The sequence below is a fragment of the Tenrec ecaudatus genome, chromosome 8, assembly GCF_050624435.1.
Source record: "Tenrec ecaudatus isolate mTenEca1 chromosome 8, mTenEca1.hap1, whole genome shotgun sequence".
NCBI lineage: Eukaryota > Metazoa > Chordata > Mammalia > Afrosoricida > Tenrecidae > Tenrec > Tenrec ecaudatus.
In genome coordinates this window covers 117,196,564-117,328,585 of record NC_134537.1, presented here as the reverse complement: position 1 = coordinate 117,328,585, position 132,022 = coordinate 117,196,564, and the positions used below count along the sequence as shown (strand labels likewise).

At 38.6% G+C, this 132,022-nt stretch overlaps 1 protein-coding gene and 1 non-coding gene across 3 annotated transcripts; both read right to left on the bottom strand.

The window, feature by feature from the left end:
- Nucleotides 1-10,989: 10,989 nt before the first annotated feature.
- MICU3 (mitochondrial calcium uptake family member 3) lies at nt 10,990-125,160 on the bottom strand. Of its 2 annotated transcripts, XM_075556761.1 has the most exons (15): nt 124,752-125,160; nt 70,374-70,527; nt 64,598-64,629; nt 60,514-60,592; nt 57,795-57,842; nt 55,418-55,500; nt 53,805-53,876; nt 50,020-50,058; nt 41,459-41,554; nt 34,207-34,307; nt 33,406-33,577; nt 20,965-21,073; nt 19,486-19,643; nt 18,214-18,282; nt 10,990-12,902 (listed from the first exon to the last, which is right to left on the bottom strand). In XM_075556761.1, exons 1-14 carry the CDS (start codon nt 125,136-125,138, stop codon nt 18,214-18,216), a joined length of 1,599 nt encoding a protein of 532 aa, XP_075412876.1. In that variant the 5' UTR covers nt 125,139-125,160; the 3' UTR covers nt 10,990-12,902. The 2 variants fall into 2 exon arrangements, with proteins under 2 accessions (XP_075412876.1, XP_075412877.1); XM_075556762.1 differs by lacking the exons at nt 33,406-33,577; nt 34,207-34,307.
- LOC142455710 (U6 spliceosomal RNA) lies at nt 93,895-94,001 on the bottom strand. Its single transcript, XR_012785858.1, has one exon. It is a non-coding gene; the product is annotated as a U6 spliceosomal RNA (small nuclear RNA).
- Nucleotides 125,161-132,022: the final 6,862 nt, after the last annotated feature.

Sequence of the window (132,022 nt, the reverse complement as noted above, 5' to 3'; positions counted from 1 at the left end):
GTGTGTTGTTTTGTCATTGGCTTTTTGTTGCTGTTGTTCTATTTTTTCTTGTTGCTTGGTTTTGCTCTGTCTTGTTTTTGTGCATGTTATTATCTCTGCAGGTCTGTCTAAATATGACAGGCTGGATGAACAATCTGGAGGAGAAAACAATGGGAACGACAGTTCCGGGGGGACATGGGAGAGGGGGAGCATGGGGGAAAGGAAGGGGTGTTAACAAACTCAGGGACAAGGGGACAACAAATGATCCAAATCGGTGGTGAGGACGGTGTAGGAGGCCTGGTAGGGCATGATCAAGGGTAATATAACCAGGAGGAATTACTGTAACCCAAATGAAGGCTGAGCATAGTGGGACAAGAGTAAAGTCAAAGGAAATAGAGGAAAGAGTTAGGAGGCAAAGGGTATTTATAGAGGTCTAAATAAAAGCATGCACATATGTAAATATATTTATATATGATGATGGAGAAATAGATCTACATGCATATATTTATAGGTTTAGTATTAAGATAGCAGATGGACATTGGGCCTCTACTCAAGTACTCCCTCAATGCAAGAACAGTTTGTTCTATTAAACTGGCATTCCATGATGCTCACCTTCCCGACACAATCGCTGAAGACAAAGTGGGTGCAATAAGCAAGTGTGGTGAAGAAAGCTGATGGTGCCCGGCTATCAAAAGCGATAGCATCTGGGGTTTTAAAGACTTGAAGATAAACAAGCAGCCGTCTAGCTGGAAAGCAACAAAGCCCCCATGGAAGAAGCACACCAGCCTGTGTAATTATGAGGTGCCAAAGGGATCAGGTATTAGTCATCAAAGAACAAAAAAACCATGCCATTGTGAATGAGAGGGAGTGTGGAGCGGGGATCCAAAGCCCATCTGTAGGCAAGTGGACATCCCCTTCTTAAAGGGTCTTGGAGAGGAGATGAGTCAGTCAGGGTACAGTGTAGCAATGATGAAACATACAACTTTCCTCTAATTCTTAACTATTTTCTCCCCTCTCCACTATCATGATCCTAATTGTACCTTACAAATCTGGCTAGACCAGAGGGTATACACTGGTACAGATAGGAACTGGAAACACAGGGAATCCAGGACAGATGATCCCTTCAGAACCAGTGGTGAGAGTGGCAATACTGGGAGGGTAGAGGGAGGGTGGGATGAAAAGGGGGAACTGATTTCAAGGAACAACATACAACCTCCTCCCTGGGGGATGGACAACAGAAAAGTGGGTGAAGGGAGATATCGGACAGTGTAAAATATGACAAAATAATAATTTATAAATTATCAAGGGTTCATGAGGGAGGTGGAGCAGGGAGGAAAGGGTTAAAAGAAGGAGGTGATGCCAGGGGCATACATGGAGAGCAAATGTTTTGAGAATGAAGAGGGTAATGAATGTATAAGTGTTAGATTGTGATAAGAGTTGTATGAGCCCCAATAAAATGATTAAACATAAAAAGAAAGTCTCGCATAGAGTGGGAGAAAGATGTGGGCCAGAACTCAAAATACCACATGAGTTCAGGCTTAGAAGTTGGCTAGGGACTGGTGAATCCCTGAGACTGTGGCTTTACACATTCGCTCTGCAGATCTGGAACTAAACTCACCTTCATGTGGATTAATCAACCATTGAAGACCAAAAGAGCCGTGTTTACCCCCAGTGAAGTTCAGAGGGCCAGGAAAGGAGAAAAGGAGACAGCAGCACAGGAGGAAACGGGAGAAAGGAGGGTCCTTTGAAGGAAGCTCCGCGGAGGGGTGGAAGCAAATGTGTATGGACCGTTGAATGTAAAACTGATGATCTGCTCTCTAAACCTTCACTCAATTCATGATTTAAAAAAGGGGAGGGGAAATCCCAAGATGGTGACTGCAGACCATTAAACCCCTTCTGTTGGGGGCTCTGTGTGACTACAGTCCTCAAGTGGCCTTGAACCTGGCCCAGTCTAGAACTACCCTGAAATTTCCAATGAATGGGATCATGTAATATGTGGACTTTTGTGACAGGCTTTTTCACTTGCTATAATGTTTTCAAGGTTCATGCACATTATAATATGCACTAATACTCATTTCTATTCTTTTGTGAGCATACGTAACTTTTAAAACTTTTGTCCATCGATGGACATTTGTTTCTACATGATGGCTGTTATGAGTAAGGATACTATAACTATTCATGTGCAAATTTTTGTATGGATATGTTTTCATTTTTCTTGGATTAATGCAGGTAGAATTTTTGAGTCAATTTTATGCTTAACTATTGGAGGAACTGCAACACTATTGTCTGGAGCATCTGACTATTTTATATTTTTATCATAAATATGAGGTTTCTGATTTCACAGTAGCTTTTGCCCTGTGTTCTGGCCTTTGGATTGTGGTTATCCTAGAACACGTGCTATTTCATGGTGGGTTTTAGTGCCATTATGTTGATGACTAGTGATACCCAGGCAATGTTTCTATTCCACACAGCAATGTGTGTATGAGCTAAAAAAATGGTGTAAGAAGAAAGTGTGACCTGGATAAGTGTGTTAGTCGGGGTAGACTAGAGAAACAAATCCACAGAAATGCATATGTATCTAAAGGGTAAGTGTACATTAAGAAAGCATCCTAACCCAGTGCTGGCCAAGTCTGTAAGTCCAACATTAGCCCATATGTCCTCCTCCATCTCACAAAACACACACAGTGATACTGACGGCAGGAGGAAAGACGAATCAGTGAATGTGTAAGCATCTCACCACTGGCAGTGGTCTCCACGCAGCTGCTCCAGCACCCAGGACTGCATCAGGATAGGTTCACGTGGCTTCTCCTCAGGGACATCTTGCAGGAAGTGAGCCTTGCCAGGTAAAGCAGGGAACTAGCTAAGGCAGCCGCCAACTGGTCTGACCATCACAAAACAAGAGACCAGAAAGGCGAGGCTCACAGCCATTTATCTCTCCTTCAATTAATCCCACATGTGTTCATTGGCCAGGTTGGCACAATAAACCTTAACTATCTCAATAAGGAAATCTATAAATCTTGGTTGGTCATCAAATAAATAGCGGATAACTGGAGTTATATCTGATTTTCCTGGATTGGATGAACGTATTACAGTAATATGAAAACCAAACCAAACCCCAAACTCACTGCCATGGGTTGTTTTTCAAAACCCACCCTCACTTTGCCTCATAGCCTATGGGATAGAGGAGAGCTAGCAGAGGGACAGAAACCTTGTGGGTTTCTGACAATGTAACTCTTAAGGGAACAGAAAGCCTCATCGTTCTCCCTCGGAGTGGCTGGTGGTTTTGAACTGTCTGTCTTTAGGTTAGTAGCTCAACTTCCAACCCATTGGGCCACCAGGTCTAATTCACAGAGCAGGGCTTCTAAAAGTTTGTGAGTATATGGAATTTAGATAATGGAATTTTCCCACTAACTTTTGGAAGTCCTTTTGTATATAAAATATGATACAGTATTCTATAACCATAATTTGAAAATATATGCCAGTGAGTACAATTAAGAGTAAAAATTAGTGTATAAGGGGAGGGTAGGAAATGAGAAAGGTAGGTGAGGCTATTGAAAGGAATGTGAAAACCTTTTAAGGCTAAAATAATTATAACAATGTGGTTACAAGAATACGTCCCTGACAAACACTTTTCCGGGTTTTAAACAAGGTAGTACCCCCTTGTTATGTTTGAACAACTGCCTCTTGGTCTATGTATAGGCTCTACTTGATTTCAATGAAGTATTGTGATTCAGTCTTCAGAACGCTCCCCGGGTTAGCAGTGGAGAGCCTTTGCTCATCAATAGAACACAAATACACATCTCAGGGGTATCCTCTGCTTTCAGCAAGAGCCTGCTGACATCACCAATGACCTCTCGCATACCAGAGCTTCTTCTGAAGCCATCTTGAATTTCTTGCAGGTCCCTGTTGATGTACTGTGATAGAGGTTTTAAAATTATCTTCAGCAACATTTTACATGTGATGTTAATCATGCTTTTCAAAAATATCTGGTTTGGCCGTCTGCGGAAAATTTACATTTCCATCTCAGGCACACGTTATCAGAACTACATAAAAGACTCACCTGGAATCTTGTTAAAATGTAGACAGATTCGGCCTTTCTGGGGAGAAAAAGGCAAATTCTTAGGGGGTCAAACTAGAAAGAATGAGGTCAAAGTCGGTTTAAAACCACCGGTGCTTTGTGAAGATGCATGTGAGGAGTGGCTTCTGTAAGTATTTACAGCCTTGAAAACCCATTGGGCCCTTCTAGCTACAGGGTTGTTATGAATCAGAATCCTCTGGAAGGCAGTGGGTCCTTGCTTTGAAGTCTGGGAAAGTGCCCCCAGGGGGAAAGTGCTCCCAGAGTAAATGTAGCAGTTAGTTACCCCTTGAGAGCACCCCTTCTTTCAAGAATCTAAGCCCTGCATTGTTTTTTTGTACAAGGTTGTGGTTTCTTGTAGTAGAAAGAGAAGTCTAATATTAGTTTCTCCATCATGCTGGCCAAACTCTCCATTTCGGTATTGATTTCAACAATTATATATATATAATATATATACAGTCCCCATTGAGTCCTACTCACAGTGGCCGGCTGGCTATGCATGTAAGTCTGAGAGGTTATGCTTGACGTCATCAATGCATCTTGTGGGGTGTGCACACTTGTCTCAGGGCCCTTCAAGATTCCTTTGAGGGTTTGAGCTCACAGGCGCTGGACTCAATTGCAGGTCCTCTCCTTGCCCTTTCGAGGCCCAATTTGCTCCTATACGTTGGTATGGCAGAACTCTGGTCGTCATGGAGACCACCCCTCCAGGAAACCTGCAGGCTCTCACTGTCGTGGTGCCAAGCACCTCAGAACTCTTTCACTGGCTTTTGGGTTGTTCCTGGGTATTCCTAGCACGCCCACCACAGAAGGATCCAAGTTGCCCAGCCCTTCCCCTGCTTACCTAGGATTTTAAAAATATTTTTTCTCTTTTACACGTGAGTTAGAAGGAGTAAATCTCTGAAAACTAGAAATACTAGTAACATTTGGGATCTAGCTATGGTAAAATTAACCTATTTCTAAAGCCTCAAGGAACTTGGGCCAAAAATAAAACATGTAGTAATTTTATAATCAGGAAAAAAAGCAAAAGTGAAAGGCAAAAACGATCTTAGTCTGAATTCACCCTGCACATGCGGCCACTGATTTATTTCTATTGTGAGAAATTAAGCTATGAGTATAGTCGATTGATCGTTTCCTTATTGTATAATTTATTGTTCAAGTTCAATACTAGATAAAGGATTCTTTCATTGACTGGGTCTTTGTAAAATTTAGAAATATAGTTAAGTTGACAAACGAAGACTGGCATTTGCTATGCTTTCATAGGCTGAACAAGCAAATCCTATTCCTTTATTTGTTCATTTTGCAATGAGTCTTGACATCACCTTCTCCTCTTTCTTAAATTTGCTTACTTAGCAGGGCACAATGCAGTTTTGATGTGCAATCTGGTTTCAAAAGAATCTTTGAGACAGCTAATCTTCTGTACACTCACTGTAATTAAATATTACGGCACAAATGGTACATAAGATACTCACTTTCTTGAGAACCTCTTAGCACCAAAGAGCAATGACACAGAAAAAGGATAGATTTTCAGAGTGCTTTCCTGCAGGATTTTCAGCTGGGACTTTTAACTCTATGGCACCTAGAGCGTGCAAGGAGTAAAGTAAAACACGGCACTGACTGAAAAGTCCCAACAGCTTTCCATTTTATCCTACTTTTTTTTAAAAAACCTCAGTTCAAAATCTAGCTGACTTGTCTGCTCACCTTCAGGATACTTGCCTTCCTGAGTTAGATTAGCAACCAAGTGTAATTATGGCTCAGATGGTAAATGTTACTGAAGTCAGTCCAGTCACCGAGTATGATTTATTTTTACTTAATAATGCAGTATTGGATTTCCACGGGACTTCCCTTATCAGCGAATCCCTTTCCTATCTCCACTATCCAAGCTTAAATTACATGCTAAAACCCACTGCCTTCGAGTCAATTCTAACTCATAGCAATTATGGGAACAGACTGCCAGAGTAACAAGTGCGTTCAAACGATCCTGCCTTTCCAGTTAGCAGCTCAATATTTAGCCCACTGTGTTATCAAGGTAATTTCATAAATTTACAATCTCCATTATAGTTCTTCCTTCTGTTACCGTCCAGTGGAGTGGACCTGCAGTGAGACGACCTGAAGACAGAGTGGCCAGTGGACTGATGATCTGAATGGACATTTTATTTCCAAAGTACAGCTTTATATATTGATGGGGCAAGGGTACACAGCGTGCATAGTGTAACAACAACATCCTGATAAAACTGCTCTAAGCACAAACACTTCCTTGGGACTAATCTTATCTGAACAAACGCAGCTGTGTTCTCAGTGTACTCAGGACATCTGGGAATGTGGGAAAACTCATGACCATTGTCCCAGCGTTCCTGGTTACAGTGTCCCCACGCACCCCAGGGAGTCACCAGTAAAACTCCGTGACTCTATATTCTTCCAGAAGTGATCATAATTCTGGATTTGGTTAATAAACCCACCCAATCCACTGTCTTCATATTTTATTTTTTCCCTAAATTTTATTAAGCAATGAAAAAACCCACCAAAAGTTCAATAATTGGTTAAATACATTTATGGCTCTATCATCAAAACACCCCTTTTGAAATTGTAGGTGCCGGGACACTGAATGATTTACTGTGACTTTTCTAACTAAAGTCTGTAACTCCTAGCAACCGACCTTTCCCTGCACAGATCTGGTAAGGTGGGGGAATGATACCGATAGGATTCACTTGTGGGTAATTGGGAACAGGATTCTCTGGATTATCATCCTGCAGCGCACAAAATGAGCCTTCTGAGAAGCAGGAGGCATCTCATTACCAAATGATCTTTATTTGTATGGTTCTGGGGAAAAAAGTGGGAGAAGATACTGATAAGATTCTTCTGTAACTGCAAACAGGTTCCCTGTAGTGCCATCCTGCTGTGTAGAAAACGAACCCTCTGAGAAACAGGAGGGGATCTCATTACCAGCTCCAGCCAGGAGTGGAACCCATCCTTTGGACCTTAAATCCTCGCACAGTGATCCGGCTGACAGCTACATCACAGGAGCCAGAGGGTGGGACAGAATGACGGACTTCCCAACCCACAAAACACGTTCAGTGCTTTTGTGCAGGAGGCTGGCTTCTGGAGGGGGTGCCACCAGGCATTTAATTCAGGGAGCCGGGTTTACTGACCCAGGGAGCTTTGGGCGTTTATTAGCCGACTTGAAACTTGGTAGCATGTCCTGGTAGCAGTTCAACCCGAGCATTTCATAGTGACATTACAAATGGTTAACTTCCTCAACAACCCTGTAATCATGAATTTGCCTGACATCTGCACAGCATTGCAATGGACAGTAGAAACCCCAGAGGTAAGTTAGAGAACACTGATTCAGGTAATACAGTGGGCAAGTGAAAGACCAACTACCACCATCCCGTTACTTTTGTCTGTAGAGTTGAATGTAGCACCACCTTCCTCCCTCGAAACAGCTGGTGGATTGGACGGCCAACCTTGCAGTTAGCTGCCCAATGCCTCGCTCACAGCATTGCTGGGTCGTACCAAATATATGCTGCTAATGGAGTTTAAGATATTGTTTTGGACACACATTTCCCCCCTAATCCTCTTGAAGCCACACTAAATGAGAGTAGAGAGATTTTTTTAACCCCAATGGTTGTTTGATTTTATAGATTTTAAATGAATTATCACATAATTAGTTTGAAGAAACCACTTTTTTCCTAGTTCCATACTGCATTGTAAGTATTGTCTGGACTCCTTGTTAACTTCTAAAGCATACATGGTATGTCTTGCAATAAGGGACTACCATATATACTCTTGTATAAGCTGAGTTATTAGCACAAAAAATGTGCTGAAAAACTGGGGTTCAGCTTATACACGGGTCAGTGGCATGAATGGATGTCATCTGGTCAAGCCCGACTAACAAAAGGAGGAAATCTCATGAAGCCTGACATAGAGTTAATAGTAAAGTGGGTTCGAGATGCATGGGAAGACATTCCAGAAGACACGGTGTGATGTGCCTTCCAGAAATGCAGTATTAGTCATGCTATGGATGGCAGTGAAGACTGCGCTTTGTATGAAAATGACAGCAGTGATGGTGATGACGGCGATCTCAGTGAGGACAGCGTCTATGATGACCTCACACCAGCTGAAACTCTGCATTGGGATACGGATGATGATGAGGAATCCAGTTTTGAAGGATTTTAACTCTACATTTTAGCTTGGTTGCTGATTGAGCTCAGGGAATAGTATTCTTAAGGTATCATTGTTGATACCTTATTGTTTTTGTTGAACCTATTTTCCCCTTACTGTGCTGGCTTACTAATGTTAAATGACTTGTTGTCCTTCTATTTGTTTTTTATTTAAAATAAATATTTAAATATATTACCCCACTGATGCCTCAATTTTTAATAATTTTATTTTCATTTGCTTTATTGAAACTCACCAATAGCTTCTGCATTTTCCACCCGAGGCTTATAATCGCGTCAATCAGTTTTTCTGGTTTCCCAGGTAATAAATGAGGTACCTCAGTTTATACTCGGGTCGGCTTATATCTGAGTATATACAGCAGCCAATGCTTTCATGTGCCACTGTATCACCACTCAGAGCCAGCCAGCTGTTTGTGGGCAATGTGTTTACTTTCACTATTTTGGATAATAGACTATGGTTTGGGGATTTTCAGGTTAGCTCTGTTTAATCTGTAGCTACACTTGAAATAAATTAGGGCATACAGAGTTTGGAGCCACAGAGGCAAATCATACATTTTCTTTTAAATAGGATGTTTTCCTCACAGAGAGACTCAGCCAATAACTTCCTGCTACCTCACACACGAGGTGATCTGTTTGCTTCTTGACAGTATGGACAATCTAATAGAGTAAAACATTTAAAAAGCTTTCTTTCTGAAGAACAATAAAATCAGAAAAAAGAACACGGGAGGAACATCTTAAATTTCAGAAAGATCCTAACTAGTTCACATAAGAAGATGTGAGTGCAATAGGAACCCTGGGAAAGAGGCAGGTTCACACTGCACACTTCCTGAAAGGCTCAAGAACTGGAGGCTCGTGACCGCTGAAGGGTAGGCTGAAAACAGGATTGGGTGAAAGTTTGTTCATGAAGTATTTACACCTCAGCTCCTCATTGCTTCCCTCCAACGCGACCAGCACACATTTCTTCAGGAGAGCACACCAGAAGTATACAGGCACCAGAAGAGCACAGCTGAGGGTGGGGGAGCACACAAGACAGTCCAAACCAAACGCATTGCCATTGGGTGAATTCTCAGACTGAACCTACAGGACAGAGCAGAAGTGCTCCTGTGGGATTCTGAGGTTTTCAGCACCCAGAAATCTTTACGGTGTTTTCTTTTTCCTCTGGAGCAGCTGGTGGGCTTCAGCTGCTAGTGGTGTGGTTGTAGACCGACGTCTAATTCGCCATGCTATGCCACCAGGGCCTATGTACAAGACAGGTGGACTGAATGCAGAACTCCTTCCTACACTCAGCTCTCCTCAATGTGGCAGCCAGGCTTTCCACTAGGCAGGGGAAAGCTGACCGGCCAATCGGACAAGACCTTCCAAAATTAGCAGTTGAGGTCTCTGGAATGAAAAGGTCCAGCCAGAGCCTCAGAGTGAAAACCCTCGTCCAAAGCTCACCCCATGCACATATTTGTAGCGCTTCTAATCTGTTATTTTATGTGAACATATAGCAAAGAATTACCAAATATTTGAGGGGAAAAATCAAAGATGTGAGATTGAAAACAAACAGGAAAAATGGATCAAAGCAGTAAAAGAAGAAAATCTTATAGAAATAGAAACTATAAGTAATTAGGGGGTAAATAAAAGATATATTGATTACTCTAAAGAGGAGATCATAACAAAGTAAAATTCAGAGAAAAATTATAAAAAATGGATGGAATAAATGAAAGACTTAAGGGACTGGGTAGAAGATTAAAGTAAAAAAGTTACTTATTGAGGATATATTTAATCTTAGTAACAAATTAATAACTTTTGATTTTGTGATAGTTGCAACCCCCTCAATAACACAGAATTTAAGGGCATCTAGTTAAAAATGCAGTTATTTCATGTGCCACTAAGAAAGTAAAAATGCCCCCAACTGAAAAAAATAAAAACATAATACTGCGTATCACTTTAAAATTTCATCTTATACCTATTGAGTACTACACACTTCATATTTCTACATTATTTGGAAGTAAAAGCATTATACAAAAGATGTATTTTATAAAATGACTATAAAAGGCAATAACTAGTATATTTTAAAAATGGATCCAATTCCAGGAATTTCCTCAGGAAGAGAATGTCTACAGAGTAAAATAAGAGCTGACGCAGCCTTGTTTGAAGACATCGGAGCAGTCAGATTGCTGTCTCTCTATGTAAACTTTCAGACCAGGCTTCTGGTACCAATGACCTAAGATCGATCTATAAGGTGGGGGACCCTCTCATAAACTTGGACAGGTAGCTTCTGGACTCTATGATTTACTCTCTCGTTGGGGAGATCAGCGTCACTGGCGTGCTCTGTCACAGTAGAAGATGCAAACTGAACGGATGTTTAGTGATCCACAAGGTTTCCAAATTGTGAACGTGATAGTTCAGAAAGGCAATGTTTCACATATATACATAAAAGCAAAGCAGCACTATGTTTCTTGATTCAAGGTCAGGCATATTTATTTTAAGATAATAAAAGAATGTAGATCAAGTTGCCTTATAATTATAATTTGTTTAATAATAATTTGGAACTTAAACAAATTTCCTATTATGAACACTTGTGTGGAGTCTTAAAACGCACACCCCACTGTTCTGTAAAAGTTTGCTAACTAGTTCTTTGCACATCTCTGCCTTCTCAAGAATCGTTTATAGTAGGAAGTACTAAGAATAAAAGCAAAAATGTATTTAAGACATTGTTTTCAAAATATTTTAATTAAACAAACCCACTAATCCAGTGAGATAATTTTCTTTCCGCCGTTTTACAGAGAGTAAGGTTCAAGAATAACTACGTGAAGAAAATTGTTTAATTCACGACTTTTATTCTGTTTTAATTGCTCAGAATATTTTATCCATGTTTTAATATTACTCTGCAGACTTGTGAGCTGAGACCATCACTCACTGAGCAATACAGAAGAAGTGTTCCTCCTCAGAGAACTGGTAGTCACATAAGACAGGAGAGCGCTCATCCTGCTTTTATCTGTATTTGTAAGACTTTAAAACAGTAATTTTTCTAGGTAGGTAAGATCTAACTTATAGTCAAAGATTAAAGTAAATTGCACTTTTCAGTTACTTGAGATAGTAAATAATTGAGGACATTCAGTGTAGGCAAAACAGATGGGAACCTGGTAAACAAGTAAAAGAGGCATTTTCATTTAGTCAACTTTACAAGATGCTCAACTGACTCTACCTTCAAAAGAAGTGAAACGAAATTATTACATTGCATGGGCTCCTTCCATTTAGGAAACACATATTTCTGTATCAGCATAATAAACAATATCAGATAAAGAATGTAAAAAGTCTATCAAATACATTGATAATGCTAATAACATTTTCTTTGAAATAACATTATTTTTATAAATAGGCTGATAGTCTCATTTTCACATTTAATAACTTATAAAAACTGTTTATTTTCATATGCAAAAGCACTGTAATATCTGGAGTGTGTGTAACCATAAATTAAATGTCTTAAAAAGGAAGATAAATATTATCTTCCACATAAAATATATTAATAGGTTTAAATTTATCTTGTTTTTATATATCATGCATAAATATTATTTCTAAACTGATTCATTACCATTCAAATGATTTTCTCCATGTGAAAATCTAATTGTGTTGATTTTTCAATCAAAAGTTTCTCTTTTCCTCCTTTAGGACATTATTTTGAAGTAATTGATAATATTTAACACTTGGCATCAATTTTGCATGTGGTCCTTTTGCAAGACACAAATATTAACTTCTATCTAGTATATACATCAATCTTTTTAACAATTTTATGGTCTCTTCTAATACTCATTCTGACACGTCAGGCATATATATTAACAATATGGAATAAGAGAGCTATAATTTCACTAGTGTTGTTAACATCGTCTGCAGTTAAGAGCAGCATCATGTTTAAGACAATGACAATGGCAGCTAAAAGCGACAGTTTATACACATTTTTTAAGAAAAAAAGTCAGTTTTAAATATCTTCACTGTATACATAAAAAAATTGCAGACATTCTGTTGACCTGGGTAAACGAACAAAAATTAAAACAAAACAAATAGAAAACAAAAAAAACCCCAAAGAGTTAAAGCAATTAAAAAATATATATGTTGAGTAGTTAAAAAGTTAAAAGAACAATGTAAACCATGATATAGTGGCACATTTTTATGAAAATTACTTTAATGTAATTAAAAAACTAAAAGTTAAGAGATTCACTAACAATCCTAATGGCCCTAAGATTATTATCAAGCAATATACATTTTCTGAAAATATGTTCACAGTAAAATAAACAGTGCTGTTCATTTTCAGGTGATCTATAATCCATAAGCAATATATTATTTTGAAATGAGGCAATTTTCTAATAAATAAATAAAATATTAAAATACATTCTTATAGTTATTAGAAGTCTTACGTACATGTATACTCCTGAAAGGAATGAATAAGTTCAAACTACTACATCAAGACAAAAGCTTAACTTGACAACACAACATGTGTAGTGAGAAGATGCACTCCATCTGTGCTACATGAAGACTCAGTTCAGGGGAAAGTGATTCCCAGTGCTTTTCACCTTTTGCTGAATTTCTACATGATCTGATCGCCAGCCTGCTTCCACAACTCTTGAAAATTGTTGCTTGTTGCATCTGCCATGTAGACAGTAATGCTTTATGCTTTGTTTTGGGAGTCTCTAGTTGAAATAAGTAAAATAATGACACAAAAGCAATATTTACTTAGGATGTAATTCAAAGTTGATAAGGCAAATAAAACTATTAAGCTACTACTACGACACAGTAAGGCATATAATAAACAACTACCAACAGAAAATCTGTATATAAGTAAACCAGTAGTGCTATTAGGGTTCAAATTCATACACGCTCAAGTTTATTTCACACAGAAGGTACTTAAACAGGTCTCTGTGACCCATGAATGGTTGCAGGCAAGTTCTTTAAAAAAGATAGGTGTCTACGTTTAGTTAAGGTGGAAGTCCAATCAAAAAAGTAGCTTCTGAAGGGATCTGCTGGCCAGTTATAAAGTCAAAGCACAGGGGTCAGTTCAAGCTTAAGGTGACTTTCTGAGACTTTTCCAAAGGCCTCATTTTGAGAGATGTTCTTGATGGACACAAAATAACCAAAGAAGCTTATGAATTTTTCAGAAAAACTGCTTTGGTAACCAGGAAAATTGCACTGAGAAATTGTTTCCATCACCACACACCAATACACCTGCTCATTCTTCATGGGTAGCAAGGCTGTCTTATGATTATTTCCTTGTAAAACCTTACTGTATTCACTCGACCACCCTGATCTTAACCCTTCAGTCTTCCTTGTTTCCAAACTCAGAGAATGCCAACACTGCTGTTTTGCTGGAGTATAAATAAAAAAGTATAGAACTCTTCAGGGAAGGGTTACCAAAATCAAAAACTAAACCCACTGGCACCAAGTGACTCGTAGTGACCCTAAAAGAAAGGGTAGAACTGCCCTGTGGGTTTCCAAGAATATAACTATTTACAGGAACAGAGAACTTCAGCTTTCTTCCTCCTAGTAGCTGATGTTTTGAATGTATGACCGTTCAATTAGCAGCCCATGATGTAATCCAGATGAGGGGATAGACACACTGCTTGGGAACTGGACAGACCTACGTGGAGGATATGCTGAGGAGCAATAGCTTCTAATTCTGATATTTTTATGGAAAAGGTTTCTATGGTTATGTCATGATATTTGAGTTACCATTTTTGTAATACTTTTGAATTTAACCTTGTATAAATATTTAAACAAGTCATGAACTATTTACTAATTAAAATATTAGGGGAGGGAAGGGAAAAAGAGAAGGTGATACCAAGGCCTCAAGTAGAAAGAAAATGTTTTGAAAATGATGGCAACAGCTGTACAAATGTGTTTGAAACAATGGATGTATGGATTGTTCTAAGAGCTCTAAGAGGCAATGAAACGATTATAAAAAAATTAATGTTTTGTTTAGTTACTTGTCAATGTTACAAAGGCCTAGAAGAGTCATTTCCATCTATGGTTCTATGCGCTACTGTATAAAATTAAATTACTCTACTACTATTATTTTGTCGAGAGCAGTTTATGGATATATAAATGACAAGGCCCTACTTTATTCTTATGTTTTATTTAAGTTCTCACAGGACACTGTCCCTGTTGTTAGAAGCTGTCCAATCCCTCCCAACTCGTGGTGCGCCCAACACCCACCGGAATTCAAAGCAGCACTAGTCCCATACCATCTCATAATCAACAGACGGCCAGGTTGCGATCCACTGTCAGAGTTAAAGCAAGAATAACAAAAAACAAATCCAGTGCCATCGAGCTGATTTCAATTCCTAGTGATCCTCTCGGACAGAGGAGAACGCCACTTTGGGTTTCTTGCGCTGTGAATCTTTATGGGAGCAGAGGCTTCATCTTTTCCCCGTAGACAGGCTGGTAGGTTTGAACTGCTGATCTTTCAGTTAGGAGTCCAACATGTAAGCCACTACACTACCAGAGCTCATTGTTAGGTGCCATCAGCCAATCCTCATTCAGAATGAACACTGTCTAGTCCGGTACCATCCTCAAAATCTCCATTGTGTTTGCACCCACCGTTTCCAGCTCGTGTATCAATCCCCCTCACTGGAAGGCTTGTGATCGCTGACCCTTTAACTTATAAGCATGATGACTATCTTCAGGGACTTGTCTCTCTGATAACATGTCCAAAATTCTTGAGAGAGAAAGAATTGAGAATGCCGTTATCAGTTCTAAGGGGCATTCTGGTTGTACTTTTTTCGAACGGGATGTTTGTTCTACTGTTGCTCTATGGTACCTTCAATATTCTTTGCCAATAACATAATCCGAATGCATTGACTTGACTCTTCTGTGATCTTCCTTACTCACCATCCAGTTTTTGCATGCATATGATGTGGTTGAAATGACAATGGCTTATGCCAGGTAAACCTTAGTCCTTAAACTGATATTGTTGCTTTTTAACACTTTAAAGAGGTCTTGTGCATTTGGTTTGCCCAAAGCAATACGTTAGTTGTTCGATTTCTTGACTGCTGTTTCCATGAGCATTGGTGTGGACAGAGGTAAAATGAAGTTCTTGACAACTTCAACCTGGTTTCCATTTATCATATGTTCTATTGATCCAGTTGTAAGGATTGTGGTTACCTTTACAACGAGTGTAATGTATACTGAAGGCTGTCGGGAGTTTGATCTTCATCACTAAATACTGTGAGTCCTTTTCACTTTTAGCAAACAGAGCTGTAGTGAATCTCTATCACTCACTCATCTCCATGGTGCTAATTCAGAATCACAGTGGTTCTATATAACAAAGTAGAACTTCACCTTTGGGTTTTGGGGACTTTAAATTTTACAAGAGAATATAAGATAATCTCATCTTCCTCCAGCATGTTGACTACTCTCATAGCCATGCAATAATGTTGGATGCGGGAAGACCATGGGCAAGTGGGTGCAAAGTCTTGTGGATCCAGTGGTGGTGGAAGCATCTCTGTGCTGGCGTGGGTCTCCACGTGGCTCCTCCAGCTCTAGGGTGCAGGCTCTATCAGCTTGGCTCCATATGTCTTGTCAGCAGGAAGACAAAGCAGAGAATGTATCTGGCCTCTATCTCCTTTGTGCCTTCAAATGAGGTCATCAAGCTGCGACCTGATCGACAGGCTAGACTCCACCCCTGTACAAGTTGACAGATTACCACCGGTGTGTAACTGCTGCAGATGCTAACAGAGAGATTGGTCAGTTTTGCCATTCCATTGGTAAAACTGTCTAAGAGTGAACCATCTCTGAAGCAAAAACAGGAAGTTACACAACCACCACGAAAGAAGCACCATCAGTGGACTGTATGTGAGATCCCTGCCTACTAAAGTAGTGGAGATAGCAGAGGCACCAGATGCCATAGCACTGAGACCAGGAGACAGAGCAGCACAGCAGCTCTGAGACCATGGGACAGAACTAAGGAGCAGCACAACCATGAGAGCAGAGGAGCAACGCTGAGTCTGTGAGGCAGAGGTGGTCGGCTTTCTGGCCCACGGAGGAAGACCAAGAGATCTCACCAGTTTGTAAGTGGTCAGCTTCCCTAATAAACCCCTATAATCATGAGTACTGTGAGTTTCTATGTGGCCATTGCAATGGTGTCCAGAACCCAGCAGAGTTTAGTAGCATGCCACGGCAGGGATGGCTGATGGGATAGAGGAGGAGGGAGGGTGGAGGCATATCTGACCCCTGCCTTGTGATAACCATCCTTAGGCTGATGTGGACTTAAGATTCTCCTCCTGCTTTTTGTAAGAGCAGAGGTCAGATATGGCTCCTATACCATTTCCTTAAAAGTCCTGTGGAATTCTTGCTCTGTCCAATGTTATCCTTAATTTCTTCTGAGTCACACAGTCAAATGCATTTGTGTAGTCAAACGCGCGCGCGCGCACACACACACACACACACACACACACACACACACACACACAGAAAAATCTTTTTGGTATTCTCCGCTTTCAGCCAAGATCTAACCCATCAGTAATTATCTCTCTCCCTTCACCCCACATCCTCTTCTGAATCCATCCTGAATTCCTCACAAATTTTCTGCTGATATACTACTGCAACTGTGTTTGAATTATGTTCAGCAAAATTTTACTTTTGTGTGAAAATTAATAATTTCTGTCATCTGTTGGATCACCTTTCCGGGATCAACACATGTAGGGATGCCTTTCAGTTTCTTGGCAAGGATGGGCACTTCCACTGTGGCCCTCATTTGTTGAGAGCTCTCAGTTGGCATCCTGTCAGTTCCTTCAGTGAAGCTCGAACCTACTCCTTTAACATCATGCTACCTCCTGAAATGATTGAATGGTGACCTTTTTTCTGGGGTGGTGGTGGTGGTGGGGCGGGTGTACAGTGACTGTGTGTACACCCTTATTTTTTTTGAGACTTCCTGCATCATTCAATATAATGCCCATAGAATTCTTCAGCTTGATAATTCAAAGTTTGAATGTCTGATTGTTTGTTTCCATTTCTTTCAGCTTGAGAAATACCAAGTATGTTCTTCCCCTTGGCCTTTCTAACTCCAATCTTTAGATATTTCATTATAGTTCTTTGCTTTCTCTTTTCAAGCCACTCTTTGATCTTGAGTTTCTTCATCTTTAGCTATAGTGATTGTAAATCATACGATCTGCAGAATTTTTTTCATTGGCCGATTTTTGGAAGCAGATTCCAATCTTTTCTTCCAAATTTATCTTGGTCTGAAAGCTATGCTGAAACCTGTTCAGTGTCCTAGCAATACGCATTCCTCCAGTGACAGATGGGGGTGCTGCACAGGAAGTGCACTGGCTGGGAATCAAAACAGGGGCTCCTACGTGGAAGGTGAGAATTCTATCATTGGAAGACCTATTAATAAAGAGTATGGGTTTGTTTCTTTTCTTAATCAGAAAGGATGAGGTTCAAATTCTGGTGTAACACTAATAATAACAAAAAATTAGCTATTGTTATTATAGCAAATGTTTTTAATAAAGGTTCTTCAAAATACTGTATACACTCGTGTATAAGGCACAGTTTTTGTGGTAAAATTAGGTGCCTCAACTGATATTTGGGTCAGCTTATACTTAAGTGTATATGGTAGTAGATATCCCTCATGTTGAAATTACCCTAGATTTTAATTAATCATTGCATTTGGATTCATTACATATCTATTCAAATAAAAAATCTACAGGTTAAACAGAAAAACTTTTAATCAAGACCCTTGAGGAAAATCAAGTGAGAATTACAGTTGGGTGAGTATGTGTTCCAGTCCATTTTGGGATCATACCTTCATAATGGCAGATTAGTGCTTTGTCATAAAGTCTGATTCTTGAATGAACAGTTTTCAATAAAATCATGTATTCTTTCAAATTAAAAACAAATCATAATTCTAGTCTTTACAGATATTTCTTGAATATTATAATTGATAAAGTGTGATCTTTCTTTTATTATTATGGAGCCATTATATTTAGAAAAGCAGAGAGACTAACGTACTTATCTGCTATGAAGTTCCTTCTTGAGACAGGACTTGAAAGTGGGATACTTTTGAATTGTCTTATAACCCTATGGAATAGAGAATAAAAAATATGACCATATAAATAAAATGTGAAGAAAGTCCTAAGTATTTAATGACTAAACAAACACATAATACCTGAGAGTAATAAAGTGATAGAGGTTTTACAGTATAACTTTTATTTTAATTTCACCTCATCATACTTAAGTTTTAAATAAAAAATGATTTTCAATATCTGTCCTTTTCAGTGACTTGTGGCACCATCTAAAATGTTACCAAGTAACCAGTAGGTGGCAGATAAGCACACATTGACTTTATCAGGATGGCTTGGACTTACTAAAAATCTTTAAAACCATGTCTAAGATGAATTTTGTTTTTTTTAGCATACATGTTTCTTTTTAAAACTGTGTAACACTTAAGGCTGTTTTGCCATGAAAAACTAAATATTCTACTTATTAATTTTAATTTTAAAAAATGGTGGCATTTCAATAGTTGTTAGATGTGTAAACATACACTGATTCCAGCTCTAATTTCACTGTAAATTTTTTTTCTTAAAAAAAAATTTCTTAAATAAAATCTAACCACCACTGGGAAAAAAAAAATTTCTTACGGGTAAAGCATTGAATTTATAGTACTTACTCTGTACTACGCTGAATAAAAAATCTTTGACAAAAATTTTTTTTGGCTTATTTTCCATATAGAACATATGGACTATGTAGTGACGGATGAGCCTCTTAAGAAATTTGTGTCACACAAAATGAGAAAGTGACATTTCTTTGTAGTTACCAGTGTGAAGCAGCACTATGCAGATAAAATTTTTCAAGAATATTTGGCAACGTTTCTCTCTTTCCAAACTAGAATGTAGACAGTAACCTAACATAAAATAAACTGTTGAACATGAAAATGATTTTATATGAAGGAAATTTAAAACATTCATGAGAAATTTAATTAAAAGATAATGGAATTTTCCCACAAACATTTTGAAGCCTCTTCATATTCTTTATACTATGTGAATTGTATGTTCATAAACGGTCAAAAATTAAACTATTTAAAAAAAGCATTGTCTTTCATCACCTCATATTCTTCTTGAAGGCAGATAGGAAATATCTTTTTAATGAAAACATTTCAAGTTTATATCCATACATTTTTATTAAAATTATCTCTAAAACTTAGATGGATTATTTTCTTTCCTATCAAAAGGGGTGGGGGGTGAGGAAGGTGGTTATACATAGATCTTAAATTTATAGGCTTACCCGGAATCCTCTATGGAGCCTGTCTTTCATAATTCCAATAAATTCTTTATAACTTAATTGATCATCTTTGTCAACATCAAAAATCTTGAAGACTGTGTTCACTAAATGCGGCGAAAGTTTGAGGCCAGTGGCTACATAGACAGCACGCTTAAATTCATCTAGATGAGCACCACATAAAAAGAAAAAAGGGTTAACGATTAACATCTCAATAATACATGCTAATTACTAGAAAGGCTGTAGATGAAATCGGTCTCTAAGCATGAGGCATGATTTTACAGACCTCAGTTACATTAAACCCACTGCCTGTAGGGAACAAAGATGTAGGTGGTTTTCACGAAAAGAGCCAAGAAGCTCAACAATGCATCGTATCACTGACTTCTGAATGAGCACCTACTAGCGACAGATGCCCTAGAGGTCATTTGGATGAAGAAATTCTCAAGGAACTTACAGTTCAAATGAGAAGTGAGTCATCTGCCTAAGTAACGATTATACAAAAGGCACCAACCAAGTGCTATGAGAATTTGGAGACGAGAGATTGTTTTCATCTTATTGGGAAAGGCTGTGGCTTTTGCATTGGAGCGGAGCCCTGACAAGGAAGATGGATTTAGGCTTGTAGAGATGTAAGAAACTGCAGATGAAATGGCACAAATGAACAAATGCACTGGAGAGACATGAATACAGAAGGAATCTTCAGGGAGAAGTGAGCTGCTATTAGTTTGGGGAGAGCACAGGGGAACACACAGGAGCTGGAAAACGGACACAAAAGGGATCTTAGGGGAAGAACCCGTACATTTTCCAACTTGGAAACGGAAGAGTTTTCCATAGTAGTCATGTTGTAGAAAGGTTAATCTGTAGTTTACAAAGCCCATCTGTCTGTGTGGTGTTTGGGAAATAATGAAGAGTATTTGCTAGCAGAAAGCTGGCATTCCAAACCACAGCAGGGCATTCCTCAGTGGCAGTGGGCTAAGGCTCATATGACCAAGTTTTCTCTACCATGCTACCATAAGATGGACCATACATTTAACTCTCTTCATCTGACCTCATATTCTTCAACAATCTTCTGAGTATCATTTGGTTTATTAATCCACCTACAAAATGAAGGAGCAGGTCCTCAGAAGAACAGCATTTTGAATGATAGCTGTATTTCTTTTAGAAATGAAGCAAAACTGATATTCAGTTTTATGCATTATTTTCAAAACTTGGTAATTCTCATCGTTTGTTGATTAGTGGCCATGCTGACATGACAGGTTTCGCAGTTAGCACAACTGTGAATAAAATCACCAAAATAAAAAATCTCATTCCTTGGGGATGCCTGAGGCACGGATAGCTGGCTCCTCTCCAGTAGACACACGTCCCTCAGTGTTCCTGAGTGCCCATGAGGTTTCTTCCTCTTCAACGCCACTACCTTTTATCTATGATATTAAATGATGGGCAAAAATAAAGTTTTTGCTCTTTATATTGAAAAGATGATTACTTTACCTTGTCCTATAGATCGACTTGCAAAGTTGTACATATTCAAGGCTATTGCAAAGTCTTCTAGGTTATTCAAAAACTGGAAAAACGACCTGAATTCATCAAATGTGATGCCCTATATCGGGAAAACATATATATATTAAATCTTGTTAAATTTATTCACTACCCATATTAATAAACAGATGAAACATCTGCAATATACCATGAAATAAGCATTTCCGGGCATATAGACTTATTTCTTTAAAACGAAATATAAAATTCAATCAGATTTATTTTCATTGGTAATGTTGTTACATTAGCAATCATAGGTGGAAATATTTTTAAACACTGTCTACTGAGCACAAAGATTCAAAGAGGATAACACAAAAAGTAAATTTTAAAAGTTCAACTTTCAAAAATGCTGTGTTTCAGACCACAACTTTGAGAGTCAATACAATGATTAAGCAAACCCAAACTACAATCCTGAGAAGGTAAAAAAAAAACCCCAAACAAAAACAAACCCCACCCAAGTTTTCCCTGCACATGTTTTCCTTAGCTAGGACTTGGCATGAGTCATTAATGTCTGTTCAGTAACCTTCACAGTGGGATTTCCCCTTGTTTTTGCCATGACCTCCCCCTCCCCCCCCAGGGCAGTTCGAGGAAGTTCAGTGACTGTCTACAGCTCTGGGAGGCCCACACAGAGCTGACTGTGCAATCAAGGCAAGACTAGAATGTCATGTACACGCATTGCAATGATTGTGCTAAGACTTGAGTTAAACAGGGCACCTTTCTTTGAAGTAAGTACAATATAGCTCAGAGTAACATGATTGGAGAGAAAGAACATGATTCTAGAGAAAGTGCCAAGAGGTTGTGCTCGATAAAGTCTGACCTTTATACGATGGCAAAAGCAGAAGGGAAAGGAACACGGCAGAGTTGGAAGGGGAGGCAGAGGACCAGAGGAGTCTTTTTCCATATAAACGCGACATTGATTAAATAACTTCTTGTGAAAATTTCACTTTTTGTTATACATTATGTCTGCTTCTTACAGCTTAAAACATTTTTTTAAATTGTTTTTTTTCTTACAGCTCTTCTTAAAAAAAATCATTTTATTGGGGGCTCATACAATTCTTATCGCAATCCATACATACATCCATTGTGTCAAGAACATATGTACATATGTTGCCATCATCATTCTCAAAACATTTGCCTTCTACTTGAGCCCTTAATACCAGCTGCTCATTTCCCCCTCCCTCCCAACTTCCCCCTATCTCATGAACCCTTCATAATTCATAAATTATTATTCTGTCATATGTTACACTGTCCGACGTCTCCCCCCGCCTTCTTCTCTGCTGTCCATCCCCCAGGAAGGAGTCTATACGTAGTAAATTCTTATAGTCGGTTCCCCCTTTCTACCCCACATTCTCTCCACCTTCCAGGCATCGCCATTCTCACCACTGGTCCTGAAGTAGTCATCTGTCCTGGATTCCCTGTGCTTCCAGCTGCTATCTGTACATATGTACATCCTCTTACCTAGCCAGGTTTGTAAGGTAGAATTGCGATCATGATAGTGGGGTGGGGGGGGTGGGGAAAAGCATTTAAGAACTAGAGGAAAGTTTTATGTTTCATCGTTGCTACCCTGCACCCTGACTGGCTCATCTCCTCCCCACAACCCTTCAGTAAGGGGTGTCTGGTTGGTTAACCAATGGGCTTTGAGTCTCCACTCAGCACTCATCCACATTTTCAATGATAAGATTTTTTGTTCTGATGATGCCTGATACCTGATCCCTTCAACAGCTCATGGTCACACAGGCTGGTGTGTTTCTTCCATGTGGGCTTTGTTGTTTCTGAATTAGATGGCCATTTGTTTATCTTCGAGCCTTTAAGAACCCAGACGCTATATCTTTTGATAGCTGGGCACCATCAGCTTTCTTGACCACATTTGCTTAAGCACACGTTTGTCTTCATTGACTGAATCAGGGGGGTGGGCACCCATTGATATGATTTTTAGTTCTTTGATGTCTGATAACAGGTCCCTTCTGCACCTTGTGGTCAGACAGGCTGGTGTGATTCTTCCATGTGGGTTTTGATGCTTCTCAAGCCTTTAAGACCCCAGATGCTGTATCTTCTTATAGCTTTTATTTTACTGGAAATGTGACCTTTCCTCACAGTCCATTCTTGTTCCCTCTCACTTTGCTCTTCTGCTTTACTTATATTCATTTATGGTCACCCAAACTCTGGATCCTGTACTTTATGTGCTATGTTTTTCAGAGAGGGATGTTTGAATCAGCTAACAATGAGTTAGCAGTGATTTGTCTATATTGACGCGGAGAGCTAGTTGCCAGGGAAAATGGTCATTGCTCCGCTTCTATATTAGTTTATACCAATGGTTCTCAACTCTCCTCATGCCTCGACCCTTTAATACAGTTCCTCATGTTGTGGTGACCCCCCCCAACCATAAAATTATTTTTGTTGCTACTTCATAACAGTAATTTTGCTACTTTTATGAACTGAACGACCCCTGTGAAAGGGTGGTTTGACCCCGCAAAGGGGTTGTGACCCACAGGTTGAGAAATGCTGCTTTATACTGTGACCAGCTGCACAGAAAATGTGCTGAAAAACTGGGGTTCAGCTTATACACGGGTCAGTGGCATGAATGGATGTCATCTGGTCAAGCCCGACTAACAAAAGGAGGAAATCTCATGAAGCCTGACCTAGAGTTAACAGTAAAGTGGGTTCGAGATGCATGGGAAGACATTCCAGAAGACATGGTGCGACGTGCTTTCCAGAAATGTAGTATTAGTAATGCTATGGATGGCAGTGAAGACTGCGCTTTGTATGAAAATGACAGCAGTGATGGTGATGACGGCGATTTCAGTGAGGACAGCGTCTATGATGACCTCACACCAGCTGAAGTTCTGCACTGGGATACGGATGATGATGAAGGATTTTAACTGTTTACATTGTAGCTTGGTTGCTGATTGAGCTCAGGGAATAGTACTCTTAAGGTATCATTGTTGATACCTTATTGTTTCTGTTGAACCTATTTTCCACTTACTGTGCTGGTTTACTAATGTTAAATGACTTGTTGCCCTTTTATTTATGTTTTTTATTTAAAATAAATATTTAAATACATTACCCCACTGATGTCTCAATTTTCAGTAATTTTATTTTCATTTGTTTTGATTATTGAAACTCACCAATAGCTTCCGCATTTTCCACCTTAGGCTTATACTTGAGACAATCAGTTTTTCTGGTTTCCCAGGTAATAATTAGATACCTCAGCTTATACTCGGGTCGGCTTATATTCGAGTATATACGGTAGGTAATATGAGATTATTCTTCAGTACTGTGGATTCTAAGCTTATAGAGTTGAGTTTTTTTATAAAAGAGAAGTTATATAAAGACACCTGGCAGAGGAAGGATGGTCAATAGGATAACAGAGGCAGATGAAAACCAAGAAATGCCAAGGGCAACTGGAAAGCTAGGAGAGGGGCTTAGTACAGTCTGTATCTCAGAGACCTCAAGGACAAGCAACATGGCTGATATTCTGATTCAGCATACATTTACACAACAAATAACTTGTTCAATTTTGGGTATTTTGTTTTCACAATTCTATGAAATTAAATGATGAAGGAATTTTGGAACTAGGCAGTAGTGATGGTTTGCATAACACTATGACTATACCTGTTACCACTGATTTATGCACTTTAAGAAGGTTGAAATAACTTTTATATGATGTGTATTTTACCATAGTACACATATTCTCTCTGTCTTTTATTGAAATATGTTAGGATGAAAATATAGTTGCTTGTGATTTGAACTGTGGCAAAACTGAGATATTTTAGAAGATATAATTCAATAAAAAGACACACCAGAAAATGCAGTAGATATCAAGCTGCTATATCTAATTATAGTTTGTACTGGCCACTAATGTGCTTGGTCTGTAGCCACACATACAGCTGCCAAGTAGAAGGATATGACTGTCCACAGTGTGAGCTTGCAATCTGGCAAGAGTAAGGGACCTAAGCCTAAAATAACTGCTGAAATGAGGAAAAGACCAGCTAGGGAAATCCAGAGGATAAAGCTCATAATAAAATGTAAAACATAAAATAAAAATAATCATTCAGAAAACGTGGTGTTATGAGGCCTCAAATTTATAACCTAAGCATGTTCTCAACACAAACTCTACCCTGATTCCATAAATTCAGTAAGAAACTACTTTTTGGCTGTGAGGCATTCCATTATATAAAAGGCAAAACCCACTGCCAATGAGTTGATTCCAACTCATAGGACAGGGCAGAGTAGAACTGTGCCATGGGGTTTCTGAGGCGGCAAATCTTTCATGAAGCAGACTGAGCTTCATCAGGCTCCCACAAGGCAGCTGGTGGGCTTGAACCACTGACCTTTCAGTTAGCAGTCCAATCCTTAATCACTACAATGCCAAGGCGCATATTCCGTTGTATAGGTCACGGTCCCCCAATTTATTTTCCAAGAATATGTATTCTTTACTGAAGCAAACGGCCTCATCTGTTTCCCATGAAGTTGCTGGTGGACTTGCATGGGCCACCCTTCAGGTAGCAGCAGTCCAGTGCTTAACCACTGTCCTGTTACTGTCCCACTCCACTGTATATCAATTAGTTTAACTAGCAGCTTGTTGAAAGACCCATAAGTAGTTTGGAATCTTTTGCTATTAAAAACAACATTGCAATGAACAACTTTATACAGCTGTCATTTCAAACATGAGTGATTATCTTTAGGTAAAATTAATAAAAAACAGGGGGGAAAAGTCAAACACCCTGCTAGTTAAATTTCTTAACATGGCTCTTCTATTCATGTCTGTAAATCTCACCAAATGACGGAGTGGGACTATGCAAAGAGGGTGTGTGATTGATTAGTTTCGGTTGCCATACCCCGGGCTATCGGAGCACTTCTCTCAATCAAGTACAGGCGGAATCCCCAGGATCATCAAGGGAGAGCCATCAATGGCACACATTTGAGAACTCTGTGGAAAGTGGCAGAGACCAAGGCCAGAGGCACCAGAGGCTGCAACACAGAAACCAGGGGACAGAGCAAAGGAGCTAGTCTGAGACCACAGGCCACAGCAAGGAAAACACGAGACAGAACAGGGGAGCAGCACTGAGACTGTGAGGAAGGGCAGTAGCTCACAGCTTCTGCCCACAATAGCAGAGGCCAAGGGACCACTGGCTGAAAGGCTGAGGACCAGAGAGAAAAGTTGACTGCTGGCTGAGGAGACATGTTGCTGTGGACCAATGATTGTTTCCCTTATTTATTTTTTTTCTGATCTTAGCTTGTATTTACCTATCAAATTCCCTAACCCTCTTAATCATGAGCATTGTCTGTGAGTTTTGTATGACGACAGAAATGGGTTATGGAACCCACCAGGGAAGTAGAGTGCCATGTGAGAAACGGTGTTAGAGTAGGGTTCAAGAAGGAAGGAAGTCATAGGCTTTGCGCTGGTGAGAAGTTCACTTTTCCTTCTCCCTTATTTACCCGAACGAGGTCAGATGGGGCAGCGGTGCCATTTCCTCAGGCCCTCGCTGTTGAATGTGATCTACCATCTAGCCATCGATTCCAGCGCTGTTCTAAGTGCTGTGGACGTGCACAGGTGAACGGAAAAGGGAAACAGTGCCAGATCGCCCGTGGCTCACACTGCAGGTGGGAAAGCCGGGGTCAAACAATACATTTACGCACATATAGTTTAGCAGTGAAAATAGGTAGATAATTAAGAATAAAAACGGGCAAATAATAAAGTATGTTAGAAGATGACAATGCTATTGGAAAACAAACAAAACAAAGACTAAAGTAAGCAGCAGCATAAATCTCTGGAAGCTGGGGTTATAATTTACACAAAAAGGCTATAACTCACAGAATAGGCCATGTGCTGAAATAAATGATTATTTATATAGAGGTTATATACTATTTATGTATGAGATTGGATGTGGTAGGTCTCATTGAACTGTAACATAGTGAGCCACTTGGATATCTACCAGAACATTCAGGGAAGAGAGGGAACCCGTGTAAAAGACAGACAATGGCAAGTGAGCGAGTAAGGAGGGTAGAAAATGAGGTCGCAAAGTTGATGAGGAGGAGAATGTGTAGGAGTTACAGTCCACTGGAAAGAGTAAAGTTTCACTTTAAGAAAAGTGAGGTGTTGCCAAGGTAAGTTCTGAATCATGGGATACATTCTCTTAATCACTAGACTGAGAACAGATTGCAAGAAGAAAACGTTGGAAGTTGAGAAGGAACTTAGGAGGCAAATGTAATAAACTTGGAAAGAGAAGGTGGGATGGACGTGCTAAGATGTGATGGCATCTTGAAAGAGGTGGGTTTAATAGGATTTGCTCATATATGTAAGTAGAATATAATAGTTAAGGCGCTGAAAAATTGGGTCAGAGCAACGAGACGAAAGGAGTTTCTATGGACTACAACAGACTAGAGGGTGTGTAAGCAACTTCTTTGTTTTTTTTTTTTTAAGCCAGGGAAGAAAATTTTGTCATGGAACAAGCAAGAAATACTTGAGCCTAGAACAAATTCTGGTCAGGCCAGGAGGAGGGGTAACATACTGTGACAGATAGGTTTTCTAGGCCAACATAGCTCCTGTAGGAACATGTGGGTGGAGTTTAACCTGTCAATCGGGTTGCAGCTTGATTAGAGGGCAACTGAGATAAACGGCTTTCCAAGGCCAGCCTCCGTCTTATTTTCCCTGGTGAATGGATCAGTGCACTGCTGCCTGAGCTGGTCCGTAGCCTCAAACATGTGCTGTGCTACCTGTTGGCCGAGCCAACCCACGGAACTTGTCACCATGTGGGTGTTGCTAGAGCTTGAGGGTCCACTGGGACTAGCTTTGCTATGCTGCCGAGCTGCTGGCCTCTGCTGTGCCTCAGCTTTGCATCCTCCTGCTGCTGCCTGCCCACTCTGCCACGTCTCACCTGAGTGTCGAGTCCAGTGTCTGCTTCCTCAACCTGGGACTAGCAACTGCTTGAGTTGAAGGGCCTTCCGTAAATTAACGGTTTCAGAAAAGTGAGTTGACCTGAGTTCTCTGTACTGCTGCATAGGCTAATTAGCTATTGTATTCTTACTATATAAACCTGCCCATACATCTTGAAATATATAATCATAAGTGTCCTGGTTTTGTTTCTCTACAGAACCCTGCCAAACACACCAAGTCTCAAGTTTGATCCAGAGAAATCAAGTTTACAATGATCTCTGTAAGAGAGTAAAGCTGCTCGAGTCTCTTGCCTGTAGCTAGAAGGGAACTGATGGAGGCTTAACCTGACTAGATAGTCTGAAGATGGTTTTTGGGCTCCCACTGTCCTCTATAGCCTTCTACAAATTGGGTGTTCACAACTTAAGCTCTGATACTTTCTTTCCCCTTTGTCAGATTTGGATTTTGTTATTGTCATCTTTGGATCACACAAGCTGGTGTGCTTCTTCCATGTGGACTTTGTTGACTCCTCACTTAGATGTTTAAATACAAGCGTTTAGGACAACAGACACTATTCTGATTCATAGCTGGGCACCATCTCTGTAATTAACTTTTTAAAGAGATGATCGGGTATTTCATTTTGCAACTTATGAGCCAGAGATCTCACTAGCTAGTCATGTGGAGGTGCTGACTGAGCAGGGGCTAAGATGAAAAGGTCCAAAATTGAGGAGAATTGCTTAAGCAGAATGCACAATTTGAAAGTCAATATATGCTATTAACTATCAGTAGTCCTAATTATATCGGAGTGCTAGCTCCAACTATCTACCCAATGTCTTCACTTAAATTATCTAGCATGAATCTCAAAATTGTTCAAATTAAAACTGATTCCCTCCTACCCCCAAACACATACCCTTGCTTATGTCAGTAAATGGCACCAGTATTTCACCGCTTGGCTCAGATCAAACCCCTAGGAACCTTCTGAATTCCTCTTTTACCTTTACATTGAAATGTAATCCATCAACACGTTCTGATATCAGGATACTCATCTCTGCAGGGCCTCCTTTAACAGCACCTTAACAAACTAGGGATGATATTGTGAGGAATGAGAATTCTCCAACACTTTCTTGTGCTATGTACAACTTGCATATACACACCGAGAGGAAGAATTTAAAATCTGGAGAGGCGTGCATCATAATAACCCAAGCAGCTGGACTATACATCGAATGCACTGTCAGAATTGGAAGAAGGCTCTTTAGCAACCTGCATCATGCAGGTGACACAACACTGCGTGCTGAACGTGAGAAGGGTGTGAGGCATTTGTCGATGAGGATAAAGACTAGAGCTTTCAAAAATAGAGTACAATTCCCTGTAAAGAAAAGCAAAATCCTCACAACTGGACCAACGGGCAACATTATGACCTATGGAGAAAAGATGCTGCCAAGGATTTTATTTTACTTGGATCCACAATCAATCCATGGAAGCAGAAGTCAAGATACCAGGAAAATCTGCTGCACAATGTGTTAAAAAGCAAAGATGTCCTCTGGAGGACTAAAGATATGCCTGACTCAAGCTATGTATATTGCAAATTGTCTCATATACAAGGAGGTATGGTAGCCCCCCCCCACCCAAAAAAACAAAACAAAAACCAACCAACCAAACCAAACCAAAATAAAACAAAACAGAAAAAAGCTCTGCTGGGCGGAGCTTTCATAGTAAGTATTTTTCCCACAAGGCAAGTATCAAGCAACCCGCTCTGAGTTAGTACACCCAATGGCATCACCTGGGATGGTTCTCTCTGGTCACAGTGAATTTCATGAAAGCAGTTTGCTCGTTTTTTGTGAGGACTGATTTAGGAGAACAGCATGTGGCTGTAAAATTCTGTTTCCTGCTGGGGAAAAATGTCACAGAAACTGTTGTGATGTTGGACACAGCTTAAAAGGACAGCACTAAGGGAAAACTCAAGTGCACAAGTTGTTTCTTCATTTCAAAAAAGGTGAAATGTCGATTGATGACCAACCTCATCTGGATGTCTGTCAACTTCCAAAATGGATGGAAATGTTGACTCATAGTGCGTTTGGAGTTCGCTCCACCAGGTCAGACTGTTAATCAAGGTTTCTATTTAGAGGTTCTGAAAAGATTGCATTAACAGGATGTGACAAAAAGGCCTGATTTGTGGCAGACAGGGGAATGCTTTTGCCACCACAACACACCTACTCACGCAGCCATCTCAGTGCACCAGTTTTGGGCAAAAACAGCATGCCTTTCTTGCCCCACACACCTGACTCACTTGATTTCACTCTATGCGTTCTCTTTTATGAAGAGGGACATAAAAGGACAGTGATTTGAGGTCATAGAAGAAGTGAAAAACAAAAACAAAAATGAGGGAGGTGCTGTCAGCCATCCAAACACGAGTTGAAAAATGTTTCCAAGAATGGAATTGCAGATTTGACAAATGCATTAAGTGTAATGGAGAGTACTTTGAAGGTGTTAAGGTTCTTTTGTAAACAAACAAACAACCTTATGTACATAGCTTTGGGGGGGGTGTTCCATTTTGGGGGGTACCCCCTCCTATGTATGTGAAAGCTGAACAATGAAAAAGGAAAACAGAAGAATTGATGCGTATAGTGTTAGCAAAGAATACCGAGTACCATAGAGTACCTGATGAAGAACAAATCTGACTTGGAGCCAGAATGCTCTAAGGAACGAAGATGGTGAGACGGAAGAAGTTTAGCTATACTATGAGGAGAGACCAATCCCTGGAAAAGAACCCAGGCGAAGTAGAGGGTCAGCGGAAAAGAGACTCAACAATAATGAGCTCAAACAACACAAGTGGGGCTTTCCTTTGGTTTACAGCACCTGACAACGACTCTATGTCTTATTTCATGTCGGGGCCAACTGAAACCTATTTTCTATAAAGCAGCCAAAGTGGTCATTTGAAATAATCAATCTTATCATATCTGAGTGTCAAAGTAGACACTGAGTACATACTCACTGAATACTTGTTGAATACCATTCCCATGCTTTAGAATTTACAAATTTTTTGTGAAGAGCAATAGAGTAAATAATCTCATTTTTGTGGACCAAATGGTCTATGTTGCAATATTCTACCAATATGAAACAAAAACAGCTATAGAAAAAACAAATGAGCGTGGCTGTGTCCCAATCAATTTATGAGAAAAGGATTCAGGTTAGCTGACTAGCCCTCTGGCTTTCAAGTTGCAATCTTCTGCTACCCTTCCCATGCCTCTTATCACCATCGGAGTGAAATTTAAACTCCTTACCCTGGCCTAAAAGGTTCTAGGAGCTGGCTGACTGATATCGCTCCTTCTCATCTCCTATTTCTTTCTAATTCACTCGTTTTGCATTTTCTCAAATGTACTCAGCGTTTTAGTTCCTAGAGCCCTTGTCATTGGCCGTCTCCTCGGACTTGAATGGTCTTCAACTAGAATTTTGTGTAGTTTTCATGATAACAGCTCCAACACCATCTCTTCAGAAAAACGTTCCTGATCATCCACTTTTTCTAAGTCTCACGTTTCTTGGTCCCTTCCACAGCATTTTTCACAACATGAACGTATGCATGGCTTCAAAAAGTTTGTAGAACGTAGGATAAAACACAATAGAATTCTTCCACAATTTTTTTGAAACCCCCTATAAAATTTACTTAATTTGTTTGCTTATTTTATCTCCTCACTAAAATTTATTTCCTTGAGAGAGATTATGCTTATCTTGTATCTTGATCCCCAGGGTATAGGCTAGGCCTAGTAGACAGCAGATGGTTGATAGGAACTTGTGTCATAAATAAAATGAAAATGTTTTAGAGATGGTGTTATTCCAATAATAGCAGTTGCCATAGAGAGTCCCTCACTCACCAGGATTCCAGTTATGACGAACCATACTTAATATCAGGCTTTTGTTCTGCACGTCATGCAATACTGTAGTCTGTTACGTCCTCAGAAGGTTTGAAAGACAAGGACCATCTATAAAGACACTGCTTTCTTTAAAAAGTAACGATAAAAACAGGTGTGTGCCTATCAGAACCATTTTACAATGGAGTCACTAGACAGGAACTCCGTCACAAGCTGGGGACTACCCATATTCTTCCAGAGGGAAAGGCATGAATGGTAAACACAAATTAAGAAAGGGGTGGTAGGACTCTCATTGACTCCGAGTGCCCTGCATTAGAATCCTTGGGGGAGTGTGCAAACACTTGAGAGTCTCAGCTTTCTTCTCTCTACCTGGGAGATTCTTCTGAGTTTTGACAAGGTAATATGTTTAGGGCGTGGGGTGGAGTGAGGACGGAGCATAGCACAAAGTAAATATTCCACCAGTGCTTGTCCACTTGCCAAACGTTTCTTTTCTACCAGAATGCTTCATAGGGCTTTTCATTTCTGTGAGGCGTATGGGCTCTGATGCGACGGCTTAACTCTACCATGATGATATTTCTACCAAGGAGAAGTTTTCAGAAGCTGAATTTAAATTCTTAAAAAGTTTATTATTTGTAAGTGATTTTAGATTGTAAAACTAGTTGAAGAAACAGTATGAAGTAATTTATAACACTTCTACTCTTGCATTTAACCTTTGAATCACTAATTTTTATGTTTCTATTTAATGAAAAAAAGTGGGGAGTCTTATGGACCTAGATGATACCAAAAAAGGCTGACAAAATACTATAATTTCCAAAGTTTATTTTTTATGGTAATACTTATGAAATAGGAAACTTTAGTTTAACACCTGCAAAGCAGACAAGAGCTTGTGATCCTGAGAAAATGCAAACAAACGGCTAAATACACCCAATCTGTGTCTTCCTTCCTAAGTAGGCATGGAGAACTGTTTTAGCACGGACACCGCGGATCTAATCTAAACAAAGTCAAACTATGTGCATGTTTTTCCAGGACAGATTAACCTGATCCTTCTATACACAAACAGAAGGCAATATGTTCAAAACATCTCATGCTTGAAGGGCCACGTGGAACATCATTCTATGTAGTCGCAGTGATGCGTTCAGATAGCACCAGATACTGCAATTACTCACAATTGCTGACAACACATGTGCTGCTACACAAGCAGACAATCCCTGTTCAGGTTCTTAACCATGCATGCCATCACAGCTCTTTGAAAAACCTAGCTTCAACTGCTGATAAGATCGCGCACTACCAATGGCTATCTGCAAACGACCCTTTATTCAGAGTATTCCAGAATCAGGTGTGACTGAAATGATGTCAACATCAACAGCTTTGAAAGAGGTGATGCTTATGTAGTCGTTCATGAAGCTATGTAGTTAAAGCATATTGCTCAGCAGAATTCTTTTGAAAAATGGTAATTTGAAAAAAAGAATTTTAATACCCTTAGGGGTTTTTAGCAATCTTAGAAAAGTTGATCAAAAAATATTAGCCAGAGCCCTTAGCATATAAATGAAAATAACCTACAGTGTAATACAACCTTTACAGAATTGTAAAAATTCTGTATTTTCTTACACTTACATGATAACATACTTAACAAAACAAACACAGGGGATTAAATACCTTTTCTTCAGGTATACTGTAACGCACATTTTCCAAAAATATTGATGTATTTTCCACATTTGTATATCTCAGAAGAATATGAGCAAAATCTTCTTCACTGATAGTATTCATCCCTTTAGAGTAGGAAAGGAATTCTATTTCTAAAACTTCTGTCTGGAGGTTATCCATGAATCTGCGCCAAAAATATAATAAAGGGCGAAGAACATAACATGATCCCATAAAACTTATATGGAAATAATTTACTTATGTAATGATACAAAGCTTCATGGAATTGTTCCTTATGAATGGAAAAGAAAAGGGCCCAAGTTATATAAAGTTTAACCATCTAACGATTGTGGCATCTAACTTAGCTCCTCAGGTTGGGTTTCCTCATCTCTAAAATTAAGATACCAAAAGTACTTCACAGAGCAGGGAAGAGACTCAACACTACAGAGGTCCTTGCTATTGTAACTGTGCGAGAGAGGGGAGGCTGTCTGTTCCTGTACAGGGTACAGTCTCGGAAACACGGGTCCATCTACCTTGTCCTGTCGGGTCACTCTGGGCTAGAATCTACCCAATGACACTGAAGTTTATTTAATTTTTTGGGGGGGATATTGTTATAGCACATTAAAAATAATAAATTGGCAACCCAGTTTCTTCTGAAATATGTAGGACATATCAATCTAGTGACCCAGTTAGTTTTTTATTGTTTGGTATTTTCCTCTTGCAAATACCACTGTAGCCACTTACAGGTACTGATAAGTCCCTTCTAAATTTACTGTGCTAACAGTTTTTAATATAAATATAAAAATTAAAGGTTACCTATAAAAGTCTTCAAAGTTGAGCTCAGCTTTTCCTTTCCTTCCAAAAAAGTGTACAAGAAGTGTAGTATCTGCTACTAAACTTGTGATGTCATCAGCACGCTTAAAAAAATCACAAATAGGAATAATATCCAAAGGACTTTTATCAATTTGCAGATATAGTAACGTGAGAATATAACCACAAAAACAAAGCAAAACAACAATAACCAACCCCAAACAAACCCAAACTAAAACCGATTGCCATGGGTGCCAACTGTGTGGCCCTGGCAACCTAGAGGACAGGGCAGAACTGCCACACAGGGAAGGCACCCATCAGCGACGTGCGCTGACACATGGTCCTGACACGTCAGAGTGGCTTAGCAGTTTGAACCGCCCTCCACCTTCCTATTCTCAGCGAGTGCTTAGCCACTTGTACCCCTACAATGATATATAAATATATGCAGCAGAACGTAAAACTAAGCTCAAAATCAGAAAATAGAAGTTTGAGTGAAATTCTTTTTATCCTAAAAGGAACAATTTTAAAGATATAAAATTAAAAACAACTGTATTATTTTAAGTTTTTATCCTCAAATTATGCATTTAGGGTATCTATACACAAAAGTTATAATTCTTTAGTAATCACCTAAAAATGAAAAAATGTAAATAATTTAGTTTGAATTTTCCTAATCAACTTGAAAATTCATGTTTTAAAGGATGCCCCCAAATTGTCAATTCTCAGATACACTGGTTGTCATGGGACTGACTGACAATAGGACACTCTCCGCCTCACAAAGCAGCTCCGTCAGCCACGCTATCTTCCTGAGTTCCATATTATTGATGCTCCAATAGATCATATTCTATTTAGATGAAACCATAGTAATAAAATTACTTTGGAGCATCTCTAATTTATTTCAAGAAAATGTTTACACAAGTTTGCGAAAGGGTAAGAAATTAATACTAGATGTTTCTGTCTGTACTCAAGCTGATCTGCTAAGTTTTAAAAATGAAAGTTTTAACTATAACCGAGCTAATAGTCCTTAAGAGGTTTCTTTTTTAGAGAAAGCCTTTTATTATAAATTAGGTGGAAGTTTACATAGTTTCACATTCAACAAGTCACATACCCTCTGACCAACCCAACACTGCCATCTCCTAAGTGTACTTATCCCTTCTACCTCCTCCGACTTTTCTATCCTATGCACTGGGCTGCTAACCACAGGATCAGAAGTTCAAAACCACCAGCTGCTCTAGGGGAGAAAAATGAGGTTTTTCTACTCCCATAAAGAATTAGTCTCAGAAACCCACAGGGGTAGTTTTACCATCTGGTAGGTTCACTAGGAGTTGAAATTGACTCAATGGCAGTTGAGAGAGGTGAAAATTCAAATGTGGAGGAGAGTTCGGTTCCAAAGCTAAAAATAAAGATAGTGTGTCCCACGTAATCTCAATATGACCAAGAAGCCTCTTGTCTTCCAATCCATCCAGGACCTTTATGTGATCCTTGGCAGACCTGGCAGTGGCAGCCTTATGGTAAGTGTTAATGGTCTAAGAAAATCTCTTCTTTAAAGTAACTTCATAGGTTTTCTTTCCTCCATCTCCTTCTTCCTTGTCTTATTTGCCTTCTCCTCTGCATTTTGCCTTGTCTTTTCATTTGACCATGAACTCTGGCTCATTTTGAGCCTCTTCTCTAGAGTAGAGAATGTGACTGAGTTCGTGACCACCCCCCCCCCAGGGCGTGAGCACTACTCTCGGGAATAAGAACAGTCCATGTGTCAAAGAGTGCTCTGAAAGATTAAATGATGGATAGAAATCATTAGCCCCGTGGCAGACATATTATAAATATTCTCTAAATTTTAGCTAGTATTTAGTTTTGCTACATATATTTTAAGAAACTCTCAGAACACACAAAAGGGCCCTGGAAAAGAACAAGACAGAAGAGATACCAAAGTTACGTCTTCATGGAAGAAACAGCATTTTTACATAGTGCATTCTGATTTCTTTTTCATAGCTGAAACTACATATAGACATTACCTAGATCTGTGGAGGGGGGAATGCCTTAAAATGAGACATTTAGTGAATAGCAAAAGTTAGTGAACTCAGATAGCATAATTACTGAGTGTTTTTCTCCAGGTGTGTGATGTCCTTTACCTGAAGACATAACACACTGAAATGTAGATGGCATTGTTTTATACAGCTTTTGAACAATGACCTCATTCAGGCAGTTTTTCTCAGGCCCCTTGAACAGAGCAGGTCTTCACTTACAGTCTTTCATCAACAAAATCTTATTAGATTTAGGTTGCATTTATCCAGGTAATCCAGATCCACAGAAGCATAAGTAACAGTTTGACATCAGGAGAAAAAAATTAGAAAATGGAAATGGTGAAAACATTTTTTTCCCCATTCAATGAAACAGAGTACTGTTCAGATTCATTGAAAACTAAACCAGTGTCCTTGGTATCCTAACAGTGTTATATAACTTAAATCACTTAAGGGGTGAGACAAAAATAGACTTTATCCCTTTGATTCTTGGGCTCATTGTTAAAATAAAATGAATTCAGGTGTATTCAAAACAAAGTGAGAAAACAAAGCCACAAAAGAACCCAAATATATGAAAGGCCATTATCTAACTTGTTTTGATTAAACATATTTTACATAAAACACTGAAGAGTTTGAAGATATCCTTCAAACATATATATATATATATATATATATATCTTTTGTTTTTATTGAACAGGGTTTAGGCTGCATTTTTTAATAAATCAATTTATTGGGGGCTCGTACAATTCTTATCACAATCCTTACATCTATCCATCGTGTCAAGCACATTTGTACATTTGTTGCCATCTTCATTCTCAAATCATGCTTTCTACTTGAGCCCTTAATATCAGCTCATTTCCCCCTCCCTCCTCTCTCCCCCCTCCCTTATGAAACCTTGATAATTTATAAATTATTATTTTGTCAGATCTTATACTGTCCAATATCTCCCTTCACCCACTTTTCTATTGTCCATCCCCCAGGGAGGAGGTTATATGTAGATCCCTGTAATCAGTTCTCTCCTCCACCTTCCCTCTACCCTTCAGGTATCACCACTCTCACCACTGGTCCTGAAGGGGTCATTTGACCTGGATTCCCGGTGTTTCCAGTTGCTATCTGTACCAATGTACATCCTCTGGTCTAGCCAGATTTGCAAGGTAGAACTGGGATCATGATAGTGGTGGGGGAGGAAGCATTTAGGAACTAGAGGAAAGTTGTATGTTTCATCATTGCTCTACTGCACCCTGACTAGCGCGTCTTCTCCCCGTGATGCTTCCGTAAGGGGATGTCCAGTTGCCTACAGATGAGCTTTAGGTCCCTACTCTGCACTCCCCCTCATTTACAGTGATATGATTTTTGTTCTTTGATGCCTGGACCTGATCCCTTCGACACCTCGTGGTCACACAGGCTGGTGTACTTCTTCCGTGTGGGCTTTGTTGCTTCTGAGCTACATGGCCGTTTATTTATCTTCAAGCCTTTAAGACTCCAGATGCTATATCTTTTATGCACACATTTGTCTTCAGCGATCTCAAACATTATTTTTTATTGATTGAAATGGAAAAATCCCAGAAAGTTCTGTCCAAGTCTAGAGGGAATCTTGAAACTTTTGTCAATAAAATTTTTGGATACTCAATTAAAATTTATAAAGTATAAGTAATATTTGAAGTATATAAATTAAAGTTCTTCATAAGAACTTAAATAATCCTTATCATTCCTGAACTGATAAGGCAGGAGTAGTTCAATAATTACATTATAATTTATAGTTGCAGTAAAATTTATTAAATATGGTTTTTGGTCAGAAAATAGTTTTAGCTGTGACATATTCAAATTTTCATCACAACAATTTTATTATACTATGAAATCCTTGACAATCTCATTATTCTCTCCATTTCTCATGATGCTGCTTACAGTCCAATAGCAACCCCACTGCCAACAAGAATTGATTCTAACTGATAGTGACCATATGTTATAGTGTAAAAGTATCCCAAAGGTTCCAAAGGTTGTGTTCTGTATGAGAAAGCACATTGCCACATCTTTTCCCATGGATCAACTGGTGTATTTTAACTAACGACGTTTAGCAGCCAGGCACTTAGCAACTGCTATACCAGGTCTACTAGTCCTTATTGGTCCAGGTGTGAGGCTTTTTATTTTATGATGTGGTGTAATCCATACTGTAGGCTGCAGTCTTAGCTCTTAATCAGTAAGTATTTTGATTCTTCTTCTCTTTCACCAAGAAAGGTTGTAATCTGCATAGCAAAGATTTTTAATAAGGCTCCTTCCAATCTTGATGCTGCATTCTTCTACATTTATAGTCCATTTCTGGTATTTGCATATTGATCAAACAAGTATGGGACAGTAATGTAATAAAATTCTGTTTCTTTTTCTGCTTCTCTATCAAACTTGCTTTCATAGTTGAGGTAATTAATCTAGTACAAGATCATAATATGAATTAATAAAGCATATGGTTTACTGATAAACTGTGTATCAGGAGAAAAAAACCATGTTTTGTAGTTCTTGCCAATTTCTGCAGTATTAATATTCCCATCATGACTTCTTTCAAGCTGTCAAGGTAAGGTCACAGAAAGCTGAGAAGGGGAGTTATCTGTAGAACTGGATCGCAGGAGTTGGTCAAAGCTAGTAATATCACACTACTGTTAGAGCTACAAACATTTTAAAAGATCTTATACAAAATTATATAATCATCTGAGTTTATAAGAGCTGACTGTTCATCTGGAATTAAGTCTTTCAAAATTTAAATTTAATTCTACATCAAACATCAGACTAAATGGAATGAAAAAACACTGAAAGTAGAGAGGTGTATATTCTAGTAGGGTGACAGGCAATATTGACATGTTTGTCTATTTGAAGCCCAAAAGCAAGGCTACAGTTAGCTTGTAGGGACTCACAGTTGCTCTGATATGGCTCAGTAAAAGATTTTTAAAAATAATCAATGAAAAATATTTATAAATAAAACATATACTCCTTCTTTATTCCTCAATTAAATAGCTCAAGTTTAACAAGTAACCTTTAAAAGGTAATTGCTTATAATTGCTATAAATATGATCATTATAATATATGCATATAAGAGAAAACATAGGGAAGTATTTTATTTGTCTTGGCATTTTAAATTAAGCATGATGAAAATGAGCAGACCTAAGTGCTCTAGTGTACAGATGTAAGCAAAGTAATGTCCGACATACGGGCAACAGAAGTCACACTCGATTCCAGACTGTGTCTCCTGACCACGTTTAGGTGTATTTTTTTAAAGTCGAAGTATAAAACAAGCAACGAATGCTGGAAAAAGTACTGAAAGCTTTCTCTCTTAGAATTCACTGAAAAGCCCTGTATGGCAAGACAGATAGCCATCTTTAATATGGCTGAGGATTCCTATTAACAGTGGCGTAACAAGGGTAGGGTGGTGCAGCAGTTCACCCCAGAAGCAGAGGTAAGGCACATATGTGAACAGAGTGAAAAAACAATAAAACTGAATAAAAGTCAGTGTGGTTTTTATTTTCACCAAGCACTAACAATCTCAAAACAATTTCTGTATTACCTCACCTTTGATGGACTATTTTCATGGCATGTCTGCTCCACACCCCCACTACCATCTTGACAAGGCATACTTTGTTAATATTTTCATTGCTATCTAATTGATTCCAATTCATAAGAACCACGAATCCAACTTCTGAGGCTCTAAACCAGCGGTTCTCAATGACCCTTTCACAAGGGTCGTCTGATTCAGAATAGTAGCAAGATTACAGTTATGAAGTAGCAACGAAAATGGCTGGGGGGGGGGGAGGGCGGTCACCACCACATGAGGAACTGTGTTAGGGGGTCACGGCATGAGGTAGGTTGAGGACCACTGCTCTAAATCTTTATGGGAACAGACAGTCTCATATTTCTCCCATAGAGAGCCTGGGAGGTTTGAACAGCAGACCTTTGATCAGCAGCCCAGTGAATAGCTGACAAGAAATTTAATTGCTTAAGTCTATCATAACATTCCAATAAATCTTTTGTATTGAATACCAGGAGGTAACATCATGAAAAAAGGAGAAAAGATGGAAACTGTCAAGGATTTCATCTTGCTCGGATCCAGAGTAAATGCTTATGGAAACAGCAGTCAAAAGATCAAAAGTCCCACTGCACTGGGTAAATCTGCTGCACAAGACCTCTTTAGAGAATTGAAAAAGAACGATGCTACTTTGAGGACTAAGGTGCACCACTTAACCCAAGTCATGGTATTTTAAATCACCTCATAGGCCTTTGAAAGTTGGACACTGAATAAAGAAGACTGAAGAAGAATTGGTGCATTTGCATTATGGTACTGGCCAAGAATACTGAAAATTATTTTTGACGGCCAAATGAACAAACAAACCTCTCTTGTATGAAATACGCCAGAATGCTTGTTAGAGGCACAGATTGAGAGATTTTTGTCTCATCATATACTTCAGGGACGTTCTCAGGAGAAACCAGTCCCTGGCGAAGGTCATCAAGCTTGAATGAAGGGGTAGTGAAAAAAAAAGGTTCTGGACAACACAGTGGATGGACACAGTGGTTGCAACAAAGGGCTCAAACATAAGAACAATTGTGAGGATGGTAGAGGATCAGGCGGTGTTTTGTTGTGTTGACACAGGGTTGCTATAGTTGGAACTAACTTGATGGCACTTAATAACAATAATCGTAACACTGCGAGGAGCCCTGGTGGTACAGTGGGTTATGCATTGGGTTGCTAACCTTAAGGTCAGAAGTTCAAAACCACCACCCCATAGGAGAAAGATAGGGCTTTCTACCTCTATAAAGAATTACAGTATCAGAAACCCACCTGGGCAGTTCTTACTCTCTCCTGTAGGGTCACTATATATCAGAACACACTCAACGGCAATGAGTTTATCATAACTACTTTTCACCAAGTTAAACATTTCAGCATTTCAAGAAACACTGGTAAATTGCAAGGCTGAAAATTTTCAGGGACACTATAAATTATTATTTTCAAATTTCTTGGAAGCAATTCTTTTAGTTACATGGAAGCATCATGTTTAACACAACAAGCAATTTATAATGGATTATTTTAGGTCACGTTACTAGTCTTGACAGCATAGCTGATAGCTTATATTTAGCAATTAGGGCTTTTTAATATAGAATGTATACAAGGCGTTTCAGTTCTATTATTGTGATATAAAATGAAATGAAGATTAGATGAGCAAAATGGAAAACAGGCCCAGGACCTGGATGAAATTTAATTATACCTCTGCGAGGTCGGCAAAGAGTGCCTGACTTGTGTTCCGTCTCAGTGTATCCCAGTAACTTCTGGAGATAAGCTCTTCGCCATCTGTTTTAAGTACCTGTAGAAGTTTTAAGAAGCACAACTGAAATCTAAAGAACAGTCACAGAAGACTGATAATTTATACACTTTAAATCTCTTCTAACCAACCTTGAAAGAAAAGAAAACACATTAGCTTACCTTTTTCATTTGCGGGGCACCCAACAGTATTACATTACACTGCTGGTAAACTCGCGGCCACGCCAAAGGTGTCAGGGAACACAACCACTATTTCTAAGTCCAGGAGGCTTTGTCAAAAAGAATCAAATTCTCCCCCTCACATGCTTACACTGAAAAGTGCATCACTTTTAGAACATGTAAAATAGAAATTTATTCACCCTCTCTGTGAAGTAAATTCATGTGAGAAAACACTTAAGTAATTTTATAATTTTATGGTAAACTATAAAAATCACGCCTACTTTAAAATACAATTAATGTTGGCTATTACACAGCTTATTAATCATTCTATGAAAATTGTTATAACCATACTTTAGAAAGCAAGGTAAAAATTCAAACTTCAACAAAAACAAATAAGCCTGTTTAAATCAAACCAGTTGGAGTTTCTTAGGGATTTTGTAGGTGTCTACATTATAAATTAATAAGATACTTTCTAATTTTTACTCCAAGGAGAAAACTCTAGCTTCTATCTAAGGTTTGGCTAATTTGTTAGAAGATATCCAAATGAAAAAACATAGTCTAAACTTCATATATGAATGCTAAATTAAAAGCATCATTTGTAATCCTCTTGTCGTCCAAGACCTATCATTTGCTGTGGTCTGTAAGATAGGATGTGGTAGCTCTAGTAGATTGTAAAAGACTGAGAATAGACATAAGTATTCTTGCTAATAGTGCAAATCTCAATGCCACAGTGTCCAGACTATATATCTATTTCCCATAATATGTAACATTAAGTGAGCACCATTTAAAAAATTAAAGAAAAACTTTTAAAACTTAAAAAAGTAGGAACTTAACCTAATTTGAATTTCTATCTATAAAAATAATTAAATGAGTTTCCAAAAGGATTTATCAGAGATGTCATAGGTTTTCAGGTTTGGTGTACTTACGAGTTAATAAGGAATTAATGTATGATAACCAAAAAAAAATGGGGTGCCTTAATCCTCAAAAGTCTGGTATGATGAATAAAATTATGTGTTTAGTTGGGAGTTATTTTTTAAAATCCTCTAAATTTTAATCCATTGTTATTAGCTGCTAATATGTTAACAAGATCTTTAAGAATGCTAATAATAAAGTATTACTTAACACAAAAATAATACAAAGACAAGTTTTACCAAAATATAATGAGAGTAAATCTGTTCACTACCTTTTTGTAACTAAATAAGGTTTAACCAGGTCATGAGCTAAATAAGTAAAAATCACTGAATGTAAAACTGACAATGTTCATTTTAAAAAAACTATACATATGTGCATTATATTCAATATGTAATTAGCTGGACTGACTACTTTGCAAATTGTTTCAGTATTTTAAAAAAGATTAACTTTTTATTAAAACTTAGTAAGTTAGTATAGAACAAGAAAGGGACTGCTAAACTTCTCTTAAGGTTTAATGCACATAATTATTAGGAAGATAGCATGAATGATTCCTTTTGTGAAATTTTGTCCCTTCTCTACTTTCACACACTGATCATCACATCACATACACATTAAGGAAACGAGAAAAATACAACATATTAACGGTTAAAATTAGCCTAACCATATCGACATGAACACCTACATAGTCAATATATAATTTTGGAGAAGAGAAAAAAGAAAAGTAAAAATTCTAAAATATATTATTTCTGAATAGTATGTCTGTTAATGGAGTCGGTTTTTAGTCGTTTTATCAGTGATTTGATTAAAATTAAGAATAAAATTTCAAAATATGCAAAAGTAGTGGGAATCTTGAAAATCAGAACAATATAATGGTGTGTTTACAATAAGCCGAATGAAAGCCATGAAAGCCAGAAAGGAATAAATAAAGAGAAAGGGAGGAAGGAGAGAAAGAAAGAAAAGAAAGAAAAAGACCAAGTAGAGAATTTATTACTGTGATAGGCAAAAAAATGGTGTCTTAAAGAGGTCTGTGTTCAAGTGGGCAAATAATATAAAGCTGGAGTTCAATTAAGGGGAGAAAATAAGCAGACAGCAAATAAAGGTCTTTACCATCATTGCGGTTATTAAGCTGCCCCTGAGTTCATTCCCTACTAGCGCTAACCCATGCATGCACCATGGAAAGAAACACTGCTTAGTGCTGGGTTGTCACAACCATTCAGTATAGACTGAGCCATCTGCGTAAGCGGTAAGGTTTACACCGGTCTGCACTTAGCAGTAAATTATCAGTCCTTTCTTCCCAATCTTGATCTGAAAGGTCTGCTGAAATGGGTTTAGCACCATAGCAATAAGCAAGCCTCCAGTGACTGTGATATTTAAAACACATGCAAACCCAAACAACCACAAACAAGCAAATGGGAGACAATCATAACTTTAACAGCTTTGTAGGACAACTGGAGCCCTTAAAACTGTAACCCAAGAATTATAATGTGAAGAAACCAGTTGCGGCAGTTGTCTAGGGCAAAACAATGACAGGCCAAACACAAATCCTCCCTGCTATAAAAATACTCTTAACTCAGACTTTAAAGAATCCCCATCAAAATATTCTAAAAAGCATACTTGCAATACCAAATCATGGAATACAAAAGAACGTGTCATCATGGGTGACAGCTTGCAAAATAGCAAACAGTAAAATGAAGCTTGAAGACTTGTTATTACAAGTAATTTTATACAGTATAAAATATATTTAAATAGTTTAAAAAACTGGAAAGTTAAATCTAAAAGAATTATTTAGGGGAAAAAAGATTTCCAAGAGTGATTAGGATGGTTAGAATAAGGGGAAAAAATGTCTAGAAGTGAAAAATGTAACCACTAAAATTTAAAAGCATATTAGATGTAGGGAATATATAACATAATTAATTGTAAAGACAAATATGAAGAGATTATAATATAGAATGCAGCATGGAAAAATGAAAGACATTATTATTAATTATCCGTATATTGATGTTATTGCTAATTGACACTATCAGTATGTATATTAATTATTATTTATTAAAGTATGGCAACTTAAAGAGAGGCTAAGACATATTGGAGAGAACAGTATATACTGAAAGCATAAAAAATAGTAGTAAAAATGAGAAAGAGAGAAATTTTAGAGAGATAATGGCAGTGAATGTTCAGTGAAAGAAAAACAATAGAGAAGCCTAATAAATCCCATGATAGAAAGTAGAATGAACCCATATGCTGTATTAAAATTAAATTACACCAAAGGCAAAAAGATCTTAAAACAGCCAGTAAGAAAATAGATCAACAAATTAATAATAATTAGACTAGAACATGATTAATGAAACAATGAAAATAAAATATGCTTTCAAACAAGATATACCTAAAATATAGAGAGAGAACGTTTGAAAAAGACAGGCTTCTCTTAATGCTAACACCAACCTTCCAACTATAAACACTGGACAAAGCAATAAAAGTGACACATCTCCTCACATGGTCGTTACAGACAGTATTTATAATGGCGCTGAGTCGACAGTCACACGGAGGGAAGGAGGAAAGGCAGGTACAACTGGTGCTGTGGCCTTTGCAGAAACCAAGGTGGCGACACCGAAGACCCAAAACTAATTACATTCTTCAGTTATTAATCACATTTCTGTCCCGAACACTCACAGCAAAACAACAACAACAACAACAACAAAATTAGCTGATTTAAGAATGGACTTGCTGAAGAGTAAAATAATTCCCTTAAATATCTGATGGGCTAAAATGAGCAGGATGTCTACAATACAGAAGTCCTATGGCGGTGATGGTCTGTGACCCAAGCTCAACTCGCCATGCTTTTCATGAACCACATTAAAGAACAACTGGCAGGTCAACTATCGCTAGTCAGACTTCGATCCAAATACCGATGACATTTTACTAAAAATGAAGCAAGTGACCTGGCCACTCCAAAGGAAACTGTACATATTGCCAAAACAAAGTATTTCAACAGACTGACTATAAAAGCAGATACGAGAATTTCACTGTTTTCTATTGTCTATGAATTTAAAACACTATTATACTTCTCACTATATTAAGAGGAAAGTGTTTCAGTTATGTGGTGTTTATTCTTATATTTAAAAACAAATGAATAATTATTTTTAAATTTCTGTTTTATTTTCTAATATACTAAATTTAGACAGATATAACCCATGTGAATAAAAATTCTTTTGGATTTTCCATTAAAAAAATTAAACAAAGGGATCCAAGACAAAAAAATTGAGAACCACTGCTTACACCAACACAAGTAAATGAATTAAGCACTACAAACAACCATGCAGATGAAACAGACAATTCCAATGTTCAGCGAAAGATGCCAGGCACAGGAAAAAAAATCATACAATATGAATTCATTGATATGAAAGTACAAAATTAGTAAAGTTGAGCTATATTGTTTAGGATACATAAGTAGACTGGTAAAACCCACAAAGCAAAGCAATTAAGTGATTTACATAAAAGTCCTAATTGGGGCTATCTTTTGAGGGAAAAAGTCATGAAGAAGCTTTTGAGTACATTGTAATATTATATTTCTCTATAACAAAAATGTGGCTATGCTTTCATTCTTCTTCATTTTATTTTCTGTTTATATTTTCTGAATTAAAATACATTTGAAAAATCACATAAATAACCACCATAAGAGGAAAGAGAAAATAAAAAATTTGTTGGTGTTAATTGCCAAGGAGTCAATTCTGACTCCTGGCAACCCCATTTGTACGGAGTGGAAATGCTTCCTAAGGTTGTCAGGGCTGTCCCTTGGAAGCAAGCCCGTCTTCCTAGATCTCTCTGGGTGGGCTTGAATTGTCAATCTTCTGAGCACTTACAATAGTCTGCACCACCCAGGGACTCCTGAACAAAATATAAAAGAGCAATAAAAAATTCTTAAACCAAACCAAACAAAAGTGGGAATATTATGTTGTCAATGACTACAATAAACTTTAGGTAAAAAGATTTCTAGAGGCCTCGGGATACTATGTGGGGTCCTCAAAGAGTTTAAAGAAAATGTAATTAAAAGATAATAGAATTATTCCATAAATTTCTGGAGCTCCCTTCTTTAATGATAAACAGTTGAGGTCAGTAAAAAGATATAACTACGGTAATCAATTATTCTTAGAGAGGCAGTAATGTTTCAAAATACATGAAGCAAAAACAGATGTTGCAAGTAGAAATGAAATCTACTAACACTGTGTATAATTTAAAATACTAATAGAATCAACTAGAAAAAAATCAATTAGAAATGACAGGAAAGTTTTAGAACACATGCTAACATGCTTGGCCCAATGCACATATACAACAGAGTATTATATCTCAAAGTGGAGAAAAATACACATTCTTTTTAAACAGATCATTTAGGAATATGACACTGTTTTAGCCCATAAACTATGTCTCAAAACATTTCAAAGAGCAGGTATAAAAACTGATATATATTCAATTACAGTGAAGTTAGTGTCATTAGAATATTTTTAAAACTAACAAATATATTAAGAGGCAGGACAAAATAATATATTACTGACATCTGAATCTTTTAAATTTTATTACTATGGATGCATAATAGGCGTGGCTGTCTCAGAAATATGCAAAGAATCAGGGTTATTTGAAACAAAGAAGGCTAGAAAGTAATCTCGTCTCCATGAAGACAAAGAAGTGTGCTAATGCTTCAAAGAGAAGGGAAAATTAATTGGACTCAACATAGGAAGATCTACTCCAGGGCGAGTATGTTTTGGAAGGTGCTACTGCTAACGCCACTACCTTCCTCTCTATACAGTAAACGCCCAGAGGGTCAGCGCCCTTCCCGAGGAGACTTCCTCCTGAAGACGGAGACATTAGCAGTCTGCAGGCTGCCATTCAGCTACTTCATCTCTCCAGTTGACGTTATTATAATCCCAGAAACTAGTCGTTATCAGTTAATTTGAAAAATTATATTAATACGTTTTAAGTGCTTCAACGATATCTCATATAAAATTCTGAATTTTTTCCAATTTAAACGGATCTCCCTTTTTATGCATGTTTTGAAAGTAATCATTACTTTGAGCAAAAATTTATTATAGGAAAAAGGTTAGATTCATGTAATTAATTTAAGGCAATGAAAATTAAAATGACATTAAGTTACATCACTGTTACCATAAGCTTTACCAAAGGACAGCAAACTTTTGAGACTAAAGAAACAATCTTGTTCCTCACAACAATTTAAAAATTATTCCAGAGTGATAAACATATTTTTACAAGCAAATGAAATCCCTATTACTGAATAATATCCTTCACATTTGTTCAATTTTGCTTCAGAGCCACATGTACGTACCCCAAAAGCTGCATCCACAGTTTGCTGATCCCTGGGCTAGGGATCTTCAAATAAAAGAAATAACAACTACAATAAAATGCAAAATCTTAAAATTACTTTCCCCTCAAATTAGTATGCACAATATAATAATAAATGCAATTTAAATCGGGTCTTCAATATTATTCTCTTAATGCCAGAATGACAGCAATATGCTTGCATATCTAGCTTGGTGTATCCCAATATAAAGCTGTATTAGGATCTGGTTCCTCTTAAGATCTCTGTGAGAAATAATAACTGTGAGAACCATATAATTATACTACATAAAAACTGTGAGTTGAAAGTTGGAAGTAAATATTGCCATAAGAAAACAGTTCATGCAATGACATAATAGATTAGAAAAATAAACAATAGACATAAATATTAACATTGACTTTTTGTCAAACATATTACATTATAATCTGTGAGATTTTCAACTTATATATTCTTATGCATTTTAAAAGCATTAACAGAACTCTTTAAATAAAAAAATGAAGACTGTAATGCAAAACAGATGTAAATTTTACATATATTTAAAGCATCTTTCAAATTAATAATAAATCCTATGAAATTGGCTTGTTTCTCCGCCAAAGACATTTGCCCAGACGTATTCCTAGTTGAGGTGTGCTGACTTACTTTATACGGAATCAACCTCTGGGTATATATGCTTTAATCTAGATCAGGCTTGGTCTTTGATGTTTGGATTTTGACGAACTATCCAATACAAGAGGCAGCACACCTGGTTTTAGAATTGTGCACTATAACTGAATTGTGTAACCGTACTCTGAATTAAAAGGCTTCTCAGGTGGAATATTTTTTACAATTTGAGGGATTCTTCCAAACGAGGTATGGCTTCCTGGGAAAGTTTAATGAACTGTGCATGTATATGTTCAGTGGAGGTCACGGTCTATTCCTAGTTACTTAACTAGCTAGCCAACAATAGTTTGATTTCCTTGAGACAGATGAGGAAAAAAAGCTTCAGCATAAGAAGAAAGTAGTATTGGAAGATCACTTAAAGGAACTCTCAACATTGCATTTTTAAAAAGTCGAAAAATTACAGTCCTTTTAGCTATACTATGCAACATCAATATATCTAACATGTAACTGGTAAGGCACGGTAGTAGTTACATAATCTGGTGTCAACTTGAGACTATTAAGATTGCAGGGGTGGAGTTTAGTCTGTCAATCAGGTCGCAGCTGGATGACCTCATTTGGAGGTGGGAAGGAGATAAACAGCTCACTGGTGGCTAGTCCCACTCTCTCTGCCTGGTCTTCCTGCTGACAAGACACATGGAGCTGCGCTGATAGTGCCAGAGCCCTGGAGCTGAAGGAGCCCCGTGAAGACCCAGGCCATGCTAAGAAGCTTCCACCACCACTGTGTCCACAAGACTTTCCACCCACTGACCTATGATCTTCCTGCCTTCTGAATCATTACATGTGTTGGATGAGTCTGAAGAAGAATTTATGGACAGATGGGCTAATATCAGACTTAAGGACTTGATCTGGACTGGGCTGGGATGTTTTTTTAATGCACAATTGCTCTTTGATATAAAGCTCTCTCTTACACGCATGAGTCTCCCTGGATTTGTTTCTCTAGTCTACCAAGACTGACAGAGATATCAACTTATATTGGTATATTTTTCTTATATTGATCATAAGTAGGTTAAATAATAAAATTTCTGAACAAAAGGTAGAAATAATAAAAACTTAGGGAGTGGGGCTAAGTCTATTCATTAATATAGCTCTTCATCAGAACAAAGACTGCCTATCAAATGAGTAGATATAATTCTTTAAATACCTGTGTCCTGCAGGCACAGAGCCTGAGGATCTGTTTCATATTATGCATAAAGTTTTTAGTTGTTGACCATTGTTTTTTCTCTTTTTCAATTTAAAGTTAAATATACAGTCACATTGTATGTTTTAGTCTTCTCATAATCTGAGAAAACAAGATTTTTGATTTATTGCATCTGGTTATATTCAATAAATTCATAAAAATAATAAATAGCAGGTATCACTTTACATACATAACATTATTAAGGAAAACAGACGAGAGCATTATGCATAAAGAACATGTAAAGTGTTGTACATACACTATTAGTAGAAGAATGGTATCCATAAAGTTGAAGACGCTGACATAGAGCACAAAGGGCCAAATGACGTGTCACATTTCAGAATGAACCCAAGAATAGCAAAAGAAAAAAAAGAAAAAAAATGACAAAATAATCAATTAGGAAGGGCAAATCATTATGCTACTTCTGTACAGAGCACACACACAAGTGGTATCAATGTTAAAGATGAGTAGCAAAGTTTTAAAAAATCTCATGGTTAACATTAAATGAATTTGTATTCATTTCAAACATTTCATCAATAACCTTCTCAGAGAAATAGTACATTGAGTAAAATATGTTCCTCTTAAGAATGCACCTTGACTTAGACCTGCTTCAGCAATTCCTAGGGGAAAATTTGAGATGTAGCAGTATGGCAGAGTGGAAAAGGTATGAGAGGCCTGTAGTGGAATTTAACAGTGGTGTGACCTTAGTCAAGTCAATTCATCTAAAGCAGGTATTACACTTACCTGACAACATTGTAATGAAGGCTAAAGGGGAGCAATACGATAAAGGACCGAACATGGAGTGTAACACGTAGTAGACATGTCAAGAATGTGATGTTCCTTCCCCTCTGTCCTTCTGAAGCAGTGGCATTTTCAATTAGGTATTTTTATGAGTTTTGGTTTAAATATTAAGTAGAACCTTAAGGAGCATAAGTCTTACTATTAGTGAGTCTTTGTGAGTGCTCATGGTATTTTATATACTGTTCAACCGCTCTGTGCTTCTAGCTCATCTAAACCCTGTAATAATCATGCACAGGCATGAAGAATAATATCCCATTTATGGAGGAAGAGAGTGAATTAAGGAGAGGTACGATCTGGCAATGACAGCGGGACAGGGTTTGAACACAGGCTCTGCTGCTCCAGAGCCTTGGCTGTGTTAGCAGCACCCTATTGTCACCCATGTGTTTTCACTACGTCCTCAAAACTCAACCCAAGTGATCTGACAGTACATAGACCTGTAGTATCGTGACACCTATCAGCTTGACAACGGCACCTTACATAATAATCCTCCGTCACTAAAAACCCAACGCCTCTGTCATTGGGTCGGCTCCAGCTCACAGTGACCAAGTGCAGGGTTTCCGAGGTTATATGTTGTTACGGGGAAAAATTACCTCATCTTTCTCTACAGGTGGTAGGTGGTTTTGAATCACTAACCTTGCCATTATCAATCCAATCTTTACCCACCACTTGGTCTTCTTAGGTAGTATACAATAACACCCCACCAGTTCAGATTTATATTATTTTGAACATGACTGTTAAAATAAGTTACCCCTGAATTTGACATCATGATTACATATATTGGTTAATATTGTTGCGAGAAGCCCTGTTGGTGCCATGGTCAAGTACTTGGCTGCTAACCCACCAACTGCTGCACGGAGAAAGATGTGACCTTGGAAATGGTATGGGGCAGTTCCACTCTGTCTTATAGGGTCGGAATTGACTTGATGGCAATGAATTTCATATTGCTGTATAGTGCTGTTTGGAGACTGTATTAAATATTATTCATGAATTGTTTTAAGGAACAGTTCTGATAGCTAAATTATATAAATAAGATTTCAAGAGGACTAGATACTACATGATAAATATCCCTAAGTTACCTATGAGGTCAATGATTAAGCCCTCCTTTACATATATATGAGCTATATTTTATTCATGTTATTTTGATCTATTCTTTAACATAAGCTTCCTTCCTCCCATATTTTCAAAGGATTATTACAATGACTAATATACCCACACAATAATACAATTTAGAGTATGCTGATATAATTCAAATTCCATGGTTCAGCTAGGCCTTCCATAATTAAATTAATGGTGTCTTATCAATTCACTATAATGAAACATTTGCCCTAAATTAAATATTAACTTCCCTTTAACTGGTTACTGTGAAGCTGAGAGCTAAGTTTTATGCTGATGTGGCTTTCCCCAATATGTACTGTCTACTATGATTTTTTCCCTTTCCTCTCTGTCTATTATTTCTGTATTTTAGCAAATGTTAATGATTAGAATATTATTGTACTTTTACTAAAGAGCCGTAAGTCATTTATGGAAGCAGTTTCATAAATAAAACAATTGTATTTCTATCTACTGATATACTACTTACTTAATCAATGAGGTATATTAATGGATGATTTGCTTATCCTATTAATTATAATTCAAGGTTATCTATCAAAATTAAAATAAATGTTAATTCTTTCAATATATTATATATTAACGACAGAAAATAAAATTTAAGAATGTATTTAATTTTCTAGTCTTATTTCTGAATATTTTAGAAAACTTCATTTATGATTTATGGGGCTATTCATAGAGAATACATTAATTAGATTTTAAAAACACAAAACATTAAGTGGAGAGCTAATATTTAGTTCTATTTTTAATAGTTAGCTAACATGATAGTTCTTTTATTTTAAGAGTTTCTTCAATAAGTTTTGTCAAAAGTATACTGGAGGAGGATCATACTGCTAATTATATTGGAGTCAAGTTTCCTAAGAACTAATATAAAACAATAATATTTTATCAAAATAATTATAAACATATATTTCCTAAGTATGTGAGGACTTCAAAAAGTTGATAGAAAAATGGAATAATAAGATAACAACCTTTCACCAACTTTCTGCAACCCCTTTATACATTGAGGTTTTAATATATGGCACTTATCTGCTACAGTTAATCCATGTTTTAAAATGCCTCGTGCATATTCTCACTGTACTCAAGTTGGTTCCCACCCAGAGCACCCCTACAGAACAGAACAGAACTGCCCTGTGGGCTTCAGAGACTGTGACTCTTTAAAGGGATAGAAAACCTCATCTCTCTCTAGCAGAGTGCCCGTCATTTTGAATTGGCAGCCTTAGGGTTAGCAGCCCATGCTGGAATCAACTCAATGGCAGTGAGTTTTGAGTGCAATTCTTTTGAGAGTAATAAAAAGCTACAATTTTCAGAAGTTCATTGTCTGAGTTTCATGTACACGTGTTACTGTGCAGTAAATTAAGCAATTGATATTTGGATGACAACAAATTCACTGTTTTTCTGCGGTGTCTGAGATAAAGAAGTAATGTGATCGTGGGTAACAAGAGTAAGTTTGGGAACTGGAGAGACATGGGTTCAAATCCTGATTTAATAGTTATCCCATGTTTGGGAAACATATTCAGCCTTTTTAATCCTCAATTTCCTTATCCATAAATACAGATAATAAGATGGCTATTGGTTAAGTTAATTGATAGAGTGCATGTATCATGTCTGACAGTGTTTGATAAATGAACCTGGCCTGCCATCAGGCTGCACTACATGGGACAGGCAAAAAGAAAACTGAAGATGGAGGGAAATGTTGCTTAACTAACTTCAAAGTAAGACAAATACATTTTCATAAGGATGCAAGGAAACATTCCTTATATTTGCTTTAAGACATACTGTTATATCACTACTCAATTCACTTGCATTTAGAATTAAATCTTTGCAATTCACCTTTAAATTTTTACATGCATAATGATCTACATTAATCTATTATATGACACACCCTTCATATCTCACAGATAACAATAGTGATGAAAATAATTTAATGAATGATTATGGATATGGATGGTTCATATCAATATCTGGTATAAATATTGATATCACTGCATAAAAATGCTGAAGCAATTTTTCTACATAAAAACATTAGAAACTTTAAAGAAAGGGACAGCTCCAAAGTTATAAACATTTTTTGCTATTTCTCAACATAAATCTTACCTAGAAAACCCACCTGCAACTACTATATATTATTCTTACCAGCATTGCACGTTTTTCTTCATCTCCTTTAGTTTCTCTCTTTTCATTTTTTTTCCGGAATATCTCTTGAAGCTGAAAGGAAACCAATCAAGGCTCAAAAACTACATACATTTCTGGGCACCTACTTACTACTTGTATGAGGTAATAATATATAAACAAAGAAAATAGTTAACTGTAGTGCATGCATTCAGAAAATTAAAATTACTATAGATCTATTTTCTGACAGGCCTTTTTTCCCCTCTAAAGCAGTGTTCTCAACCTCCCTATTGCTGTGACCCTTTAATATAGTTCCTTTTTTCCCCCTCATGTTGTGTTGAACTCCCAACCATAAAATTATTTCTGTTCTACTTCACAACTGTAATTTTGCTACTGTTATGAATCGGGCGACCCTGTGAAAGGGTCGTTCGACCCCCACGAGGGTCACGACCCACAGGTTGAGAATGGCTGCTCTAAAGGAAAGCAAACATCAGTTTTCATGGGCAAGCCAAGGTTAAGTTAAATAAAATTACAGTTTTATTAATAAAGACTTAGACTTTGGCACCAACCTACAAAGAGCTGAAGTCTATTGGGTCCAAAAAACACTGGAACAGAACTTAATGTGTCTGGTTTTGAATCCAGTTTCCTCTGTACATGATTAGCTTCATGACTAGACAGTTCACTCAACCCTTTCTGGGTTCCAGCTGCTCATACATTAAATGAGAATGGATCAGATGATCGGTAAGGTCTCTTCACGTATAATTCTTTGGGCCCATAAAACCAGAATCATGGTGCCCTAAAACAGAACTGCCCCTGTGGGTTTCTGAGACTGTAAATCTTTACAGGAGTAGAAAACTTCGTCTTTAAGCCAGAGTGCCTGGTGGTTTCAAACTACACATAGCCCAAACGGTAGTCCACTACGCCACCAGGGTTCCATTCCTGGGCAAGTTACTTGATGTAAAGCTATTTCCCTATGTAGAAAATAGAGGTAACGCTTGATTTTACTGCAGTGTATGGGGAGTAAAATGTTACAAGTAACAAGGAACTCTTTAGCACATTACATGGCATATAGTTAATTTTCATAATTTCAATAAATATTCGCTATGATTATTGTAAATTGTATTATATTATCTTTAAAGTCCTATAACTCTCCAGGGAACCGTTATAATTCTGCTTTAGAATAGCACTTGGTCAGAGACAGGAGAAAGGAACAGGGAGATGGGGACAAGAATTAGGCCAAAGTCAAAGCGGAAAGGAGAAAAATTTTAAATGTTATATTGAGAAGGAAAGAAAGTCCTGTGACAACAATTGTGATTGGATGCTTGTATAACGGGATCAAATATTTGCGGATCATTTATACCTTCAGAAATGCCTTTTATCCTTACAGTAGAAAATATCTGATATAGTGAAAACTTCCAGATAAGGTATAAATAATTATAAGCATTTTTAAAAACTGAATACAATTTTATAGTGTCAGTAATAATCGAACAACATGAGTATATATGTCTTTACAAATTTAGGGTAAAATAATAAATTTTTCACTGTTCTCTTTTAACGGTGGTATTCCTAATAATACAGATGCATAAAGGTAAAAGGAATATTTAATTAGTGATAAATGCAGCATATCATATACATACCACCAAAAATTCCTTTTTATCCACCATCTCATTGCCGTCAGTGTCAAACATGTTGAAAGCTATTCTAAAACCTGCATGTGGCTCTGGCAGGAAAAATACAAGAAGCATTTGTAAAATGAAAACTAGTATTATAAGCAAAATGGCTTTGTTAGTGGTAAACCGTTACTCATAGATTTGGTACAGAAACACTTCAATGATATAAAAAGTTACATCATATTAAAATAAATCTTAAGTAATTTCATCACAGGAGGTATTTTTGGTACCTCTGATGCATCATGACTTCCCGTGATTCCCTGTAGCCAGTTGGTCCAAAAGAATGTATGATGTCTATAGTTACTGTGTTATTGAAATTTTGGTTCTTTTCAGCAAGGACATGCTATTTCTTTATTTCTGTCTGGCTTATACCTATGCTCATTTATATACTATTAAAAAGTGGTTATGACTTCCTCATATAAAAATGAAAGTTATTTATACAAAGTAATATAATTAGTTCTAATATTAATACTAAATAAACCTTGATTTGATCTTGTTTAAAAAAAGTAACATGTTACGAGTAATTAAATAGAACAAGTTATGTTGATGTACACATGTTAGCATACTTAGGAATAGAATTGATAATACACTTCTGTGCTTTTTAAATAATACCAACAGAAAAATCTTAATACTTTCCTTAGAAAAATAACTATTTTTCATTCCTATGCCAAATCTGCCAGTTTGTTTCAAAGGAAACTAGCAGCTGATTACATTTGAAATATTTTCTGCTAATTTAATTACTTAAGAGTTTGGTTGGGGGTGGGGTGGGGGAGACGGGTGACACTACATACAATAAATCAGCCCATTCTAGGAAAAATTACAACCAAAATAACTTATGAAAATAAGTTTAAGCAATATGAAAGATTACAAAATGATGACCTTTTATGTTTTAAGTAACAAATTAAGGATTAAGAGAGCCAAAATGATGTAAGGCAGTGAATTTTAAAACAACAATTTCATGTAGAAATCAAGAAAAAATAAGCTATAGAAAAATCTTTGACATTTCCCATACATAGTTCTCATTTTGAGGCCTGAAATTTAGAGGCTTGGAAAAGAGAAATCTAAAATTAGCGATATGAATTAGTAATTCTCAACTCTTCAAAATACAAGGAACAAGTACTTTGCTGAGACTTTTACATACTGCGATCTCCTTCTACAAAGGTTCAACACCTTTTCTCTTTCTACTTTGAAAGCATAAAGAAGGAAACGTGGCTAGAAGAAAGCTTGAAAGGGGTCCTTCAAAGAGCACGCCTTTCTCAAAACATTTGACCTTTTCTTTTCAGATGGAACTACCTTTTAAAAGGGACCTCCCACAGACACACTTGCCACTACCTGTTGTGAAATCTTGAACCTGGCAAGAGAGAAGCACATAGGCAGTTGCTTAACTGTGGTAACAACCTCTGAAAAGAACAGAAATGGAAACCACTGCTTTGCAGTTCATTTCTTGCATATATTTTAGAATTCTGAACTTACTCTGATTACTGCTCACTAAAGACAGGAAAACAGCCAGACTACATCTGATAAGCAGGTTTTGAGGTTTTAAAAGATCTTGAAAATACAAATATAAAGGAAGCCCTTAGTAGAATTGCTTAAAATTTCCAAACGTAAAGATCAGACACCTATTGACAAATAACAGATTAATCAAGGATTATAAAGTTCACTGCACCTCCCTCTTTTTCGTGTTTCTTGGTTCTAACAGACATAACATACCATATTTTTTTCAACTACAGATGGGTCCAGAACTCCAAACAGAATTCCATAGCACCCAAAGATTTCAACATTGCCATAATAAGCAAAACCCATGGTATGTGTTTTTGCTATACTCTTAACTCACATCTCTCCCCTTTCAACAACTGGCTTTCCTAACCAAAAATATTCATATTTTTGCCTATCGTGCTGGTTTACGTACCCAGACTACCTTTCAACCAGTCTCTGAGACACGGAGGTATCCACCCCTCTAATTTTTCCTATGGTAGCGGTCCTCACTGACTTGGACTGCAGTCACCACTGTAGCGCTCCAGTCTTGAATAACCAATTACTAACTGCCCAGGACGAGTGCCTGTAGCCTTCCTGAAATCCACACTTCAGGGTTTCTTTTAAATTAAAGCAAGAATTGGTATGATACACATTTATAAGCGAGGAACACTTTCTCCCATAAGTAAATGTTATTTATGTTTTTTACTCTTGATACTGCTATGCTTAACATTTTCCTGTGGCCCGGGGAATGCATTTTACAAAACAGCATATATATGACAAATAATTTTCACCAGAGTTGAATAAAGCTTTGTGGTCTAAGATTTTGATTAAATAGAAAAACTGCAATAGATCTTAGGAGTATACTTACTTGTTAAAATACACAAAAGAAAAAGATACTCTGTGTAAGAAATCACACCTAGAAGAAAAATATTATTAATTATGCTGTATGTAAAATATTACTTTATCTTCACCTTTATCAAAGTAAAATATTATTCTAATAGCAATTATGAATAACTTAAGTTTTTTTAATAACACGGATTAAAGCAGATTCTAAATATTGTTATACATGAGAGCAAATTATTGTAATACTAACAAAACAAGCAATCAAATTGTTCATCAAACCCTTGTAGAAACTGATACAAATTTCCATTATTGTTCAAATATATTTTTCAAAGAAAAATTATGTTCACTTAGTTGCAATTTTTAAACTTGTTTTTAAATATATACATTTATCATAAAATTAAAAGTTGGAAGATAATTAACACTGTAAAGTGATCCATAGTTAATATTTGTTTCAAGTTAACATTTGTTATTTGCTTGATAAAGTTAATGCTTCTATTAAATGTGCTCTTCTAAGAAGTTCTTATTTTAATTAAATTGCTTACCCTTTTTGTGTGTCACACCCTGAGTTGATTGTAACTCCTTAATTACTAACTTTAAAAGGAGTCTATCTATAAGTAAAAACACAGATCTGTTACTAAAATTCTTGTTTTTGGATTCTCACAGACATTAGAAATTAATGGCTTAATTGACCCTACAAGTAGATAGTAGAAAATCAAAATCAAGAATAAGCCTGTAACTCGTATTGACTTATCAGATAGTTCTGACATTAGGTAACGGGTATAAAAATCTGAACCAAAATGTAAAATTTGAAATTCAATTTTACCTGATATTCTTTTGAGGCTCTCTCTTTTGTTAGAGAACAAAGAGAGGAAGAGCTACTGTCAGGCAGTTTGTGAGAAGACACGAAGGGAACTAGCTCAGAGGGCCTGAAAGCATTCCCTTCTTTTGTTTATACTAGAATAGTGTGACCTATAGGCAGAGAGTGCTGCTTGATTGCCAGGAAGGTTATGGGAGAAGGATTCTGTGATCTTCATGGTATAAAGAAAAAAAAAAAACTTAGTTTCCATAGGGATCACTAAAAAAAGAGAGAGAGAGACATAAATACACAAAGAAGAAAGAGATAATGGGATTGGAAATGGGATCCTTGTATCCACAGTAGATCACTGTTGTTCTAACTCACCTGGTGAAATACTGAGAAATTGGTCAGTATAATCAAGTTCAACAACTGCTATATACCTCACACCTGTTTGTTAACTAAAATTTCCCCAAGAAAAGATAACTTAACAGTGAGAACTCTAGTCATGACCATCATGGTAGGCAATCATCTATAGAACTTTTAAAAAAGGATTAAATCAGGAACACAATTCTTTTATTAAAATATTTCTATGAGAAAGATAAATCAAGAACCAATGGTTTCTGAAGTGGCATCATCCAAGAGAAAGAGAAAAAAGAAAACCAGAGATAGAATTTAAGACAAATGGTGAAAAGGAAGAGAAATACTACTGAAGCTGCACTGTATACTCTCTAGCACTTTCCAATTACAAAAATGGAAAACTCTAAAATTAACCTTCCCATGATATTAAGACTACTCAGGATCAAAGAGTAAAGATAAATGCAAAGCATGAGGTAATATTTTAAAATAAAATTTAAAAAGATAATTAAATTCACTTTTGAAAGTAAAAAGCACAGAGTTCCTTAAAAGCATTGTTTAGATGCTGTATCATACTATCTTATAGCTGGTAAATATAACCATATAATAATACATGTTTCCAACAAAGTTATGTAACAGATAATTTTAGAGGTAAATCAGATACATTTCATTTAAAATTTAATTTTCAAGAGCGCTAATATATTAACCTTAAAATTTCTCTGCTTATACTTGATTAATAAGACAAGTTTCTTTGTACATTACTGAATTTATTGGATTTAAAACTCTGGCTTCATGAATTATCTTGATAATGTGATCAGTATGATATAGCTCTGCACTTTTATAGAGTATTCACACATTAGTACATAATATTTAATAACTAAAGTCTTTTTAAAAAATTAAAATTACATTCAATTATACTAATTACTGGTGCTAAAAGCCACATTTGGCTAGTGGCTATCAACTTGGACAGCACAGCAGTCGAACATATCCACCACTGCAGGCAGTTCTAAAGGACATCACTGAAACATCATCTCCCCATAGTTGGAAGCATGCAAATATACATGTAACATAGGAAAGATGAGGAAATGTCTAAGTCCAGAGCTTCCATGTCAAATCCCCCATAACTGAAAGCTTTTCTAATTGCATGTATTTATTTCTTTCAAATTATATTTCAACCCATTTGTATGTGCCTATGAAAGGCATTAGGAAAATATATTTTAATTTACCATATTCACTTGGTTATTTGTAGCTTTGAATTTTTCTTATCCTATCATTCCATGTTAAGGCAACTTCCAGGAGAAAACTGCTTGAGCTTTGTAAAGATCCTTGGGTTCAGATTTCGCAAAGATTTAAAAGCCCAAGGTATGACAAATCCACAATAAAACATACGGTCCCTGTTCATTTCTTTTTACCACAGTTAAATGTGAATCAGGCGTAACTACTATATACACTCGAGTACAAGCCGAGATTTTCAGCACATTTTAAATGCAGTTTCTGTGGTAAAATTAGGTGCCTCGGTGGATATTCAGGTTGGCTTATACTCGAGTATATACAGTAATTTGAATTTCTGATGTCTATATTAAAATTAGCTTACCTCTTTCTTTAAGATTTCGAAATAGCTTTGATGATCCTTTCCAAACTGGTGGTGTTTCCGAAAGTATTTGATTTAATTCCTATGACATAAGGTAACAAATACTGATCAATAGGTAAGCTATTTATTTATAATGTATATAAAAAAGATATTTAAATATTTATGCAAAAGTTTTCTTCACTTGAACGAGCTGAAACATGACAGTGAGGATCCTAATCTAAACTTGTAGTCCTTACAGTCTTAAAACAGTGTTTTTCCCTTCATAATATAAACAAAGATGCTATATTATATTTAATTGGAGCTATTGATATCTTCCCAGTCATTCTGTAATTTGAGGTACATATAAAGACAATCAAATTAAGGTAAAACAGAGTTGGTTGTATAAATGCCTATAAAAAGGTGGATTTCTTTTTCAAAGTCAGAAATGAACTTTTGCATTACATGTTTATCTCCGTCATCTTTTTAGATTTGGAAACGTTTACAGGGAGCCCTGGTGGCACAGTGGATGACGTGCTGAGCTGCTAACCACAAGACCAGCTGTTCAAATCCACCAGCAGCTCCTCAGAAGAACGAGGACATTCTGCCACGGAAACTCAGAGGGTCAGTTCTACTCTGTATGTGGGTCAGTATGAGCCAGAATGGACTCCCTGAAGTAAGTTTCTTTAAGCACTGGACTGTTAACCCCAAGGTCAGTGGTTCAAAGCCACCAATTGCTCCATGGGAAAAAGATCAGGATGTCTGCTCCCATACAGTGTCGTAGAATCCCAATGGAGCAATTCTTCTGCCCTATAGAGTTTCTCTAAGTTGGGATCAAATCAATGGCAACGGGTTTGGGTTTGGATTGGGCTTCAAGGTGGGTAAGCATCCCGCTGCTAACTGGAAGGTCAATAGCTTGAATCTATCATGAGTTCTTTAGGAAAGATCAGGCAGCTTGCTTGCTTCCAGACAGCCTCAGCGATATTCAGGAGAGCTTCGAAAAGTTTGTGGAAACCTTCCATTAGTTTAATTCCATGTTCTCGCGAACCATTTACAGCATTCCCAAGTGTGGTGTGTCTGTGGTTCCTAGATGACAATATTCATGGAAAAACAGGAGTGAAAGATAATGTGTGCGTGCATGTGTGTATGAAAAACAGAAAATGGGGAAAACAGACTAAAATGAGCCACAATCAAAAGTTTCCTGTGTATCTTTTAATCTAATCCTCTGACTTTTGTTGCTGCTTGCCAGTGACTTGATTCTGACACACACTGGTGGTCCCATGTGTGAAAGGTGGAACTGTGCCATAGGATTTTCAGGGCTTATGACTTTTTAGAAACAAATTGCCAGGTCTGTCTTCCAAGCTGCCTCTGGATGGGGTTGAACCACTATACCTCAGTGCACGTATTCAAGCACTTCACTGTTTGCAACACACAGATTCCTAGCAAACTTACTATTTTTACAAATACTAGATCATTTTAACTTCCTCTTTATATTTAATATAAAATGGATGCATTTTTTTGGTCAAATACTTATTTTAATTTTAAAGGCTCAGCTCTAAAACACTTCCTGTCATCAAGTCAATTTCAACTCATAGCAACCCTAGAGGACAGAGTAAAATTCTCCTTGTGGATTTCCAAAATGAAGGAATTCTTTACGGAAGTAGAAACTCTCATCTGTCTCCCAAGGCGGTTTTGAACTGCTGGTCTGTGGTTAACAGTCCAATATGGTTCCCACTATCCCACCAGCATACAGTATTTTATGGCTGAAAAGTTGTCCTGCTGCGAGAACGTTAGTTAGATTGAAAGAGTACTAAGCGAAATAATTATAATTATGTTTCAACAATTTCAAACCTAAAGATACCATTATTTTCCTTGTAAGAATTGTTATAACAAGCTTAACAATTCCCCAAGCAAACAGCTTTGAAGAACAGATATGCAGCTTTTACCCTAAAAAGAATTATGACCAACAGCACCATTTTCACTTTCTTTTAAAATTATCATTAGGATAAACAAAACACAAAGTCACTCAGAGAAAATAGGTATGTTACTAAAGGACATTTCTAGACACGACTACATTAAAAATAAGAGAATTAACCCCTATGCCAATTCGATTCATTCACTGCATCATGCAGAGACATTATTTCTAACATCTCCACAGTTATGAAAAATAGTGTGACGTATAACCTCCGAGCCAGTCTACTGAGACATTTGAGAAGTGAACATTAAGCTTTGAATTAGACTGCAAATCACTAGCTGCTGACCCTGGAGGTTTTTTAATCCCTTTGTGCCTGTGTTAGCACATCTGTAAAACCAGGACGATAAAAATATCTACTTTTAAGTTATTCTCAGAATTAACTAGGCAAATATGGGCCAAACTATCAGAACAGTGCTCAGTAGATAGTAAGCAACCAGAAAAAGTTCACTGTAATTGTTTTTATTATTAGTCATAGTATTTTGTCAGATAAATTACTAGCAAAACAAATATTTAGTAATTTTGAGAGTTACTACCACACTTTCCTGGACAAATGTCATAATAATTTATATTTCTATTACTTTTTATAATTACTTATTTCTTAACACCCTCTCTGATACCAGATAGTTTTATTACATAAGCCTTCACCTATTTGATACAATGTATCATTGCTTTATTTTACATTTCTTTACTGCTTAAGAGCCCTGGTGGGGTAGTAGTTACACACTGAGCTGCAATCCACATGGTTGGCAGTTCGAAACCAGCAGCTCCCACAGGAAAAAGATGGGCTTCGCCCATAAACAGATAAAATCTTGGAAACCTACGGGGGTTGCCATGAGTCAGCATTTACTCGATGGCAGTGAGTTTGGTTTGGTTTACTGTTGGAGTTAATATTTTCACATATTTGTGTTTTTATTATTTTTTTCTATATTGCCTACTTATGTTCTTCCCATTGCAATGTTTTTTTTTTTCATATTGATTTGTAAAATACTTCTTCCAAGCGTCTACAACAGGCATGAAATCACAATTACTTAGGAAACTTTGGAATCGTTTTCTTTAAAATCGTATATGTTGGGACTTCAAAAAGTTCACAGAAAGATGGAAATAAAAGGTCACGAATTTTAATTCACAAACTTTCGGAAGTCCCTGATATATGATTCTAAGGAAAATGTTTCCAAAGTTTCCTAAGTAAGCATGATGGCTGCTATAGGGTCTTGGAGAACTCCCTTTGATAGACAAAGAGGTTTCAGAGTTTGCTAATACGCCTTTAATTTTCATAGTGACCTTGGTCACACGTATGAACTTATAAATGAAAATATGTACAATATAAAGATCAATAGCAAAAACTATTCATGTCCTTATAACCTAGTTAAAAAACAGAACATTACCAGTACCCTACAAGCCTCTGAGCCCTCTTGCACACAAACCCTGCCCTTTCCCTCAGATGCAAACACTACAGTGAGTTTTAATTTTCCCACACACACATGCATTGCTTAATAATATAGTTTTCCAGTTCTAAATTTTATGTAAGTAAAATGACACTATACATATTTTTGTGAAGTTTTACTCACATACTATTGTTTCTGAGATTCGTCTAGTCAAACATTGCTATAATTCATATTCTTTGCTACTTCATAGTATTCACTGAATGAATATAATAACTATTTATTCGTCACTTTGACTATGATATGGTACTGAGTTTGTTTTGACCATCATGAATGATCTACAAATATTCTTGTGTACCTTTCCCGAACTTAAACAAGAATTTCTTACATGCTGCTGTAAAATGACTAGATCACAAAATAGATATATTACTGCCCCTCCCTCTCAACTGTAATCTTACTACGTCCACGTATATACAGTTATAAAATATAAACCCACGAGTAAAATTATTAGGTGTAGAGTAGATATGTGTATTTTCATTGGGTAAATTAGATAATGCCAAACTCTTTTGCAAATTGGGAATGCCAATTTACACCCACACATTGATTCCTGTCTTTCCTAACACTTGGAATTATACAAATTTTTAATTTTCTGACAATCTGGAATGCAAAATTGGCAACTTGCTGTGATTCAATTTACAAATCTATTTAAGTATCTATTTATACAATCACAACAATATCAAGAGCTTTAACCCACCTGTTTGGAAAATGATTTCCATGTTTTAGCATCTAAAATAAACAAACATAAATTAATTGTGGAATAAATACTTCATGTAATTTGCACCCAAATTCATTAACCAACTACAATTATAACATAACCAATCATTTACGTTTAAAGAGAAAGTTTCTAATAAAACCAAAAATAGGATACACGAGGAGACTTTGTTTAAAAAATTTGTGGAAAAATTGTGTTACCTTTCAATTACACTATTCAATAAACTTTTTGAAGCCCTCTCATATGATATCATCATATACATGTTATCTATTTATTTTATATACTACACATTACAAGTAATATCAGAGAAATGGGGTATAAATCTTTCCATAATCCTACTACCTTAATATGGGACTTTTTGGACTTATCAAATTAATTGAGTTTATTTTAAATATCTTAAGCACATAAGCACAGATTATATTTATAAATATTCACATTAGAATATGAAAAAACTAACACAGTAAAATTATAATTTTAAGGTATTATCCATGATATCTGTTATGTTAATGTCCCAATTATTGTTAGCAGCCACTGAATCAGCCCTGACCCTTGGTGACCGCATGTCCAAGAGGATCAAGTGGTTGTGACCCATAGGGTTTTAGTCAGGGGTTCTGCTGAAACTTATTCAGCATTACAACAAAGACCTCCACTGACAAATGAGTGCAGCATTGAGGTCTGCTGAGTGGAACTGAACCAGTCTCCCATAGGTAAAGTGAAAATTCTACCACAATTTATAGGACAGTCATATATCCATCTCTTTACGCAAGAGAATTTGTAAAAGTATACAGTAACATAATAAAGTGACGAGCATCACAGGCCTGCCTACGCATTAGAATTGAGATTTAACTTTAACTGGAATCATCTTATGGAACAGTTCTACTTTACATTCATGGAGCCACCAAGTGGAATTCACTAGATGGCAACTAACAACAACAACCTGAAACATGTATACACTTTTGTGATACTACTCTTTGAACAAATAAGAGAGCAATGTCAATAGCATTTATTGCTCAGTTGATTTTAAAATATACAATCAGAAGAGAAGAAACTTAAAGGACAAAAAGTAAATTGCAGGTGCTCTTATGCAATGTTGAAAAGCTATTTATCAAAAAAGGAAGTCAGACGAACTCTTGAGTTTTGTAGGGTTTACAAGATTTCCAGTGTAAATTATTCACAAAAGATATTCATTCTGTCGGAAATGTCACCATGTTCAATATTACTAGCTTTTTAAACATAAAGAGTAAAGAGCTATTAAAATTGTTCTTCAAAGGATTTTTCTTACTTTCTAAATTCTTTATTTTCTATGAAGTTATGGCATATATAAATATAACTTTTGTGAACAAAGTCTTTAATTCCACTGGAAATGTTTTATATCTTAAGCTGTACAGAGTTATTTGTTACTTTTTAAATACCTTCTTGTATGTTGAGAATACTTAATAATATATTAAAAATGAAAATAATCTTGAAGCTATAAGAAAATAACAAATTACTGATTTTGTTACTAGAAATAAATTGAACTTTTAGGTAAAACAAAAAATGTTTTAGATTTCTAAACAAAGTTATAATCAACAATCAGATGCCTAGTCTCAGTTAATATTTGAACTGAATTAAGCAAATGCTTATCTAATATAGCAATTTTTCCTACTGAATGTCACCATAAACAACAACAGATTAAAAAAAATCCTTGTTCTCAATTCTGGTGACTGATGAGAATGATTATGATGATGACAAGTAGCAACATTAAGTGCTTACTGTGTGTCATGGATTATATGAGGGAGCACCCCCCAACACTGGAACGGACTGAGTGGAGCAGAGCTTCCATAGCATATAGTAGCACACATTTTTCCCGCTAGGCGAGCATCGAGCAACTCACTCTTAGTGCACCCAGTGGTGTTGCCTGGGAAAGCTCTTGGGAAAGTTCTGACACAGTGAATTTTTTGGTAAATGTTTTGCTGGAACCTTTGATTTCAGTAGAAGAATACTGAAAGTATCATGGAATGCCAAAAGGACTAACAAAGGGCGGCCAGAGTGAAGGCAAGGGTGGTGAGACTTAAACTTAAGTACTGTGGACACGTTTTCAGGAGAGATCAGTCCCTGGAGAAGAACATCATGCTTGGTAAGTTAGAGGGGTGGGGAGAGGGGAAGGCCATCAACAAGATGGACTGGCAAAGTGGCTGCAACAATCGGCTCAAGCACAAGAAGGGGATGGCATGGGACGGGGCAGTGTTTTTATTCTGTTGTGCATATGGGTGCTATGGGTCGGAACTGACTTGATGGCACTCAACAAACAAGTAAAACTTTCAAGAGACTATAAAAAGCTTGCAATTTTATAACTTTTTAACTGAAGGTTAGACATTTAACTACTGTTGTGGTGGTTGAATACCTCATGCAAATGAATAATGGAAATTAGTTTTTCTCTGGCAAGTGAATTAAAAAATATCCGAATAAAAGTTATTTCCAAAAAGCAGAAACCCTACAGTGGATGTGCATTTATTATGGAGAGAAAAAATGCACATGTATAATGAGCTAAAATTTTCCTACTCTGAAACTATAAATCATTAAACATCACTTAAGCCATAATTTTTTACATGTAAGTTTGATAAAATCACAGAATTTAATATAATACCACTTAATATTCTAAAAGTATGTTAACAGTTTTATCAAGTTTGTAACAATTTAATATTTTTAGAAATTCTCAATTGTACCACACCAAACAAAATGTACAAGATACTTACATATTTAGTTATCAAAATCCCTATATTCAGGAAACTCATAGTATTAGGAGAAGGTATAAAATGTGAAAAACAAACAGTTCCAAGGCAAATATAATTTATGGCATGAAGTAAGTACACAAATATTTATTTCTAAAAATAATTTAATTGGGGCTCTTAAAGCTCTTATCACAATCCATACACACATCCATTTGTCAACCACTTTTGTACATTTGTTGCCATCATCATTTTCAAAATATTTTCTTTCTGTTTGAGCCCTTGGTTATTAGCGGCTCATGTGTTTGTTTGTTTTTTTTACTCAAATATTTCTTGAAGGCTTAAACTCAAAACTTACTGCCATTGGAAAGTCTAATTCAGAGTGACCTGGTAGAAAAGAATTGACCCCTGGGGTTCATGAGGCTATCAACTTTTAAGAAACAGATAGCCTCTTCTTTCTTCCTTGGAAGAGGTGGGCCTTTTCGGCAAGTAGAATCCTATACATGTCTGTTTGCCTCCTGATCCCATGCTTCTGTTCACAGAGTTCCCTCTCCTTTGGGTGCTAGCTCCTGCGAGCCTCTGGTCAAAACACTGCATGATCAAGCCTTTCCTGCAGCTTTCACTCTGGCTCTCTGCCCTATCCTTTCCTGAGCTGCCCAATCCAGTGTGGCCATGACTTCATCTGCTACTCAGTCTTGCAATCTGGACTTCTGCTCTATTTACTTCACTGAAAGATTACTTTCAGGATCACTCATAATCGTTTTACTAGTTCTACCCACGTGTTGTCAAGTCGATTCTTACTGCTAGTGACAGCATGTGTGTCAGTGGAAACAGTGCTCCACAGGGTTTTCAATGGCTGATCTTTCAAAAATGGATCATTATGAGTTTCTTTGGAGCTACCTGTGGATGGACTCAAATCTCCAGCCTGTGAGTTAATAGATCACTGTGATAACAGTTTACACCACTCGGAGAAGCTTTACTAATTCTAATGACTATTTTTCTGTCCTCATCAAACTTTTCAGTAGCACGCCACTCAATTAACAATTCTCCCATTTTCTTGGTTTCTTTTTCTACTACAAAATATTTCAGACTAAACATGAAAGTGGTTATGAGAATCCAGTGGTCTTCTAGAATGTACTCAATGAGAGAAGCGGAGAAGCACTGTTCCACCACACAGAAGGTGAACACAATTAGTCTGTTCTTACAAAGCAGAAGCTGTGACAAATGTGGACCAGATGGGAGGCACAACTATTGCTCAGGTCTAGCTTCAAAGCCAATCCTCTGAATTACTCTGTTTGGGTTGGATATAACAATGAAGAGGCATCCTGAGGGAGGGGGGAGAGAGAGGGAGGGAGGGGAAAAAAAAAGAGGAGCTGATGCCAAGGGCTTAAGTGGAGAGCAAATGCTTTGAAAATGATGAGGACAATGAATGTACAGATGTGCTTTACACAATTGATGCATGTATGGATTGTGATAAGTTGTATGATCCTCTAATAAAACTTTTAAAAAAATGAAGAGGCAGATTATGAGTCTATTACAAATAAAAATTAAGGTGATGTTTAAATTTAATATCCTGTGAAAGTTAAAAAAAAGAGTTTATAAAAAATAAGTCTAGTAATTTTTATTTTTCTAAACTATTTTACTAGGAGCTAAACCAGACTTCATACCATTCCATAGTTCAAGCATATCAACCAGTGTTGTATGTTTGCTAACACAGTTTCAAAACATTTTTTTCCTTCTTGAATGCCCTTACTCCTCCCACCTCCCCTGTCATATCTCCCCAGGAACCCTAATTCTAGTTATTGTCTTTATAGATTCACCTATCCTGAGTTTCATCTACCAAAAAAACAGAGAAAAACATGTAATAGCCAAGAAGGCTATCAACAGTGACCACATACAACAGAGACAAACCCCAATATGAAAAAAAAACACATAGAAAATATTAAAAACCGCGTCAAGCACCAGGTGTATAAAAGGGAGATCAAGGGGCAGGGTTTAACTGTTCGAGTCACATGTATCATTTTAATCTACTATAATCATCTGTTCAGTGCTGTCTCTGTCTGTCTGACAGCCAGGTCATTCCCATCCCTCACTTACAGCCAGAGGGGAATCACCAGAGGCTTGCTTATTCCGTGTGTAGATCCTGCAAATGAATTTTGAGCTTCTGCTGTCCTCCATAGTCTTCTGCAACCAGGACCTCACAATTTAAGTTCTGATACTATTCTTTGGACTTGGATTATGTAAGTTGTAATCCTTGGATCACAGGTATTATTGTGCTTCTTCCATATGGGCTTAATTGACATCTCATTTAAATAGACGATTGTTTAAAAACAAGTCTTTAAGATCCAAGACACTATTTTTTCTAATGGCGATGCACCACCTAATTTCTTCACCACATTTTGCTACAGCACCCATATCTTCTGTGTTTCTTTTCTGAGGGTAAGTATCCAGCAGGACCATGTTATAAGAACTAATTGTTCCCAGATTGGAGGCAGAATTCAGTAAATTCGGTAAATGCCTAAAATCTATTCCTGAAATTTCTTAGCTGCATCTGGTTCACCTTAGAAACATACTGGTTAATTTATGGTAGAGAATCTTAGTCAGCATCTTAGCCAGCATCTCCCTGGAGCTTAAGGACTTTCTGTTTATGGTGTCCTTGATTAGCCCATGGTACTCATTTTAAAACACTACTGAGAAAGGGAGATTGAACAAGTGCAGGTTAATTATATATTACAACACTTAGATTATTCACTTGTACAGAATAAATCCTTATGTGACAGGACAGTTTTTGCACAAACAGTCGGAGTTGTTGGTCAGGCAAAAAAAAATAAAGCAATTTTCACCGACAATGCCAGACTCAGGTCTGCCAGAATAATACAGCATGAAACAGTAGGAAAATGTTAGTAATATGTATAGCGTGCCAGTTTTTGGAATACCACAATACTCAGCTGAGGGTTCCAAAATTTGTAATGTTCCATCCTTTTTTAAGAACTAGAGTTGAGGGGAAAAAACTTACACAATTATTATTAAGAGTTTTAAAAAATACCTACATTTGGGCTCATCTGTTGTAACAGCCAAAATAAAATCAGATGGAGTCATAAACAACTGCCCATCACATTCTACAGAAGCAAATAAACGGAATCGCCTCTCCCGTGATGTTGCGTAGAGGTCTAAGTCTTCAATGTCTGCTCGTCCTGCAGAAACCTAAAGGTAAAGAAAGCAAATACACACGGACTGTGTAAAATAACACTTTCTTTTAGAAGCGGAGTATTTATAATTAGGTTGAGAAAATGGAAAAATTCTGTTGGAGAACCATAATATTTTATAAATTAGCTGTATGAATAAAATGACATAAAGCCTAATAAATAAGCATATTAAGGGCTTAAAAAGTATTTTGATTTTAAACTGGCACTTTGAAGAATTTGTGATTTTGTTCTGTTTTTAAAATCTCAGTCTTAGAGAATGTCAAATTTCGGAACCAGTGGTAAGTTTAGAAGAAATAGCAACCCTTCCTAAAAGACTACTTACTGAGTGCTCTCTAATATAGGCTTATGTATTTGATCAATTCGTTACTTTTTTAAAGGAAGAAAGTTAAGCCTGACAGACTATTTACTCATGGTAACCACTAACAAAGCCATTTACTGGCTAAATTTTACCTAGACGTACACTGGTAGAATTAGAAAGCATAGGTAGGTAGAGCAGTGTTCTCAACCTGTGGGTCTCGACCCCTGTAGGGGTCAAACGACCCTTTCACAGAGGTCGCCCGATTCATAACAGTAGCAAAATGACAGTGATGTCATAGCAATGAAAATCATTGTACGGTTGGGGGGGGGGGGTCACCACAACGTGAGGAATTGTATTTATTAAAGGGTCACGGCATGAGGAAAGTTGAGAACCACTGATGAGAGGTTTCTTTTTTGTATTCCTTCATTTCAAGTTCTTTGAAGATCATTATTTTTCCATAATTATTTAATTTTTCTCTTACTGTTGAAAGTATTTTTAATAAAAGAATTTTTCCTAATAACAAAGAATTCATAGTTATCTTTTATAATGTTGAAAGTAAAAAGAATGAAGTTTTTTTGTTTTATTTTTGACAATAATGAGATACTATTCATGCTGTCCAATAATCTAATATTTTTCACTTGCCAACATTCCAGCCCAATTTCCCACTATTCTATATTATTTGTAGTAGTTATAATACAATATTTCACAGTGAGCATTTGCAGCACAGATGTATAATCAATCCCACATGGTTGCATATGTAGGTGATGAACCCCTAAGAATTTTTCATTTTTCGAACAAAGTGTTTTGGTCTACATTATTATACTGATTTCTTTGTGTTTATGCCAATCTAACAATCAATAAGAGATAAATTCTATATTAGCATATTTCATGTAAAATTTTTATATGAGCAGAGAAAATTCATTTAGGATGGTAAGCTTATCTTTATTATTTCATATATCCTTAAATGCCTATTAAGTCATTATGCAAATTATTAATATAATTGTTACAATGATCTAGATATCTATTTTCTTGAGAAGTCATATCAAAACAATGCATAAGTTCCAACAAGGCCACTCTATATTTCTAAATTATGTTATACTAAATGACAAGCTAAGTAAAAGATTAGTCTTTTCCCAAGTATTCTGAAACTTAAGAACTTTCAAACCAGCACACAAATCTTTAACAAACGAAATGAACCCTAATGGCATATATAAGAGATGGAATAAGTGGTCTCTGTCATACAATGTATCCAAATCAAATCTATTGCTGTTCAGTTGATTCTGACTCCTACCAATAACAGAAGACACAGAAGAATGAGGGATAGGGTCTCCAAGGCTGTGAGTATTTACAAAAGTATAATGACCCATCTTTATCCCATAAAGAAGCCAGTGGGTTCGAATTGCCAACCTTTCGGTTCGTAGCAGAGAGCTTTAATCACTGTGCCACCAGGATTCCGAATACAATTTATAGGATTGGATATAATACAATCTATACAATACTCCTAATACTAGTCTGAGAAATGAAAGGTCTGCACGTGGAAAAAAGCAATGAGTCACGTTTGAATAACCAGAAGCAAAGCAATAACATTTCAAATGAATAGAAATGCGTCAGGAATAAAAAGGTCAAGGTTGAACGTCAGGAACAAGAATAACCGCATGTACACAGCATATTTAAAAGGCAGTAAGCATCTTCGTAACTATTTGTATTCATGGACAAGTGTAGGTACACTATGGACACCACATGAATGTACTGGATCAGGAAACAGAGAGATTCTTAAATGGAACTCCACCACAAAGAACATGGTGCTGGAGAAGGATAAAGCGTGTCTGGCAATACGTTGACGAATGCTTAGGTGCTGGGGTTTCGTTTTGGCTCTGTCACAGGGCAGAAATGAACATGAGTAGGGACACTGAGAACCTCAATGGCAATAAAGTCAGTGATGTCTCTCAATATTCCTTAGCATCAGCACGTGCATTTGAGGCGCTTCTTCTTTATGCCAGGGCAGGAAAACTATCTTGTCTGCGACCATTATTTATTTATCGATCTCCTCCTTGCTGGGTTATTTCCCTGGACTGATCTAACCCCAATCACCTATGGCTCAAGTCTAATGAATTTCATGGATGGTAACTGTGCCTGATGGTTCCTCTGTTTTTTCCAGTCTCAGCCTCAGTCCAACGTCCAGAGTCACATTTTGCTTCCTCTAATTAGTCTGTATTTTTTATGACTTCTGCTCTTCATTAGTGCTGTCTTTATTGCTTATGAGGTCTATCTGTGGTTTCTCATAAAACTTACCTTCCTCAGCATAGTTTATCATTTGCCTACATTGCTAAACCTGCCTGACCACAGTAGCTGGGAATTCAATCCTCTCTTACAACTTAAAGCTTACAGCTCCTCCTTTTCCTTAACTGCTACTAACAATCAATTAATAAAGCCAGTGGCTCCCCTTTAATTTCTCACACCTACTTACTGCCCTTACATTTGTTCAAGTTCTCATTACTTCTTTACTAAATTTTTCAGTAATGACCCAATTGTACTTTTTGCCTCTAGTAAATCTGGTGAAGTGAGAAAAAATAAAATAAGCATGTAGAACCGTTTATATTCTCTTAACCACCTGTGTGGTTGAAAGAAATCAGACCGAGTTAAAGTTTTCCACATATGAGTCCCACCCCTTGTCCAGGTGACAGCACGCATCATTTTTGACAATGTACTCCATGGAGCCTACCACTGTAACAAGCAATGACTATAGAGGCAGTCTGGGGAGCAGTTTGTGAAGGCTTTGTGCCAAAAGGTAAACATTATATCCTGAGAGAGGAAAATATGGTTTATGACTAAAAGAGATAACGAGACCCTAGTGCTTTTAAGGTCTTCCTAGTAACTACTGACTTACTGTCTCCTCCATTGTTTTCATTCAATTTTAGTTTTATTAATGCCAAGACAGTCTACTAGGATTGGTTTCATCAGTTGGAGAATAGAGAAAGGCAGAGAATAAAACAGGAAATCAATACTTAGGTCGTTTTAAAATTCTCTATTCTCTTCTACTGACTTGTCCCTCTTTAGTTGCTATATAGATTGAATCATGTTCCTTAGAAAAGGCTTATTGAAGTTCCAAGTCCTGGCACCTGTGAACATATTCTTATTTTGAAATCAAGTCTTCTAGGATAGAGTAGGGTAGGCCTAGTCCCATTCAAGTGGTGATTTGAAATGGAGAACAGATACAATGAGGCAAAAGGAAAACAGCCCCGCCATGCTGAACCATGAACAGAAACCACCAGAAACTGGCAGACCAGCAACACAGCAGTTCCTCCTCAAAAGAACGCAACATACGGACCCCAGCTTTTAGAACAATTCATTTCTGTTGCTTACAGCCACCCTCCTTGTGGCATACCGATGCCTCACTCTCGTTATCTGACAGTTTGCCTTAAAACAGTTTTAAAAATGTAGATGATTTTGCATATTAACGTATTTCTGGCAGTAAGGAATGCCAAAGCTGTGTGAAAACCTTACTGCATCAGGTTTCTCAGTGGTTTAGCACTTATGTAAGGATGTGATTTGGCAGGAATGAATGATGCAACCTGGAAATTATGGAATTTTGTCTCCTTACTCCATTGGGGATTCTATGCCGTCATCCTCCATTTTTAGCATAAGGTCAGTTTTCACATAATGATCTAGTCTTTAGAATCTAACCATGGGTATAATTTGTAATGTGGCATCTCTGGGAAAGTAAGGCACAACATAAATGTCAGGCTTTTGATGATCATAGATCTGAGCATATTTTGACATTAGGTATAGCAAAGTTCAATCTTATTAACTTTAAAAATTATTCATGGTAATTGAATGCAATTTCTCTTCTAGGTGAACTTTAAAAACAATGTGCCTGATTCTACTTTTTAAATTCTGCTAGCTAGGGAGCATACGTTTGTTTTTTTGTTTTTTATTTTATTTTTGTTGTTGTTGTTAAAGTCCAGCGAGGTTCTTGTTCTTTTTTTAACATGTGAAGTATTATTTTATTTTTTAAACAATTTATTAGGGGCTCAAACAACTCTTATCACAGTCCATACATATACATACATCAATTGTATAAAGCACATCTGTACAGTCTTTGCCCTAATCATTTTTTTTCTCTTTTCTTCTTTTACATTTTATTAGGGACTCAAACAACTCTTATCACAATCCATACATATACATACATCAATTGTATAAAGCACATCCATACATTCCCTGCCCCAATCATTCTCAAAGCATTTGCTCTCCACTTACGCCCTTTGCATCAGGTCCTCTTTTTTTTTTCCCTCCCTCCCCGCTCCCCCATCCCTCATGTGCCCTTGGTAATTTATACATCGTTATTTTGTCATATCTTGCCCTATCCGGAGTCTCCCTTCCACCCCTTCCCTGCCGTCCCTCTCCCAGGGAGGAGGTCACATGTGGATCCTTGTAATCAGTTCCCCCTTTCCAACCCACTCGCCCTCCACTCTCCCAGAATCGCCCCTCATACCCTTGGTCCTGAAGGTATCATCCACCCTGGATTCCCTGTGCCTCCAGCCCTCATATGTACCAGTGTACAACCTCTGTCCTATCCAGCCCTGCAAGGTAGAATTCGGATGATGGTAGTTTGGGGGGAGGAAGCATCCAGGATCTGGGGGAAAGCTGTGTTTTTCATTGGTACTACATCACACCCTAATTGACCCATCTCCTCTCCTGAACCCCTCTGTGAGGGGATCTCCATTGGCTGACACTTGGGCCTTGGGTCTCCACTCTGCACTTCCCCCTTCATTCAATATGGTATATATATATACACACATATACACACACACACACACATATATACATATACACACACATATCTTTTTTTTTTTTTGCATGATGCCTTATACCTGGTCCCTTTGGCATCTCGTGATTGCACTGGCCGGTGTGCTTCTTCCATGTGGGCTTTTTTGCTTCTGAGCTAGATGGCCGCTTGTTCACCTTCAAGCCTCTAAGACCCCAGACACTATCTCTTTTGATAGCCGGGCACCATCAGCTTACTTCACCACATTTGCTTATGCACTCATTTGTCTTCAGTGATCCTATCATGGAGGTGTGCAGTCAATGATCTGATATTTTTTGTTCTTTGATGCCTGATAACTGATCCCTTCGGGACCACTCGATCACACAGGCTGGTGTGTTCTTCCATGTGGACTTTGTTGCTTCTGAGCTAGATGGCCGCTTGTTTATCTTCAGGCCTTTAAGACCCCAGTCACTATCTCTTTTGATAGCCGGGCACCATCAGCTTTCTTCACCACATTTACTTGTTCACCCACTTTGGCTCCAGCCCTTGGGTCGGGAGAGTGAGCATCAGAGTTCCAATTTAATAAAAGAAGGTATTCATGCATTGAGGGAGTGTTTGAGTAGAGGCCCAAGGTCCTTCTGCCACCTTAATGCTTAACATATAAATACAGACACATCGATCTATTTCCCCATCCTCCTATATATATTTGCATGTACATGTCTTTGTCTAGACCTCCATAAATGCCCTTTGACTCCTAGCTCTTTCCTCCATCTGCTAGGGAGCATACTTAAGGATACTTTTAAAACAAAACCAAATACTTCACAGGAGTGATTGGTTTTCTGGGTTTGAAGGCTCAGGCTATAGTTATGCGAGACAACTCAATCAACTGGCATGATATAGTTCATAAAGTTTATGTTCTGCATTGTATTCTGAAGAGAAGTATCTGGGAGAGGCCTACTAAGATAGAACTATTGGTCTCTAATTGTTGGGAATAAAAGAGAAAGAAAGAAAGCAAAGATTCGAAGAAGAAGCATGGCCTCATCTACCTTGAGTATAGAATAACTAGATGGTGCTAACCACTAATTGACCATTCTTATCAGGGTGACAACAGATGAATCCTGGCAGAATTGAGGAATATGTGCAATAAAACTTCAAAATTAAAAAAAACCCAACAACTTCCTAAACTGTTTGAGACAGGAGGGTTCCTCAAGACAGTTTCCTTGAGATAACACTTTAAACCTTGAACCAAAACAGACCTGAGGTCACTTTTTATCTAAGCCATAGACCAGTCATAAAATAAAGACCACTATCTGTGAGGACTGTGCTCTGTTATAAACCCCAAAATATCAATATGAAACCAAATCATCAATAATTACTTTAAAACTAAGATGGGAAGGTAAGTGAACAAAGATACTAGATTAAGGGTAAGCGCTCTACAATATTAAATTTTCTTGTTGGGGAATGTATTATGTTCATTTATTCAAATCAACAACTATCATATATACTCGAATATAAGCCGACCCGAGTATAAGCCGAGGTACCTAGTTATTACCTGGGAAACCAGAAAAACTGATTGACTCGAGTATAAGCCTAGGGAGGAAAATGCAGAAGCTATTGGTGAGTTTCAATAATCAAAACAAATGAAAATATTATTACTAAAAATTGAGACATCAGTGGGGTAATGTATTTAAATATTTATTTTAAATAAAAAATATAAACAAAAGGACAAGTCATTTAACATTAGTAAACCAGCACAGTAAGTGGAAAATAGGTTCAACAAAAACAATAAGGTATCAACAATGATACCTTAAGAGTCTATTCCCTGAGCTCAATCAGCAACCAAGCTAAAATGTAAGGAGTTAAAATCCTTCAAAACTGGATTCCTCATCATCATCCCTATCCCAATGCAGAACTTCAGCTGGTGTGAGGTCATCATAGACTCTGTTCTCACTGAGATCGCCGTCATCACCATCACTGCTGTCATTTTCATACAAAGCGCAGTTTTCACTGCCATCCATAGCATGACTAATACTGCATTTCTGGAAGGCACGTCACACCATGTCTTCTGGAATGTCTTCCCATGCATCTCGAACCCACTCTGCTATTAACTCTATGTCAGGCTTCATGAGATTTCCTCCTTTGGTTACTTGGGCTTGACCAGATGACATCCATTCCTGCCACATCCTTCACACACGGTCTTTAAAAGACTTATTCAAAGATACATCCAGAGGCTGCAGTACAGATATAGGCCCACCTGGAATAATGGCTAAAGTAACTTTACTAGATATTGCCACTTTTTTTTAATGTCATCCAATAGGTGACCTCTGAACACATCCCAAACAAGTAACGATGGTTTTTTCTTTAAGGCTGCTCCTGGTCGTCGGTTCCACATTTCTTTCGGCCATTTTTTTGTTTCGTCTTCATCCATCCAGCACAGTAATTCTTGGTGGGAAATTGATCTTTTTAGGCAAGACCTTTCTTTTTAAAATAATGACAGGACGCAGCTTAGTTCCATTAGCCAAACATTATAGAACAACTGTGTTTCATTTCCTGTGGTTTTGAGAAAAATGTCTTTTTCTCCTAAATTGCTACAGTTCTGTTGCTTGGAAGATCAAAAGTCATGGCAGTTTCATCCATATTCCCAATGTCTGCCAGGTCATAATTATAAATCCTTCTTTGTTTTATAATAAATGACTGGAATGACATAATTTTTTCTTCAAGGTCTTGTGGAAATTTCTGGAAAATCTTTGTTCTTTGTCTCAAACATAGTAAGGCCAAACCTATTCATGAAGTGGGTACACCATCTGCTGACGCAGCAAAATTTTCAATACCTGGTGCTTTATGTTTGTTATCCTTAGCCAATTGTAGAGTACGTATGCGGATTCCTATGTGTGTTATGCAGTAACCATTTTGACGACACTTCATAACCCATTTATGCAATTCACTCTCTAGAGCCTCATAAAAAGATGTTAAACCACGATGAGCTTTTTTCACTTTTGGATCTGTTCCAAGTCAGCCTTCATTTTCCACCACTCCCTCACTTGCTTTTCGTCAACACAGAATTCCCTACTTGCAATACTGTTATTGCTCTCTTATGCGCTTGACACAACCTTCATTTTGAAACCAGCCTCATTTGACCGGTATTTTTGTTTTGGTTCAAGAGCATCCATTTCTAATAGGATAAAAACAAAACAAAACAAGACTTTGAAAAAGAACTTCCAATGGTAATGCCCCCACCCCCAACCCCTGGCAATGTGTTAGCCAGGAAGGGGGGGGGGGCGAGTCCGTGCAGGCGGGGGATGCAGGATGTGAATCACTATGGGTGCTTCTGCGAATAGGAGCCGTCCACATCATAGGATGGCTCTGATTGGTTAGATGTGAGTAAATAAAACAATCAAACCCTGCAGTGTCAGTGGGGCTTTGAATGAACAGTGGAGAAACGGCAATCACCCGTAAGGTAACGGGCGCTCATTTCATTACTTCAGGGGGGCCCTAGCGAGATGTTATACCTCACTGGGGTACCACTGACCTGTGTATAAGCTGAACCCATTTTTCCAGCACACTTTTTGTGCTGAAAAAACTCAGCTTATACACAAGTACATACGGTATATCTTTCAGTCTATCTGCAGTTTTCTTAATGTAAATTTAAACTTTTATGGTATATTTGTGATTTTGCGTTTTTAATGTCTGTGTAATTGTGGATTAGGAATGCTAGCTCCTATTCCTATCTCATTTTTAATTGGTTATTGCTAATGTACTGGAAAATTTTTTATTTTAGTATATGTATATTGTATTCAATTACTAGGAGCTTTGGTAGTACAGTGGTTAAGAGTTCAGTTGTTAACCAGAAAGTCAGAGAGGAGGCAATCTACTTCCATAGATTCAAACCCTACCAACTCAAAACCAATGAATCAGATTCCAACTCATAGTGAGTAGTTTATATCCTTGGAGACCCTGAAGGACAGTTCTATTATGCTCTACAGGGTCACTGTGTGTCAGAATAGACTTAATGACAATAGTTTGCTATTTTTCAATCCAACTACCTTGTTGTTGGATCAGAAACATTAAACACTAAGACCTGAGGAGAGGTGGGATGACATCAGACATGAGAAAAGCAAAAGGTCATTTAAAAGATATGAAAGAGATCAAAGTGGATGTCAGAAGTGACTCTGAAACCGGCTCTTGAATGTAAAGCAAGTGAAAGAAATGATGAAATAAAAGAGCTGAAAACACAGAAGAAAAAAATTCAGGCTCTGATTTGCAATACTGAAGAATTTTGTAGGCCAAATAGTGAAGGATGGAGATGTCAAAAGACAATGGATGGAATCCAAAATTACGGTATCATTTCAAAAGGCAGGGTACGATCAAGAATTAATTGTCTTCAGGGAAGCAGTCCAAGCTTCATTGAAAGCATTTGTGGAGAATAAGGCTCCGAGAATTGATGGAATACCAATTGAATTGTTTTGACAAGATGATAAAAGCACTAGACGCACTCATTATCTAAGGCAGTGGTTCTCAACCTTCCTCAAGCCGCGACCCTTTAATACGGTTCCTCATGTTGTGAATCGTAAGGTAAATATCTGATATGCAGGATATATTTTCATTGTTACAAATTGAACATAATGAAAACATGGTGATTTAATCACAAAACAATTCACAATTCCGTATTGTTAAATATTTATTTTTAATGACAAATAAAATGAAGTTTTGTCTTAAAGCATGGTGTAGCATGGGTAACAATCTTAATATAACAACAGTAAACTACATTGCTATATTTATTTTGCAGCAGTATGCATAAAAAGCCAACATCAATAAAAACAAACAAAAAATAAAAACAAAACAAAAAGTCAACATCAGTATGAAGGCCGAGATAGCTATTTTTTTTCTTTTAAAAATCATTTTATTAGGGGCTTGTACAACTCTTATCACAACCATCCATGCATCCATTGTGTCAAGCACATTTGTACATTTGTTGCCATCATCATTCTCAAAACATTTGCTTTCTACTTGAGCCCTTGGTATCAGCACTTCATTTTCCCCTCCCTCCCTGCCTCCCCCTTGATAATTTATAAATTATTATTATTTTGTCATGTCTTACACTGTCCCATGTCTCCCTTCACCCACTTTTCTCTTGTCCGTCCCCCAGGGAGGGGGCTATATGTAGATCCTTGTGATCTGTTCCCCTTTCTACCCCACTTTCCCCTTACCCTCCTGATATTGCTACTCTCATTATTGGTCCTGATGGGTTTATCTGTCCTGGATTCCCTGTGTTTCCAGTTCTTATGTGTACCAGTGTACATTCTCTGGTCTAGCAAAATTTGTAAGGTAGAAATGGAATCATGATAGTAGGGGGTGAGGGGTGGAAGAAGCATTAAAGAACTAGAGAAAAGTTGCACGTTTCATTGTTGTTACACTGTACCCTGACTGGCTTGTCTCTTCCCCTTGACCCCAGATCAGAAATTCTCAGGGCAGCCTTTGCAAGAGCATAACGAAGATCATCTTACACAACAAGTCTATTTCTGCATTTAGACTTGATAACCAACAAGCTAGAAAGCTCTGTTTCACAAAGATAGGTGGTTAGAAATGGAAGAAGAAGGTGCACACAGCCTCAGATAGAATAGGATCTGACTGCAAACACTTGATGCAGAATTTTGTAACTGGCATTGTAGATAAATCAATTCTGGCTGCATCATTTTAATAAGTTCAATGAACTCCTCTTCTGCTGTCTCAGGAACATCTTCAACTTTGACTGTGAATGGACTTCGGGCAAGTCCACATGGGGTGTCAGGTAGATTTGGAAGGTATGATGAAATTTCATCTGCAAGCATGTGTAAGTGCACTTTCACAGAAATTATCATCGTAATCCTTTTGTCTGGTTCAACGTCATGTTCCTCAAAGAAAGCAGATAAGGTAGGTAACATGTAAATTTTATTTTCTCCAATTTTTTTTTTTGCCAAAGCTGAAGTTTCATTTGGAATGATCGGATTTTTTTCAGAAATATCAGGGTATGGCAAAGAAGTCAACCAAGTGAACTATTTTCTACAGTTCACTTCTATCATTGAAAAGTGCTTCCAACTGTAGTCTGACTTTCTGATTAAAAGGCATTTTGAGTTCATCATGAAGCTCAAAAACACGTTTAAAACTTTTCTTCTCGAGAACTTTCTCACTTCGGTGGGAAATAACAGAGAATTATTCAGAGTATCCTACGCATTGCATGTTGAGAAAACCGTCGACTGTGTAAAGTGCTCGCCTTTGCAAAATTAACAAAACTTGTGATGCTTTTCCTTACTTCGTGTAACTCTTGTGGCAGCATCTTCATTGCTAATATTTGCCAATGAATCACACAGTGAGCTCCGATGACTTTTGGTGGCTCATTCAGGACCAAAAGTTGAAATCCAGACGACATCTTAGCATAGCTGGAGCACCATCTGTGTAAAAACCACAAACCTTTTCCCAAGAGATCTTATGCTCTTTCAGAAAAGAACCAACTGTATCAAATACACCATATGCAGTAGCTGTTGTTCCAAGAGGTTTGCAAAAACGAAACTCATCTTTAAAGTTGCCATCATTAATATGACTCTCATAAACCAGTAGCTGTGAACAGTTTGCAACGTCTGTAGATGCGTCAAGCAGGATGCTAAATATTATAAGTGGAGCAGAATTTAATTTTCTCCATTACCTGACACGTCATCTATTCTTCTGACGACAGTGCTGTTAGACAAGGGAATTGTACTCAGTTTCGTAACAAATTCGTCTCCGATTGTAACTTGAACAATGTCTGTGGCTGCTGGCAACAGTAAATCCTCAGCCATGGTGTGAGGTTCCATAGCTCTGGAGATTCTGAGTGCCACCAAATATGAAGCTTCAACGGCTGCTACATTTTGTTTGTGGTGCTTGCCACCAGTGTCAAGTCTGGCTTTCTTGAGTCCATCAGCTTCACTTCTAAAATAGTTGGTATCCTTGTCGGCAAAACTTGGATGCTTGCTATCAAAATGGCATTTTAGTTTGTTCAGCTTCATAGATTCCGGCTGATAGAGCTTCACAACAAAAAAACACATTGCAGTTTCTCAATTCCTGCTGTAATTTTTGAGGTAAAACCGTACTGTAAAAAATCCTCACTATATTTTCTTTTCTTAACGTTCTTCTCTACATGATCCATTATCGTGGGATGGTTTGCTAATGAAAATAATATGTAACAATTGCTTTAATAATACAAAAGATGATACATGGCACAGTTCAGTCAATATAGTTTATTAAAGTGTCCTATGATCTACCATTCTCTGTGTTGTTGTTTTTACATACCTGTTACTATTATAAGGGGGCAGTATTCACATCAACCACAGCTGAATATAAAAAGACCAATCAGCATCCAGATTAAGTTCCTGTGTGATTTTACATTTACCCAGGAATTATAATTCATGAAGTGTCATTTTCATCTCCAATACTGCTGCTTTCTACACAGTAGCTGCTTTTAATAGCATAGTTGCTTTCAACACAGCAGCGGCTTTCTACAAAGTAGTTGCTCTCTACACATGTGTGACTGGTCTGCATAAGTACATTATGGTTGTCAATCCTGTCACATACACCTGTATTTGTATGGGGTGTATGTGATGGGGTTGGCGCGATGATGTCATCATGCCTGGTACTCATATGTGGTATATCTGCATGTGGGCGGACCCTCTTGGATATGGATAGAGGAGCAGTGTCTCAGTTCCCAAGACCATCAGAAATCGGTGTTTTCCCATAGTCTTAGGTGACCACTGTGAAAAGGTCATTGGACCCCCCAAAGGGGTCATGACCCACAAGTTGAGAAACGCTGTTCTAGGGTAAGAAATTTGAGAGACAGTTACCTGGCCAAATTACTGGAAGAGATCTCCATTTGTACCTATTACAAAGAAGGGTGACCCAACAGCATAGAAAAATTACTGAACACTATTATTAATATTACATGCAAGTAAAATTTTGCTGAGCATTATTCAAAAACAGTTGGAGCAGTACATCAACAAGGAGTTGTAAGAAATTTAAGTTGATTCAAGAGGACATGGAGAACAGGGTATCATTGATAGTGTTGGATGGATCTTGGCTACCAGCAGAGAATACCAAAGAGATATTTGTAGGGTCTTTTCTCCTTTTTTTTTCTTTTTTACTATGCAAAGGTATCCCACTATATGAGTCATAACAAACTATGGATAACATTAAGAAGAATGGAAATTCCAGAACACTTCATTATGTTCATGTGGAATCTGTTCACGGACCCAGATGCAGCTGAATGAACAGAACAAACGAATACTGCATGGTTTAAAACCAGGAAAGGTGTGTGTCAGAGTTGTGTCCTTTCAGCATACTTATTCAATCCCTATACTGACTGAGAAAATAATCAGAGAAGCTGGACTATATGAAGAAGAATGTGGCACTCGAATTGGAAGAAGGCTTATTAACAACCTGCAATATGCAGATGGTACAATTTTGCTTGGTGAAAATGAGGATGACCTGAAGCATTTGTTGATGAAGTTCAAGGACTATAGTCTTCAATAAGAATTACAATTCAATAGACAGGAAACCAAAATCCTCACAACTGGACAATAGACAACATCATGACAAATAGTGAAAAGGTCAAAGTTGCCAAGGATTTAATTTTGTTTGTATCCAGTCAGTGATCACGGAAGCAGCAGTCAAAAAATCAAACAACGGATTGCATTAGATGAATGGAGTATACAAGATGTCACTTTTCAACAAGTGCGGATCCATCCGCAATTTGTTAAAAAGCAAGGATGTCACTTTTAGGACTAAGTTGGCCTAGCTCAAATCATGGTATCTTCAAATGCCTCACATGTATTTGAAGTTGGAAGTCCAAAGATGGACTGGTGCATTTGAATTATGGTACTGAAGGAAGAAGAAGGAAAGTGCCACGGACTGCCAGAAGAACAAACAAATATACACTGGAAGAAGTACAGCCAGAATGCGCCTTGGAAGTGAGGGTGGCGACACTGTATGTCAGGTACTCTGAACATGCTATCAGAAGAGACCAGTCCCTGAAAAGGTCGTCATGCTTCATTCATAAAGTGGAGACTCAGCGACAAAGAGAAAGACTATCAAGGAGATGGACTGATACAGTGGCTGCAACAATGGGCTCCAGCATCAGTATAATTGTGATGACGGTGTTTGACTGGGCAGTGTTTCTTTCTGCTGTGGGAAGGGTTGCTATGAATCAGAACAGTCTTGAGGGCACCAAACAACAACAATAATTTGTCAAATTTCCTCATTAATTTAAATTAAAAACTTTCAGGTACATTTCTTGGGACTACCAAAAGCTGACGTCAAGTTGGCTCTGACTGACAACTTTACATATAACAGAATAAAATGTTGCCAGATAGTGAACCATCTTCATGATTGCATAAGAAGTCTCAGACTCTAAAAAAATGATAGTGAATAATACCATGAATATTAGTCATTTTTGCTTAAACCTTGCTTTGAAGAGAATGCTCCTAATGAACTGTAATTAAATGCAATGCTTACTATTGGTTTTAATAATTATCTTCCACCTTATATCAGGAGTGTTTACCTATGCACATAAAATGAGGGTGTTTAGAATTAAAATAGGCCTTTAGCTCCTTAAGATGCTCTGGTGGTGTAGTGGTTATGTGTTGGGCTGCGATCCACAGGCCGGCAGTTGTAAACCACTAGGTGCTCTTTAGAAGAAAGACAGGCCTTTCTACTCCCATAGAGAGTTACACTCTCAGAAACTCAAAAAAGGAGTTCTACACTGTCCTATAGAGTCAATGACTGGGCATCAACTCGATGGCAGTAAGCTTTAGCCTCATTTCTTTATCTCTCTACCGGAATAGAAATATAAATACACGTTCCCAAATAATTTTAAATGTGCTGGGTACAAATAAGCATAAATAGAAATTCCCACAATTCTGAGGCCCAAAATAGTCACTTGTGCTCCACAGCAGTAATGGGACACCTAAAATTGCATTTTATGCAAATGCCTAACTTTCCCAGGATTCTAAATCCAAGTCCAACAATGAACTCTCCCAGAATGGAGACCTCAAGTAGGCAGTCAAGACTTGATTAATTTAATCTGGTTCAAAATTTCTTTTGGATTCCCAAATAAGTAGAGAAAATGCTCACTTGTCAATCCAAGAAGTAGCTAGTATATATTCCACTGCTTTCTGTTCATCTACCATAGTGTTACATTATCCAGCAAGGCAAACCTCCAAAAGACTAAACTCACTGACTTCAAGATGATTCTGATTCCTAACGACCCCATGGGACAGAGTAAAATTACCCCTGTGGGTTTCTGAACCTGAGTCTTTAAGGGAAAAGACTCATCTTTCTCCTGCGGAGCAGACGGTGGTCTCAAGCTGCGGGACTCGTGGTTAACAGCTGAATGGCATGCACAGCCCCTTACAGCAACAGGGCTCTTTTTCTTTCAATTATAGTAACTCTGTGCGCTGACCTGCAGGAGACAAGTTTACTGCTAACTCATCCCTGGGCCACCATGATGAAAGCCTTTCAGACTGTTCCATCCTATCAAACTCAGGACCGATTTCAGACCAAATGTTCCTCAATCATGAACTGAAATGTGAGCTATAAAGATAAGGTATTGTAAAATTTTTGTTTTTAATATTTCTAAACAAAAATTCAAATGGTATTAAACAAAATTCTATTATTTACATTCACCTCTAATCATGTCTAGCTTCCAAAATGAAGTGTTTAAGATTAATTAAGGAACTATACAAATCCATTCATTCAGCAGATACTTCGTATGCACCTACTACAAACAAATAAATGAAGTATAAAATAATAACTTACTTGGAAGATTACTTTATCTGAAATTGCTTAGAGACAAATATGATTTAGAATGATTTACTCATGTTTAGCATATATTATACATATAACAAACTTGCTTCAAACACTTTTAGTAGCCTACATGGTTCTTTTTCTGTAATTTGTCAAGAGACTGTTTTTTTAAGAAAAGATCTAAACAGCACACGGGAGAAGATGAAGGGGCAGGAGGAGAGAGTGGAGCACAGCCTGGCCCACGAGGCCGTGAGGATGATGTTCCTGAGTAGAGCAGCCAGTCCACAGAGAGAACAACATGGCTGGCCCCACTATGAGAAATGATGCCAATCAGTGACTAAGGGCGATACAGGGGACTGCACCGGAGACACAGTGTGGGAATTGCGCCTGACCTGATCCCACCACACCGAGGCAAATCACTGGGGAGTGCAGCGGAACAGCAAGGGAATGGAGTGGCAAGGTCCCCAGGGAATGCTTAAAGTGGACTTTGGGGCCAGGGCGTGGTGCCCCAACAGACTGGACTGGAAAATGCTCCTAAGGGCCAGCAAAGATCCCTGAACTAACTACAAGCTTTTCTCTTGTGAACTGTTTTGTTCTGTTCTTTGTCAGTGGTTTGTTTTTGTTGCTTTGTTGTCTGGTTGTATACTGTTGCTTTGTTTTCCTCTGTCTTGTTTTCTTGCATGTTAGTGTCTCCACAGGTCTGTCTGAAATAGGACAGGCTGGATGAACTATCTGGAGGAAAAACAACAGGACCGACAGTTTCGGGGGGACTTGGGGTGGGGGGGTAGGGGGGTAAGGAAGTGGTGTTAACAAACACAGGGACAAGGGAAAAACATGGGACCCCAAATGGTAGAGAGGGTGGAGTGGCAGGCCTGGTGGGAAATGATCACGGGTAAGGTTGCTTAGAGAAGAGGTATACTCTAGCCCAGGTGGCGACGAAGCATGGTAGTAGGGCAGGAGGAAAGTCAAGGGAGATGGAGGAAAGAGCTAGGAGTCAAAGGGCATTTATGGAGGTCTAGACAAAGACATGTACATGCAAATATATATAGGAGGATGGGGAAATAGATCGATGTGTCTGTATTTATAGGTCAAGTATTAAGGTGGCGGAAGGACCTTGGGCCTCTACTCAAACACTCCCTCAATGCATGAATACCTTCTTTTATTAAATTGGAACTCTATGATGCTCACTCTCCTGACACAATGGCTGGAGCCAAAGTGGGTGAACAAGTAAATGTGGTGAAGAAAGCTGATGGTGCCCGGCTATCAAAAGATAGCGACTGGGGTCTTAAAGGCTTGAAGATAAACAAGTGGCCATCTAGCTCAGAAGCAACAAAGTCCACATGGAAGAACACACCAGCCTGTGTGATCGAGTGGTCCCGAAGGGATCAGTTACCAGGCATCTAAGAACAAAAAATCATATCATTGACTGCACACCTCCATGATAGGATCGCTGAAGACAAATGGGTGCACAAGCAAATGTGGTGAAGAAAGCTGATGGTGCCCGGCTATCAAAAGAGATAGTGTCTGGGGTCTTAAAGGCTTGAAGGTGAACAAGCGGCCATCTAGCTCAGAAGCAAAAAAGCCCACATGGAAGAAGCACACCGGCCAGTGCGATCACGAGGTGCCCAAGGGACCAGGTATAAGGCATCATGCAAAAAAAAAAAAAGATATATGTGTGTATATGTATATATGTGTGTGTGTGTATATGTGTGTGTCTATATATATACCATATTGAATGAAGGGGGAAGTGCAGAGTGGAGACCCAAGGCCCAAGTGTCAGCCAATGGAGATTCCCTCACAGAGGGGTTCAGGAGAGGAGATGGGTCAATTAGGGTGTGATGTAGTACCAATGAAAAACACAGCTTTCCCCCAGATCCTGGATGCTTCCTCCCCCCAAACTACCATCATCCGAATTCTACCTTGCAGGACTGGATAGGGCAGAGGTTGTACACTGGTACATATGAGGGCTGGAGGCACAGGGAATCCAGGGTGGATGATACCTTCAGGACCAAGGGTATGAGGGGCGATTCTGGGAGAGCGGAGGGCGAGTGGGTTGGAAAGGGGGAACTGATTACAAGGATCCACATGTGACCTCCTCCCTGGGAGAGGGACGGCAGGGAAGGGGTGGAAGGGAGACTCCGGATAGGGCAAGATATGACAAAATAACGATGTATAAATTACCAAGGGCACATGAGGGAGGGGGGAGCGGGGAGGGAGGGGAAAAAAAAGAGGACCTGATGCAAAAGGCTTAAGTGGAGAGCAAATGCTTTGAGAATGATTGGGGCAGGGAATGTATGGATGGTGATAAGAGTTGTATGTGTCCCTAATAAAATGTAAAAAAAGAAAAGAGGAGAAAAAATGATTAGGGCAAAGACTGTACAGATGTGCTTTATACAATTGATGTATGTATATGTATGAACTGTGATAAGAATTGTATGAGCCCCAATAAATTGTTTAAAAAAAAAAAAAAAGGCCAGAGCTAGAAAAAAAAAAAAAAGAAAGAAAAGAAAAGATCTAATGGGCCAGATCTGAAACTTAGAGATTTTCCCTTGGTATGGCCCCAGTGAAGCCTCACCATTTATCAAAGCCTGCCACTGAACAGATCATGAAACGCAGCTGAAAACCCTCGCTTTACCAGAGCCTCGGAGGAAAAGGGCAGCTTTGGGACAACTGACTACCAATGTGTAATGGGAACTCAGACCTTCAAAAGATTCAGCTTTGCTTTTGAACTTTCCAAAGTTGAAAAAAAAACAACTAAATCTTTAGCGGGTTTAACATTACTATTATGAATGTTCAGAAACCGCCACCAATAAAGAAGTGGAAAATGATATTTAAACCAGTTTTCTAATCCTCTTGGCAGTCTCACTTGCCTATAAATGACAATAATCTCGCATTGTGTTAATGTTCTGGACCTTTTACAAAACAAATGCAGCCATTTCCCTCGAGCACATTGGCACGGATTTCCGATTAGGGCTATAATCCTTTTATTACAAGGAGCAGGTTAATAAAAGTACACCCATATTCAGTAGCTGGTCTACTTTACTTAATACCTTCCCCCCCCTTAAATCTAATATATATTTTTAAAGCTAATTCCTAAAACCTAAAATTAACCTAAGTGTCCTTCATTAATATTCATTGTTCGAGTGAATTTGGTAGTTGTTTGGGTGAATGATACACAAATTGCTAACCCAGTCAAAAGTCATCAACAAGAGTACCTGAGGGCCAATGGGGAAAAATGGCCTGAAGGCCAAAATAACGGTTATGTTCTTTTTAGTTCTTAAAATACTAGGTGCTAAAAAAAACAAACCAAAACTATTAATTCAATAGTATGTACTCCCTTAGGGGGAAAAAACCCTTTCAAAATGGCACAGCATGACTATGACGACATTTGTGAACTGCAAGGAAAAGATGACTAGGAGTTACAGAGGAGTTAAAGGAGTCATGGGCATTTTAACTTATTTCTCTATATTGATAGTCAAGAGAAAGCATACAGGTTTGGAAAGCTGTACAAATGACAGAGAACACTGGAGAACTGAGGTGATGGCAAAGAACGGTGTATACACAACGGACTCTTAGAAGATGGAATAAATTTGTCTTGGAAGAAGTTCAAGCAGAACACTACTTTGGAATGGAGAATGATTAGACTTCACAAGCCATACTTTGGAAATGCTATCAGGCAGGGCACCAGTTTCTGGAATCAATACTTCATGCTTGGTAAAAGAGGGTCAGTGAAAGAGAAGAAGACTGCCTTCTAGGGGGCAAAGGCCTCAAATTCAAATTTGTTTTATAGCGACCCCTTTATTAATTCTCAAACAGGCAAACACAAGCTGAAGATAAATCATGGTGATGAAGGATCAGCAAGGGGCCACAGTAATGTCAAAATAATTCATGGTCATGGAGCTACTGAATAAAAAACTCAAAGCCACTGCCATCGAGTTAATTCAGACTCATAATGATCCCACAGGAAAGAGTCGAATTGTCGCTGTGGGTTTCCTAGACCGTAACTTTACAGGAGTAGAAAGTCTTCCCTTTCTCCAGCTAATAGATGATAGCAAACAAAAGAAACCACCACAAAATCATGCCTTGGGGCAATTCAATCCATCACTGTCATAGACAACAGAAAATAGGAGGGGGAAGGGACTATGATTGGAATATGTACGTACACAAAGGCAGATTAGAAAAACTTATAGGGAGTTTCAGCCTTAAAGTCCAACAGCTACAAGTGCGTTTGAAGTACAGCCCAGTTCACTCAGTGGGGTTTTCCACATGAAGCCCTTCCGGTGTGGCTGATGGAGGATGCTGTGCACATCTACAGAACAGTCTAAAGTTCTAGTAGTCTATAGCTGGATAGAAACTAGGTCACAAGTGTCCAAGTAGGAACATATTCTCCTCTTGGGCTCCATTGTAGGTATTGTCATCGTTTGTGGTTGTTCCTGCCTATTTACCTACCAACAGAAATGTAATTGCCTTCTCAGACATAACAAATGATCCACTCCCCCATCGTGGCCTGACTTCCAGGAAGATTCACTTACCACAGCTGATTTGGGGTGAGCTTTGCACAATTTTGTTTGGCATCTTGAAAAACTGACTCCAGCTGAGGTGAGGGTGTCTCTGCCAAAGTGCTTTTTTAAGCTACAGAGAAGGGACTCTTCATGGTGCTGGTCTGTTATTTACTTTAGTACAGATCTCTTGCCTCGAAGGTACCCCATGAATGTACTTACAATTTTAATGTCCTCCTTGGTTTATATGAAATGTGTTAATCTGGTAAGTATGGTTCAGCCAATGTGAATGATTGTTATTAAAATATTCAATGCCCTATCGACCCCTGTATTTTGTGGACACAGTGTCCAGTCAGTAAAGAATTTAATCTGTACAAGTCAATAATTCATGTATTATGGTTTGTAGCCGGCTTATAATTTCCTTTTTTCTCAACAGTATTTCGTCTGTACATGTATACTTTTCTTTTCTCAACAGTGTTTTAAATTCTATGCCACTGATTAAATTAATGATACTATCAATTACCTTATGCCACAAGGGAATTATTAATGTTCTCTAGCATAAAATGATGTCTCCAAAGTGAACCAGAGGCATATATAAACCATAGTTATAAAAATGGATTTGGAGTTCACACTTAATTCTAGCCTCAGTCTAGGAACAATTAGTCCTTATGACAGGGCTCTGTTTGATGCTCACCATTATGAAGAGATCACTGAAGTTATCAGTGTTCTAGCAAAGTGTATTGAAGAAACTAGATGGTGCCTGGCTATCATAAATAGCTTCTAGGGCAGCGGTTCTCAACCTGTGGGTCCCGACCCCTTGGGGGGTGTGCGTTGACCGACCCTTTCACAGGGGTCACCTGATTCACAATAGCACCAAAATTACAGTTATGAAGTACCAATGAAAATAATATGGTTGGGAGTCACCTCAACATGAGGAACTGTATTAAAGGGTTGCAGCATTAGGAAGGTTGAGAACCACTGCTCTAGGGTCTTAAAGGTTAGTCTTTCAAACAAGTTACCCATCTGAGTGAGGTTCAAATAAGCTCACATGAAAGAAACACACCAGCCTGTATGGTCCAAGTATTATAAATAAGACCCAAATCCAAAGGAGGGAATGGTGTCTGCGCTTCAATTGGGAACACCTGGTTTATAGAAGTCTAGGGATGACAGTGGAAGTAAAGAACCCATTTGCAGGGTCCATACATGGATTAAGCCTCTGGTTGATGCCCTCCAATCATAGTTGAGGGATGTGAATAGACAGAGAGCACTTAAAGTTGATTATGGAAGATGTAGTTATCTTAAAAGGTAATATCATCCAATCTCTCATTTTAAAGATTTCTCATTTAAAAAAAGCGACGGGGAAATAACATGTGGAGTACACTCAGGTGAAGGAAGCCCCACAGCCTTGCTATCAGAGTGCTTTTGTAAAGTGGATTAATGCAAATGCAGTTAGTTTAAAATTCAACATCTTATCACGTGGTCTCCCTTTTGACTCATTTTAAATTTGTTCAAGTTTTTAATATTTTCTTTCTTTTTGATTGAAGTTTTTCTCTATGTAACTTTGCTTTGGTGTGCTTTTCTGTATATGAACACATGTGAGAGACTACTGTGTAGCACAGGGTTTTCAGTGGCATATATGTTACAAGTAGATCATTCTTTCAGTTGTTCCGTCCTCGAGCGGCCGGTAGCTTTGAACCACTGACCTTTTGGTTAGTAGTCTGACACGCATTAGGAATAACCTTTGTAACAAAGCCCCCTTACTTACCAACTTTAGTAACCACGTTCTTATCTCTAGACGTGCCAAAGCCTTTTGCTGATGCTTTAGCAGTTCCCCTGGCCTTCAGCTTGCTCCTATCTACCCGTCCTAGGGCTTGGTGTTAGGATGCTATTTAACACGTCTCTGATGCTTCTTCCTAAACCTTGCCTGATAGAGAGTGCTGCTGGCTATCAGCATATTCAGTGGTCGTCTATTTCTTGAACATCTTGAAACCGACTAAGCTACTACTGACCGGAGTCTATACCTAACCTCTTGATAAAAACGAGAGATTAAGTTTGTGCTTGGGAAAAGCTATGAGAACTGTAATGTTGTATGAGTATCTTTTGGATATATTTCAGTTTGCTGTTTAGCTTTACAACTTCTGAAAGTGGGTCCTTATACCTTTCTGGATATTGCCAAGATGAATCCTTGTTCCAAATCATATAGCCTATGTCAGGGGTCAGCAAACTTGAGATGGAAGAACCAATTCTGTCCCTCATAACAATCTGAAAATTATTTTTACAAATGAAATGAGCATTATCTAAATAACATCCTTTAGCATTTTTCAATTTTACTTCAGAGTCGCATGCATGTACCGAAAGAGCTGCCTATGGCTCTAGTCCTGCAGTTTGAGGGCCCCTGGTTTATGTGATTCTTCTACCTAGACTCCCAGGAATGCTATTTGCCCTAAAACTTCTGTTACCACCGCTTACTATACACGATAGTTCTCCCAACCAGTCCTAAAGTAAACGCATCCTTTGTAATAACATTATTTTAGACCACTGACAAAACACCTCCCCCAAATGTCAACATTATACCTTACCTCAACTCACTGCCTCCTAGATGGTGCTGACTCATAGCGACCCTGTGGAACAGGATAGAACTGAGTTTCCAAGACTGTAGAGACTAACTGTGTGCAGGAGCTGAAAACTCCATCTTTTTCTTGGCAGCTGATAGTTTCAAACCTTTCAGATTGCAACCCAACGCACAACTATTTTGCCAGCAGAGTTCCTTATCTATACCCTATTTTCCTTTTACACTACGGTCTGCATGGTCATGAGTCAGACCGTAACTGGCTTGGTTGGTGGCAGCTCAGATCAATCTTGTAAGCTTTTCTATCTGCAATAGTATACGTATTCCAAACATAGACCCTTTCTTGCTTCTCTAACCCCACAAGCAACCATGATCTGCACCAAATCAGGCTTTTGTAATAATTTCCTTTTTCTCCATACCTTTAAAAGAAAAATATGGAACACTTCACAAATTTGCATGTCATCCTTGCACAAGGACTGTGTTAATCTTCTCTGTATTGTTTTAATTTTAGTATATGTGCTGCCAAAGTTAGTACCCATATCCTCTTTAAGAGTTTCTGTGACTTCGCAGATATTATTAAGGCCTTGTGATGGTTTCCCTCATCTGCATATGCCTTTGCCTTTTTTAAAACTTAAGGTGTATGTTTCCATAAATTTATTTGCATTTGATGTTTATTTTCTTCCTACAACAGAACTGAGACTTGGTTCTAGACCACTGTAATGGAGTAAATATCTCAGTAAGGTGGATCACACTAATATTTTGGTTTTCAGCTGGACTTAGAAGTTATGTTTAATCCCAAATTCCCATCAGTAGAAAAATGGATTAAAAAACTTGTATATATACACACAATGTAATACTATGCATCCCTAAAAAAGAGTGATGAAGCCATGAAACCCTTTGCGACATGGAGGAATCTAGGAAGCATAATGCTCCTCCAATCACAAAAGGACCATATGAGTCCACTGCTGACAAGATAAACATCACGATGATGAAGGCAAACTCATGCAACAGGTCATTCACTCAGCTAACCAAGGCTGCCAAGCAATGCGGTAGAGAGACGGGCTAGTGCCCCTAAGCCACACATGCATATCCTCTCTCTAAGTGAATTCTTAAAGCTACTTTGAGAGGGAAGTCCTTGCTGCAGCTGGGATCAGATCTTCATGAGTAGGGAAAGGAAGGTGATCATTCAGTGGCTTCCATGCAGAAGTGCGATGAGGTCCCCACAATCCAGCAGTCATTGCCACTAGAAAGGTAAATGATACTGAGGGGAAACCCAAGTCAAGAAGTGGGGAGGGGAGCACACCCATCTTGCAGAAGCCAACCAACTAGCAGGACAAAATGACTAATACTTGGGGCCCCAAGGGGATACTCTACCTGATGCCAGGCTCCTAATAAGGCACACTGCTCTGAGTGTTTGTACAGCTCCTGGGAAACCAGTCCCTAAGTCACAGAATACTGGGACATTTAACTCTGGATCTTCAAGAGCACAACATACTCCAAAGGCCATACCAGAGGGATGTGATGTAGAAACCCCAGTAGGTGAAGTGAGCTATACCTCAAACACACCTGTATCCTGAGGACTTCAGGCCATAAGTAAAAGGAGTGTAAAGCAGCAGATGACAGTTATACCAAGGGTATTGGTTTGTTGACATGCTGACTAACATTTATTTACTACTTCAATAACCTACTTGATTTATTAAGATATATATTATTCTCAAAGACCTGTGGTCTGACATTGTCAGTGGATATAATTGTAAACTTTGCTTGACCATGAATTTCCATTATTTATGTAAATAATGTCCAGTGATGTAAGGACCTAATCTGTGCAAGTCAATAATGCAGGTATTACGATTTGTAGATAATCCATATTTGTCCACTCTTTTCTCAATTGTGTTTTAAATACATTACCATGGACTAAATTAATGACACTATAAACAGAAGGACCTTATGATCTAGGGAGATGATCAATAAATTTCTCTACTGTGAAATAACAAAGATGCCTCTAAGGTGAAACACAGACAGAAAACACAGATGTAGGAATGGATCTGAGGCTTGCACTTAATCCTAACTCCAATCTAAGAATAATTAGTTCTTATAACATGGTCCTGTTCAATAATCGCCCTCATGAAAGAAACATAGAAGATATGAATGATACAGGAAAGTGTGGTGAAGAAATTGGCTGGTGCCCAGCTATCAGAAAAAAATAGTCCCTGGGGTCTTCAAAGGCTTGCTTTCAAACAATCGGCCATCTAAGGGAGATGCCATCTAAGCCAACATGGAAGAAGCACATCAACCTCTGTGATCCAAGAACTGGAAAAGATATCATCCAAATCTGAAGGAGAGAATGGTATCAGAGCTTAAATTGTGACATTCTGGTTTGCAGAAGGCTATGGATGGCAGGGGAGGCCCAAATACATTTGTAGGATCCACAAGGGAAAAAGCCTCCAGTGAGTTCCCCGTGAGCACGCGAGTGAGGGGTGGGAATAGCTGACTGTCACACAGAGAGCATTGGAGAGGTAGTTATAGATTAAAATGATACGTCTGAACTGAATGGTTATTTGATCTTCGTTTTGATATTCTCTGAGCCTACTCGGGTTCTTAATAGTCTGCTGTTGTTTTCTTCAGGTTGAGACTTCTCTCTTGTGTTTTGTTATTAGTGTAGCATTCTTGAACCTCTGTTACACATCTATGTTTTTTTGTATATGAAACCCAGGTTGGTGAATCTGTAGAGATCATAACTAGAATAAGGGTTCCTGGTGGGTATGGCAAGGGAGGGGAGCTGATATCAAGAAATACAAGAAGGTAGAAAATGTTTTGAAAATGATTGTCACAGCAATTGTACAACTGCTTGATATGAATAAACTACTGAACGGTATGATATCTGGAATATGTCCTAATAAAATGATTTGGAAATAAGTTACTTCTATACTGAGGTCTATTAAGTGTGCAACTGGACTATGAAAAAAATATAAATAGTGTGACAAGTGCAGAAATATGTCACAGAGACACAAAGTGGGCACATGCTGTTGGAAAAGTGGCTCAGAGAGATTTGCTCGACACTGGATTGCCACACGCCTTCAATTTGTTAAAAACAGGCACACAAACAAAAGAACACTATCTGCAAAGCACAAAAAAGCAAAGTGCAATAAACTGTGATCTGCCTGGATCCTTCTTATGTTACTTGTGCATCTCTTCCCATTCCCATTGTATATGCAGTTATCTGTGAACAAATCTCTGTCTCCCGCTAAACCATGGATTTCACCAGGAGAGCATTACATTCTTTACAATCCTAATGATTTGCATCGTACCTGGCTAATAAAAACAAATCCAATGCCATCTGATTCCCTCTTTCATCTCTGTCCCCTTAGAGGACAAGAGTTGTACTGCCCTTTAGCTTCCCAAGCCTGTCAATCTTAGGTCTGGTATTCAGTCGGCTTCAATCATCTATTTTGCCTTCCACTGTGTGTTTCCTTCATTATATTTGGTGCTGTGTGCATGCCCTGCACCAGGGAGGGCCCTTAGATTTGGACCTATTTTCTCACCGATGATCTTTATAGTTCTGGGATTTACAGCGAGTTCTTTGATTCATCTTGAGCTCATTTTCTGTACAGGAGGTGAGATTTGGGTCTTATTTCGGAAGCTGTAAATCTTTTTTTTTTTAACCTATCTTATATTTTAATCTTTTTTAAACTTCATTTTATTGGGGCTCATACAACTCTTATCACAATCCATACATCCATGCATTGTGTCAAGCACATTTGCACATTTGTTGCCATCATCATTCTCAAAACATTTGCTTTCTACTTGAGCCCTTGGTATCAGCTCCTCATTTCCCCCCTTCCCTGCCCCCTCCCTCATGAATCCTTGTTAATTTATAAATGATTATTATTTTGTCATGTCTTACACTGTCTGATGTCTCCCTTCACCCACCCAGAAGCTGTAAATCTTTAAGAGAGCAGACAGTCTCATATTTCTTCTCCAGAGAGGCTGGTGGGTCATCTAATATGCCACTGCTGATCCTGTATGTGACTTCAAGGAGTGTCAAATACAGTCATTTCTCTTGTGGCTACAGGGAAGGCTGCAGGAGGGAAGAACAGTGAAGGGGGTGAGAAGCTACCTTCACAGAACAAGGAAACATGAAAAGCTAGCAGAAGATAACTTGATATGAATACTAGGCAAAGCATACAAAAAGAAGTAACAAAGCACATCTACTTGATTTTGCAAGTTCAGTATGAAAAATCTGTGGCCTACAGTAATTGTTTGCTATCACAGGCTGGAAAAAAAACAAAACACATTTCCTGATGGCCATGACACTGCTCCTACCTCTACTACATATCCCCACAGATGTTAATTAGCTGCTAAAATGTAAGGCTTTCTCGGGTGTCCTATGAACACATGTAACTTTTCCATGATGGAAAGTATATAAAAACTCCCAGTTGCCCCTATTCCATGGAACTTGATCTGAAATTTCTCCTGCTGAGTTCTTTGCTGAAAAAAAAGGTAACCTTCACCATTCTCATCTAGGTGTTTTCGTCAAGTAAGGAAGCCACATAGGGTAAGATCTTAGATTAAATGGTAATCGTAGGGTCACATTTAGCTGTTTTTGTTTAATAAAGGTTTCTGTAATTTTGCAGCAATGTTTTTTACTTGCCCAAATATAGATGAGTGGACTTCCCGAATGCATGGAAAAATTCCATTATGTTTTAATTCTATTCTTTTACCAACTGCTTTAAGTACCCTTGTATAAAAAGTAAACATACTGCAGTTGAGTTGCATGTATGAATGGGTTTCAGAAAGTATGTAGAAAAATGCAATTAAAAATAATTGAATTTTCCCATGTACTTTTTTAAGCTCGACTCTCTATGCAGCCAAGATTGCAGAAAATTCACTACCCAAGGAAATCACACCTGTAGTCTCATCAGAGAGCTCCCACTTCCAAAGCACCTATTTAACATTTCAGGAAACACTGAAGTGCTGTAATTCACTTAAACTGACAGCTCCACATTTTACCCTCTTCAGATTGTATCTCTTTCCAAAGTCTTAGAAATAGTCACTACTAATTTGGAGCTTAATGTTGTTTGCACTAGCACTATGCTCAAACTTTTTCTAATATGGCAAAATGCTTCAGTAATTCTGACCTTTCTCTAAAACACTGCAGTGAGATAAGGAAAACATTTCTAGTTCTGGCCCTCTGTAGTTGTGTGTTGAGAGGAGAATGCAAACAGAGGCCTTCTGCTCCCCCCATCTCCGGCGATCCTACCCATGGCACCTAAGGGAGGCTGACAGGTATTACTGTCTGGTCCTTGTAGTTACAGAAATGAAATGGCACCTCCTGCCGGCAAAATGACCATGGTCTTATCAGTTTCACTCCACAGTGATAAATCATGCTACACTAAAGTTTATTAGGGATTGCCATATTTAAGTTCCCAACTACAATACTTAAAAACTCTAAATCTAAACCTAACATGTAACAGAAAGAAAAATAATAGTTAATATGCAAATCATATGTACAGATTTAGGTTTTAAACTGTAACAACGTAATTTCTTTCATGAAGATAGCAAAACTCACTCTGAAATCATCATATCAAATTTCAACACAATGAAACTGTATCATGTGTGACTTTGGAAGATACTATACATTAAATGTAATACAACTATCATTTCCAGGCTTCTAATGGACATATTCTATTTAGATGTTAAATTTTTCTATAGTGTAATTTATCTTACAATATTAAAACATAGACATTAAGTTTCAAGTAAGGTGTCAATCGTATTTTTGGAATGTCACAAAGTTTTGTTGAGGAGAGGAATTTTTTATATCAAAAAGGCACTGCAATCAAGGGTCCATGAGGCGGGGAGAGCAGGGGGAAAAAATGAAGAGCTGATACCAAGGGCTTAAGTGGAGAGCAAATATTTTGAGAATGATGAGGGCAATGAATGTACAGATATGCTTGACACAATTAATGTATGTATGAATTGTGATGAGTTGTATGAGCCCCCAATACAATGATTTAAATGATTTAAAAACAACAACAAACAAACCCAAACAAAAAGGCCCTGCAAAGTTGTTGTTTGAAACTACTCCAGCAGTCTTCATAGTTGGCACATGGATGGTCTTACTGGTGGGAGGGAACAAGGCTAGCCAGTAGAAAGATGGAATGACAGAAATCTAGAACTAGAAAAGAATTTAGAAATTCTTTTCAAATTATTCTTAGAAATTACAATTTACTTCCAAGAAATTATCTTATGGAAACTACATGACATTCTGTTCAGGTTTGCTAGAGGTATTTAAGGAATCTCTTTTCCAGCTCCAGAATTAAGATAATTCTCTTATCATCTCCATTTTTAGAGAAACTGTGAGTTACATTCTAGTTTTTTAGTCTTGTTACTCAAGCTTATAAAAATGGAGATTTATACAGGAACACAAATTCCAAATATACCTGTAAAAATGTAAACATAATATATTCATTAAAATTGTAATGACCATATCCTGTAACTTTGTGGATCTTCCAAGACATGCTGCTATAAGTAAAATGAGTGGCCTAAAAACTGGGAGAAATGAGAAAAGTGGTGTATTTTTAATTACTCATCGTTGTAAGTAAAATAAAACTATTGTGTCAAAGCAATTATCTGCTTTGGAATTTCCAAACTCAGAACTTTGCAACTCGGTACTTAGAAGTTACTTCTTAAGGTAGTGAAACTGGGCCTTCAGGCAACAGAGTACATCACTATCCTTCCTATGAATAACAGAAAGAAAAGGTTCACTGCCAAGGCATAGTCTCATGTTACTTCAGGTCAGCGATCTGGAGAAAATTTACTCTGTGGTAAAGTCTGATTTTCCCAGGGAGGTGAGATTAAATGCCAGATAAAGGATTCACTACTTGACAATTAGAGAAACTGATGCCTACAAGCTGATAATTCACTACAGAGGTAATTTGAAACAATTATATCAATTATATAAACACTGTATAACGCATTAACCTTTACTAGCTGAGAAACAGCACAATGAGAAAGAAGACTGGAGAAGAAAACATCACAAACCACTTTTATTAATCAAAATTATTCTGATCCTTATTCGTTTCTTTAAATATTTTTATATTAAATCAGGTCCATACTAAACATTTTAAAATAATCAATCAGATATTGATATGACTTCATCAGAAAGTATAGCATTCAAATCCAGTCTACTTGATGTTGGCAACTGTACAAAAACTTTCATATAAAGAGAAAGAGTATCTTTTACATTTTTATTTTATATTTTCTTTCCTATATCTAATAAGAATCTTATGAAATATATATTCATCCAAGTGGCTAGAAATGATGTCAATGGAAGTATTCTACTTGGCTTTCTCATATGGCTTCAGGCTTAAAGGTTTCTAAAAAGATAAAAGAAGTAGCATATTCTTTGCCTGTTGGGTGGTCCAAAGGTTAGACATCAAATTTCCAGTGTGGGAAAATCCCAAAGTACACTTGGTGAAATGTTTTGATGCTTAGTGAATGTATCTAAGTGGAAATACTCATAGCTAAAGACAAACCAGAAGTATTTCCTTGGTTGAGATCAAATAAAAAAATACAAAGTTGCTAGATAAAGCAACTTAAAATTTATGACTTCAAAGTCTCTACTTATATGATTATAGTAGCTTATATTATGCACTTCTTCACAGGTTTACAAAGTATTTTCTCATATATCATCCCATTATTTGCTATGAAGATGACATGAAAATATTTAATAAGGCAGGTACAGTACAGTGATTTAAAGCACAGACCTCATCTCTTCCCCCCTACTCCCAGGCCTTGCTCTTTATCATGCATACTGTACCAATTCTTCCTCCTCTTGTGCACACTCACGTGCCCTGGGTGGCACTAATGGTTTGTGTTCAACCATTAACCTAAAGGTGAGAGCAAGTAGAATTCATCGAGTAGTGCTGGGAAAGTAAGACCCAGAGGTCTGATTGCATCCAGGAAAACCCTAATGGAGAAGTTTATGTTATAATCCATAGTGGCTCTGGGAGTTGAAATCAACTCAATGACAAGCTTGGTTTATTTTATTGACTATCTTCAACACACTAACATAATACAGTTTCTTCTATCTTTAAACACTCTATGTTAATCCTGATGATCTTTTACACCCAGTAGCTGGAGAGAGATGTTTACATTTTGTCTCCAATTTCCATCCACTCATTTGTACCTACTCCAAGCAGGCAGACTCTATCCTCCACCAGGCTATTTAAAAACTGTGTGTCAAGGTCACCAGTGATTTCCTTGTAGATATATCCAAAGTATAACTTTCATCTTACACCCTATGATGAGCTGCTAGGTTTCTTTCCCTTCCAGTGATTTCCTGCTTTCCAAGGTTCCCGCTCCTGATTTTCATGCTACCCCTCGAGAAGTCCCCTCGGGCACCTTCCCTGGTACTTCTCTGCACAGCACCCAGAACCAGTCTGGGGCCTCCTCTCTTTTTAATATATAATTATCCCTTAATAACTTAATATAGCCTTTAAATATTATATTGTTAAGCCAAAAATTTCTGTTTGTGAAGGGGGATGATTGTACTTTTGATGAAATTGTCCATTGGATTGTTCTGAATTAATTTTCTATTAGGTAAGCACATTTAGGCATTCCCTTGTAGGCTCAACCTTACCACAGACTAACAGAATTCGAGGGTAAGTCAAAAGCATTAATATAAAAACACAGAAACAATAATTAAATAAAAATATCAAAATAGGAAACTGTTTATGTATCTTCCATCTGGGAAAGGCAACATGTTTCAGCTCTCTAATCCTTATGTGAAGAATTTTGTGCTGCTCAACAGCACATCAAAAGCAGTTCAGTCTCCTTAGGGACTCATTCATGTTCCTTTGAAATACTGAGTTTGGGAGGAAATGAACTCTTCAAGCTGCGAGATTAGGATGAAGGAAAGGTCTAAGGGGTTGCCCACAGAACTTCTCACCAGATGGCCCTCTCTACGCTCTGACAATGAGTGCTGTTGTGATTGAAAAGGAAAATTTGCTTGGCATAACATTCCTGGTCATTTGCTCGCCAATTCAATTTTCAAAAACCTCTCTTCCAAGCCCCTGTGACCGCCCTATGTCCTTTGAGCAAGTCTATCAATATGACTCCTCTGAGTTCCCAAAGTCACCATAACCTCTGAGCTGACCTCTCTACCTTGAATTTTACTGGTCCAGCAGATCCCCCTCAGAAGCCCGTTTTGATTGGATCAAATTTTAAAATATATTTTTGTGGAAGGCATCCTAAGGAGACCCAGATGACATGTGTACTACTAATAAGAATGAGTATGTAGTCATACACTGATCATAGAGAAATTTTTTAATATGTTTTGTTTGTATGAAACCAGTGTAACTGGAATACTAGTAACAAAACTTTACATGCCCGTAAAGCAGTGGTTCTCAACCTTCCTAATGCCGTGATCTGGTAATAACAAATACAGTTCCTCATGTTGTGGTGACCCCCAACCATAAAATTATTTTTGTTGCTACTTCATAATTATAATTTTGCTACTGTTATTAATTTTAATGTAAATATCTGATATGTAGAATGTATTTTCATAGTTATAAATTGAACATAATTAAAGCATAGTGATTAATCTCAAAAACAATATGTAATTATATTGTGAAATATTTCTAATTATAAATAAATAAAATTTTGTCTTGAAGCATGGTGGAGCATGGGTTCACGCCAGGTACTCATATGTGGGCATATCATAGAGGAGCAGTGTCTCACTTCCTAAGACCATCGGAAATAGATGTTTGCAGATGGTCTTAGGCGACCCCTGTGAAAGGTCATTTAACCCCCAAAGGGGTCACGACCCACAGGTTGAGAATCGCTGCCTTAAAGGGTAAAGAAAAACTTAAGACAGTATCACACAAATGAACAATGGAAAAATATAATGGAAAAACTGTTCAAACATGATGATGTGATGACACTTTCATCGACTGACAAAGCTGGAATTATGGTTGATGTAATTAAAGTAGTGTAATATTTTCTTTTTTTTTTAAACATTTTATTAGGGGCTCATACAACTCTTATCACAATCCATACATATACATACATCAACTGTATAAAGCACATCTGTACAGTCTTTGCCCTAATCATTTTTTTCCTTTTCTTTTTTTACATTTTATTAGGGACTCATACAACTCTTATCACAATCCATACATAAACATACGTCAATTGTATAAAGCACATCCATACATTCCCTGCCCCAATCATTCTCAAAGCATTTGCTCTCCATTTAAACCCTTTGCATCAGGTCCTCTTTTTTTTTCCCCTCCCTCCCCGCTCCCCCTCTCTCATGTGCCCTTGGTAATTTATACATCGTTATTTTGTCATATCTTGCCCTATCCGGAGTCTCCCTTGCCCCCCTTCTCTGCCGTCCCTCTCCCAGGGAGGAGGTCACATGTGGATCCTTGTAATCAGTTCCCCCTTTCCAACCCACTCACCCTACACTCTCTCAGCATCGCCCTTCACACCCTTGGTCCTGAAGGTATCATCCACCCTGGATTCCCTGTGCCTCTAGCCCTTATATGTACCAGTGTACAACCTCTGCCCTATCCAGCCCTGCAAGGTAGAATTTGGATCATGGTAGTTGGAGGGAGGAAGCATCCAGGATCTGGGGGCAAGCTGTGTTCTACATCGGTACTACCTCGCACCCTGACTGACCCGTCTCCTTTCCTAAACCCCTCTATGAGGGGATCTCCAGTGGCCAACACTTGGGCCTTGGGTCTCTACTCTGCACTTCCCCCTTCATTCAATATGGTATATATATATATATACACATATATATACATATATATATACAAACACACACACATATTCTTTTTTTGCATGATGCCTTATACCTGGTCCCTTGGGCACCTCGTGATCGCACTGGCTGGTGTGCTTCTTCCATGTGGGCTTTTTTGCTTCTGAGCTAGATGGCTGCTTGTTCACCTTCAAGCCTTTAGGACCCCAGACACTATCTCTTTTGATAGCCGGGCACCATCCGCTTTCTTCGCCACATTTGCTTATGCACCCATTTGTCTTCAGTGATCCTATCATGGAGGTGTGCAGCCAATGATATGATGATTTTTTGTTCTTTGATGCCTGATAACTGATCCCTTTGGGACCACTCGATCACACAGGTTGGTGTGTTCTTCCATGTGGGCTTTGTTGCTTCTGAGCTAGATGGCTGCTTGTTTATCTTCAAGCCTTTAAGACCCCAGTCACTATCTCTTTTGATAGCCGGGCACCATCAGCTTTCTTCACCACATTTACTTGTTCACCCACTTTGGTTTCAGCAGTTGTGTCGGAAGAGTGAGCATCATAGAGTGCCAATTTAATAAACGAAAGTATTCATGCATTGAGGGAGTACTTGAGTAGAGGCCCAAGGTTCTTCAGCCACCTTAATATTAAACCTATAAATGTAGACACTTAGATCTATTTCCCCATCCTCATATATATGTTTGCATGTACATGTCTTTGTCTAGACCTCCATAAATGCCCCTTGTCTCCCAGCTCCTTCCTCCATCTCCCTTGACTTTCCTCCTGCCCCACCACCATGCTCCGTCCCCACCTGGGCTACAGCTATACCTCTTCTCTACGCAACCTTACCCTTGATCGTTCCCCATCAGGCCTGCCACTCTCTCCTCACTACCATTTTGGGTCCCATGTTGTTCCCTTGTCCCTGTGTTTATTAACACCACTTCCTTACCCTCCTCCCCTCCCCCACCCGGAACTGTCTGTCCCCCCCGGAACTGTCTGTCCCATTGTTATTCCTCCAGAGAGTTCATCCAGCCTGTCCTATTCAGACAGACCTGCGGAGACACTAACATGCACGAAAACAAGACAGAGGAAAACAAAGCAACAGTATACAACCAGACAACAAAACAACAAAAACAAACCACTGACAAAGAACAAAACAAAACACTTCACAAAAGAAAGGCTTATAGTTCGTTCAAGGATCGTTTGCTGGCCCTTAGGAGCGTTTTCCAGTCCAGTCTGTCGGGGCACCATGCCCTGGCCCCAAAGTCCACTTTCAGCATTCCCTGGGGACCTTGCCACTCCATTCCCTTGCTGTTCCGCTGCACTCCCCCAGTGCTTTGCCTCGGTGTGGTGGGATCAAGTGCAATTCCCACACTGTGTCTCCGGTGCTGTCCCCTGTATCGCCCTTAGTCACTGAGGGCATCATGTCTCACAGTAGGGCCAACCATGTTGTTCGAGTAGCATAATATTTTCAAAGTAAAAGATCATAACATACATTAGATCCTCATTTATTTTTATAGCTTGATAATATTCCATTGAATGTAGGAAGCATTTTGTTTATTGCAAAAATGGTGTGGAAGCCATACTTGACTCAACTTCACAACTGTCAAAGGTTGGTTTCTATGAGGCAGTGGTCAGATTTGCTTCCACCGTCCAATCTTCCTGACCCTACTTTGACACCAACCATTCCCCTTCCACGCTACTTCTCTGTTACAATGGCGACACCAAGCTCACAGACAATATTCATGTTTATAAGCTAACAGGTTATAATTCAGTATCAAAAATGATGAAATCATAGTCCTTTCCTCAAGTGTTTCTTAGTCATGTTGATAGGTATTCTCCTCTCTGGTCCTCAGTCTCTTGGCTACTTGTCCCCTTGGCCTCTGCCCTGCTAGGGCAAGTGTTACAGGACCTCCTTAGCACTGACAAATGTTCAAGGGGCATTCATTCTAAGTTTTCAAGCCAGTCTCCTGCTGGAAGGCACTTAACTCAGCTTTACTCATTTTATGGGTCTATAAGCCACTGCTTCGTTCCCTTCCCCTGATGCCACTGAGTCCACTGCTGCCGTCTCTCCACACAGAGATCTTAGGGTTCAAAGGATGCACTTTGCTCGTGATTTTTCCTTCCTTACGGCTGAGACCCCCGCCCCCATTCCTGCTCCTGAGAGAGGGCTACCCAACAGAATGACAAAACAGGACCAAGCCCTGAATTGCACTCCCCGGCACCGTTTTCACGCTTGCACTCTGCCATCTGGTGGGAGCCACACAGACTATGGCCAGAAAGAGTTACACGGAGTAATTCCACTGTGCCACACTTACCCATTCAGCAGTGGGAGAACATTTGACTACTGCGAATAATACCACAATAGCATTGCTATATAGGTGTGTTTGCGTGCCTAATATCAGTTATGCGGTGTACACCCACATCTGGAACTCTGGATCATGAAATTAATCTTTTCTTTTTTCTCCCCAAAGCTTTATTGTCATAGAGTTTGCATATCACACAATTCAATAGTTTAAGTATGTCAAGAAGTTATATAATCACCACCACAATCAGTTTTAGAACATTTTCTTCATTCTTATACTCACTACTCCCTACTCCCCACCCCCTACCCCCCATGCCAATGAGCCAATAACCCAGTTACAGTCTCTATAGATTTATCTAACCTGCATTTCATATGCAGAGAAACATTAAAAACAAAAAACTCACAACAATGCCTAAGTAAAACAGATAAAAGTCTCAATAGAAAACAAAATATTAAAAGCTGGAGCAAATTTAAATGTATCATAGGGAGCTCCAATGCTAGGGTGCTACATCTTAACCTACTTGCATCTGGAACAGTCCACTCTCCAGTGCAGTCTACCTGATAGCAAGGCTGCTCACAGCCCTGGTCCATGGTCAGCAGGGACTCGCCAGGTGTATAATCCAAGTGTATTTCCCTTCACTTTTTTCCTTAACAGAAACACATTTAAAATGAGTCCAAAGGAAAAATAAATATATCATATTTTAATATAACCAACTCTTCTATAATCAACTTTACAGTGCTCTCTGGTGAAAACACGGGCGTTCACATCGCACAGCTATGACCAGAGGGGACCGACGGGAGGTTTGATCCATGTGTGGATCCTGCAAACACATTTTGTGCTTCCACTGTCTTCTTTGGTCTGCTGCAAACCTGGATTTCATCATTTAAGCTCTGGTATCATTCTCTCCTTTAGGTTTTGAATACATTATTTACAATCCTTGGGTCACACAGGCTAGTGTAGTTTTTCCATGTGGACTTAGTTGATACCTCACTTAGATGGCCGATTGTTTGAAAATAAGCCTTTGAAACCCCAAGCACTATTATTTGTGCTAGGGAGGCACCTCTAGTTTCTTCAACACATTTCGCTATCTCACCTGTATTTCCAGTGATCTCTTCATGGGGGCGAGCAGCAAGCAGGGCCATGTCATAAGAACTCATTGTACTTAGGCTGGGGCTAGAATTAAATGCATGCCTAAAATTCTTTCATCTATCTATGGTTTAGCTACGAGAGGTTACCCCACAAAAAAAAACAAAAAATCCCCCAGTTCTGCCGGGCAGAGCTTTCCATAGTACGCATTTCCCCACTAGGTGAGCATTGAGGAACTGGCTCTGAGTTAGTGCACCCAGTGGTGTTGCCTGGGATAGTTCTGTCTGGTCCCAGTGAATTTTTTCCTGAAAGCAGTTTTGCTCAAGCCTCATGTTTTGTGATGGCCCACTTAAGAGAACAGCGTAAGACTGTGAAATTTTGCTTCCTGCTCGGGAAAAATACCACAGAAAACTGTTGTGATATTGAACACCGTTTACAAGGGCAGTGCTATGGGAAAAACTCAAGCGGATATGAGTGGCTTTCTTATTTCAAAAAAAGTGAAATGTCGATTGAAAACAAACCTCATTCTGGACATCCATCAAATGGACGTCAACTTGAAGGGCATTTGGAGTTTATTCCACCAGGGCAGACTGTTAATCAAACTTTCTATGTAAAGGTTTGCACCCATGGCTCCCTTCCCACCCGCCCTGCCCCTCATTGGTAGTCCATCCAATTAACAGCCTAGCCTCAAGCTCCCTGATGTCTCAAGTTCAAACTCAAGGATGAAGTTATAGAACCTGTCTATGACTTGACTGCCCCACCTCTTGAGCTACACAGGCAACATTTCACTGTCATACAGAAGGTTGTCAGGAGCTGGAACCAACTCAATGGCAACACACATGAAAGAAAGATCAAAAAGCCAGTAAAAAACTTTTCTCTAGTTTCACAGAAAGTTTAATAACTTCTTCTGAAAAGGGGAGACAAAGGCAAAGCTAGCTGCAGGGAAATTTTGAATTGAGCAAATTTACATGAGAAAGACAGTTTCATGTACAAAAAGTGAAAGGAGGTTATTTATTTGAGGCAGACAGGGCAAAGTCCGCTGAACTTTAGGGAATCGTTGTTATATGGTAAGAAAGGAGTCAGTTATCAGGAGTATGTAAAGGGATTATTAAACATGTCGCCTTGAGCACATCTTCATTTCTTGAAGGTACACACCTATATGGAATTTCTGAATTATTAGGCATGCAGAGTATATTACTTCTCTAGGTAATGCCAAAGTGCTTTCTAAAGAAGTTGTGCTGTTCCAATAGACAAGAATATGAGAATGTCCTTTGATCCAGTTATTGTCAGCATTTTTAATGTTGCCAATCCAATTGGAAAGAAAACTGTGTCCCCTTGTAGTTACAATGTGTATCTCCTTTGCTACTAGTAGTGTTGAACATCTTTTCATGTTTTTTTTGGTTTTTTGGGTTTTTTCTTAGTCTTTTGAATATCTTCCTCTTAATTTGCCTATTCAGATCCTTTGTCCATTTTTATACTGTTGTCTAACTTATTGATTTGCAGGTTAGACTATCTATTCTCAATATTCCTTATGACTACTATATATTAAAAAGATTTTCTTCCATTCTAAGACTTACTTTTGAGACAATTTTATTTTAACAAAGTAGGATGCATCAATATTTTCACCTATAAGTTATATTTTGTGTTACGTTTTGAAAATCTTCCTCTCCTGAGGTCAAAATTTAGTTTTTAACAGATAAATTTTTGATTATTTTAATCTACCTGATTAAAGTGTGAGGTGGGAAATCGAATTTGACTGTTGTTTCTGACATGGAATAGTGTAACTCAAATAATGTTCTATTGCTTTGCATATAATTGCTGTTCAATATTTGAGTTATACCTTGTCTTAATCCCTCTCAAAATAATCATTATTATTGTTCTTAAATACAATCAGTATTTAAGAATGATCTTCATTGTTGCAAAATTCTTTATTTACCATTGTATCTTGAATTTCACTATGTTCAGTTTTACTTCTTCCTGAGATACAATTTTCAGTAGTCTTTGGTAATGGTAAACTCAATCTTAGGAACATGAATTTATTTTGTTTTCATTCTTAAGTGACAATTGAGGTAGGTATCCAAATGGACACAAGTCTTACTTTCTCACAGAACTTTAAAGGTATGCTCCTGCTTGTATGGTGGTTTCTATTATTACCACTGATTAGTCTTTGATATATCTAACTGCCGACCATTTGTAGAATATGTATCCTGCTTGTTATGGCTTGCATCATGAGGATATAAGTGAAATTGATGAAACTTTGTGGCTCCAGTTCATACATGTTCAAATTTATTCTCAACAAAGAAGTGGTTACACTGGTCTCGGTAATCAGTAGATGGCTGTAGACACACTCTCAGTTATACACTTGGCCTTGTCTTCTTAGGGTGCCTTCAATAGAAGGGCCCGATCAAAACAGCTAGCTTCCAAAGGAATCTGTGAGTCAGTTAAATTCAAGGCAGAGGTCAGCTCAGAAAGCTGTGACAACTCTTTGGGGATTCCAAAGGAATAATCCCGGATAGATTTTCTCACAGAACACAGAACAATCACTGGAACTTATTATGAAGATGTTTTCTAAAACTTGAAAACTGCATTGGTGAAAAGAAAGCCAGCAAAGTTGTGAAGAAGTTTTTCCCAAAAGCACAATGCACTTGGCTCACTTTCTGAGGGGAAGCCTGTTTTAAGAGAATTTTGTTGAGAATTAGCCCACAGCTCAGATCTTGCACTTCAGAACTTTTTGTTCCCTTAACTCAGCATTTCAAAGGAACACAATTTGTTCCCATAGTTCAAAGAACATTAAAAAAGAACACAAGTCCCTTAAAGATGACTTGTCATTACCCTTAAAAAATGGTAATGACATTACTATTACATGGTGTAAATCATTGTTTCCCAAAGCAGTTCAAGGCTCCCTAGAGGGCACTGGGAAGATGAGGGAGAGCTGTAAAAGCAGATACCTACACTTTATCCTGGATAATGGCTATAGTACAAATGTTTTTAATTGCCAAGGGTGATGCTGAGTAGTTTTGGTTTTTTGTTGTTGCTGAAAATGGGACAATAAACCAAATAAGTTTAGGAGCCTGTGGTGTAAACTGAAGAGCACAGAACTCTTTGGGGATGGGTTAAAGCTGGAAGAGCTACCTTCAGAAGAGTATAAATCTGCAAGGAGGACATATCAAGGCACCAAAAAACTCCAGTTTGATATTTGTTGCTACATAAAGGTTTCTATAATTTTGAAGTAATATTTTTTTAACTTATCCTTGTATATTCCCCAAAAGTGTGTTGCAAAATCTAGCTTCAGTGTTTTCCAGTGACATGTTATGTTTGTTATACTGCTGTGATGCTGGAAGCTCTATCAGGTACTAGCAGGGTCATCCATGGTGTCCAGATTTCAACACAACTTCCAGCGTAAGAGTTTCAGATTGGGAAATCTGACTCTAAAACTATTGGCCGGGGAAAACCTTAGCAACAGCAGCAGAATACTGTAGCTATAGTGCCGGAGGATGAGTCCCTCGAGTTGGAAGACACTCAAAGCATCACTGGGGAAGCATCACTACCTCCTCCAAGTCGAGGGCCTTCACTTATTGATGTGGAACAATTCAAAATGAGAAGGGACACCTGCAAATCTCCATTAATAACAAGACCATGGAATGGATGGGAAGTCACAAAAAATGAAATGGGTTGATCTTAAGTCATTTTGTTTGCTTGCTTGCTTGTTTGTTTTTTGTATTAGTCATTTTGAATTAGGCAAATATATGGTCCAGCATGCTGGGAATAACAAATTGAAGAGCAATGACAAGAACATACCAAAATTTATTCTGTAGTATAAAGCTATCAGTGATATGATAAGATCCATACAGCTACATGGAAGATGAGTTAATATGTCTATCACTCAAATTTATTTACCAACCATTAACGTCAAAAGTGAAGCAATATGATTTTTACAACTTCTTGCGTCTGAAACTGATCAACCATGAAATCAAGATGCACTAATAAATATGGATGATTAGAAAGCAAAAGTTGGAAACAATGAATGAGGATTAGTAGGTAGAAAATATGCCTGTGGTGATATAAAGGACATCAGAGATCACATGACAGAATTTTTGAAGACCAATTATTTATACTTGTGGTATTTTTATTTTCATAGCACGAGACAATTAAGACCTTGTTTCTTTCCATCTTTGATTTCTTTCAGTTTTACTAGAATGTGACTAACTATGAATTTATTTATTCTGCTTAAGACTTATACTTCTTAAATATACATTAATGTTTAAGTTCTATTCTGTGAACATTTCAACCATTCTTTCCTGTAATATTGCTCTCACGATTATCTCTATCCTCCTAATCTGGAATTCCTAACAGCTGAAGTTTAGAGACTGTCAGTCTATCTTCCAATACTCTTATTTCCATTTCTTTATACCTTTGTGATACATTCACCAGAAGTGGCAGATAAAAGATGAGAACATATGTGATAGGACATCTAGAAAGAACTGGACTGAGCTTACAAAGACTGTGTTATCTGCAATGAAAACATAGCACCACAATCTGATCCATGTATTTCAATAGAAAGCTGTCTGCAGCCAGCCATTTACAATTGGGAAAGGAAGTACATTTCAGGCCACGCTGATCTCCATTCACTATCAACCCTAGTCCAAAAGCTGCTCATTATTGTCCTCATGACAATGTCATTAGCCTTGATGTTAATATCTCAAAATATTTCTAATCTCCTAGGAAGCAATGAGTATATATAGGTGTAAAGAGAATTATAAATCACACTCCATCTCTAGATTAATAAATTTAGAGTAGTTGGGAAATGTTTAAGGATTCTATTTGAATAGAACTAAACACACTACATTACTTGCTACGGTTCTTCTGGCCATAGTTTTTGGACCTTCTTCCAAAAGGCTGAGTGGAATCAACTCAATGCTGGGATTTTTGAGAATTGACACTCTGATAAGGATCGCACTGGTCAGTTTTGCCATACTGCTTTGTTTAAAACGAGCCATCTCACAGGTAAGACTGGGATCTCACTACAATCAAGAAAGAAGAGTTAGGATTGGAGTGTACCTCCTGAACCCAGAGATTCCTGTTACCTGAATCTGCTGGATCCAGGGAACAGCCTGTGACAACAGAGATGGGGCAGAGTCAAAAAGCCAAAACTCGAGTTCAACACAGAGCAGTTAGCTCCGTGGTTCAGAGAGAGTAAAGCTGGGTGTCTTTTCAGGGGAAGGCTTGCTTTCAGGTGCCTTTGGGCATCACTGGTACCACTGAAGGAGCGCTGTAACACTTGTCTGAGTCGGGCACAAGCCAAGGGCCAGAGAGAAGCATGCATGGAAGCACCATAGAGAAAAAGTACTGAGGATCAAAGAACTGTAGCATCAACATTTCTACCTTGAAATACAACCTCTTAGCTTCCCTAGTACAACTCATAGCCATGAGTAGAGTCTGTGAGTTCTGTGTGGCCACTGCAATAGGAAAAAGGTGGTTTAGGAGAGACAATGTAAGAACTGATTTTTAAAAAGGGCTGGAGGGTGGCAGCATGTCAGAGGATAGAGGCATATTTAATCACGTAGGAATCAGAATCGGTCTTAGGCCTTTCCTTATAAAGTCAGACGCCAGAATCTGTCTCCTTTCCTTGTAGAAAACAGACGAAAATAATACTGTATATCTAAGATATCCTCTTTAGTACAAGTAAACTTTTTAATGCTATACAAATATTGCTATAGAGAGGGTCTGATTTTTTAAATACAAATTTTTCATCACAAGAGTGTTTACATTGCATAAAATAAAGTTACTAAAATTCTCAGTGTTTGGCACAAGACACTAGTGAGAACTAATATTACCATTTGAAATTCCCTAATTTCAAATCTAAAAAATATTCTCCACATTTAAATAAAAAGAATAAAATCTGGACTGGAATGACAAGTTGGGTATATTTCCCATGTCAGTTAAATCACATCATGAACAAAAAAATATTAATTAGATCAGATTACTAAGGCTTATGCATCTCCAAAAAAGGATTTACATAGCAATTTAAAATTAGAATGGTACAAATTATAATCATGTAAAAATATTCATTTGAAAACTACATATCATGTGAAAATTAAAATTCATTTTACCATTCATAAATTGTCAATTTCATTCCATTTTGCAAACATAAAACATTGGAAAATTTTTAAGTGTCATGGTTTTCTAATTTATTGTAATGGCTAGTTTTATCATCCTCTACTTCCCACAAAAGTCTTTTGCAGATGATCCACAGATTTCTATCATCTGCTCTTAGAACATGGTATCAACTCTCATTTCAGAAAGAAAATAAAAGCCCTCAGGTTGATTTCATAGAAGATGCAATTTTATAAAGATGAGATAATTTTCCAAGATTTTTAAAGGAATGCAACATTAAAAGTAATTGAAATTTATTTCCAGATTTAAAATCATTCACTAGGTCATTCAATAAGAATTTATTTACATTTCATGACAATGTCTTACAATCTATAATGTGGATGGTGGAAAAAGTCTTTTTTCAAAGAAGAAAAACTCCTTCAAAAGAAGCTTATTAATAGAGATAAAATTTATATTCAATATATGAAGGAGCTTCAAAAAGTTTGTAGGAAAAAAAGTCATGATCTTTTCATTCAATTTTTTCCAAACTTTTTGAAGCCCCCTCCAAACAGTCTAGGTCAAAATAAACTAGCAAAATTACAACTGTAAAATTGTGAAAGCCAATTAAAATTATATTGAATCCAAATACTAACCACCTGAATTCCAACTCAATGTAAAATTCAATTTCTGTGCTAGTCTTTATGGGAGAAAAACATATAGCAAGAAAGCAATACGTAAACTTTATGCACATTTATTTAAACTGATTGCTATGTAGTATTTGGCAATCCCCAAGTCTTAGATGAGAATTACAATAAGGACTTCTTTTTATTGAGGGTTTCATGTGCTGATTCCTAATCTGGATCTGAATAAAATGACACTCAGAACTGCAACTTTCATTTCAAGCTCACTAAAGGTGCATGCATTTTCTTCACTCTAGCTAGATCAGATGCAACCAGCAAGAGGAACCATTTTATTCCAAATTTAATTCCATGATACCTATATATAGAAAAAATCCTGCACTCAAGTTGTTGTGACTATTTCTGAAGAGGGTCAGGCTAGGTAGATAATACCTAGTAGCCTTGTCTGTCACTGAGTGATGCAGGAAACCAAGTCACCACGCAATGTTATCTTCAACCCCATAGCTACTTGGCTTCCCGTGCCATTTAATGTATTAGGACATTCCCTACTTATAGATCTTTCAAATTCTTCAATGATCTAGAAAACAATAAGTAAAAATAAGTATTTAAAGATATGCTGCTGCCCTGAAAAGAAATGTAGGAAAACTAGGTTGGAACAAGACATATCGTGAAAGAAAAAATATATATATATACATATATATGAAGATACAAAAGAAGCATCCCAGCCTGTGCATCACAAGGTGTCGAAGATATAAGGCATCATCAGAACAACAAAAAAAAATCTTACCATAGTGAATGAGTGGGGGAGTGCAGAGTGGAGACCCAAAGCCCATTTGTTGGCCACTGGAGATCCCCTTGCAGAGGGGTCTAGGGGAGGAGATGAGTCAGTCAGGGTGCGATGTAGCACTGATGAAAAATACAACTTTCCTCTAGTTCCTAAATGCTTCCTCCCCGCGCCTCACTGTCATGATCTGAATTCTACCTTGCAAGTCTGGCTAGACCAGAGGATGTACACTGGTACAGATAGGAACTGGAAACACAGGGAATCCAGGGCGGATGATACCTTCAGGAGCTGGGGTGTGGGTGGCGATACTGAGAGGGCAGAGGGAGAGTGGGTTGGAAAGAGGGAACCGATTACAAGGATCTACATGTGACCTCCTCCCTGGAGAATGGACAACAGAAAAGGGGGTGAAGGGAGACGTTGGACAGGCCAAGATATGACAAAATAATAATTTATAAATTATCAAGGGCTCATGAGGGAAGGGGAACGGGGAGGGAGGGGACAAAATGAGGACCTGATACTAAAGGCTTAAGTGGAGAGCAAATGTTTTAAGAATGATGAGGGCAATCAATGTACAGATGTGCTTTACACAATTGATGTATGTATGGATTGTGATGAGTTGTATGAGCCCCTAATAAAACGATTAAAAAAACAAAACAAAAGAGATACAAATATTATCCCAATACATTTTTTACTCCAGAGTAAAACCCTGAACTAGGTTGCTTGAAACTTCTTAAAAATCAGTTAATTCCTTAATTAGATGACATGGTTTAAATAGTAAGTAAAATACTGAGTTAATGTTTGTTAAGCAATCTAAGGTTTTTTTTTCACCCTGGACTTGAAACAAAAAAAGCAATTCTAAAACAAAACATTTTTACAGTAATTAAAATAATGCTTTAAGCTAAATTTGTAAGGTTTTAAATACAAACTTGTCAACATCCCTTTATAATATTAATAAAATCCAAGGCAATAGTTTACTGAAAAATACTGGCAAGCAAACTTGCACAATTAAAATAAATACAGTGTCACCTGATTTGGTCTCCCAAAGCCTGGAATTTTGACCTTGACTGAAGTCTATAATGCTACAAATAAGTATTTTAACTAAATAAAATACTAAACTACTATTTCGCACAGAATGTGGTGCCACTTTTTTTTGCATGAGGACAGGACTAGGCCTGTCCCTACAATGAGTATGCAAAGGGGACACGACTAAAGAGTAACTAGAAAATAGCCCAGCTGGAAGTATAACCTAAGCAGATGGTTGTTTTTAACAAATCTGTGGAGCTGGAAAGGCCTTTTGAAGAAACTCAGAGTTAATATTGTTAGAGCCAAAATAATCAAAGCTATGGTAGAAAGGTCTTTATTTAGGTTATTTGTCTATCAATCCTGCCAGCTAAATTCTTATTGTACCTACAGGTTAATTTAGATGCCAGGTTTATGTTCAGTAGCATTTGTTATCTAAAGAGGCTTTATAAATAAAAAATTCTTAGCTGTAGTTTTAAACAACAAAATGAGTCATGTCAACCACTTCAGAAAAATCAAATAGATGAAGCAGTCGCACATATTTAAAACAATATTTCTGAAAGATAGCAGATTGACCCTGTGAGTGTCTTAACCTTTTCCTCCCTAACCACATTAATATCACAGTAAAGCATTTTAAAAGGTATAAACATATAAGGAATAAGGAAGGGAAAAGAAGAAACTCAAAAACTTAAGACAATTCACCAATTTTTACAAAATTGAAGACACGGAAGAATGGGAATTGACTTTGGGAAGCAAAGCCAGCACCTGAGTACTGTGCAGGAGATCTAGTGCATGTGCTGTACAGAGTCCCAGAAAGGCCAAGGACTTGAAAAACAAGGAGCTAGGAGGCAGAGTAAGTGTTGAGGCTGAAAAAGAGAGGATTAATATCAACCACATATAAGGTTATAATCAGCTACTTACTCCCCCAGTACATGTACTCTCAAACATATGAGGAGGTACCCCCCAAACCTGGTATTTTCCCCCAAAAGCTATGTAATTTTTTTCACAAAACAACATTATCACCTCCAAAGTACTCTCCATTATACTTAATACATTTGTCAAATCTGCAATTCCATTTATTTTTTGTCATTGACTAATTCCTATTTATTTATTTAAATCATTTTAATGGGGGGCTCTTACAACATTCCATACATCAATTGTTTCAATCACATTTGTACATATGTTGCCATCATTATTTTCTAAGTATTTAATATCTATTTGAGTCCTTGGTGTCAGCTCTTTTCCCCCTTCCCTCCCCACCTCTCACCCTTATGATCCCTTGATAATTTATAAATGATTATTGTTTTCATGTCTTACACAGACCTGTCTCCTTTCACCCAAGTTTCTGTTGTTCATCCCCTGGAGGGAAGTGGGGATCATGTGCATTGATCATTGTGATCAGTTCCCTCTTCCTCCCCTCCACCCCCATTCCCCATACCCTCCTGGTATTGCTACTTCCAATTCTGTTCCTGAGGGGTTTATCTGACCTGGATTCTGTGTGTCGTTAGTTCTTTATCTGTACCAGTGTATATGCTCCAGTCTAGACAGAACTGAAAGGCAGGATTGGGGGTCATGATAGTGGGGGATAAGGAAGCCTCAAAGAACCAGACTATTGTGTGTTTCATTGGTGTTATACTGCGCCCTGGTTGACTCTTCCCTTCCTGTGACCCTTCTGTGAGTTGATGTCTTATTATCTACAGATGGGTTTGGGTCTCTGCTCAGACCCCCACCACCTCCCATTCTCAACAATGTTTTTGTTTGTTTTGGGTGTTCTAGTGCCTGTTATTTGATTCCATTGACACCTCATGATTGCACAGGCTGGCGTGCTTTTTCTATGGGGCTTGTTGCTTCTCTGCTAGATACCCACTTTTTAAACTTCAAGCCTTAAGACCCCAGATGCTAAATCTTTTTATAGCCAGGCACCATCAACTTTCTTCACCACATTTGCTTATGCACCCATTAAGTCTTCAGTGATTCTGTCAGGAGGGTGAGCATTACAGAATGCCAGGTTGTTAGAACAAAGTGTTCTTGTGTTGAAGGAGGGCTTGAGCTGAGGCCCCAAATCCACCTACTTCCTCAATGTATTGCCATATAAAATATATGTACCTTGGCCAAAATCTCTATTTTTATGAATTAATACTTAAGTAAGTGAACACCTATATTTAGAACTGTATCTATAACTCTACTTCTAGATCTTTCCTGTTTCCTTTTACCTTCTTCCTGCCCCCCCATTATGCTTGCCCTTCTGCCTCTTAGTAATTTCTCTCAGCTAGACTGCTATTGCTCTGACATCACCAGGACCTCATTGTTGATTTTAATTCCCTACTTTTTCCCTGTCTATGGCCTTGTTTACTCACTGCTTCATTTCCCCTGCCTCCTCCTCTCCACAGGTCCTTCCAGAACCTTCCTGTTGCTTTCTGCTAGTGCTTACTTCCCACACTTCTTAATTTTTTTTATCTAACAGGAGCACCTGGTGGGTGATTCTACGTGGATGCCATCTTGACTCCATTCCAATTTCATTCTTGGAAACATTTTTCAAACTCATCTATTGGGCTGACAGTGCCTCATTCATTTTTTGTCTTCATCTCTTCTACCTCATCATACTGCTGTCTATTCATGTCGTCCATCTTCATTCACAGAAACTAACAGAAGTTGCACAAGCAAGGTCAGGAGAGTAAGGTGACTGGGCAAGAGAGGCATGTTGTTTTTTGCCCCAAATTGGTGCACTGAGATGGTTGTGTGAGCAGGTGTACTGTCTTGGTGGCAAAACCAGTCCACCGTGTGCCACAAAACAGGCCTTTTTTGTCACACACTGTTACACATTCTTTTCAGAATCTCTAAACATAAAGCTTGATTAACAGTCTGATCTGGTGGAATGAACTTCAAATGCACTACGAGTCTGACATTGTCATCCACTCGGGCAGTTGATGGACATCCAGAATGAGGTTTGTCATCAATCAACTTTCCACCTTTTTTGAAATGAAAAAACACTGTACACTTCAGTTTTTCCCACAGTGCTGTCCTTGTAGGCTGTGTGAAACATCACAACAGTTTCTGCAGCTTTTTCTAAAGCAGAAAATAAAATTTCACAGTCGCATGCTGTTCTGTTAAATGGGACATCACAACAAACGAGGTTTGAGCAAAACTGCTGTTACAAAAAATTTACTTTACTACGACCAAAGAAAACCTTCCCAAGTACACACAGAGCGAGTTGCTCGATGCTCGCCTAGTGGGGGGGAATTCATAATGTGAAAGCTCCGTTCCACCCAGTGCAATTCTGGTTTGGGGGAGTAACCACTTGTGTTAGTCTGGGTAAACTAGAGAAACAAATTCATGGACACACATATGCGCATAAGAGGTTGAGCAGTTGAATATTGAGAAAACATCCCAGCCCAGTCCAGATCAAGTCCATATCTCTGATATTAGGCCATATGTCCGATACCAAACTATGAAGTTCTCTTCAGATTCATGAAACACAGGCAGTGATGCTGAATGCGGGAAGATCACAGGCCAGTGGGTGCAAAGTCAGTGGCGGTAGAAGCATCTTAGCACTGGCAGGGGTCTCCATGTGCCTCCTCCAGTTCCCAGGGCTGCATCAGGGTAGGTCCATATGGCTTCTCCTCAGGGATTTCTTGCAGGAAATGAGCAGAGAGAGAACCTCCCGCCTCCAAGGAGAAAATACTGGAATTCCCACAATTCTTAGAGGGAAGGCCATGCCCACACAAAAGTTCCAATGGCTATGACCTGATTTGACAGAATAGACTGCACCCCTTCACTCTTAATCCTCTTAAGTCCCAAATTGACACCAGATCATGTAACTACCAAACCGCTCGTGTGTGTGTGTGTGTGTATGTATATGTACATACACATACACACAGAACCTAAAGATTATTGCTCTTCTCACTTTTCTCATTCATGGGACAAATCCAATGGTTCCAAAGAAAAAGACTTATAATATAGACATTGCGGGTGTTATGCTAATAACAAACTCAGTCACCAAGCGAACATGGAGCCTAGATCATGAAAAAAGAGGTGCTGACTGACTTTCAAATGTGGTATTGCTGTTACTGCTGTCATGTGCCTCAACTCAAAGTTACCCAGTACAACAGAGTAGAACTGCCCTCTAGGGCTACCCAGACTATAGTTCTACCAGAAGCAGATCACTGAGTCTTTCCCACAATGTCATTGGTGGGTGGGTTCAAACCACTAGCCTTTCCGTCAGCACGTGAGGACTTAATCAGTGGACAACCCAGGCTCCTCTCTTACATATGCAGTGTCATATCCAACATGTAGGAGCCCTGGTGGAGGAGTGGGTTATGCACAGGGCTGTTAGCTCCAGGTCAGCAGTACAAAACCACGAACCACTCCTCAGGACAGAGATGAGGCAAGGATGGCAAGATTTAAGCTCACATCCTTTGGACCTGCTGCTGTGAGAGACCAGCCTTGGACAAGGGCATCATGGTGGGTAAAGTGGGAGGGCAGCGCAAGAAGAAAGCAAGCCCTTAGCATGATGAACAGACACAGTGGCTGCATGTATGGGCTGAGAATAACGTAAGAATAACTCTGAGCATGGCACCGGACCAGGTGGTGTGTGCTCTGTTGTACAGAGGGTCACTATGGATCAGAACCTCCTAGGTGGCACCTAACAGCAACAAAGCCAATATGGATATCTTACACCTGGCCACACAACCACATGTACTCAAAAATGAAACGAAGTGATGAAATAAATAGAACAAAAATCCATTGTGTCAAACACATTTGTACATATGTTGCCATCATTCTTTTCAAAACATTTTCTTTCAACTTGAACCCTTGGTATCAGCTTATTTTCCCCTCTCCCTTCCCCACCATCCCTCCCTCATGAACTCTTGATAATTTATAAATTATTATTTCATATCTTACACCAACTGCTGTCTCCCTTCACCATGTTTCTGTTGTTCGCACCCCTTGGAGGGATGGGTGGTTATACATCAATCGTTGTGAAATGTTTAACCACCAGAGATACAGGGATCATAAAAGCTTTCAGCTCCATTAAAGATTTACAGCTTCAGAGACCCTGGGGGTGGGGGGCAGTGTACTACTCTATCCATCAAGTTGCTATGAGTCAGAATTGACTCAATGGCAGTGAGTCCATTGGTTTGGTTTTATTCCTCCTTAGTATTGAAAATATTCATAATAATAAGCCTTGGTGTATTTTTTTTCATTTCTTATACTAGGCACTTAAGGAATACTGTTATGAATTGTGTCCTCCAAAAAGATGCTGAAGTCTTTTGACTTGGTCTGTAATAGGGTCTTTGAAGATATTATTCATCTTAATTTTAAAATGAGGCCCTGCCTAAATATAGCTCCTAATCTAATCGAATGCCCTTCCGAAAGAGAGTAGACACATTAAAAAAAGAGAAAGGCTCATGGAGGAGAGATTTATGCTGCAGTTGCAAGCCAAAGTAGATATGGGGCCAACAGAAGTTGGAGAAGAAAAAATCTCCTCCTAAAGCCTATGGAGAACATGGCTCTGGCAAGACCATGAATTTGACTACTACTCAATGAACCTGGTAAGGCCATAATGGCATTTGGGTGTCACAGCCCTAGAAGATGAGCACAGAAACTATTGTTCTGGAATCTATTAACTCAGTTAAATCTCCTAACAACTGATGAAAACAAATAATGACCACTACAAAACCTACTGCTATCAATCAATTCTGACTCATACAAAAATACTTAGGACAGCTTAGAACTGCTCCTCAAGGCTTCTGAGGCTGTAAATCTTACCAGAGTAGAAAGCCTTCTTCTTTTTCCCAAAGAGGGCTGGTAGGTTTGAACCACTGATCGCTCATGGTTAGCAGTCCAATGCATACCCCACTTAGACACTGGGCTCCTAAGAGGAAGGCATTTCTGGTCTGTTGTTATTATTATTGGGCTCACTTTCTGAGGGAACAGTCATTGAAAAGATGTGTAATCTGTTGAAGATGACAGTGGTAGAGCCAGAGTTCTAGCTTTCAGAGCTTGGTCTTTCAAAATCTACACGACACTACCTGTCATCTTGAAAGGCAAAAGTAGATGCATGGATAGACACTAATAATGGTTGTGAGAGGGCGAGTGGTAATATAACTACAAATATATATGCGTGTGTTTGATAGAAGATACATGTTTATGTGTGTTTCCCTTCGCTGTGGTGGAGCACACAGGGGCTAAAGTTACAAAACTGTCTTACACGGAACCAAACACCTTGGTGAAATGAGTCACTTGGGCCTGGGGGCTTAGAATCATAGTCTCAGGGTATACCAAGATCAATTAGCATAACAAATAATAATAAAAGCAGAATTAAGTTTCACAAAGAATAAAACACTATTTTATTGTTTCCTATAGGGTTGCCATAAGTCAGAATTGACTGAATGGTTGCGAGTTTTTATTTAGTTTATCTTGCTAAAAGAAAGATGGCGCTTTCTACTTCTGTAAGAGCTACAGTCTTGGAAACCCATGGGGGCAGTTCAACCCTGTCCTACAGAGCTGTGAGTCAATGGACTTGATGGCAGTGAGATCATTTTGTTAATTTAATCCCAGATCAATAATGGCTGAAAAAACTCCTGACTTGGTCAATCAGGACACATGTTTAATGCCATTCTCCTTCCTGAACAAAGCCAAGGGTTAACATTCCAGACCACAAGTCCATCCAGGAGCACCAGGGGCAAAAAGGTCTTGGCACGCTACTTCTGAAAAATCGGCCATTAAAAACCCTGTAGAGTATAATTGTACTCCAGCACACATGGAGTCGTCATGACTAAAAATCCACTTGAGAGCAACTGGTTTTAAGTCACAAGAGTGAGTATGGATTTGTGGGGAGAGAAGTTGGAAGACCAAAGTGGAGGGCACTTGGTTGTATTTTAAACATACCGTATATACTCGAGTAAAAGCCAACCCGAATATTAGCCGAACACCTAATTTTGCCACAAACTACAATAAAAATGTGCTGAAAAGCTTGGATTTTACATGAGCATATATGGTACTTTATGTTCTGTGCTTGTGATTTGTAGCTAGAAGGTCCAACAAGGAGACTTCCTATCCTCAATGTATTTGGAACCTTCATCAAAAGAATTTATGTACTCAGACCCACTGTATTTTTGAATACAGATGACGAAAGAAATTTCATTAAAATGTCCAAATAGAATAGTTGTCTCTTGTAAATTACTCTCATGGAAAGTGTTCACACCCCTCTAGTCTCTCAAGATAGGGGCAGAAGGAAACCCATCTTGAATAGATTGTTCCTTTTCCAAGTGACATCTTCATTCCTTTTCTCCTATGATAAGGAAGGGACAGTTTGAACACTTCCTGTCTTGGGACCCAATGTAGCGGCTTTTGCACCCTCAGACTGCTGCTTCAAAACACACCCTGCTGCACTGGGCCTCCTACACTGTATGTGTCTGGAGGGGTCCTTTATGTTCCTTCTGGGGTGCTATTCCACATTCTGCTCATTAAGTCCTAGATCTTCTTCTGAGAATGCTTGTTTGCGTGCTTGCTTGTTTGGAATTTGGTTAGCAGTCTTCAAAGAGTCCAGTCACATCACTAGCAGCAGCACCTATATGAGGGGGCTTCAAAAAGCTAGTGGAAAAATGGAATGAAAAGATACAGTATTTTCCCGCCTGCATACCCCATCTGTAGACAATTGGACATCCCCTTAGAGAAGAAGGGTCACAAGGAAGAGATGAGCCAGTAAGACGCAGCATAGAAACATACTCTAGCTCATTAATGCTTTCTCCCCCACACTATCATGACCCCAATTCTACCCTACAAATCTGGCTAGATCAGAGCATGTATACAGGTAAAGATAAGAGCTTGCAACACATGGAATCCAGGGCAGATAAACCCCCAAGACCATAATGAGAGAAGCGATACCTGGCGGGTAATTACAGGGAAGGTGAGGGGAGAAAGGGGGGCGCGATCACAACAATCTACATATAACCCCCTCCCAGGGGGGCAGACAACAGAAAAGTGGATGAAGGGAGACAATGGTCAGTGTAAGACATGAAAAAAGATATATAAATTATCAACGGTTCATGAGGGAGAGGGCGGGAGTACTGTGCTGAGTACTACTTTTAGGCCAGACCCAAAAATCATAGGGAAAATTGTTGATGAGCCTGTCAACAAAGAGCAGGGTGTCAGTTAGTGGGGGGAGGGGAGAAATGAGCTGATACCAAGGGCTCAAGTAGAAAGAAAATATTTTGGAAATGATGATGGCAACATATGTGCAAATGTGCTGGATACAAGAGATGTATGCATGGATTGTGAGAAGAGCTTTAAGAGCCCCCCAGTAAAATGATTTGTTTTTAAGGCCTGGGGACAGGAAGCTGGTACTGCCAGGTCTACAAGGTCTAGGTTTCATTCACAGGGGTCCCCGACCGCTGCCACAGCGTTCACACTGCGACACCCACTTAGGGCCGGCGGCTCGGTGACCATGGCCTCGGGCGCACCTTGCTCGGTGTCACATCACTCAGCATCCCTCACCGCGCTCAGGAGGGACATCCTGAGGCTTTCGCCTTGGACGTCACCTGCGGGCGGGCCCCGGCGCTTCCATCCCCCCCGCCCCCCCACCCCGAACGTACCGTGGTCTCCTTGGCAGCGGCCACCGGGATGGGGAGCAGCGCCCGGCCCCGCGGAGGGTCCTCGGGCTCTGCGGCTGAGCTCTCGGAGGGGCGTGCGGGCGCCGGCGCGGGCTCGGCCCGGGGGTCCCCATACAGCTGGTAGCACACGAGGCCGACTAGCCCCCCGCCGGCCGCCGCCGCGATGCTCAGCTCGCCCCAGCGCCGCCGTCGCCTCCAAGCCGCCTCCGCCACAGCCCCGTCTTCCTCCTCCCGGCAGGAGAAGCACCGGCCGGGGGGGCTCGGCGCCACCCCCGCAGGCCGCCCCCAAGGCCCGGGAAAGGGCTGGTGCAGGGACAGCGGAGACGACAGCCGAGGCGGCGGCCACAAGAGCCTCCGCAGCGCAGCCATAGCGGGAGCCGCGGGCACGGGAGCCTCAGAGGGGCGGGGGAGGTGGCCACGAAACCTCGCGAGAAGTCGGCCGCGGGCGGGAGGTGCGAGGCTGCCCGGGAGCGTGCGCTGCGGCCGCGCGGTCTCCGCACTCGCAGGTCCGTGGCGTGCTGGCTGCTCGTGCTTTGCGGTTCTCGAGGGGACAGACCTGGGCTGTCCTGGTCCCCGCACCCCCAGCCCAACCCCGCCGGCAGAAATGACCGCACCTGCCCCCAGCCGAGCCAGCGGACCGCGCGGAGCCGCCCCGGCGGAGGGCTGCGGCCGGGCTTCCTGGGCCCCGGGTCTGCCGGGGGAGTGCGTGCACGGCCAGCGGCCTGCTGGAGTCGCATCCCCTAAGGGTAGCTGGCTCTCTCAGCCGGCTCGTGGATATTTGGTCATCGCACCTTCACGTGTGCATAAAAGACGAGATACGAGAATTTGGCTCCATGGGAATAGGATATCAAGAAACCAAACTTGACCGATGGTTCCCATGGAGGAAGGAGGAAGCCCTTTGCTTAAGGCAGTGGTTCTCCACCTTCCTCATGTTGCGACCCTTTCATACAGTTCCTCAAGGTTGTGATGACCACCTCCCCCGCCAACCATACAATTATTTTTGTTGCTATTTCATAACTGTCATTTTGCTACTGGTATGAATCAAATGACCCCTGTGAAAGGGTCATTCGACCTACAAAGGGGTCGCGACCCACAGGTTGAGAACCATGGGCTTAAGTGACTTCATTTTCAAGGTGGTGAACAATTGGAGAGAGAGATCAATAATGATTGTACAAGAGTCTAATCAATGGCACTGAATTATACATGTAGAAGTTGAACTGGTGAATGTTTTGTGTATATTTTTGCCATAATTGAAAAAAACCCAATTACGTGAATAACAGTGACCACAGATTGGGTAATTATGGTGAGAAGATTCAACCCTGGTGCATACCTTTTCTGATTTTCAACCTTGCAGTATACCCTTGTTCTATTTGTACAATCGCCTCTTGACCAAGTACAGGTTCTGAGTGAGCACACTAACATGTTCTGGAATGCCCGTTCTTCTCTAGGCGATCCTTAGATTTGATGATTCATACGGACCAATGCCTTTGCGTAGTCAATAAAACACAGGTCCACATTTTCTGGTATCATTTGTTTTCAACCAAGACCCATCTGATGTCAGCAATGGTGTCCCTTATTTTAGATCCTCTTCTGAATTTCTGACATGATATTAATGATATGGTTTGATGATTTCCTCATTCTCTTGGGTCACCTTTCTTTGGAATGAGCACAAATGCAATTCGCTGGTTGTCTTCCAAGTATCTCAGGATAGGTGAGTGAATGCTTCCAGTATTTCCTCAGCTGAAGCACTTCAGTTGGCATTCTGTCAACTTCCGGAGTCCTCTTTGATTTACTAACACCTTCAGTGGAGCTTGGACTTCTTCAGTATAATCAGTTCTTGATCATATGGTACCTCAAAATGGCTGAATGTTGACACATTCTTTTTGGTACAATGACTGTGTATTCATTCCTTCCATCTTCTTTTGATGTTTCCTGCATGGTTCAATATTTGACCCACAGTATTTGTGAAGCTTGATCCCCCCCCCCTTTTATTCAACTTCAGATATATTGAGTGTGTTCTTTTTTGCTTCCTATTGTCAGATCTTTGCACATTTTATTAGAATATTTTGTCTTCTCAAGCTTCCCTTTGAAAATTTCTTTTCAGCTCTTTGACTTTGTTATCCCTTTATATGTGCCTTAACTATTCTATGATTAAGAGCAAGATTCAGACTCTTCCGACATCCACTTTGATCTTGCCTTTCTTTCCTGTCTTTTTAATCACCGTTTACTTTATTCATGAATGATGTTCTTGATGTTTTCAGGTCTTCCTAGACATGTTCATGAAATTCAGATGGAATATACTTACTTATATTTTGGTTCTTGTGGACTTGTCTTAATTTTCTTCAGTTTCAGTCTGAACTTATGTATGAGCAATTGATGATCTGTTCCACAGTCAGCCCCTAGCCTCGTTTTAGCTGCTTGATATTGAACTTCTCTATCATTTCTTTCCCCAGATGTAATCAATTTGATTTCTATATATTCCATCTGGAGAAGTTTATGTGCATGCTCACCTTTTGTGGTATTGAAGAAGGCATTTGCAATGAAGTTGTTGGTTTCTATCATGTGATTTCCAGCTTTGTCTCTATCAAGTAGGCCATGTTCTCCAATTACTCTTCCTTCCTCTTTGTTTTTAACATTCAAATCACTAATAATTATTGATGCATCTTGATTGCATGTTTGATAAAATTCTTCAATTTCTTGATCACTAGTTGTAGTGATAGGGAGCCCTGCAGGTATAGTGGGCTATGAGTTGGGTGGCTAAGAGGAAGCTTTCTACTCCCGTAAAGAGTTACAGACTCAGAAACCCACAGCGGCAGTTCTATCTTGCCCTATCACAGAATCAACTGGATGGCAGTGAGTTTGGGAGCTTTAGTGGTTGGTTGGTAAATTTGAATCTTGTGTGCACAAAAGTATTATCCTACCACAGCACTGTACTTCAAGAAAGATCTTGAAATGTTTTTATACTCATAAGTATAATATCATTCAACTTAAATTGTCATTCTGGGTACAGTAAACCATATGATATTCTGATTCATAATGGTCAATACCAATCCATTTTACTCCACTAATGCCTACAATATAGACCTGTATGCATTCCATTTCTTTTTTGACAACTTCCAATTTTCCTTGATATATACTTCCTACATTCCTAATTTGAATGTAAAACAGATACTCGCATCTGTTTCTTCACATTTGAATCATAGCTCATCAGCAACTGAAGGTCCTGAAAGGATGACTCTATCCACATCATTCTGGTGGATGCTGCTTTGGAAGGCAGCTCTTTAATCATACTCTGGGTGTTCCTACCTGAGCGGCTCATCTTCAGGCACTGGATCTGACAGTGTTCAACTGCTATTCATGAGATTTTCAGGATCTGACGATTGTCCACTGCGATTCAGGCAGTTTTCAGTGGCTAATTCCTCAGAAGTGGACAGTCTATGTATGCATGGCATAGCTTCTCCTGCCCGGCAGCACACAGGCCACCTTGGATGACAAGGTGATAGAGGAGTGGTGGTTGTGCAATGTTAGGGCTCAAAACTGCTAACACATACATTCCTTTTTTACTGATGAGGAAACAGATGTCTACAGGTTAAATAATTTTCAGCATCCCCTCATGTTAACTAGTATGACGTGCAAAGACCACCTTTTCAAATAAGTTTACTGGGGGTTGAGATATAAATATATCTTTGGGAAGCATACAACTCAATCTATAATACTGTGCTTCATCACTGATTTGCGAAATTTCCAAAAATTTAACAATCGGCTCTAATGAACTAGTGCAAACGCTCCAGCCCATCACTGGCAGACGTTTAAAGATTACCATTTCCATCCCCATCTCTATTAGAGAGACTGGAAGATCTTGAAGACCAACCAGTGTTTAAGCCAAGAGGTATCACTATGAGTGGGATCCAAGAATAAGCCCCTCCCTCTCAAAATCACACCTGTGTGAGTCTGGGTATATTAGAGAAACAAGTCCACAGCAACTCATGTCTAAGAGGGTTTTATATAAAAGTTAAGTGCACATCAAGAACACATCCCAGCCCAGTGTTGCCCAAGCCCACAAGTCCAATATTAACTCATATGTCCAACACTAATCCACAAAGTCTTCCTCCACCTCACAAAACCCACACTATGATGCTGACTGTTGGAAGAAAACCGAATCAGTGAGTGTGTAAGCATCTCAGCACTGGCAGGGTCTCCACGCGGCTGCTCCAGCACGCAGGGCTGCATCGGGGTAGGTCCATGTGGCTTCTCCTCAGGGATGTCTTGCAGGAAGTGAGCCTTGCCAGCTGAAGCAAGGAACTGTCTAAGGCAGCTGCACCCTGGTCCGACCATCAGAAAGCAAGAAACCCGAGAACTAGAAAGGCAAGGCTCACTGAGCCATTTATCCCACCGCCCTTCAATTAACCCCACATGTGTTTATTGGCCAGGTTGGCACAATAAACTTACTACCTCAACACCCACCAAGATTAAGTTGCTTTTAGCTACAAATGACAAAACAAACTTACCCTTTCTGGTGGCACAGTGTTTAAAATGCCAGGCTGTTCACTGGAAGGTCAATGATTTGACCCCATCAGCTACATGGCTGCAGGAAAGGGCAGTCCCACAGGTAGTTCTGTGTCTTAAAGGGTGGGTTGAATCGGAATTAACTCTCTGGTGATGGATTTCGTCAAGAGGATAGTAAACAGGAACCCTCCCTTTATGGTTCATTGATTCATATCAACTACTGTAAACATACTATGGGGGCCACAAAATCATTCAAAATATTTTAAAACAAAAATATTACAATATGATTATTGTTTCTTGACATATCCTCCAATTCTATGCATTTTTGAAAGTCATGTTTCCATATTTCTAACCCTTACCTGAAGAATTCTATGCTCTGGACAGTTTTGCATCCCTCAGGAATTCACGTAGTACTCCTTTAAAATGTCCTTTAAATTTGGGAAACAGAAAAGAAATGTAAAAGAGCAAAACCAGGGCTTTGGGAGGTGGGGCAGACTGCGGGTAGGCTTCAGTAAGGTTTCCCAACAAAATTCTGTAGAACGGCACTTGCTACCATTGAAGAATGAACACATGAATTGTCATGATGGAAAAGAGGTTTTTTTTTCCTTCCCAGTGCAGTTCAGTTTTCTGAAAACATCCTCCTATGAATATTTGGATTGTGATAAGAGATGTAAGAGCCTCCCAGTAAAAGCACTTAATAAAAAGTTAGAAAAAAGAAACCCATCCTCCTAAGAAGACCTTACGATGAAGTGAAGACATTTGTGCTGGCTTTCTATCCATAGTCTTTATAACTCCGACAAAACGACAGGGTGGGGACATCCAAATAGTACGGATGAGACTATAAGGGGACTGGTCACTGATTGCCATTCTCCTTGGAATAAAGTGAGCCCTCAAGACCCAGGAGCAGAGAGATCTCAGAGCCAACGGCAGCATCAAAAGCCATGAGACGGGGTAGTGGGCTTCCAGACTCAGGGAAGGAATAAAGCTGAGTGTCCTCAGGCAAGAGGGTGCAGAGTGGGGTGCCTTTGGAGGATTTATCAGTGCTACGGAGCTTGGTAACACTTGGCCAAGCAAGGCTAAGGGGCCCAATGAGTGAGCGGCTGAGGACCAGAGAGGGGAGTGCCTGATCACGCAACTGAGAGACAATGTTGTGTACAAAAGAACTGTGTCCTTAACATTACTGACTCTCAATGGAAAACTGTTAGCGTCTCGAATAAACCTCATAACACTAGCATTGTGTTGTCTATGAGCTCTGTGTGGTTATTGCAACAGATTACAAAACCGAGCAGGAATAGTTGGTGTCAAAATAAAGGAGGCTGGAGGGTGGAAGCGTTTAACCTCTGCCTCACGGGAATCACCCTCACAGAACATATGTAACAGTTGGGCTTTATGTCAACTTGGTTTTCTGATCAACTTCATGATGGGATCTTTTGTGAGCAGCCAAGCACTCACGGGAAGAATAATATGGAAGGATTCCCCTTTACTTTGGGAACAGTCTTGATACAATGGAAAGGGAGTTTCATTGGGAGCGTGGCCTACTTACTCCTAGTATACGTTGATGCTGTTGGGAGGCTTCTTCCTCAGTTCTCTTTGGCCTGGATCCTGCACCTGTTGCATCGACCTTCAGCGCTTAAGCTAAAAGCAGATTGCCTGCCCACCCCAGGAGCTATCAGAACCTGCCCGACTTGGATTCATTCAACTTTGCCTGCCACAGGCCTCATCTGACATCTATCAGCCGATGGTTTTCTTGGTTCACCTTCCTACTTTCAGGAAGAGCCTTCAGCTTAACATCTGAACCTTGAATTTGAACTGGCCTGAACTTATCCACTTTTCAACTCTGTGGGCCATTTTACTTGATAGAAACATTTCTCTTTATATAGTTATATGAATCACTAGTTTGCCTCTTTAGAAAATCCACCTAGTTAGCAGGTGTGGAATTGGAATCGCTTTCTCTTTTATGTAGCTGGAAAAGGTCAGCCATAGCTCCCATACCTTTTCATTAGACACAGGATGTGCTCCTCCTGGTCCTTTGAGGGATCTTGCAGGATTACGCCTTCAGTGTAATCCTCAAAGTAGCCCCCGTGATCTGCTGACCAGACCTTTCTTCCTTGATTTTAACTGGCCCAGAAGATTCTCTTGGAAGACACAGCTTATTGTACCTTCCTCTCTCGATGGTATCAGGCAATCCAAGACCCATTTCCAGTTACAATTCATTCCATAAGTTATCTTTATGAGCTTTAATTTTGCTTAAAAGACTGATAAAATGATAAGCTGTTTGAGCTAGTTAGTCTTCATGCCACAGTTTGGCATTTATTGAATCTAAAGCTTGCTGAGGCCAACAGGTTTACATAAAATTGAGAATGCCAACCCATGTGAGACCTCCACTTCAGTAACTATCCCCTCAGTGATAATACTAGGGGACTCTTCTACAGGTTTCTGGACTTTAGCCATAGTTTCTCCATTGACCGAGGTGGACAGTTACTCCTTTCTTTGCACATCTTTCAGCTTGTCCTGATCCACCTTAAAATTGTTGTTTCATCTGAAAACTCTTGTTTTATGTGAGACAGCATTCTGCAAGCTTGTCACCAAATTTCAATGATTCGGGGAATATGTTCACTTGAGTTGTGTTAAAAATTTGCCATTAGGCTTAGCCTCAAAATCCTTTTTCCCATGGTACAAGAAGTACTTTAAAAAATTTAAGACACTTTAACAATAAGAAGACAAGTATAGTACTGAGGAAATTTATC

Coding starts and splice junctions, on each gene's coding strand:
- MICU3 (XM_075556761.1), bottom strand. CDS start 125,138: ATGGCTGCGCTGCGGAGGCTCTTGTGGCCGCCGCCTCGGCTGTCGTCT. Junction 50,059..53,804: donor AAGAAAAACGTGCAATGCTG/GTAAGAATAATA, acceptor GCTCTATGTCAG/CGTCTTCAACTTTATGGATA. Junction 18,283..19,485: donor GGCTCCATAGAGGATTCCGG/GTAAGCCTATAA, acceptor TCTATTCCATAG/GGTTATAAGACAATTCAAAA.